This window comes from Daldinia childiae, assembly GCF_008694065.1.
Source record: "Daldinia childiae strain JS-1345 chromosome Unknown Scaffold11, whole genome shotgun sequence".
Classification (NCBI taxonomy): domain Eukaryota; kingdom Fungi; phylum Ascomycota; class Sordariomycetes; order Xylariales; family Hypoxylaceae; genus Daldinia; species Daldinia childiae.
The window spans coordinates 735628-875918 of record NW_022984652.1 but is presented as its reverse complement, the minus strand read 5'-3'; the positions used below and the strand labels follow the sequence as shown (position 1 = coordinate 875918).

General features: G+C 44.6%; 30 protein-coding genes across 32 annotated transcripts; 13 read left to right on the top strand and 17 right to left on the bottom strand.

Annotated features, from left to right (window-relative positions):
• Positions 1-4114: 4114 nt before the first annotated feature.
• On the bottom strand, positions 4115-8428 carry GL218_08234 (FAD-containing monooxygenase EthA; the record flags this gene model as incomplete). The annotated part of the gene is made up of 6 exons (XM_033585031.1): positions 4115-5091; positions 5141-5673; positions 7321-7486; positions 7537-7610; positions 7696-8081; positions 8132-8428. 6 exons carry the CDS (start codon positions 8426-8428, stop codon positions 4115-4117), a joined length of 2433 nt encoding a protein of 810 aa, XP_033441077.1.
• Positions 8429-11596: 3168 nt separating this feature from the next.
• Positions 11597-12420, bottom strand: GL218_08233 (Ubiquitin-conjugating enzyme E2-34 kDa; the record flags this gene model as incomplete). The annotated part of the gene is made up of 3 exons (XM_033585030.1): positions 11597-12124; positions 12189-12272; positions 12331-12420. 3 exons carry the CDS (start codon positions 12418-12420, stop codon positions 11597-11599), a joined length of 702 nt encoding a protein of 233 aa, XP_033441071.1.
• A 2302-nt stretch (positions 12421-14722) lies between these two features.
• Positions 14723-16012, top strand: GL218_08232 (Mediator of RNA polymerase II transcription subunit 19; the record flags this gene model as incomplete). The annotated part of the gene is made up of 3 exons (XM_033585029.1): positions 14723-14848; positions 14984-15188; positions 15321-16012. 3 exons carry the CDS (start codon positions 14723-14725, stop codon positions 16010-16012), a joined length of 1023 nt encoding a protein of 340 aa, XP_033441072.1.
• A 1694-nt stretch (positions 16013-17706) lies between these two features.
• Positions 17707-19867, top strand: GL218_08231 (Reticulocyte-binding protein 2 a-like protein; the record flags this gene model as incomplete). Its single annotated transcript, XM_033585028.1, has 3 exons — positions 17707-18147; positions 18209-19100; positions 19188-19867. The coding sequence occupies 3 exons, from the start codon at positions 17707-17709 to the stop codon at positions 19865-19867; spliced, it is 2013 nt and encodes a 670-aa protein (XP_033441073.1).
• A 166-nt stretch (positions 19868-20033) lies between these two features.
• GL218_08230 (uncharacterized protein) lies at positions 20034-20798 on the bottom strand (the record flags this gene model as incomplete). The annotated part of the gene is made up of 1 exon (XM_033585027.1): positions 20034-20798. One exon carries the CDS (start codon positions 20796-20798, stop codon positions 20034-20036), a length of 765 nt encoding a protein of 254 aa, XP_033441085.1.
• Positions 20799-22829: 2031 nt separating this feature from the next.
• GL218_08229 (tRNA A64-2'-O-ribosylphosphate transferase) lies at positions 22830-24227 on the bottom strand (the record flags this gene model as incomplete). The annotated part of the gene is made up of 1 exon (XM_033585026.1): positions 22830-24227. The coding sequence occupies one exon, from the start codon at positions 24225-24227 to the stop codon at positions 22830-22832; it is 1398 nt and encodes a 465-aa protein (XP_033440967.1).
• Positions 24228-24836: 609 nt separating this feature from the next.
• Positions 24837-26015, bottom strand: GL218_08228 (uncharacterized protein; the record flags this gene model as incomplete). Its single annotated transcript, XM_033585025.1, has 1 exon — positions 24837-26015. The coding sequence occupies one exon, from the start codon at positions 26013-26015 to the stop codon at positions 24837-24839; it is 1179 nt and encodes a 392-aa protein (XP_033440966.1).
• Positions 26016-28509: 2494 nt separating this feature from the next.
• On the top strand, positions 28510-34060 carry GL218_08227 (Protein msp1, mitochondrial; the record flags this gene model as incomplete). Its single annotated transcript, XM_033585024.1, has 8 exons — positions 28510-28589; positions 28641-29283; positions 29337-29478; positions 29555-29636; positions 29692-29794; positions 31052-31478; positions 31542-33566; positions 33621-34060. 8 exons carry the CDS (start codon positions 28510-28512, stop codon positions 34058-34060), a joined length of 3942 nt encoding a protein of 1313 aa, XP_033440861.1.
• Positions 34061-34540: 480 nt separating this feature from the next.
• GL218_08226 (Pyranose dehydrogenase 3) lies at positions 34541-36540 on the bottom strand (the record flags this gene model as incomplete). Its single annotated transcript, XM_033585023.1, has 4 exons — positions 34541-34750; positions 34920-35656; positions 35732-36445; positions 36507-36540. The coding sequence occupies 4 exons, from the start codon at positions 36538-36540 to the stop codon at positions 34541-34543; spliced, it is 1695 nt and encodes a 564-aa protein (XP_033440961.1).
• Positions 36541-39336: 2796 nt separating this feature from the next.
• Positions 39337-40998, bottom strand: GL218_08225 (putative glutamine amidotransferase DUG3; the record flags this gene model as incomplete). Its single annotated transcript, XM_033585022.1, has 4 exons — positions 39337-39932; positions 39990-40734; positions 40822-40917; positions 40984-40998. The coding sequence occupies 4 exons, from the start codon at positions 40996-40998 to the stop codon at positions 39337-39339; spliced, it is 1452 nt and encodes a 483-aa protein (XP_033440960.1).
• A 2078-nt stretch (positions 40999-43076) lies between these two features.
• On the bottom strand, positions 43077-43962 carry GL218_08224 (Cystinosin like protein; the record flags this gene model as incomplete). Its single annotated transcript, XM_033585021.1, has 2 exons — positions 43077-43759; positions 43815-43962. The coding sequence occupies 2 exons, from the start codon at positions 43960-43962 to the stop codon at positions 43077-43079; spliced, it is 831 nt and encodes a 276-aa protein (XP_033440959.1).
• Positions 43963-53882: 9920 nt separating this feature from the next.
• Positions 53883-55170, top strand: GL218_08223 (uncharacterized protein; the record flags this gene model as incomplete). The annotated part of the gene is made up of 5 exons (XM_033585020.1): positions 53883-53970; positions 54023-54076; positions 54135-54524; positions 54738-54799; positions 54859-55170. The coding sequence occupies 5 exons, from the start codon at positions 53883-53885 to the stop codon at positions 55168-55170; spliced, it is 906 nt and encodes a 301-aa protein (XP_033440965.1).
• Positions 55171-61907: 6737 nt separating this feature from the next.
• GL218_08222 (uncharacterized protein) lies at positions 61908-65316 on the top strand (the record flags this gene model as incomplete). Its single annotated transcript, XM_033585019.1, has 5 exons — positions 61908-62043; positions 62107-62160; positions 62220-62570; positions 62627-62769; positions 65134-65316. 5 exons carry the CDS (start codon positions 61908-61910, stop codon positions 65314-65316), a joined length of 867 nt encoding a protein of 288 aa, XP_033440964.1.
• A 2748-nt stretch (positions 65317-68064) lies between these two features.
• On the top strand, positions 68065-69075 carry GL218_08221 (uncharacterized protein; the record flags this gene model as incomplete). Its single annotated transcript, XM_033585018.1, has 3 exons — positions 68065-68235; positions 68320-68540; positions 68607-69075. 3 exons carry the CDS (start codon positions 68065-68067, stop codon positions 69073-69075), a joined length of 861 nt encoding a protein of 286 aa, XP_033440963.1.
• A 482-nt stretch (positions 69076-69557) lies between these two features.
• On the bottom strand, positions 69558-70363 carry GL218_08220 (Nucleolar protein 16; the record flags this gene model as incomplete). The annotated part of the gene is made up of 2 exons (XM_033585017.1): positions 69558-70134; positions 70239-70363. 2 exons carry the CDS (start codon positions 70361-70363, stop codon positions 69558-69560), a joined length of 702 nt encoding a protein of 233 aa, XP_033440962.1.
• A 3907-nt stretch (positions 70364-74270) lies between these two features.
• GL218_08219 (uncharacterized protein) lies at positions 74271-76843 on the bottom strand (the record flags this gene model as incomplete). Its single annotated transcript, XM_033585016.1, has 3 exons — positions 74271-75898; positions 75955-76301; positions 76422-76843. 3 exons carry the CDS (start codon positions 76841-76843, stop codon positions 74271-74273), a joined length of 2397 nt encoding a protein of 798 aa, XP_033441035.1.
• Positions 76844-92647: 15804 nt separating this feature from the next.
• Positions 92648-93230, bottom strand: GL218_08218 (Glutathione peroxidase 2; the record flags this gene model as incomplete). Its single annotated transcript, XM_033585015.1, has 2 exons — positions 92648-93114; positions 93188-93230. 2 exons carry the CDS (start codon positions 93228-93230, stop codon positions 92648-92650), a joined length of 510 nt encoding a protein of 169 aa, XP_033441036.1.
• Positions 93231-94303: 1073 nt separating this feature from the next.
• On the top strand, positions 94304-95840 carry GL218_08217 (putative oxidoreductase TDA3; the record flags this gene model as incomplete). Of its 2 annotated transcripts, none has more annotated exons than XM_033585013.1 (2): positions 94304-94346; positions 94543-95840. In XM_033585013.1, the coding sequence occupies 2 exons, from the start codon at positions 94304-94306 to the stop codon at positions 95838-95840; spliced, it is 1341 nt and encodes a 446-aa protein (XP_033441058.1). The 2 variants fall into 2 exon arrangements, with proteins under 2 accessions (XP_033441058.1, XP_033441057.1); XM_033585014.1 differs by lacking the exon at positions 94304-94346 and having other exon boundaries at positions 94729-94808; positions 94862-95840.
• Positions 95841-97594: 1754 nt separating this feature from the next.
• Positions 97595-98581, bottom strand: GL218_08216 (L-threo-3-deoxy-hexylosonate aldolase; the record flags this gene model as incomplete). The annotated part of the gene is made up of 1 exon (XM_033585012.1): positions 97595-98581. One exon carries the CDS (start codon positions 98579-98581, stop codon positions 97595-97597), a length of 987 nt encoding a protein of 328 aa, XP_033441059.1.
• Positions 98582-101584: 3003 nt separating this feature from the next.
• Positions 101585-103013, top strand: GL218_08215 (putative d-galacturonic acid reductase protein; the record flags this gene model as incomplete). Its single annotated transcript, XM_033585011.1, has 3 exons — positions 101585-101653; positions 101713-101875; positions 101950-103013. The coding sequence occupies 3 exons, from the start codon at positions 101585-101587 to the stop codon at positions 103011-103013; spliced, it is 1296 nt and encodes a 431-aa protein (XP_033441055.1).
• Positions 103014-103684: 671 nt separating this feature from the next.
• GL218_08214 (uncharacterized protein) lies at positions 103685-105649 on the bottom strand (the record flags this gene model as incomplete). Its single annotated transcript, XM_033585010.1, has 4 exons — positions 103685-104345; positions 104406-104738; positions 104805-105375; positions 105433-105649. The coding sequence occupies 4 exons, from the start codon at positions 105647-105649 to the stop codon at positions 103685-103687; spliced, it is 1782 nt and encodes a 593-aa protein (XP_033441056.1).
• Positions 105650-108580: 2931 nt separating this feature from the next.
• On the bottom strand, positions 108581-111014 carry GL218_08213 (putative dipeptidyl peptidase 3; the record flags this gene model as incomplete). 2 transcript variants are annotated; one of them, XM_033585009.1, is made up of 8 exons in its annotated part: positions 108581-108967; positions 109018-109041; positions 109091-109164; positions 109217-109652; positions 109711-109760; positions 109813-110590; positions 110649-110850; positions 110920-111014. In XM_033585009.1, 8 exons carry the CDS (start codon positions 111012-111014, stop codon positions 108581-108583), a joined length of 2046 nt encoding a protein of 681 aa, XP_033441043.1. The 2 variants fall into 2 exon arrangements, with proteins under 2 accessions (XP_033441043.1, XP_033441042.1); XM_033585008.1 differs by lacking the exon at positions 108581-108967 and having other exon boundaries at positions 109006-109041.
• Positions 111015-113684: 2670 nt separating this feature from the next.
• Positions 113685-115935, top strand: GL218_08212 (Calcium-binding mitochondrial carrier protein; the record flags this gene model as incomplete). Its single annotated transcript, XM_033585007.1, has 3 exons — positions 113685-113873; positions 113943-115133; positions 115210-115935. The coding sequence occupies 3 exons, from the start codon at positions 113685-113687 to the stop codon at positions 115933-115935; spliced, it is 2106 nt and encodes a 701-aa protein (XP_033441044.1).
• A 3419-nt stretch (positions 115936-119354) lies between these two features.
• GL218_08211 (DASH complex subunit spc19) lies at positions 119355-119969 on the top strand (the record flags this gene model as incomplete). The annotated part of the gene is made up of 2 exons (XM_033585006.1): positions 119355-119510; positions 119586-119969. The coding sequence occupies 2 exons, from the start codon at positions 119355-119357 to the stop codon at positions 119967-119969; spliced, it is 540 nt and encodes a 179-aa protein (XP_033441060.1).
• Positions 119970-121314: 1345 nt separating this feature from the next.
• GL218_08210 (High osmolarity signaling protein SHO1) lies at positions 121315-122421 on the bottom strand (the record flags this gene model as incomplete). The annotated part of the gene is made up of 3 exons (XM_033585005.1): positions 121315-121818; positions 121911-122201; positions 122284-122421. The coding sequence occupies 3 exons, from the start codon at positions 122419-122421 to the stop codon at positions 121315-121317; spliced, it is 933 nt and encodes a 310-aa protein (XP_033440992.1).
• A 4163-nt stretch (positions 122422-126584) lies between these two features.
• GL218_08209 (putative Protein similar to RO10) lies at positions 126585-127248 on the bottom strand (the record flags this gene model as incomplete). The annotated part of the gene is made up of 2 exons (XM_033585004.1): positions 126585-126979; positions 127041-127248. 2 exons carry the CDS (start codon positions 127246-127248, stop codon positions 126585-126587), a joined length of 603 nt encoding a protein of 200 aa, XP_033440939.1.
• Positions 127249-127956: 708 nt separating this feature from the next.
• On the top strand, positions 127957-129810 carry GL218_08208 (Vacuolar amino acid transporter 6; the record flags this gene model as incomplete). The annotated part of the gene is made up of 5 exons (XM_033585003.1): positions 127957-128015; positions 128098-128183; positions 128242-128866; positions 128920-129035; positions 129095-129810. 5 exons carry the CDS (start codon positions 127957-127959, stop codon positions 129808-129810), a joined length of 1602 nt encoding a protein of 533 aa, XP_033440938.1.
• An 809-nt stretch (positions 129811-130619) lies between these two features.
• On the top strand, positions 130620-132089 carry GL218_08207 (putative WD repeat-containing protein C25H1.08c; the record flags this gene model as incomplete). Its single annotated transcript, XM_033585002.1, has 1 exon — positions 130620-132089. The coding sequence occupies one exon, from the start codon at positions 130620-130622 to the stop codon at positions 132087-132089; it is 1470 nt and encodes a 489-aa protein (XP_033440941.1).
• A 951-nt stretch (positions 132090-133040) lies between these two features.
• On the bottom strand, positions 133041-134436 carry GL218_08206 (Mannan endo-1,6-alpha-mannosidase DFG5; the record flags this gene model as incomplete). Its single annotated transcript, XM_033585001.1, has 2 exons — positions 133041-133660; positions 133935-134436. 2 exons carry the CDS (start codon positions 134434-134436, stop codon positions 133041-133043), a joined length of 1122 nt encoding a protein of 373 aa, XP_033440940.1.
• Positions 134437-138155: 3719 nt separating this feature from the next.
• GL218_08205 (uncharacterized protein) lies at positions 138156-138596 on the top strand (the record flags this gene model as incomplete). Its single annotated transcript, XM_033585000.1, has 1 exon — positions 138156-138596. One exon carries the CDS (start codon positions 138156-138158, stop codon positions 138594-138596), a length of 441 nt encoding a protein of 146 aa, XP_033440943.1.
• Positions 138597-140291: the final 1695 nt, after the last annotated feature.

Here is a 140291-nt window from a genome sequence, read left to right as displayed (position 1 = left end):
TCTGTTCTCAATGTCAGGGTTGGAATGATATTGAACTCCATAAGTCAGGATCTTGTATTCAAAACTTTATGTCTATTGAGGAGCTTTCACTAAATTCCCAATGCTTGATCTGTCAGGCTGCCTTAGCAGTGTTTAACATTCGCCGGCGTACCCTCAGCACCTTACAATCCTACCCGGATTCTCGCATCCTTATCGAAGTTCTAGGCCCATTATACCTGGACACTGTATCCTCTAATCAGCGCGAGCTTGATTTGTCTGATCCGAGTAGTATTCCTATCCAATTATTTCTTAGGCTCACTGTTAGTATCCTAAAAGATGACTTCGAAGTTACAAGCAGTAATCGTCCAATAAACTCTCTCTCCAAAGAATATCCTACTCGCGAGTTCATGCCTCCGAAGGAGAAGCGACAAACTCTCTTCACAGTAACACCACAGTTTTGCTTGTACTATTCTCTTAACAGTACTTCAACCTTATATAGAATTGAGGAATGGACTGTGCCCTTTTTCAATATATCGGTTATTAGGAGCTGGATTCGAGGTTGCGATGCCATTCATGGCAATAAATGTACCGAATATTCCTATCAGATCCGTAAGCTCTTCTAAGATGTAGTTGTTAGAATTCGAAAAGTAAACTAATAGCGAGTCAATAGAGTTTCCTCCGGGCTTTCGTGTGGTTGATGTTATAAACATGAACATCGCTGAGCCGGCTGGGCCGATACGTTATGTTGCTCTAAGCTACATGTGGGGTTCCGCGGCTGGCAGTCAGAAAGATTTTCAACTTGAAAAGAATAATGTTGGATACCTCGAGGCTCCAGGGAGTCTTATTAATGACAGCATTCCCAGGGTCATCACGGATGCTATATCGCTGTGTAGAGACCTAGGAGAAGTTTATCTCTGGATTGACAGACTCTGCATCGTCCAGGACGATCAGGAACTGAAGCCAGCGCAAATAGCGGCTATGGATAAAATATATCGCTCTGCTACTTTCACACTTGTGGCAGCCCTTAACAATCCTAATGGAGACGGGCTTCCCGGTAATCAGGGGAAGCCGCGGGATCTTTATTCGTCTATCTGGATCCCTCCCTATGATGCTGACGTAGAAACACGAGGAATAAATCCAAATGGTATTAGAAGTTTGGTAGACTCCTCACTCTGGAATAGAAGGGGTTGGACGTTTCAGGAGAGGCTACTTTCTCGACGGTGCCTTTTTATTACGGAACATCAAGTCATATTCAAATGTTCGCAAGCAGAAGCAAGTGAAGAGCTCACGTGGGGTCCTCAAATTTCAAGAAATTCCAGTCCGCCAGCGGTTCTGGGTGATAGTCTAGTAGGCAATAATGCTGAAGATGGGAATGACTTTAACAAAGACAGAGTTTATCAAATTCCAGGCTACTTTAGGTTACACTCCTACGGCACAGAGACTGAGTATATAATTAAAGACACCGCATCTCTAATAGAATACTGCGGATGGGTCCAAAACTATACATCCCGCCAACTTTCTTATGGCACCGACATTCTCCACGCTTTTACGGGCGTAGCTAAATACCTATCTAGGTTACTAGATTGCCCAATGCTATTCGGCCTATCGGAGAAATACCTACCACAGTGTCTCATGTGGAGTTGTCCAGGGGAAACAGGTCGGAGGGGTGAAATGCCAGAAATACCCAGCTGGAGCTGGGCAGTGGCGTTGAGCACTGTTGGCTATGATTGGATGGGCGCCAACCACCGGTTAAGCCAGGACATCCTTGAGATCGCAAGCTTGGTGTTCTTCTATTACCAAGATCCGGCTTGCGGTCTTCGGAAACTCAATGTCCAAGAACGATGGATCCAACACGAAGTAACAATCAAAGAAGTAGCAAGCTAGGCCGAGCTACCAACCCTCACGCTCAAATCGTTACCTTTAAATGGGAGAACTAATCGAGATTGGGAAGACTGTCCCCATAGTCCATCCCAAGCCCTTGCCCGTCAAGTCTTGAATGCGGAAGCCTGCCGATTCGCTACTATGTTTCCCGGCTCTTTGGTCTTCAATACGACAGTAGCATCCCTGGGCATAGACTTCCTCTCTAAAGATAACATTGAGAACGACCATATTGCACAGAACGCGGCAATTTGTAACGAGGGCACAATTGTTGGACATCTAAACATGATGAGTTTCGAGTGGATCAATACACGACGGACGACACCGGGCAATAGAAAGCTTTTCGACTTTATCGTCATATCCGGCGCTCTGAAACCTTTACCGACTCGCAAATGGCATTCCTTCCTTCGTCAACATGACCAGATATGGCAGTTACGTGTGATGCTTGTCGAGCGACTAGCATGCAAACCATTTGTTGCCCGTCGCGTTGATGTTGGAACCATCTCTTTGTGCGACTGGAAGCAGTGCCAGCCCCGATGGGAGACTGTCGTACTATGTTGATTCTTCAAGTGTCAGTCAGATATTGGGTGGTAACGCGTATTCAAAATTGATTGCTACCAACTGATTAATGATATCAGCCGAAAGCGATACTTATAACAACAGTATATGACATATGGTATAGTTAAATGCATTGATAGCTACGAATTCTAACATTAACAAGTTGATACTACCAGATATACACCTCGCAGTACATATCTTAGCATCGACTGCCACCGCCGGCAGTGGGATGCTACGCTGACAGCAGGGCGTCCTTTGGACGTGCCGGTCCGTGCCATTAAAGCCCGTTTAAGATAATCAAACAAGTAGACAGGTAGAATTCGGCTTGGTTTGCCAAATCTAATAAATCATCGTGCCCTATAATAGCTATGATCCCCATCCCGATACTAATGAAGAGTGTATGGCAGTATTAAGAAGCCTTTCACTAAGACTACTTCAGAATCTAATACGTTAGCCCGTTTGAATAAGCATATGAGTTGAAGAATAATATTTAAAAAAGCTATATGCCACAAGCACGATGCTCTATCACAAACTCCTACGGCCATTGTTACACTAGGCGGGTATAGCTGCTAACTAGCGAAATATATACGTCTACATCAGACGAAGACAATACTCTAACGTCATGATGCAGTTATTTGGGGAGTTAATCTGCGAAGGGACTACAAAGAGTGACGAAGATACTGTATATTGGCTGGGGAAATGGTTATCTCTATCCCCCGCATAAGCGGGACACTGTATGCATTTCGGTTATGTACTACCACTATACCCATCCATCAACAAAGGACTAGACCCTGCTTGTGATGCTGGTAATTCCATCGACGTAACCGAGGTTCTATGTAATACATAGCATTCTAGCCCCGAAATTGAAAACCATGGTTGATGGGTGGAGACAATGCCAATCACTTGCTCAGGTGGACTTAATCGTAGCACATGACACTTAAACATAAGTCCGTGTTAGTAGAAGCGGTGATGCTATATAGCCAATTAGAATTCATATACTATCACTATTGTTATATATCACACTATTGTTATATATCACACTATTGTTATATATCACCGCTTCAGATACTTATCTCCTATAGTTAGTACGAACCTAGCTACCAGTACGTACGAATTATAATCCTTCTAGATCTCATTGGCCAAATGGTTTCCACCATTCCTAAGAGAGTATATTCTTAGTCTTTTTAGAAAGTCGATTCGTTGATATAAGTGGAGTGAGTTTAGGAGATAAGAAGTCTCCATGTGTCACACGGCAGCTTAACCCACCTAAATTGGAACATACCCCATGCATCAGAAATCCCCGGACTGAGCCGCGGCGGGGTATAAATACGGGTGACTTGCATAGAAATGGAGAACCAACCCCGGTTCGGCCCCACTTCCCCACGGCCGTAAACGCCGTGTTCGCATGGTATTTCTTTTTCTATGGGCTGCCTTAGGTACCTCCTACGTATGTGGGTATCGGATAGATTTATGCATATTTGTTGGGGTTCGGAAGGAAAAAGAAAGGCAGCACGTTAATAAATTTTGGGAATTCCATACAATACTGAAAGGTTGACGGTGTAAGTATGGTGAGAAGTGGAAATGTGCGCTGTGGAAAATGTACACACTTAGATTATAACTTATAACTTAGAGACTAACATACAATAGCCACATGCATATCTACCTTGGTTACCCGTCAGTACATTAGGTACCTAACATATCAAGTAGAGAAATGGAGACCACTCCTAAAACTGCCCCAACGAGCGTGTATGTAATCCTGCGGTGGGCGCGTCCTCGGCCGCCAAGCTCCTGTCTTCCCATACACAGGAAGCTTCTCTGCCGCAAGATTGGCATAAGTTGAATTTAGTCGAAAGATTCGTTCAGTCTCCGTAGTAGCATCCTCTGCTGACAGCTGGGGAACTGCAGTCTTCAGTCCTTTGCGGTCCATGTATTTCAATACCCGGACTACGAGGAAGGCTGTTATATCAGCTCCTATAGTCCAGGCATTGTCAGCATATCCAAACACGAACATCATGTTTGGAACACCCTCGATCATCGCGCCGTTCCAGATATACTTCTTACCCCACGACAGGGTCTCCCCGTCGACGCGTATATCAATACCTCCACCCAGTTTCATATTCAGGCCAGTAGCAGTCACGACAGCATCTATATCGGTGATGTCTATCTTGCCAGTCTCATGGTCCTGGGTCTGTACTCCGGTGTCTGTGAAATTCGTAATGTTTCCGGTAATCAACTTCACGTTAGGACGATGGAGGGCTTCGTAGAAAATACCGTCGGGGTCCGTACACATCCGTTGCTCCCAAGGATTATATCGAGGTTTGAAATGGGGGTCCTGCTCGAGCCACTTTGGCAGCCTCTTTACGGTATCCTTACGGAGACGCTCTTTTGCAGAATTAGGGAAATTCTCGCAGTATGCAACAAATACGTGTTGGTGCATCGTATGATACAGACGCTGGCAAGCCGAAGCTAGAGAGGGTGGTAAATGCTTGTGCGTCCATGACTTGTTTTCTTTCGCAACGATGTAGGTTGGGCTCCGTTGGATCAGCGTTAATTCGCTTGTTTTCTCTGCAAGTAATGGCAATAAGCTGACAGCAGTGGCCCCGCTTCCAACTACCGCCATTCTCTTGTTCTCATAGTCGTAGTCCTTGGGCCAGAATTGCGGATGTATTACCTTTCCTATAGAGCTGTTAGGATGGTTGCTTAGCTAGAAAGCACCTTGACTCACCTTTGAAGTTTTCTAGACCCGGTATCTCAGCCTGTAGCGGGGCTTCGTAGTCATAGTATCCAGTCCCCAGAATCATCCAGCGTGTAGTGTAAAATTTTTGCTTTCCGTCGTGGTCAACCGTGAGAGTCCATTGTTGTTGTGATGAGGACCATTCCGCAGCTGAGACTCTATGACGCATTTGAATGCGCTCTGCTATACGAGACTTTGACGCAGCGTCTTTGATGTAATCTAGAATTAGAGAGCCATCCGCTATTGGCTCCGGATGCGGGTATAGGTGCCATGGAAATGCCAATGTATTCATAATAGCATCTGAGCGCACTCCTGGGTATGTGAACTGGGACCAGGTGCCACCAATCTCGCTCCGACCTTCGAGAATGGTGAAGCGAGCATTGGGGAGCTGACTCTGTAACCGATAAGCGCAGCTGATTCCTGATATACCAGCACCCACGATGATTACATCAAGCGCTTCAGGCTTGTTTGTCGTCTGTGATGAAACCATTTCTTTTCGAGTAGCTGATGTCTCTTCCATGCACCTAAGTATAGCAAATTTCAGTTAGGGAGTTTGTACACGAAATATGAGTGTGAATATGGCTGATAATGGCGAAGAAGCTACATGGAATTATAATCCTCTTTAATAGTCACGATGGGGTATCGGGGACCGGCAAAATAACCGGTGTATACAGTCCAGTAATGGATACCAGTGGTCAATGAAAACGTCACTTCGCAGTTACCCCAGTTGCATGTGTATACAGGGGTGTGACAATGCTTTGTAATGACATCAGTTTCGGTGACAATTCCGAACTTTATTTGTTAAGTCGAGGCCGCATGGCTTGTTTATATTACAGGCCCGAGATTTCACTCTACTAAACATCTCGATTTAATACAACTCAAGAGAGGTCCGGCTTGGCATATTTAGGGAGGAACCTTGTCAAATTAGAAGGAATCTGGGAGTTATATAACATTATGTGCTACAGTGTGATGATTTCTCTCACACATAGCTCTGCTCAAAACGAAGCTTGTACTGTTGACGATCCACTCGTACCACGTCCACAGAAAGTTTTCTAAATATGCTAGGTTTACAATCCCTATGTAGAATACCCACTAGGGACATAACTCCTAGTATATTCCTTGGGACTCCCTAGTTATTTGTTGCATAACTACCTACCTACATAGTACAGAAAGGGATATACCTACACTGCACTACATCGAAATGAATCTAGAACCCTGGTATAGTGTTTATAATTATTTCCACCGGTATTGATATATCATATCTGCAACCTGAAAGAGCCGAGGTAAGCACCCCACAAGAGGGGCGCAACTCAACGTATAGTAAAATATGGACATTTATTGTTGCCGGTGTGAGGGTTGCACTGGCTAGATTTGTAACACAACCAAACTTTATGATTTTCTTTTTAACTTGGGCCTCAAATGTAACATAGCCTATTATAGAAACTGGGCTAAGACATTTATACAAGGTACACACCCTATGCTCACCGTAGACCACTGGTGTATAGGAGCCTGGCCAATATTTAGCATGCTATCAGTAACCAACTGATTGGATATATTCAACAAGTCTCATGGCTATGGGAGTTGAGAGTCAGACTCGCTATCTAGCACAGGCGAAGGGTATTCTACATCGAGAAATTCATGTTTATTTCTCTAACTTATCTGCACACAGTTGCATCTCAAGAATGTGAGTCTCAATAGAATCATTACTTTTAACAACTATAATTAGGGGTTAGAGAAATGCAGGTACTCGTTATAAGGGTATAATTGCCTTCACGATGTCTTTAGAAGTTCCTCAACGAACACAACATAGAACTGATAGAAGGAGCTAATTATATAGTAATAAATAGACTCTTTAAAGTACTCATCTAGTTTATAGACCTAAAACTTCCGCTTGGTTCTTATTCTCGTTACTTCCCTCTTTACTAAATCTACCTAACCATCCAATCAACTAAATTACGGATTTTCCATTCTCCGACCAGGTCACATCTTGCTTCACGACAATTCCTTGGAGGGGATATTCTGAAGAATCAGTACGAAGAGACAGCTGTTTACCCTGGCCACTAATGCTGACCTGGCAACTACCACGGCAGGGGCTAAACATAATCTTTTCCTCATTCTCAAACTTTTTTGAAGACCCTTTGACACCACTACCGAATGGATTCCTATTCGACAATTTCCCAATTGTAACGATACCATCCACAGGGGTTGGCCTTTTGGGTGCATTAGGATGGCCCCAACGGAGCTTCCGGTAAATTGGTATTAGCGTTGGCAGGCATGCGCCGACGATAGCCACGTAGACTTCCACAGCCGCAGCAACGCCAGGCGCGATGGATTGCTCTATATTGATTAGAATATTTTCTCTAGATCTGTATTCTGATGTATCATACTAGTAAAGTTGTATGTACCCTCCCTTTGCATCCTTGCAGTAGATAGGGTGCGAGTCATACTTGCTGCAAAGGCTCTAAAATGGGTTAATCAGACGGTTCTAAAACTAGAGGATATAAGCAGGGAAAAGGGGTATAGGAGAAGAATAAATGTAGACTTACGTGCCACCAAGGAGAAAGATAACGCATACGCTTATTTTTCTTGACCTCGACATATGTAATTTTAATACTTCCTGAACCGGCATGACTATAGTACAGAAGTCAACGACACAGTTGGCTATCGAGTTGCCCATCAAGAAGAGTATTATATCTATGCATTTTGTTTCTGGGAGTCGTTGGAGGTTTTGGTACCAGAACGCCTTGAGAGGCCGGCATTGTATCACATGAACTACTTGTACGGCAATGGTCCAAGAAATACTCGTAAAAATCAGAATTGCGGACGTTATGCGTATTGTTCGGGTGGGGAAAACTCGTAGGTAGAAAGCAAGGACGCTTAGTTTCACTAAAGTACAGCTGAATCCGTAAGTGACTTCGACCATGAAAATAAACTGATTATTGCGCGGTTAGCCAGCTCGGTTAAGTATTATATAGAACGTACCTTGAAGAGAATTACAACAGCGGTTGGATCCTGAGCAATGATTCTCATGTCCCGTCCTAGTCCTCCTCGTACTACAGCTACCGTACCAAATACAATAAAGAAATGGTGGACAAGGAGGCAAGATAGGATCAAGTAGTCGTCAAGTCTTAGGGGAGAGGACGTCAATCTTTTCGCCCAAAACCGTAATGCGACAACGATAGTCGTGACGAACGCGAGCACGTAAGAACCGATAAGAATACCAGGGCCAGAGTCCGAATAGTCCAGTGGCGGTTGACTTTGGCCATGCGTTGACGACATATTGATTTTCTTCTTTTTAAGAGAACGTTCAAGTTGGAGGGTTCAAGAGTCAAGACAATACGAAGGTATGTAAAGTTATCTCCCAGTTAGTCCCCAAGTCAAGGGTTTAGGACAAACTAAGGACACTTTTGGCCTTATATGTTCAGTTTTAATTCATAGAATATCTTTGATTGCGTGATTGGATATTTCGGGTACATACCTACCTTTCCATCTAAATTCATCTGATCGAGATGCCAGTGCTCCATTAGGGAGACCTCACCGATACTGCGTTGTTATCATGAAACAGAAGGCGCCGAATATACGGTAAATAAGCGAGAATACTCACGTGTTCATCTATTAAGACCAATAATTCTCTACTGTCCTATCTTCTTTTTGAATCCTCCGGTTCCTAACATGACATCCACATTTGCTAAGCAGCAAAGTAATATGCTGTGTTGCCCTACTCGCAGCCACCTATTATACTTACTATACGAGGTGTCTTACATCCGACATAAAATCTACTGCTAACTATTGGCCAATTCCATTTCAGGCCCCCTAGATGTATCATTCAAGGCTTTTTAATGTCTTATAAGAAGATGCTTTTATGCAGTTTAAAGTAAAAGCAATGTTTCTAATAAAACTTAAAGACGTCATTTTTATAGTATAGATCTCACTACGCTTAATATTTCCATAAGAGGCTTAGCTTTAAGTCTAATAATATATCATTTTTAGTGTTACCCGAAACCGAATAACCTTACATATTGAAAAGTATAGACATTTAGGAAATATATGGGTTAAATAAGTCTTCAAGAAATATTTATCGTAGCTATTCTATATACGTCTCTCCATTCTTGACGACCTAAGAATTCGGCTAACTCAAGTCGTCATCTTTAGCAATGCCTAACTAGCACAAGTATTAAACTTATAAGTTTCTGTTCTAATGCAAGATACTCTTGTTCTCAGTGACTATGTTAGGGTATAAGTGGGGAAGGAGGCCTACAGGGGTCTATCTACTATATAAGGGCGCGTAGCGCCCTCGAAAGAGAGTAGAAGCCAGGCGTTACTAGTTCAATATATCATCCTTTTGGTCTACCTATCCTAGATATTCACTCTGTGTATGACATCAATCACCTGGGTATAAACCCCCTGACAGACCAGACGTAAAGAGGCGAGGCATAATGCGTTCAGTTTTATTAAAACGGCATTGCATTGTAAGTTCATACTGGATTACCTGGGTTTATGGTGGCTCAATTATTGTTGAAAAAATACAAACTTAAATATATTTCCATATCAAAATGCCTTTTTGGTTATAACGAGCTGGGAGAAACAAATACTGGCACGAGACCTGGATCCTTATGCTCGAGAGCTAATTTTGTTAAGAACTCGATGATACATCCATAAGGAAGACCATGAACTTCAGATGTTTGGTTAAGCTTTCTTGTGGAGTGATGAATTCGTCTCCATAGCCTATAAGTCCACCCCACGGTAGAGGAACATTATACAAACAAGTAGTAATATGTACCTATGGATTATAGTAAATGTTGCTATAGAGTGCTATTGGAAACTTAGTTCTCATCGAACAATGATTGTAAATAATAATTTAGGGGTAGCCGTTCAGTGTACTATTGGTAGATTCAATAATGTTCCCAAGGGTATACTACAACCTCTATATCTATGCTTCATAACGAGGTAATTAATCTTATTTTACGTCTGTTAAATGGTTCTATTGATAATAGTAGTAATATTATGTCATTCTGTAGACACACATGTTAGTTTGGTAGTAACTAGTGTTGATGAATGGCATTGCTTTTCAGTCAGACTATATTAGTATTCAAAAATTCGACAACCAGTGTTTAATATGTATAGATTACTACTTAATATTTAAGTTGATCGTAGGTCGTCGACTATGACTTAGTGAGGCGTAACATTAGAATGTGTAGAGACTGATAAGAGGATTATTTACGTGTTACCTGGCCGGTTTGATAAATGGAACACGAAATGCACTCAAAAAGAATATTATTACCAGAAAGTTATCCACGAATAGTATCAATTATAGGATAAAGCTGAAAGAGGCTTATAGAATTAATAATCACTGCCTTAACTAACAATAATGGACAACTATGCTGACTGCTAAATCGAGCCTCGGCAAGTGTTAGCCGGCTGTTGACTGGCTTTCACCGGCATATACCGGCCTACATGCGAGTCGCTGGCTTATTTAAGATGTAAGCCTTAGGAAAAAGAATGGGGTAGTTTTTTTTTTAATAAACCCACGCCGCCTGTTCTCTAGAATACATCATGATGAAGTGTCGTTGAAAATTTTTACCCCTTCGCCTTATATGCATAGCCGTAAGTCAGCTTAAATACCTACCTACCTTAGGCACTTAATGTTACTACTGCCGGATATCGTGCCAGTGTGCCGGATCTGCTAGTTGAATATCTAGAATGGCACCTGTGACGTCTATTCTCGTCGTACCCATATATCAAAACAAATGCCAAGTCTTAGGGAAGAGGCCTACTACCTTGGCGATAAGAAGTATGGAGTATGGACTAGGAAATGGACTAGGAATCGGCAGCAGAGCCAGTTCAGTGTAATACGATAGGTACCTTAAGTACCTACCTAAGGTAGGTTAGTCATGTTATATATGATATTCTCATTTCACATGTGATGGGTAATACTTATAACTAAGAATATATGTACAAAGACATTTGTTCTATAGTATGTAAGAAGTAACGTGTGGTAGAATTGCTATATGCACGGCATTAAGTGCCTTAGGTACCTAAGGTAGGCATAACCCGTTTAATAACTTAGGTGTGACATTCTTAAGTCGGACGAAAGGGTAACGCGTAATTAGTATGGTTGCGTTTATACCCAAGTGACAATCGTCCTTCATCTATAAATATGGTCGAGGGTTCTCAAAGATTATGCTACAAGTTAATAGTAGCTGAGAAAGGTCTTCGGCGTCCACGTTTCATCATGGAGCCTCCTCTATCTGAAAGAAGATGGGAAAAGTCGATCAATGGTAATCCAATACGACGAAAAGACGGACCGAGATGCGCGCCAAAGGTGCAAGAGATCCGTAAACGCCTTACCCCCGCTATGCAACTGTATACTGAGTCAGGAAATTCTTTGCCGACCCATTCTTGGAGGACAAGCAGTGAATGTCAAATATTGCGTAGAACGGGGTGATGTTAATTATCGTCGTCGTCGCTAGCGCCGTCATCCTCGCCGTCTTCATCAAACTCTGCTAATTCTGCGTCATCGCCTGTGTCACTACCTCCGAAATCAAGTTCTTCGTCACTTTCGTCCCAAAATGCAGCATCGTCGTCTACCGGCTTCGGTGGTGGGGGAGGTTCGAGACTGGTTGGCATCACGAAGTCGCTCGGAATGTCGCTCTTGGACTTCTCGACAATTTCCCTGGCTTTCTTGTCGTAGGCAGTGCGATTGTCCCTGTACGTTACGCTGGCGTCTACGTTTGCGGGGGAGTTGATCTCGGGATCATCTAAAAGTAGGAGAACGGACCGGAGCACAGACTCAACACCTTGTAAAGGAGACCACCGCTCGCTGGCCTGCTCTCCAGACATGATATCTTCGCCGGGAGTGTGTAGAATGGAGATGCATAGTTTGCCGTCGGGATAGATGTTGGGGTGATAGATGGGGATGAGGAATCTAAAGGTCGGCGGCTGGTAGGGATACTCTTCAGTGAAGGTCATCTCGGCCTATTAAACGTTATTATGTTAGCGCTGATCTTAGTTGAGAACGATACTCTAATTTGTTACTTACCTTAAAGTAGCCTCCATTAAATGCGCTGTCGGGATTAACGACAATAAGACCAAGTCGCCAACGTAAGATATTGGCATTCACCAACTACAAGTATACAAAGTTAGCCATACGGTTAGAATATGAAGGGAGTTATAGTACTTACATCGATGTTCACCCATTTCTCTTTTGAGAGCTCTTGCATCTCGGACATTAGCCGATGTTTAGCACCGCCAGCAAGTCTTGTCGACGACATGGCAATGAATAGATCGGAGGTTGTGGTATAGATAAGGAGGATATCGTGAATCCGGTGCGACAGGAGGATGTAGCTCGCGTGCCCCGGAGTAGAAGTCGGAGAAATCTTATCAATCAAACCGCCAGTAGGCTGAAGACTTCTAAGAAAATATAAGAAAATATAAGAATGCAAGCCAAAGACTTGGGAACGTAAAATAAGGGTGGATTATGCGATGCCTCTTGTCGGATGAACAAAGTGGCTAGAAACACAATAGAAGAACTTTGAAAATCGTGAGAAGTGTTATCGAATTTGGAACCGTTCTGCCCGATGTGGTTAGGTAGTAAAGAGTTGTTGAATGGTATTTGAAACTGGACTGACTGAATGGGTGGGATTGAATGGATTGACGGAGACTGTCGGATTCGGATTGTGTGCTATCTTAAAGTCTTGTATCGTAACCGCGTTCCTCGGCGCCTGACTCGTCCCTTAAATGGATACCCACCAATGAGGTAATCACACCTTGACGGGTAGGTCGTGACTATAAGAATAGACCCGAATAAGCGGGGGCAAGGGGAGGAGATGTATTAAGTATGTACCTATGTATTTCCGAACTCGGTATGCTGAATAACCTACCTAAGGTACGTAAGATACATGTACTTAACATGCATGTATGTACGAAATATGCAGATCTGTAAATCTACCTACATAATATACTTACTAGTAATTTATTATGTCCTTTTGTTATTTGACTTGTAAGAATTGGCTGATTTGTAATAGAATGGAACTTTGTCCTAGTTTTGTCATTTACCTTTTATACATATAACATACCTTATTTTTGCTCAAAAGCATCTGCTTTGTTTAATAACCTACTTGAGTACCTAATGTATCATATCAATTACAATCAATTACAAACATTTGTCACCCCTATGGTCTTTGTGACCACAACTAACTAGCTCCACCCAAGACCTCTCACGTGTTAGGGAGACTAATACCTGTTTGAGGAATACCTACTTGGGGTTGCAAGATTGAAGAAGCTCCTAAGTTAAGCTTATGTTGACTGCCTTGACTAGGGTTGGCGGGTTGAACTTCCGGGTCCGCCCATGCTTTGTATGTCAGGTTTCTATAGATTGATATTGAATTTACCGTTCGGACTCTATCAGGTGGAGAGAGTGTCAAGGGTGATTTAAGCCCCTGTTGTTTGATATATCTTTTAAGATCTACTTCCAGGGGCATCTTATTATCGGGAAGTACCCGCGGATGGGTTCCAAGGGAAAATACAAGCCTACCTGAGGCATTGATGTGTAAGACACATTAAAATTTGATAGGGAACATAATGAACTCCATACCTTTGTATATACCTACTTACTTAACAGCTAGTAAATATAAAATGTTTTTAATTCCGTTAATAGCAAATGAGCTAGGAGCCCCATCTAACAGCCGGCACTTTTCAACTTACCCTAACTATATTATCTAAGCAAGGCAAGACAAAGAGGTATAAATGATATAAATGTAAGTGATGTGTAAGGCCTAGTTATTAGGTATAAATAAGGTACCTTACATGTACATATTTAAAGACATTGGTGGTGTGTAGTACAAACCTGACCCGGTGTTTAGGTAGGAGTTAGGTATGTATATATGTACTGTAGTATGTAGGTGAGTCTACAGGGGTGAGTTTAGGCTTAGGGCGGTTAGGGGTGTATTTAAATAAAACTGGAGACTTCAAGCGGAACAGGCGAGTTGCCCAGTCGCAAGGCACCACCTGCACTTCATTCTCCCCCCGTCCGCCCGTTTTGCTCGTCACCATTGCAACAACTTCACCTTGCGTCCTTTCACCCAAAGACCCGTCAATTTTGTCTTCCGCAATCGACAACTACCACGACGAGGCATCGCAATATCCTCCATAGGCACTCGAGCTGCTTCGATATTGCTAGGAACATCATTTTTAATTCACCGATACGACGTTGTAGAAGGGTTAAGTCGGTGAATGCTGGTAGACTCGGGTATCTTCGACCACAACAGCCGGTCGGCGGTTTCGCGCGACTCGCCACAGTGAAATCGATCGACTTTTATCATTCCACTCCTCAACACCGTCCTATCGTCAATCGTCCATCGTTCATCGAGCGCATTAGAAAAAAATTAATCGGCCTACCGTATTCAAAATTTCTTCGGCCTTTCCGACTTCTCGCTACGCTCATTCACATTCCCACTTTGTCAGCATTTGCGGCGTCAATTTTTGCTGGCATTCACTAGGAATTTCCGACGACTTTTCTACCTCCGAATCGCACCGCGCACCGTAATTTCCTATCATTCTCGCTTACTTTTCTCGATGGCGACCATGTTATTCAACCCTCAAACGCCCCAGAGTCCCTCTCAATTTTCCCCGACTACAGGTGACCAGGTGTCAAGCATGAACAGCTCCATGACCACCTCAATTACCACAGCTCTACCGACGGTAAAAAAATTTCTTCTTCAAATCTGGAATCATCCCGAGCACCTAATACCCTGAATATATTTATATTTTTTTCCGTCTCTTCATTGTTTCGCTCAAATTTCTATGGAATATTCATTAACTTTCTCACCATCATAGCCTGCACATAGCGTGAACGGGTCCGCCCAACCAACCGACATGTCTCACGAAACTGCGGTAGCAGATGCCTATTCGAGCAAGCGAAAATACCCATTCGACGATGCTGGGGATCATGAGCACAAAAAAGTCAACCTCGAGAATCGCCGAGTTGGTATTGAGAACCTGCACCTGGATGTTGGTGAAAAGTACCTCCTTTGCAGTACTCGTAAGGCTCCCTTTAGTCTCATACATGCTATGCATCCTGCCGTCTTTTCTTTCCTAGATTGATGGTAATTATCAAAGGCATTGCTTCAATGGGATTTGATACTTCTTGGTTGACACTATTTTTCGTATTTAGCCTACTCCACCTCGTACCCATGTCTATCGGACGATTTCTTTGAGATGTTCGGATTGACCGGCATCGCTGCTGAGGTCGCCCGTACAAAGCCCAACGGAGAGAAGAATGCTCTACGTAAGACGTACAAAGGTCAAATAAAGACTCTGGGACTAAGCGGCCATTTTGATGCGGTTAAGAAAGAGCTCGAAGCCCCCGATGGCCTATTGGCATTGGCTGGGCTTGACGAAGATACATGGCTCAGTAAGGAAGTAAGCGGAAAGGAGATCGAGAAAGGGTTGTCGCAAACCCACCAAGCGCATCTATCTCGAGCAGTAGCGATGGCCAAAGGTTCCATACCCAAGGCGGCCTGGGATAGCTCTGTCCTCGGCGACTTAGCGCCTAGCATTTTGCCAAAGAAAGCTGGTCACGAGTCAGCCACGAGACAGACGGCACCTAGCACTCCGGCTGCCTCAGCCCCTGGTATTACTCCGAAGTCGAACAAGCCGTTGACGCCGCAGATCGATCGTGCTCGTCGGATTGGGAAAAAGCGAAGCTATCAAGACAGCAGCTTTGAAGGATACGGCGAAGGCTATGGTGATGACGATACGGGCGGATACTCAACTGGTGATGCAGATGAACGGTCGAAGCTCAAGAGGAGAAAGCAGGTACATGCAGATCGTCCGTCTTCTGCAAGTCTCTTTGCTGACCGATAACAGAACTCTGGGGAAATGTCTTCGTTCAGAAGCGCCAGTAGCCAAAACTACAGTGGCAAGATTAGGACGTGACCTTGAGATACCCGGTTAAAGACGAGATATGATAATTTTGTGCATCTACAGCGTTGAACAGGTTCGAGACTTGGGGGTTGAACCCAAAAATTTCACGCAGACCATTACGGTTATTTGCATTTCCCATGATTTTAGCATGGCGTAAGGCGTTTGGACGAGGGGAAATAAAGCAACAGGCAGTAGGCAACATAGGCATATGTGGTCATACGATGAATTAGGATGGCAGGCGGCTTAGTTTGGCTTGTCGTATATACTGCTTGGAGACAAAATTAAATCACCTCGGCCAGAGTTATGGGGTTCAACTGTATTGGTGCAATGATCAACGTTATGAACAGGATGCGTACACTTGGCGAGTTTCTACTTGGGGTGCCTAGTTCTACATGCGGTTAAGATCGAATACCATATCAGTTGTAACCATCTCTTCCCCTTAGGCTTGGTTTACTTGTGAGCATTCTCAGGTCTAGGCCGAAGCTAGGTGTGTTTTGTACACAGAAAAGGGCACGGTGTTTTTATAATACATTTGCATTTGAGAGAGCGCAGCGTCATTGATGCAGTGCTGATGCCTCTTTGAGACGGGGGGGCCTATTTAGGGGATTGCGGGATTATTGGTTCAAGCTTGATTACAAGTTTATGTGACCTGAGGATTAAGTTATGAAGTCTAGGTCTTTCACAAGGCAAGCCTGATGGAAATCAGCCCTTCATCCTGTCCGTAGGGACCCTGAACCAGCCGTTTGGCTCGGTGGTGATAGTTAAATAAGATTTGACTTGGCATCAAAATATCTAAGACGCTGTATACCCATATTAGTTGATTCCGCTTAGTTCTCGTGCTCTTCGTATGAATAATAGTCTGACCCAAGAGCCTGTTGAGGATTTGACTGATGAGGTCCGTATAGAAAGTTAACATAACAGGCCAGCTACCTGTCACTTTTAATATTATATTAAGCTACGTCGTCATAAATTTTCATGATATACTGAGAGAAAAGAATAAGTCTTTCAACATGGTATGTTCATATATACTGTTTTACTATCGTAGGAGACAGTAATCAAGCGTTTATAGTCGAGGCCTCCAAATGTAACTTATATAAAGTACAATGTACTTAACATTAAGTGTTTGCTGCGCGAATGGGCTGGAGCGGGCAGAGCGGGTCGATACGGCAGGTACACACTTATCTGTAATGCAAGCCCCGCACTGCAGTGAGTACATACATTACAAGTATTGAATGCATATGTCGCATTGGAATTCAGCTTTACTTATCATCTACCACTTCACACTTCACCACAATTATAACCACGAATTATAACTACGAATATAACAACTACTAACTAGTTACAATTACTATTCCTACTGCCTTTGATAAGGTTTAATCCGCATATAGTTATCTATTCCTCTTACTTCTACTTTATTACCCCCACAAGTTCTTCATAATGTTCTTGTTCTACACCATCTAAAACCTGGCATATCCAATCCAATTCTACTAAATATGCCGCCCAACACTAGTACACCTTGGTAGACCCCAGCTTACGTCACCGGCCCTCTAAGCCTCCTTGGTCTGAATAGGGGCATATATTATTCCCAAGAGGGATTCTCACATTCAACTTCTTACTCTCACGTCATCGTCACCATGGATCGTATATCTCCGGACGATGTGTCTTTGGACGTCCCTCGTCCTACGATTGGCGTTCAGTGGGGTTCATCAACACTATCGCTCTCTACCTTAGATGACCCGCGATCCTCTTCCACACAGTCTTTGCTTCCTTCTCCATCCGAAAACGATGATTCAGGACGCCGTAAACTACTAGTCATCTATATACATGGTTTTATGGGCAACGATGCCTCTTTTCAATCCTTTCCCGCTCATGTGCACAAGTACCTTAAACTCGCCTTATCCGAGACCCATACTGTCCATTCTAAGATTTACCCAAGATATAAAACTTACAAGGCTCTTGATGTAGCCCGCGATAACTTCAGTAGATGGTTAGCCCCTCATGAATCTCCCACTACCGACGTGGTTCTTGTCGGCCATTCTATGGGAGGATTATTGGCTGCCGATATTGCTCTGATGGTAAGTGACCTGGTTTACCTGCCTAAGGTATATTATTTTGTTAGCTCACAACCCGTACTAGCCATCTAGAAACCAGTACCAAATGGGGTACTTTCTTCATCGCATCATAGGGACAGTTAATCTAGATGCGCCCCTCCTCGGGTTACATGCGAGTGTCGTTACAGCTGGTATTGCCAGTCTATTTCGGCCTAAATCGGACACAGCAAACTTGCCCCAGGTGCCAATGCCAGAAGATGAATCAGTCCTATCCCTATCTAACATCAACTCGGCAAACACTTCGATATACTCGGATCCATCAAGCGCTTCCCAGTCCCCTGGACCGCAAGGGATTCCATATGGTATGACGTTCGATCCAAATTATAATCCATCTTTCGTCAATGATGTCCCACTTCGGGATAGGGGTTGGTGGAGAAACATCGTCCACTTCGTCGAGAAGCATAATTCCGAAGGTCTGCTAGACGCTGTCAGTCATCACCTCATGTCGCATCTGGAATTCGGAAGCTGCCTCATGGATCTAAATAACCTGAAGACTCGATATGAGAATATTCGTAGATTGGAGGATGTAGACGATCTAAAAGATCATGGATTCCCTCATGTACCCCCACAAGTTCGCTTCATTCAATACTATACTGTGTGCAACGGATATCCTAAGAAACCTAAAGATCCAGGCTCCAATAACAACTCAGAAGCCTTGGAGACCATATTAAATACACGGTCGGCTCCCCCAGCACCGCAAATCTCAGTCCAGGGTCACGATCATCCCTCAAGCCCGCAAGATCTCGATGCTGCCAACAATAATACTCTACTGCGAGATTCTTTCGATGGCAATTCCGAAAGCCCAGAATTGCAGTTACTTGCTCCTGAACCAATGTCTGAAGAGCCACAACCGATACCTGAAGCTAGCACATTTGATGAGCCCCTAAAAGACATCAAGGATAAGGTCCCAGAAAACGGTATATCGGTCAATCATAGTGATGACAGTGATACGAAAGCGCTTTCTCAACAGCCCCATAATGATTCTTTGTCTCAGCAATCTCCAGACAACGACACAATCTCAACAACTGATCTTACCGATGCTGTGGCATCTTTAAGTATTGGTCTTCCTACAATACCAGAACTTCCTGTTAGACCCGACCCGCCAGATTTTAGCCAGTATACAGATAAGGATGTACGGAAACAAGCTGAGAAGGAAGCCAAGCGGATACAGAAAGATTACGATAAGCTCGTAAAGGACCATGATAAGGCTATTAGGGAACGGCAGAAAATCTACGACAAGAGGAAGAAGAAGATGGCGCAAGAGACGGAGAAAAAGGCGAAGGAAGAACAGAAACGGCGAAAGAAAGAAGCAGCCGCCATTGCTGCGTCGAGTTCCTCAACTTCAGACGACGGACCTTTTAGAAGCACTTCTTCCGCAGTCGCGCAGTCAGAAGATCCCGATATGGCATCGCCTCTAGCTAGTCCCTCGGCACAGTCACAGGGTAAGGCTAAGCCCCCAAAACCGCCAAAAGAACGTAAATTTTGCAACGTTCCAAAGGTGGACGGCGTGGTCGATCCGAAATGGGTCAAGATCTTCATAAAAGACATGGATCAAGTCGCCGCGCACACGAGTCTATTCTTCAGAGGCGACCACTACGAAAAACTTGTTGGCGACGTTGGCGAGACCATTGTAGGCTGGGTCCAGCATGATATGACAAAGAGGGCTATTCTGGAGATGGAATAGGATATTAATGACCTAGAACGTTAGTTTCGTCGCGCCTCCGGATCAATGGCATAGAGAAGGGCACTTTATATTGTATAACTAATGTTGTAATGATACCCGAGAGCAAATAGATAATAAAGCATAATTTTGTTTGGATTATAGAAGATTAAATTAGATTATCTATTACCTAGTCGAAATCCATATACGACTTGTTAAATTTGTTATACTTGTCTAGATGCAATGGCGCTGGAGCGCGGGGGAATGCCGAGGTCCCGTTACTTATTCTCGTTCCCGCATCATTATTTCCCAACTTGCCATCTTCGTCATCAGAATGTAACTCGTGCATACGATACGACCCATTCCCGTCGCGAGTAATCCGCTGTGTGCCCCGCCAGCTCAGCTCGGAATCAACCGTAGAACCTAGCAGGCGCGGGAATACACGGGCGAGCATCGGACGCAGCGTAGGCAGACACGCGCAGATAATACCCAAGTCGAGCTCGACGCCGGACCAAATTCCCAACGGAAGACCGCTAACAGACGGGTCCTCCGTGCGGCGTACGTGCTGCAAAGTAACAAGCCGCATGACAGAGGCGACGCAGACGACAACGCCGATGGCAAAAACGGCAGTAAGCGCGGCGCGCTGCTTCGGCGCGATCTGCAGCTTGCGGAACAGGGGGGCGGGGATAGCGAGAATAGCTAGGTCGATAGCCGTATTCAGGATCGAAGTGGCGAACATGAAGAGCGGGAGATCCATGCAGCGTCGTCGGGGATCACGCGAGTCCGGGCCGGACGGCGGCGGTGGCGCCCAGGATAGAGAAACGGGCACGCAGGCGAATATGCCGCCGAGGAAGAGCGTCAGGCCGAAGATGGAGATTACGCATAGGAAGGCGTGGCAGAGTAGTTTGAAACGCTTGCCAGACCAGATGCGGAGGTAGGATGTCACGATGGACATTTTGACTAGGGAGGATGAGAGGCCCCAGAGGGGTGGCGAGATCCAAAGTGTCTAAGGATGGCTGTTAGATGTTGCATATCTCTCGACTTTGATTCTAGGAATGTAGGTAGGTAGGTAGTAATAAACTACTTTACCTAGTTTAGAAGACTTGCCTTTAACGCTACATCTCGCTCTTCGGGAGTCATACTCGATAAGGGGTTACCGAAGCCCGCTACTATCCCTACGCCGACGTCTTGTCAACCAAGAGTCCATGAAGGCCACCGGTACTGAAACCTACTCACCAGCCATATTCGCCAAGTACGTTCCAAACGAGCATAACTAGAAGAAAAAAAATATTCAGCACGGCCGCCGTTAAGTAGGGTAGTTGGGGGAAGGGGGGGTGGGTAGCCGAGAACTTACTACCGCACCAAGGCATAGCCAATCGTCAACTCCCGGATTCCTCAATAAGGTCACACGAACGTGGAGTCGTAAGCCAACAGCTAGAAATGCAAGGGCCAAAAAAGGCGTAACGACGCCGATTAGAGGGACAGCGTTCTCGGAGAGAGGCATCTGTTCCGTGTGTCGAAAAAATAAAATAAAAACATTAACGAAGTAGTTAATTAACATACGAATATGGAGTCTCGGCCAGGAGAAATTTGACCGTCCACAGCAGGTAGGTAATTATATGCCAACGACTTGGAATCTAATTATATCAGATCTCCTGAAAAGCTATGGATATGTAACATATGTTACAAGGCAGGGTGAGACGACAGCCTGTCCATTTTGGCAGATATAGCAAGCAGGCTCATACGGTATTGTGGCTTGTGCTCAGAAGCATAGGATGAGCCAAGAGACGTCCGCAATTCAACACAACAAAGTTGGTAATACCTAGGGGGGGAGATCTCGAATCTTGTATGACTTGCAGGTTTAGAGGCGTTTTACTTAGGGCTTACTATAATTTCGAAACATGACGACGATTCGGGTCCGAGATCCACGCGGTGCCTTTGGTTCGCTGCAGAGGGTGAGATTCCTTACCACCAAAAAAAGCCCATCAGGAATCGTTTCAATTTTGAATCGAAGACAATTCGGCTCTTTATTCCGAAACAAGAGTTGCTGGTCTGAACCGAAGTGGTTGTGAGTAGGTGTCACAGAACCATAGTTGCTAGGAACGGGCCGATGCCCGTCACCCCATATACCTATTTAAGGGTAGGTGAGATAGAAATTCTACGTAGAATCCTTCAGTCGCACAACCCCGGAAGTGCCTACAAGACATCAGAACAACATGATGACACTGGGTGCTATACCTAAAGTTAGCATCTGGCCTCATCCATAGCGCTTTTCTCGGAGACTATTGATGTGCATATGATTCGGCGACCAGATTAGATATCAGAACATCGATGACGTTTCCTCTCCTACATGCCTCCAGCTCCAGATGATCCCCCCATGGCTAGGAGGTCTGGGCACGATTAATTTCCTCCCAGCCGATATTTTTATAAGTCGTTGGTTCCTTATTCTAGTTGAGGATGAAAAGTAAAGAGGAACTAGAGGGCGTTATTTAAAGATAAGATGAAGAGGTATAAAGGTAAAGTACGCCGCTTTCTAGCTTCGGTCTCTTTAGTTTGAAATAGCGAGGATATATCAACCGCAACTCAGGGCCACTCGTGAAGACTTTAATATAAGGCGATAGAAGCTTACCCCATCAAGGGAATAATATTTTTTTAATACGGCAATAAGAGAAGTGTAGTGACGAGAACAACCGCAAACCTTTCCACCAAATACTGGGGAGTTACTTAAATAAACAATATATGCGATATATATAACATATATACCTACCTATCAGCGCTCAACTTCTAGAATAATTCAGCTGAGTAACCCCTATGTAAGGCCAAGCACGGCCATGACTGGAAGGAATTCTAGGTCCGGATTTAGCGGAGGAAAGCCCAACCGAAGTAATGAGCTTCAAGTGCCAAGCATAAGAATCGTTAAGAAAGCGTCTCGATATTCATTATAATGCTTAAATTGAAAACAATACAGAGCATAATAGCAAGGCTCCTAGCCCATGAGATAGCTATTGACACTTTGTAATGTTGCTCTGCTTGGATTTGCTTCAGGGAAGGCGGTCATGATACGGCTGAGCTTGATCCTGATATCGCTCTTGGTATGACCAGAGGATTGTACGTCGTGTTTGAGGTTGCCTTCGCTATCAAAATTCTGGCATAATAATGCAAGGGCTATCCCAACTGATAGGTCCTTACCAGTATCGCAAGCAATCAAGATACGCCTTGGCTCCGAAGGGGTTGCGCCTAGATCCTCCTCCGAGGAGCTGGGCTCTGGTTTTTGTTCCAGGAACTGGCGCACGAAGTCATTGATATTGGGGAGGGCTAGACGAAGATTGCGACTAGCAATTTTGTGCTTACCTACACCAACCTCCATGAACGATGGGCTCCTGACCCAGGTGCTTGGGTCTGTAGTCCTTGAGTAGATAGCAATTGTGCAAGTTGATGAAGAATCTGGTGGGCCAGAAAGTGGTAAGCAGCCGACAAATAAAGACGGCGCAATTTCCCTAGGACCTGGTGCATTTATATCAACAGCTTGATCTAATACCAAGGAGCGCACCAGGTCAGGTAGATCTGCCTCCGGGGTGGACAATAGGATATCCGCATGGCGCCAAAAAACTGGCGGGGTTAATCCCAGGGCCCAGTTCTCGGTATCGTCACCAGCGCCCTGGATGTAACCCCCCTCGCTCATCTCCCCGCCAAGAACTCTACGGGAACTAGTACAACAAATGACGGGATGGAAGTCATCAAACACATGGTCCGTCGGGAGAAGCTGCGATTCCTGCGTAACCCACATGGGTCTCAGCGGTTTCTTCAGCTCCTGGCGTAAGGCATCCACGTTGATACTAAGTTCCTTAAGTGAAGCCACGTGCTCAGGGATCCTTGCTTCCATCTGGGCATGTTCAGACTGCGATACCGTATTTGGAGGAGTGTAGAGCTCATGAAACGCTGGTGTTTCCGGAAACAAAACATGGTTCAGCACACAGCACCAAATCGGTACAGTCTTACTGAGGGCATCAGGCATTCGTTTGCCTCTCCTCGTCGAGTCCACGATGACGCAGCCATCGTTTGCACCGATGATGCCTAATAAGTTGAGGTTAAGCCGTCGCGTGCTAAATCTCCACTGGCCCGTGTGGCCATCCGTGCTTTTAAAATAAGCAGATCCGGCTTTATTATTGGGAGTAATGTACCAGCTACCGCAGCGCTCGTTAGCAATCAGCGGACGGGCGAATGCAGTTGCTACCTCGGATACGAAATCTGCATCTTCCCGTATAGAGCGCAGACGGTTAGTGATAGAGAGGTTGGACCTTTTAAGATCGCTAAGTATGCGGGAGAAATTATGATTTGCCTGCGGCGAGAAAATGAGCTCTGAGGTAGCTGTAGCTGTAGCCATAAATATAGCTATATAGTAAGAGATAAATTACTTAGCTAAAGTAACTACCTTATAAAATATTAACAAAGCAGCATAGAAGAGTGATGTGCAATGAAAATGAATTAAGTAGAAGAACCAACTAGCACCTGCATGAGGTTCGCCTGTAACATTAAAACAAGGGTTCAAAAAGCGGGCCTTCTTCAGTGCAGATCTGCGGAAGCTTAACTACAGCCACAAGATGTAATTCTCACATGTAAAAATTATCTATCGATAAGACACAGGAGCCCAACCTAAAACTACCACGGAGTTAATAGTGATTAAAAGAACAGAGATTACATCATTTGGAACATTATGATTATACCTACAAAAGGTTTGGTAGAGAAGCCAATTCCGCTGAATAGTCTATCTATTTGCCTTCCTACCATAAGGTACATAGACACTTAACTGAATTAAGGGGTAGATACCCAACGCAGTCCTATAATCCCTAATCGTGAAGTACACGGGGAAATTTGTGACATCAACATTCATTCTCGCCTTGCTCAACCCTTCGTCTGCTTCGCTGCACATTTCGTTTACACAGCTTCCTCCCCCGATGCCGCCTCACGTCATATCGGGACTTGCGCATTACTTCTAGCAGATGACGTCCGCCTTCACAAGGACCACGTAGTCGGCTTCCTTCTTCAGTAGACATGGCGAGATCATCATGTCCACAATCGTCTTAGTTCCGAGATGGCTTCTCACGTCCATAGTTGCCGCCTGATACGCAAATCCGCGCGTGCGATCGCTACCGGGCTTATCCGCCATCAAAGCCAAGTATCGCGAACGAGCCAAGATAGTGCTGAATTCTGCTGCTAATGTGACGATCTCGGTCAGCGACTTGGTCAGGGCTTCGGTATCGATTCCGGTCGCAAATAGCGTAGTAGCTTCCAATATTTTCTGTGTCACGTCGCTCACGACGGCTGGGTCTGGTTCACAAGCTTTATTTAACAGCTGCGCGGTATGTATTCGCCATACATCGAATTCTACGTCCGTTATCTTAGTCACGAAAAAACGCCCCAGTTTCGTAGCCGCATCGCCATATTCCTTGCCCCACACCCGGCAGTATTTACTCAGTAAACACGTGTACAGATATCTCCAGATCAGTGCGCGGAAGATATAGCAAGTTAGGTCGCCGTTAGTCATGTAGGTCTTCCAGTGCTTCGATAGATGTTCAAACTCTACTTTTGACTTGTCCGGCACCAGTTTCGGCTGAATGGTCTCGTTGAATCTATCCAACGAAAGTGTTCGAATTTTGTCCCGTAGGTTCTCCCATCGCTCCATAACTTGATCGTCGGTAATGTCGCGAGCATCTGCAGCATCAAAACTACCTCGTCGAACATGTAGTTGCTGCTGCAAGGATTCGCAGAGTTTTGTCTTTTCCGTCAGCTCATTTGTTATATTTTCGAACTTCGTCTCAATATCCTCCATTCGCGACCGGGTGATCACGACCGTCTCGTCATCCCCTTCCCGCGCGACCGGACTATTACCCACTGGTTCATCATCGAGGAGTGAAGCTAATGAGACTTTCTTCGCGCGCTGTCCATTTTCCTTACTGCGTAACAGCTTCTCATTTCCTTCAGAAGCTTCATTTGTTTGGCGCAATCGCTGGATTTCATCTTCGAGTTGTTGTAACTTTGCTTCAAAGTCCTGCTTCTGCTGCGTCCAAGTATTAAGCGCAGTGGCATGATCTGCTCGTAGCTGCCTAACTTGAAGTATTTTATCCGTGAGCGCGCCTTGCGTCTCAGCGAGCTGACTTCGTAAGGCCTCCATGATGAAGGTTGGGTAAGGTACCTAAGGTAAACCTAATGATGATTTGTGGAAGATAATAATTCCGAAAGCGGGTTGTCTGGGGTTAAATTTTTTTTATTTCAATTTGATCCAATACCTATTACGTTGTTTTTAATGCGATGCTCTGATACATATTTATTGGCGTGGATTCCGCATGGTCGTTGTTGTAAAATAAGTTTTGTACTGTACGAGCAACTTACAGAAGCGACCGGGAGTTCCTTAGCTCCCGCCTTCCCACCCTCATTAAAATATTCTGTAAACCCATTAAGAAGGAACGCTTTCAATTCTATATATTAGGTACCTATCTAGTAATCAAACGCTACACGTGGTATTCCTTCCATTTCTCCTCAAGTAATTAATCTGTAGAATACCTTAAGTGTGGGTGGGGGATTGAGACTTTTCGCACGCGCCCATGGTTAGTCAAGATCGTCAAGTTGCCCCCTCTCTTTACAAAACAATCAGCGCAATAGGATGGTCGATTTCGCGCTCTAATACCAGAATGTCCTGCCCAACTCCGAAATATTACATCATTATATTCTTATTTTTAAGAGTCCTTTGCTTCCTCCTTTACTTTCTTAAAAATAGTGCTTTCGTAGAAATCAGTCTTGCAAAATTGTTGCCCTCTGCCTTTTCTTGGTCTAAAGAATACACTCACTCCCTTCTTGTAACAATAGGCCGTCGCTCGCACCAAAATATTCATCCGCTCGATCATGTATACGGGGTTTCTAATATACATAAATACGCATGGAGAGATTATGAGGTCAACGACATCATCATCATCAACCAGAGTATGAGCTTCTACACGCATCCATCGATTATCAAAGGTTCGTGGAACGTCGTCAGGAATCGAAAGACCCTTTCTTATGAATTCGATGAATTCGAATTGCCTATCCATCCAGTTCATTATCAGAGCCATATGAATTGCTTCCTCGAAGATCACATCAATAGCTGGCTTGATCTCAGTTTCGATCTCGCATTCTTTTTGCTTGATGAGGAACGGTTTAGTCAACTCCAGTAATTCGTATTTAAGTCCTTGGATCTTTGCTACATCCTTCGAGTAATTATAAAGTATTTGAGCTGTATATGATCGCCAGCGGTCAAGTTCCTCGCCGTTGCCACCAACTTCGCCCGCTAATCAATCATTAATCTCCCAAACGATATGTTCCAACCATAGCCCAGAAATTATACTTACAATAGAATCATCTCAGCCTCAACCCTAGCTTATCGTCATCTCCCTATAGCTTGAAAGGGGTTTCTAGGATCTCGGTGCAAATGAAATTCCATACAAATGCCCGGAAGAATAAAGGTGCATGCGCCTGTCCCAACTCATAAATTTGATCGCTACTTTCTGTAGCTGTTCTTTGCTGGTTGAAGATCTCTAGCTGAGTCGATCTCTTGATCAAACTTCTGCTTTGTACCCTCTAGCATTTCCGATTCAAATTCGAGACTCTTTTTCCGCAAGCTTCGATTATTTGCTTGAACTAAGATGGGGGGTTGATTCATCCGTCTGTTGGCGTTTCCGCTTTTGAATATCCCTTGTCTTTTCTTCTGGCTGGGAACTCTTGACAGCGCGGGTTGGTTCCTCCGCCATATGGGGATCTTCGTTTGAGTCGTATTTTTCACTATGCTTAATTTCCATACCATCATTTCCAATGATATTCCGAGGCCATGGAAATGATACATTGATAAGTAAGGTAGGATGCATTGTAGAAAGCAACTCGGATGACATAGCAGTAGGTATACTAGAATGAATTTTCCCCGCTGCCTTGGATGACTCCATTAGAGATGATCTAGGAGGCATGATTGCGGATTATACAGGCTATTAAACCGAAGGCGAATTTAAATTGCTGATAAAGAAGGTAGTAGATATCTGGGTACCTACCTGTTTCCGTGGTTGTCAAAGGGGGATAGTGACTTTTCTTGAACGGCTGTTTACGTTGTAAAAATATGACCACAGTTTGGTTCCTGCGATATCAATAAGGCTGGAAGGCGAGACTTAAAGCTGTGTTGGTGCTTCTGATTGTTAAGTCAAGTTTGTTTTTTACAAGTAAAAGCAACAACACTTGTCACTTACTAAATACTTAAGGTTCTCATTAACCAACCGGCCTGGGTAGGAGCTATACGTACCTACATAGGTAGGTACCCAGTAGCTTTTTCACATATTTAAACCCGCTTAGTTTTTCTAGTCTCATACAATTTCCATCTTTAAGGTCTCTTCTCCTTTCGACATACACATCTTAGGTACCTTAGGTGGGTAAGCAAGAGACAGTATCAAACCATCTCCGGTACCTATGCTTCATTGAGATACAATTAATAAGTATCTAATATACATCCCTACCTACCCAACACTTACCATTACTTCATTTTCACCTTGTTTAGGTAGATAGGAGATTACTACCAGCTATTTTCTTGATTTCTATCAGTTAGTCAGGAAACCTTACGACGTATCGCACTCATCCACATCGCAACATTCGTCATGGAGTTATCCGGCTCGGCATACAATTCCAACCATTGGCATGCCGGAGGTTTTGTGGTCGGAATTGACATGGGACCAACGTAAGCAATATCTCGTCTCTAAACTTCTTTTATTTACTTATTATTATTTAGGTGCTGTATAGCTTCGTACAGCTTTCATAAGGATGGAACTACGAGTAGCCGGGTTGCCCCTTCAGTCATTTGTAAATGGCCTGGCCCTCTTCATTACTGCATGGAGGATATAAAAATGCTGTCTATGATATCGTACGATGCTAACAAAGGCATTTATCGGGAGCTTGATATTGATGACAAGCAACACGTTGTCTCATGGTTTGAGTTGCTGCTAGTGGACGATAACGACCTACAGCCATCTTTTCGGGATTTGGATTACATCCAAGAATCAAGACGTATCATCAGTGTCCTGAGCAAGAACCCTGTCCAAATTGTTGGAGACTTCCTAGGAAAGATCTTCGAACATATCGTCACTTGTATAAGCCAGGAAAGGGGCGAGGACTTTGTGAATGGCAAGCCTTTCCATGTCGTTATTACGGTACCGGAAATTTTAGGAGGGGCCAAACTACTGGATAGAATGAAAGAGGCAATAGGGTTATCTGGAATCCTAATTTCTCGTCCCAACCAGGTCCTAAAAATTACCTACAAGTTTATTACGGAGCCAGAGGCGACTATTCTAGCTTTAGCCCCCGAGTTGAACAGAGGTGACATATTCACCCCCAAAGATTTGTTCATCGTTGTAAACCTCGGGGGAGGATCTATTGTATGTGTATCGCAACTATTTCAGTTCGAACGTTGGATGCTAATTTGAGATAGGATTGCATAAGTTATATGGTAGATGAGACTCAACGTTTCGAGCTCCAAGAGGTTGTCGAAGGCGATGGCGCTATTGGTGGGGCAGTACTCCTTTACCAATCATTTTGCATGGCAATCAAGAAAAAGATCATGGACGAAGAGCGTAGATCTTAGGATGATTTACACTCTCTAGAGAAGGAAAAAAATATTCAAAACCTGGGATATTTTCCTAAAAGCAGGATTCGCCACTGACTCGGATATGGCACTCTCTATCGACTTGGGCTTACGAAATGGTCGACATGTCATATTGAACTTCACACGGTATGTGAACTATTATCACTACCTAAGTGATCTTTGCTTAACCATTGGGATATAGCAATGAGATCTGCAGCATCTTCAAAATCGTGATGCCTACCATCGAGGCCTTGATTGAACACCAAATCAATGCCATTCTAGAGAAGAATTTACGATATCCAAAGGTAACATTACTTATTACTTTGCGAATTATTACATCTAAGAACTGCTATCTATTCATATTGATGCATGACTAACTGGAAGTGTAGCTTATCATATTATCTGGAGCGTTTGGAAATTGTCCATACATCTATGAGTCCCTGAAACGTGGTTGTTGCCACGGGATTGATATTATCCAGAAATTGGGGGATGTTGGAATGACTGCTATATCAAGGGGCGCTGTGATGTGTGGAACGCAACATCAGGGCTTGGTACGCTCCCATATTTCCAGATACAGTTATGGATACTTCTTAGACAAGCCGTTCCATGAGGGGGCCCATCATTTCGAAGACAGGTTCCATGATGTCACGAACAATTGTACAGTGGCCAAGGACCAGATAGAATGGGTCTTAAAACGGGTGAGTTACAATTATATAACTATCCTCACGATATGTACTACATCTGCTGACTATTTGAAAGGGAGATACTATTGAAACAAAAGGCAAAATGGTGTTGCAATATTACCGACTCTTTAATACTCAACTCCGAGGATTCCAAACCATCAATGATACAATCTACTAATCAAGAAATTCTCAACCTCCGGCTAGAAAGGTAGACCTTTTGAAGGAGGAATATTTCCAGAAAGCGGAACAAGTTATAATACAAACGCCATGCGTAGTTGAGTGGCTACCTTTGGTCGATGAGGGAGGGGCAGAATGGTTCCTCTTCACTTATAGCCTTGAGGGCGAAGTGGTTGGTTCATCGGTTTTGTTCTCCGATAAATGGACTAAAGATAAGGCTATGGAAGCAGAAGTACAGAACCTTCCAGCGTTATTAGCGAACTATAATCTCGTCTAGGTGGTTCTGGTACGGGTAACTTTAGGTATCCTCAACTAGAGGTATCTAGTTGGGAATTGAGGGGATAATGGAAGTGGCCTGCTTCTAATAGCTGGGTACTCAGGTAACTTGTGTTTTCTTGAGCTCTCAAGATAGTAATGTGATTTGATTTTTGCGATACCCCTTAGACTAAGATGATGTAGTTGGTGAACACGTGACTGACAACCTAACCGGGTAGACAAGTAATGGCCCTCCTTAAGTACATATTCTTGTAGTACGTACATGGGTACATGTAGGTAATGGAATAATACTTGTATCGAGTATTTGTGGGGTATGTTTAGTTAGGTGGTACTTTTTACTTGACTTCCGAGCTCCACGCCACCAGCCCACCTTTCCTACGTGTATCCTTATCGTCCAACCGACATTTTAATCTACTTGGTACCCAGATCCCCAGGATACGCACATCAAAACTCGTCCTTCTTCCCAGTTTACCGAATCGGTATCTACGAACTGTCGACCTTTATGGTTCTCTACTCTCGGATATCAGATCGCCTCCGCCTCTCATTACCGGCATGAGCGGACGGCTGATAGCAGCGGTCGGGCGTCTCCCGGCGACACGCCCGGCCATGGTTCGAGCCATACGCCAATATCATCACCTACCTTCAGGTGGTATCCTCCGAGCCGATGCTGCCGTACGTGCAACGCGGCGGCGGATGTGGCCTCCGGTAAATTCATTCCATAACGCCGTCATCGTTCGCAATGCGTCCTTTGCGCGATTCTTACCTCGACTGGTGGTTAAGTTTGTAAGGATTCCTGCTATGGCAGGTGGAGTGATGATAGGTGGTCTGGCCTGGATTCAGTACCAAGCCACACGTATGTCGGCCTAAATCCTACCCTATACACTCGTCTAAGAGACTCAGCTAACATAGAACCCAGAGGCCGGGAACTATGCCTGGGACGTAATTTATACGACGAAAGACACAGTTACGAATACAGCGATGGGCTTTCTGGATGGCGCGAGGGATATTGCTGACCAGACGAAGCGAGGGTGGCAAAATACGAAAGATCAAGTCGAGCTGCCGGAGTGGATGCAGAAGATTCTCAGATCACAGGAAGAGATAGGCACTGGGAAACAAGGTGGTGGACCGGGTGGCGAGGAGCCTCCGAAGCAGAGCAAGACGGGTGCCGCAGTTGCGGCAGGTGCAAGCGCCGCCGCGTACGGCTACGAGAAATCATCTGACGATGACCGTAGTGCAGATGAAATGGCCAAAGATGACCAAATGATGGTGCTCACAAAGAAGATGATCGAAATCCGAAACATTCTCTCTAGAGTTGGACAATCTAGTACGCTCACTCTACCCTCCATTGTCGTCATTGGATCGCAGTCATCCGGGAAGAGCTCTGTGTTAGAAGCTATCGTGGGGCACGAATTCCTACCAAAAGGAACAAATATGGTCACACGGAGGCCAATCGAGCTTACCCTAATCAACACCCCCGACTCGACTGCTGAATACGGTGAATTTCCGGATCTAGGCCTTGGAAAGATCTCCGACTTCTCCTCTATCCAGCGAACTCTAACGGAATTAAACCAGGCTGTTCCAGACAGCCAATGCGTGTCAGACGACCCAATTCGGCTTTCCATTTCGTCACCAAATATTCCGGATCTATCACTTATCGACCTTCCTGGCTATATCCAAGTTGTGGGACAAAACCAGCCCCTCGAACTTAAGCAGAGGATATCAGAACTTTGCGACAAATATATACAACCACCTAACGTTATCTTGGCTATTTCAGCTGCCGATGTTGATTTAGCTAACTCGACGGCCCTCCGAGCTAGTAGGCGGGTCGATCCCCGGGGTGAGCGGACAATAGGTGTTATTACGAAGATGGATCTTATCGATCCATCTCGGGGAGCTTCTATTCTAGGTGATACGCAGTACCCGCTTCGCCTCGGCTACATTGGAGTCATCTCTCGTGTCCCGTCAATGTCCGGGTTATTCAAGAAGGGCAACACAAATTTAACATCTACTATTACTCGAAACGAAAATACATTTTTCTCCGCTCACCCAACGGAATTTGGTCCTGGCTCAGATCTCCAGGTTGGGACTTCAACGCTACGTAAGAAGCTTATGCACGTCCTAGAGCAGACTATGTCGGCTAGTCTACAGTCGACAAGTGATTCTATACGGCAAGAGCTAGAAGAAGCGACTTATGAGTTTAAGGTCCAGTACAATGATAGACCATTATCTGCCGAGTCATATTTGGCCGAGAGTCTCGATGCTTTCAAACACTCTTTTAAGCAATTTACCGAAGAATTTGGTCGTCCTGAAATGAATACCCTCCTAAAGAACGAGCTTGATCAACGAATGCTTGACTTATTAGCTGCGAGATATTGGAACAAGCCTATTTACGACTTAAGTGCCCCCATCGCCGAGCCTAATAACCTTGCCGATCTTCCCAAAGCAGATCCCAACTCCCTTTACTGGCGAAGACAACTTGACGCTTCCACCTCCGCACTTACGAAACTTGGTGTTGGTAGACTAGCCACCAACGTGGTAGCAAACTCGATCCAATCTCACATCGACGCTCTAATCAGCCAATCTACTTTCGTAAACCATCCATATGCACGGCAGGCTATCACAGAAGCCGCTTCAAGTATTTTAAATGACCGGTTTTACAGTACCAGCGATCAGGTAGAAAATTGTATCAAGCCTTTCAAGTTCGAGATCGACATGGAAGAACGAGAGTGGACTACAGGTAGGGAGCACGTTCAAGGTGTATTGAAGAAGGAATTGTCTGCATGTGAAGGTGCCATGAAAGATCTTGAGACAGTAGTTGGCGGGCGGAGAAAACTGAGAGAAGTTGTCAACTTTGTCGACAAGGCTAGGAAAGGCGATGTGGTCGTCGAGGGCGACAGCCGCAGTGGTGCAGGAGGTTTTAGCGCTGAGCTACTTGCAAAAGGTTTGATCTTATCAGCCTTTACACATTGGGAATAACTCGCTAACATTTTTCCAGGTCGAGAAGCCGTTTTCTTACGTGATCGCGCCGATATTATCAAGATGCGGATGCTTGCAGTGAAGTCAAAACAATGCGCTAATATGAAGAATAAATATCACTGCCCTGAGGTCTTTCTGGATGCAGTGGCTTCGAAACTTGCATCGACAGCCGTACTTTTCCTTAACGTGGAACTACTCTCTGAATTCTACTACAACTTTCCACGAGAGCTAGACTTACGACTTGGACGTCACCTATCCGACGAGGAAGTGGAAAGGTTTGCCAAGGAAGACCCCAAAATCAAGAAGCATCTAGAAGTTATTAGACGTAAGGAGCTTCTCGAGCTAGTACTAGAGAAGATGGATAGCCTAAGGCAGCTCGAAGGTATAGAAAGAGAGCGTTCAAGGACAAATGTAAAGAAAGGCGGCGAGAAAGAACGTGGACGATGGGGGTTGTTCTAAGCTATTAAAATATCTAGTTATTACTAACGAATTATCACGATATGGAAAGGAGTTAAAAAAAGAGTTATCTCAGCGCCTATTACTTGTCCAGATATCCCTTTCAAATCCCAGCTCGATGGTTGGTTTTCTGGCAACATGTGTGTGGGTTTATATAGATTTGATCCCCTCTTTCTATGACAGCAATATTTTATGCATGGTTATCAATGCTAATGTTCTGCTTGACTATATTCCTGAAGTTCATCTTATAAACATGACCATATATACCTAAGCCACATATATAAATCATGTAGAGAAATACAGATAAGGAAACACCATAGTAGCAATCTCAATATGTGATACAGTGATAAATAAGCACTGTTGCCTTCTAATATTATTCAATTTTACATGTCTAGACGAGACACTTGCTCACAGATCTACACGTTCCCCAAAACAAAAACCACTCTACCTAGGTACGCATATAAACCGTCCACTCATTCTAGCTTACGCGAGATCATACTCGGAAATTAATTTTTCGGCGCATGTTATACCGGTGAGATACGCAACGCATTGGACATGGCAGCTCGCGAGAACAGGGACCACACTCATGTCTGCAACGCGCAAGCCCTCAAACCCAATAAGGCGAAAATTGTTATCTACGGCCGCATCGACGGAGCCAGGACGGCCCATCTTTACAGTGCCGGTCATGTGCCACTTTGAGAAGAGTTAGTAGTTACCCCCCCTTTTTAATAAGAGATGTATAGAGTATAAGGCTGTCTCGGGAATAAGAGCTTTCTTTTTTTTATCGCATAGTTTAGGAGGTCTTGATTTTACCCCGAGATGGGGGGGTATATGGAAAGGGGTAGGTTGTTATGTTACTTACGCTTGAACCTATCGTCTGGCGCCAATATTCAAGTAAGTCTGCTTCCGAGTCGCTTGCTGGCCCTGTAATCGTTGATACGCTGTCTCGTGCGTAACCCTCGGACCGCACGAACCGTAGCGCATCTCGCAGCCCCTCGATAGCGGCACGCCGATCAAACGCTGTTGATAGGAACTTAGGGTCTATCCGCAGCGCTGCGTCCGGATCTGCCGACTGTAGAGTTACCTCGCCGCGGCTCTGCGCATTGAATAGGAAGACTAGGAGCGCTGAGTAGTTGAGCGCCGAGTCCGGGAAGTCTGGCACAAACCAGTGCAGCGGGAAGTGGCTTAGCAGTTCGTAGTGAGGCACCGTGGGGTCGTTGATGAAGTCCTTTTCGCTAGCAGGTAGGTCCTGGAACTCCTGAGATGCGAGGAGCTTGTCTAGCTTGAACCACCCGATGGGCAACTGACAAGCATACTTGGCCCAAGGTCCCGAGCCGTCTTTCTTCCACTGCTCCAGTGCGTCGGCCATGGCTTTCTTGTCCCCGTAGAAAGAGGCTCGGTCTGTGGACTCTTCGGCTCGCGTGTAGGCTAGAGGAATAAACATGTGATCACGTAGGCCCTGGCCGATTGCTGGGACATCTTTGACTACAGGTATCCCGTACTTTTCTAGCTGTGCTCTAGGGCCAATACCGGAATGCATTAGAACCTTTGGGTCGTTGACTGAACCTGCTGAGAGAATGACTTCTTTGGAAGCCAAGTCTAAACATTAATATTAGTACGCTATACGCTGCTCATGACCACTAACCCGGATCTCTCTGTATAAATCAGACTTACAACGCTTGCCATTCGATTCAACTCCAACGGCTTTACTACCTTCTAGTATGATTCGTTTGACCGGAGACTCAGTAAGGACTGTTAAATTCTCCGGCGCCAGCGTGAACAAGTCCGCCGCCGTAGACCGGACGCCCTTACTAGACGAGTTGATCCCGAAGGAGAAGCCAATCGGGTTCCCCGAGTTATGGTCCGGGTTCAAGGGGTACCCCGCCTTTTTGAAGGCATCAAGCAGGGGCGCTACGTCCTTCTCCGCCTCGGCCACGTAACCCGTCTTCAGCGGCCCCGAGCTGCCGTGGTCTTCGGCTTTCGGCGCCGCATACCGACTATCAATTCCCGGCGGCAGCGTCCGGTCGAACGACTCCAGACTCTTGAACCGGCGCTGCATGTGAGCCCAGCCGAACGCATCGTCCCCCACGACGCGCGACCACTCGTCGTAGTCGCGGCGTGCTCCGACGGTGAACACGCTGAAGTTAACAGCGCTGGAGCCGCCGAGGCCCAAGCCTCGCGAGTAGTCGAGCTCTCGGCCGTTGCAGAACTCCTGGGGTACTGTCTTGTAGCCCCAGTTCAGGGCCTCGTTCCGGAATGTCGTCCACCGCTGCCCGTCGACACGCAAGTCTTTGTCGTCGTTCTTGCCGCCGGCTTCGAGAAGCAATACCCTAGGCTTCTTCGCCGACTTCGCGAGCCAGGCTGCGACGGCGCTGCCTGCTGGTCCGCCTATGCGATATTGTTAACGGAGGGGTTTGTACTACGGGTGGCTTGGTTCGGGTGGACTTACTACCAACGATTATAAAGTCGTAGGTTGATGCCATATTATCATAATCCCCAGGCCAAGCTTGTGTATACCAGAGAATGCCGTGTTAATGAGACTCTGATTATGGAATCTACTAGCCTTATATAGATAAGGAGAGACGGAGTGCGGAGTGGAGTGGGTTGGATTTCCGACGATCGTCCAACCATTTCCCATTAACTCTCATAGCGATCCTTGTTTCGAAGAGGTTTGGTTAGAGCCAAGCTATTGGGGCGCATAGTAGCCCGTAATATTTTAGCAGTGAAACATAGCATTGCTTTGGTAATATGCATGTTGGTGATTGAAGATCGGGATTTGGTATCATTGAACAAAGATTCCTAGATCTTACGCGGTATATAGCTCTGATAGGTCGATGTTAGATTCTAGATAGGCGATTATCTATTGAATTCACAGCGTCGTCTAAGCCTACCGGTACACTGAGCTATATAAAATATAAGAATCTTGGCTTGGGTTAGGCTATTTCATGCAGAAGCGGAGGCATTAGGTTGTCTAGTACTTGGAGATGTTTTCACCGCTAAGAGCGCCACCGGTAATAGTATTCGTTGGGATGAGCATCATGCATGATATCACCAAATAATCTGCTAGCCTTCAAGACAGGCCGATATGTCATAGACGCGGGGTTATTGTACGGACGAAAAGCAATTACGCGTGCAAACTTCACCAAGTAGTCGAAGGACTAACAAGACCTATGCAGTGAGTTCAACTGCATTATGCAGGTTAGATCTCAATTCTGTCACTTTTGGGTAGTATTGACGGCACGTGGTGCTCATCAAAGTGAGATAGTATGCATGCAGAGGTAGTAATGAACCATTAGGAGAGCCGCTATGGTACTAGTATCTCCAGGGGTATCTCATGTGTTTCCTTATATTGCTCGTGCTCGCGCCAGCATACTTGCGACTATTTTCTCACGGGTGGTCAATTTGGGTATTCCGTTGGGGGAGAATCACTATATTTACGGGAATAGACTTGCTATTACTAGGTAGGTAAGAATAGAGGCACGGGAAATAAAATGGGAGTAATGAAAGAACGCAATTAGTGCATTATAGTGCTACGAATCTATATAATAGCGGTAGATATCACGGCAGATATAGCGGCATCTCCGATGTCTGTGATATAAGATCTTGGGTAATTAGATATGAAATATAATAGAAGAAGCCGGAGACGAAGCCGTCACATTCTCCTAGAGTATTATGTTGAAAGGGGTGGCCACGGAACTACACCTAGTATACATCCGTTACTTAAGGAATTTTATATTAACTAAAGGCATACCTAGGGCCTATATAAGTCCATATATATGTTTTGAGTAGGTAGGTATGTGTATACTTTCACCGAGACTGACGCTATAAAAAGAGTACCAGGCAGATCTCAAAAAGAACGGGACACCTTGAACTTGGTTACAAAGAGACTACCTCATATCACTTGCATATAGTCATATGAGGTAGTAACATAGATGAAACCCCGTTCCATTAAGAAATAATACTATATTGGAGGTATATAAGTAATCTTGATAATAGTAGTGGACTGCGGTCCATTGGCTTCCATATGACTAACTTACTCGTGTCTGGCCTTTTTCTCTGTTATTGAGAATATATCGCAATACAGGGATATTCTGAAGGGTTAAACACATACCGACTCTGTTATATCAAGATGCCATAGTGTCATATAAACTATAAGAGTGAGAGCATAGCGCTTGTTAAGTGTTACTAAAAAGTGCTAGTTACCTCGTACGTACTTGTCTTTCCTATAGCCTTAACTATTCAGTTATATATATCTAGTAATACCCTACGGATATAATATTACATTATATGTCTATCTATATGTACCTAGCTTATGGACGTGTCTACGTAGGTGTTTATGAAGAGCAACCTATACGTGGGTAAGCGTGATATATCAATTTAGAGTCCGCGTAAACCAGAGACATACACTTTTAGGAATTAGTATACACTTTACACATGCTATCAAGGAGTTCCACAATATAATAGCACCGTCTTTGTTAAATCGCTTTCGATTCCTACTTTTGAAGAGACTTAATATCATTATATTCCTTTCATATACGTATAAGAATTCACTGATTAGCTATAATATAGTCAGTTAACCCCTTCTCACGAATGACTACTTTTCAATTTGTCATCTTCGTCTTATACAGTTAGGAGTATGTGTGCCACGCTATATGAGACCATTTATCATCATTACGTTGCGTATATGTGCCAGAAAATTACACTATTTTATGCCATAATCAGGCGTAGGCTATCACTGTGATAGATGTGCCTACTAAAGTGATTATCGTTAACTATGAAATATGCCATATCGGGGCCAGCAGCCATGGCTAAGTGATATATATCTTAAAGGGGATCATCGGGACTTGCTGAAGAGACGTGTACTTCAAATAATATGAACAAATAGAACCAGGAGAAAAGGGGTTCAGGGGCTTTACTTACATAATATAAAACTGATGTTAGGTAATCATTAGTTAATCAGAACGGTAACATGTTCGTGATCTATAATAGTCATTAATCATTCATGCAGAATTAAATACAAGGCAGAGGGCAAATACGAATTTATTATTGGGTATGGAATTAGCAATCAACTTTTGCTACAATGCTACACGCACCAAACCGCTCTTCTAAAAAAACACAGTAACCAGAAACGCCATGCTGTTCCGGGTCCCTTTTGATGTCATTCTCACCAGTTGCGGAACTTGAAATCTATGTTGACACTACCCCCCCGTCATGATGCGAAAACGTCACGGAAACACTACTTAGAAAATCCGGCCAGATATCACTGAGAAATCTCTTTACTAAAGAGCCATCCCGAGAACGCGAGCTGCCTTCTCTGATGTGGTATAGTCAGGGCCTCTCGATACGGAACTTGGCACCGGGCTATCCGGCATCGGCAACTCTACATCGACTTGGTGGTCGGCAGGGTGAGGATGTTCTCCGATATTAAGCGAACGCCTCTTCTTTTTGATATTACCCTGCGACGGAAGTTTGTTACCAAGATCTGGACGTGGCTCTGTACGAGGCCGGGGTTCACTTGGAGGAGCACGGATATCGGATGAGGACGAGGCGGAGGCCGATTCCGAGTATGCAAGTGGTGTCTTGTTTCGAATTGGTAACGATGGGCCTTCAGGTGTTCGACTTCGTCCGATACCGGCAGGAATTAATGGAGCAAGAATGCGCTTGTGACTGTCGAGATCGATACTCGGCGTGGGTAGAGGACTGGTAACGCGGGGAGCTGCCTTCTCGTTGGTAGTAAGACCCTTCGTTTGCGCAAATGCAGAGGAACGCTTGTGATACGGATCGCGATCTGAATAAGCGTCGATGATTGGGTTTACCATTACAGTTTGGCCGTGAATGGTCAAAATGGAGTTGGTGGGAACATTGACCCAATTTTCTAGTATTCTGTTAGCAAAATAGATACGGTAAGGTTGAGAATAGAATAGCCACATACCTCGTTCGAATGTCAGAGGTTCGCTAGCTACGAGGACGATATCTGCTCCTTTATCGCGGCGTTCCATCTGGTAATCTCGATCATTCGGAGTAGACAGATTGGTCTCCCATTGGGTACCCGAAGAATAGTACAAGCTTGCTGCTTCATCAGTCTTGCTGCTCACGTATCTTGTGCAGATGATGCTATGTCCGTCCGTAACTGCGAAGTTTAACAGACTTCGAGTGTCTACATTCTCACTCTGGATGGTGCTCTCTGGTATAGCCATAGTAAGCTCGTTGATAATCTCGATTGTTTGTAAGAGGGCTCTTCGTAGAACACCTGGCCCAAAGCCATTCCTGGGTTCTGAGCTGGGGTTGACGCCCAGACGCTCGAGGCGGTCGAGGAATAGAGCGAATGCCCACTCGCTATCAGTTCCGCCTTGTACGCAAAGGTACCACTTGTCGTGCAGTCGTTCACCTAGCTTCCTCTTGATATGTTTCCAGCCTCCCAAACCTCCATTGTGCATCCACATCAAGCTTCCATGGCAGAAAGGGTGGCAGTTATCCTCGCTTAGGGATCCTTCAGTGGTTGCTCGAACGTGCGCGAAGACGAGTCTTGATGCCGTCTTGGAGGCGATACGATGGAGGTTGGTGCAGTTCCAAGCGGGAATGGTTGAAGTGAAGAGACAAGGAGCGGGACCTAGTTTCGGATCGGTATAGAAACCAATGCCAAAACCATCTGCATTATTCTGGCCGCGTCGCGTGTCCTGTAGGATAGATGAGAGTTAGTTATATATCAGATTGTAATTCTATTTTAGTTAATAGGCCATAGTTAGACTATTAGAATGACTCACCAGTCTAAGTCGAGAGTCGAATGATTGCTTAAGGATAGAGTGTGTCGGGTCTAGAATTAACTTAGAGAGTAGGATCTCGTCGCTGCCTCGATAGACCTAAAGTAGAGAATATTAGCTTGGAGCCCTCATAATCCACGCGATGGCCCTAAGAGGGTATAGTACCAAAAAGCGACACATCTTCCTGAATTAGAAGATGGTTGGTGTAAAAGTTAGAAAAAGAAAGTTTCGCCGTTAACTATCATATAATTAATTATCTTAGGTAACTACCCAATACCTGGTTTAAGTTTAGGTAGGCTACCTTAGATAAATTGTCATAAACGGGAGAGGGAAATAAATCGTCAATCGTGGAACCAATCTTTTGAGTGAATTGTGAACACGTCTTCCGTGACCGCTGCTTGCTGCTTGTCACTTTTTATTTTTTCTTATCTTTTTTTCCGCGTCGCAGTCATCGAAGAATGTGGCGTGCCTATATTACTCAATTGCGATATTCCAGATTTGGAGTGACGGAATGATAAAGTAAGTGTGTAAAGTACAAAGTGGGTGTGACACTGAGGCGGCAGGACGGCAGCTGGAAAATTCACGGGTCTAGGCTTTTGCTACCTGTAACTAAATAAATGTATTGAACATTCAGGGTCGGGGTCGTTACTTCCTCCCCTGTCTTAGGTACCTAAGCTAGCAGCCCAAGCAGGTGGTAGGTAGGTACATATTACGTAGGGTAAGGGCTAGTTTGGGTGAAGGCAGTTGGCAGCTGCAGCTGTCCGGGGTAATTAACAGGGCAACTTCGGTTTAGTGTCCTAAACAAAAATCTGGGGCTAATCACCCTCAACCAATCATCTATCCTTTGATGTTCTGAAAAGGGGATCCTCATCGTAACCTACGATAGTATTGTTTGTGTTTACTTGCCCATGTTACACAGGTAGGTAGCTATTCAGATTGTTTCACGTGTAAAAATGTATTACTTATCAATATTACTTCACCCTTAAACTTCTTTAGCGAAGTTTTAGCTCCAATGTAAGATAACGCCTGTTTAACAGCATTTAGGGCAGATCCTAGATCATAGTCTCAACGAGTATCCAACGCAAATGAGGTATCTCAACGGCTGATCTGTATGTTTGCTTATCTCTTAGCTTAGCACGAGTATCCGGATCGTATCCGTTTTTTTCAGCCACCACCTTCTAGTTGCTTCATATACACGGGTTATTACAGGAATAGGCCGTTGCTGTATTTCGACACGGAAAGAATAAGGACCATGAGATATCTAGAAACCTCCTAGAAAACAAAGCAGAGGAATAACAAAGACAATTGTCATAGGTGTCTTAGGTAGTCAAGTCGAGGATTAACATATTTCTAGGCCACCCAATTATATACACAGTCATATATGTATACTAATTTTCCTACTAGTTCTGTTAGCTGCATTTTTTTCCTGCTGGTTGATCCAAGGGCTGAAAAGAGTGAAATTAGCAATAAAAACATCCCTGGGGCTCTTCTAGTATATATAGCTCAACTAATTCATGTTAGGCATGGATATCAAAACTAATAATTTATGATTCGGCAGCTAGCTCTAACAGTTTTAGATTCCTATGAAATCAGGGTCTTATTAATTTTACTATGTAAGGAGCTTCAAAGAGTCCCTTGTGTTGAAATATCTTTGCATGGCCTTCTGCTTGCTTTGTCCTACCTCGTGTATGTAATTTCCAATCCAGAACCAAAGTGCATTAAAGGTGTAGATCCTCATCCTTTACTTAAACTAGCTTTTGCTGTTAGTATCATGTAACGACGTTGACAATGAGTGAACTAATATGTTAAAACCCCCCTTCCGTGAAGATGAAACTTTTCTCCATTCTTTAGAATGGATACATAGATAGAGAGCTTCTATTACATTCGTAGTTAGGGCCAATAAATTTTCTACATATCGAACTTTCAACCCTAGGTAGTAACTAAGAAGTTCGACGGTGTACTCTAATTAGCGACCATTGATTCATTAGCCTCTTAGCATAACCCCCAATTCACTTTCATTTCGGTCGAATCGCTTTCAACGATGAATACTACCACCTCTATCAATTCCTAGGTTAGTAAGTTAAACAAATTTATTAACGTCTTATTCTTGCAACCACTATGACCACCCCAAATATTGTTTTCTTAAAGGCGGTTCCGCAAGCTTCGAATAACCGTAATAGAATGCACTCAAGCTGAAGGCTTCGAATGGCAACTTAGCCATACTCGGTGACATTTAATATTGCTCGCCTATCATAGACCTAGTCTAATCTTCGACCATCGCCTCTCTCAAGAAGAGAATCTTCCTCACTATTCTTCGCCGAACCATCGTCACGGTAGAGTATGTAGTGCTGAGTCATGAACACTAGGTCATAGAGCATGCTGACATTTCCCAGTGCAAATTTAACTGGGTTACCCGTGACTCCAGACCAGTCGCCCTGTAGCCAAGAATCTATCACCAACTGCGCGATACTCAACATACCACCCAGAAAATCTAGCAATATCTGCCAGATGCTCCACCCTTTTGTGCTGTGATTCCTGAAGTTGTACACCAGTTGTGGTGCATATTTGACAAGAGTGATGAGTAGCTTGACGTATGATATTGTGTATACAACGTCTAGCCATGCCCACGAAGTCTTAGGGTCTGCATCTGATGGCGTGGATAGCACTACCAAGATGATGATAGCAACAGCAACAAACGACCCGCTTACAACACCCAATATGAGTTGAGATGGGCGAGTGCCAGGGGCACGATCAAACCCCCAGATAGCAGGTAAGAAGTACTGAGTAGTTAAGATCGAACAGACAACAAGTGCATGAGCAGCGAAGACAATATCGTTAACTGCGACAGTCGGCGTGTGGTCATTATTCCGTAAAGCGTACTGATGTCGAATAACTGAAGATGAATAGAATACAGCATTATATATGAGATAGGCAAGAAAGCCTATGGAGCGTTAGGAGATTATAGTATTGAATTAAATAAAATGTAATAAACTTACCAAAGGTGTTGATAAATGGGAAATCTACAGTAGTTCCGGAGGTTGATTTCCTCCGAATATTTAGTAGCGGTTGCGAATAGAATGATAACGACCATGCCAGCGTATATATCCATCCGAACACAGCGGATATAAATTCGAGGAAGCCCATGATGATTTATCGGTTAAAATACGCTTGGCGCAGAGAGAGATGCCCTGTAGTAGCTTTGAAGGTTGGTTTACCATTCAGAACAAACCATTCGGAACTATGACGCAATGATTGGGGCCATTCGAGATAACCTCTCAATTTTGCATGTAGATGCCGATACACCAACAACTTAGATAAATGGCAGGGCGTTAATAATTTCAATGCGATGCTATAACACCGTTATCCTAAGATTCTCTAAGTGAATGTTTTGTGAGGTAAAATAAGGTGAGTCGAGATCAGAAGACCGAATTATCGAAATCCATAAGCAGAATTGCGCCATTCCATGTACTTCGTACCAAAACTATGATTACATCAACTAACGCTAATGATATTCATCCCTTTAGCAGCATAAAGCAATAAATCCTTATCTGCCATATGCCATAGAGCAACACATGACTCTATGGAGTCCTTAATGCGCCCTTCCTGTCCCCCCTATCCAAGCCCTCAACTAAAGCGGAATTCATAAAGTATCTCATAGTTAAGACCCGACCTGTCGAGAGTTTCGTACTGTGTTTTTTTATTCAGCCGCCATAATACATCAGCACGTAAAAGCTTCCAGAGCATATTCCTTTCCGGTATTGTTCTCTATCGTGGGACAGCCCATCGAATTAATGACAGTCGGCTGTTCAGTCGCGCGGCTTGGTTGAAGTGAGGTTGGAAGACTATACCAAATGAAACGATGCGGCTGGAAGCGGTGCTACACGGCGTCTAAATAGATTAAACCAGAGGGTTATACCTATACTAGGGGTATATCTGCATGCTTACATTGATGCTTGGTAGCCGCGGGACGATACATAAACGCCAGACAATATTTCTCAAAGGGGTATGCCTTGCCGCAATGCAACCTCACACATGACTATCTCAACTACACTTGCAGATTAGTTTTGAGTATCGTGCACATCAAATTCTAATCAGTTTCTTATTCCGGATAGTCCTCGTCTGGTTCTGCAAGAATATTTACATCTGTCTGTACTTCTTTCTGCGGATTTTTTTATTATATAATTCTACCAACTCTGCTGCGTTTTGCATCAGTATTTGATGAGGATATCATTGATCATCTTCGGGTCCGTATCCTTTCTATCTGACGAAATATTCCATAACTAGTTTTCCGCCCGCTTCATTTGGATCCTCTACTAATACTATAAACGATATCTTAAGTTATTCTCTCGGAGACCCTAGAAGAACAAATCTTTTTAGTACGCCCAATAACACTGGAGAAAACGTTTGAATATCTTCTACCCAGACGAATTTTTCTCGTCTACCGAGTACCCCCGGCACTATAGGCATTGCCAATGCCAAGGAGCAAGGTCTGAACCCGAAGATACACGAAGACATGAAGAAACGAATTACGGCGCTAGAAAGCCTCAAAAAGGGACAGGAAAAAGAATCGGCGATCTAGAAAAAGAAATGACAAAACTGAAACTTGCTCAGGATGAAACCAAAAGATATAGGTACGTACGAGGTAAATCTCGTTGCTAAAGTGTTAGTAAGCTCGTTACCTTTGAATTTAATATTCCTGTAAATATATTTCCAATACACAATTCGTGAGGGGATATCTCCTATCCTGCGTTTATTTGCTATCTACTTGAAATCATTCTTGAGTTCGGTTGTAGGAAGATAAACGTCATAATATTTGACTACCTAACTAGCTCGAACCCCCAGTTCAAGCGAATATCGAGAAACTAGCCTTGTATTGAATTTCTATATATATTCAAGTTCTATGTTCAATCTTCAAGTCGGTTTAAGGTATAAGTATGTTTTATGGTGTTTATGTCATGTAATATAACATTTAATCTTTAAAAGTGGTTGATACGATAGTAAATGCGTAGCTGCTCAGAACACAATAGTAATCGTAAATAATCCTAGCCCAGTTGCCTCTTTTAGGTATCTTCCATAAGTTATTATCTGAATTTACTTTTACTCGAGGCATGATTATTGGTTACAGTGTCTGCTACCTTATGGATACGTTTGGTGAATAAACGCTAGGAGCCTAGCATAATTCTCAACTAAGTGATCGCACCCTCTACATTGATTGTCACAAACACGACTCTATTAACCTAGTCTTGTAGACCCCAAGGCTTGAATCCCGGTAGCTAACCATCCGAAGAGACACCGAAGATGATAAACGCTGTCCTTACACCATTACCTGAGACAAATCGTCTAGTTGAGCTGCAAACTAGTCGCAACGCTTCATAAATGAACTGAGTAAGATACATAAGCGCTCATGGCCGTGATTAAACATTTCTAACATATCTTAAAGACTTCGAATATTGTTGTTTACCTAGGTAGGTATTTAAGAACCTAACTAACTAGCAGATAATCTCCATTATCTGGCGGACCATGTCTCGTCATCATACCATATTGTGGACAATATTTCTCAGGCCGAAAGGGGTAATGCCCCTATATTTACTCCACATTCTAATGCAGATATTGCCCCAATAAGGCTCTTTAAATCTAGAGACAGTTATTTTCCCACTTACTATGACATATAGTCAAGTATACTAATAATCGTTAGTTATAGAGAGTTCTGGGGATACAGTAAATATTACTAATCGGATCATTAGGCTTGAAGGAATGTGTATATATACCTAATACCCCTATCCTAGTTTGAATTTTACCGTTTGATAGAGCTGAATCGCTCAAGGGTTGGGCCCGGGCCGCCGTCTTGCAGGGCCTATCGCACAATAAGAGCCACCATAGGCAGTACGATATACTTTGGCATCAACTCCTACTGAATGATCAGAGCGAGATTGAAGATATGGAAGAACCATTGCGAAACTAAGACGAAATGGACGAAGGGCTCGATTACCAGGTAGAAGGTGGATAGTTAGATAAAAATTATATTCAGTCTTCGTCAATGTTTTACTCACATTGCAAGTGTGCTTCCCAACTTAATGAGTATAAGTCTAGCGAATGTTATAATGGTACGGAAGCAGTTGTTAATTTTACATCCGATACGCCTGTCGAGTAAACGTGCTAGTACAAGGTCAAGATAGAAGAACTCAACAAGAAAGCCATGAAGACACTGCTTAGCAGGCTTAAGCACTATTGTAAGTGATCGGTTCTTTAACGGAGTAGCTTATGTTAGCTAGGTATCCTAGCTGCATCGATTCTACTTACATACCAAAAAGGAAATTATCGCGAACAAGTCGTTGAGAATAAACAAGCTTATTTCGCTCACTAAAGGCCGAGAACTTGCTGCAGAGAAAGCATTTCAAATTCATCACATTCTAGGACGACTTTTTGAGCACGTGGACCGGACGAGCCGACCAAGCTTTTGCAGCTCTCGTACACGGTAGACCTCCCCTTACTGTATGTTTTATACACCCCTAAGTACTGCATGGAAATATAGAATAGAATTTGTGAGAATGTTCTAACTCAATCTAGAGACTATTTAGATAGAGTTCTAAGATTATACAGTATAGTAGGTCGCCTTCTTGTATACAGGAAGGATGGTATCATCCAAGAAAGGCCATCTTGCTATGACGAACAGTCTTATCTTAATGATACGTGTCGGGACCTTGCTCCTTCGGCCAATGGATAAATGGGAATATCTAGCAGTGGTAGTCTACTTCGGCGAAGCATTTATCTTCGCCATAGTTCTCCTAGGCAAGAAGCTTGACAAAATGCTTATCGGCTTCTCGGCCTACTCAGCCGTTTTAGTCACGTACGGTTCTCACGATGGCCGACGGCAGCCTCGTTCTCAATTTCGCTAATATTCTATTTATAGATTTTTTTTTCAACCCTACGAGATAAGAATCCTTGCCAACGTTAGGGCTTATTTTATGTGGAAGATGGAAAATGTGTTGGATGCAAGCTGCGTCGGGCGTTTGATAATACGTATATTATTAGTTGTTTTCTTCACCTACCTAACGGAAAAGAAACACATGTGAATAATTTTAAATTATAATTCCTCTTAGTTATATCACTCTGTGACATGATAGGCAACCTTAATTGTTCTCGAAAGGAGAAATGTTTTAAATAAAATATAACATTGATAGGGGGTCATATGAGGTTAGGAACGGAGCCGACAGCTTCGCTATGAGTGGTCAAGTTGCCGCGAAGATATGTATCTAACTTGTTATACGCGTGAAGCCCCCCTTCAATGGGCAATACCTAAACATGATTGGATAACTTAAGCCGTACCATGAAACCAAGGTGACTTATGAGAGAGGTACTCTATACATCATGACCCCCCTCAAGGGCGTTACAAGCTGGTGTACATTACATTTCAATCATGTTACTTTCTTCAGGGCCTGAATTTCAAGGCCGGAGACTCGATAGACAGCGCCAATAAATAAAACTCGGCTTTAAAGAAGTTTCTCAACCCATAGTATTCTATGTTCGTATACTTCTAGCAGCGGAAACTAGCTAGTCTTGTCAGTCAATTTTGAAATATTTACCGCTATGGTAAGGAGCCTGAACGAATTATGCATATGATCTGTTCATTAAATATGTTCGTATTGTTTACCTCATGCGGAGAGTATGTCGCGCTGCGTCATACAACAAGCATTTGTTAACATTTGGCTATCAAATTTTCAAAGGAGACTTATTAACCTTTACGATCAACATAGTTTCTAGTCTATATACGTATAAGTACATAGATGGTTCAAGTTGTATATAGTTACAGCGTACATATTAAGTAGTTCCTCAACACTGTGTACATACCAGCCACCGATTTCTCACCTTTTGGTTCTGGGCATGAATAAAACCTGGGTCTATTGACGTAGCGTTACACGATCCCAGAAGCTAACATCTGCCGGTTATCACTCACACTGCATATATATCATCCCAACTGGATCACACCGCCCCTCCTGTTGATTAGTGACTAGCTGTCAATGCAGATCATAAATACAGGAGCAAGAAATTAGGTAGGTAGTTTTGATTAAGATGCATATTACGGAACATGAAACTATCGCGTGCGTATTAATCATTACTTTGGTCCAATGTCTCGTGTCTGGACTGTTGCATTGGGCAGCTTACTTGCCTGCATGCACATGGACCGACAGTTTGGGGTCTAAAATATGATACGATACCTACAAACCCTATCACACCTAAAGATGAAATTCATGCAAAGGTGTCATACTTAATCTTAATTAGACTAGTTCTTAGTCACTGGGAAACAACCACAACGTGGCGGTTCCTGCATCTGGAACTTTCTACGTATAGAACTCGGGCGTAAGATGTGGGTATCATGACGAGGAAAAGAAGACGGCGGGATGATCGTGTACTTTCCGGGTGAGTCTTCCGACGCACACAAGGGATAAGACGTAGACTAAAATTTTCTAATCTCCCCAGTCCTAAAGACTATAGGTAGTAATAGAAGTTAAGCATAAATTATTTATTGACGTACATTTATACTAGATTTATCTCTTGGAATCTACTGGAGCGAGAATGTGCGTGAAATTAGGGTTGGCAAACCACCGCGGGTCGCATTAGGCAGCGTATAGATGCTGTAGAGAAAAGGGGTAGTGTAGCAATACCTAAAATTTTCCTAAACACCCAGCAATCGTAGCATAGTTATAGATTCTAAAACATCAAGACACGCGAAAGAGTTCTGGATATACACTAGACGATATTAATTTCTATTACCATCTATAACTAATCCGATCTATCTGATCCAATATACCCCCTCTGAGCTATGCCTCCCGTAGACGCCGTTTTAGGTACTTGAGTTTTCTTACGTTGCTAATGCGAAGTAACACTTCAGCTTGCCATAGTCGATTTAGTCTTTCGAGACCCAGGTATCATATAGGGGCGGTAAAATACTGTCAATACGAAACTACCATAGTCATGAGGGCGACAAGAGTGCTTGGAGTTTAGCGGTTGAAGCCAATCAATCGCTAGGTTCGAGAATTATATCTATAAGAACTCAAATATTTGACCTGGGCAGGCACTGCATCTTTCGATCAAGCGATATTTACATTACGAGGACATTGCTGCTTGTTTACAACTGTATGACATAGACTTGTATTCCCGGATTCAATGGTCTATTTGGAATGCGAAAGGTAAATTGTGTGAGGGCATACCGATCGTCTTGCACCTCTTTCGATATAACAATACTGTAAAGCTTTGTACATTGCGAGAAGTCAACCGATTTCCCTTCATTTAGTTGGCTTCGGATCCAAATCGTGTTCACCCCCTACGTGCTTCTCGCCTTTCGCTCCCATCAGCTTTCCCAATATATCCCTCAAGATATTACGACCAACGGCGGGTTTGGCTTCCGGATTCTGTTCGCATACTTCCTGATGTCCCACATAGATCGTCTCCCCACCCCTTCTAGAGTTTCCGTCTGCTCCAGCCGAAGGCATTATGAGTCTGGATGGTAAAAGGATCTTAAATTGTGTATGTCCGTTTAGGAGTTGGTATATCGACCGAAGATGTCGAAGGTGTTGGATGCTGGAGAGAGATGATCAGGTACTACTTGCGCGGATCTCTGGATCTCTAAAGCAAACTGGAATTAATATATTGCTTAGACTGCATTATAGCATGAAGTTATATAGACAAAATAGGGTGCTTGCCTTTTGAGACTGATGTAACTGAGGATTATTGGACAATTGTCGATACTAAGTGCCCTGCTGTAAGTAGCGATGAGGTGCTGAGGATATATGTCTGGAGCTATGATGGTTAGGAGGACATCATGAATTAAATAGTGGCCGTGTACTCCTATTTATTGTTTGGGATATCTGAACGCGTCCTTGACACATTCCGAGCATGGGTAACCGGGAAGCGTCGTGCGGAACAGGGGGAGACGCGGGTGGTTTTCTGTCCAAGGAAAGAGTTTTTCCAGGTATGGCTGTGAACTTAGCTAACGATATTTGCAGTGGGAAATTACTAGTTGCCTATACACTCAACAACTAATTTAAGGATAGGGATGATAGTCCTTACTAGAACGGGGCGGAGTATAGAGTACAACGCGATGGAAATGTATCGAAGATAATTGTAGGTAACTGAGAGCTCAGTGGGTTTGTAGCTGGGCAGTATGCTGATGCATTGGGTCCAATACAACCTTGCTGTACACCAGAATACGCTAAATCCAATCGCTACCAAGAATTTCATATTTATTCCTGCATCCCACAAAGTAGGTAACTAGCCCTGAAGAGTATAGGTTTCGATAAATCGTCAAATGTATAGGTACTTTTCGAAATGTTGTACGGGAGGCAAAAACAACCAGGTTTTTGCGTTGAAGAAATCGACTTCTGGCACCAAAATTCCGGGCGGCTGGTACACTCAGCGCCAGAGGTTACCCTGGTAACCCTGGCCTAAAGTTGGACTCGTTGGATCTCTTTCATCTTTTCTTATTCATAGACCTAATGCCATTCCCACGTCGGATTGGAGAAATATGGTATTAACCCATTTCTTCGCAGATGCCCTGCCAAAAGAAAAAAAATAGGCGAATATTGATGTTTGTAGAGGTCCTTCCAGGCGTAACATCGGGTTGAATAGTAGATGTAATCCAGGTAGATAAGGGCCCCTCATCGTCGCTATTTGTAGCAACCCGTCCCTATTCCTAGCACCCCCCGATTGAACTTAACGTTCTAAATCAAGTTTGAGCGCATAAGAAACATCGATTAAAGTCCATATTGTAACATTCATTCATGTGTTTATATCGAAATTTCTCAGAAATAGTTTCTTCCAATTCGATCGACCGTTGTTAAGCTTGATTAAATTATCTTATTGATTCATACCCGATTGGTGGGGTACGTGAATTTTCGATTTTGAGATTGTATCCTATCTTTTGAAGCCAACAAGATGAACTTGAACATCGATTTTAAATGAATGTAGCTTTTTATCTTATAAACCCTTTAAGTTTTGTTAGTTTCGCTTTATTTTATTCAATTTTTTACTTTACTTAAGGGTAGGAAAAAGGAATGCAGCTTACAACTTTGTATAAGGAGGTATGAATTAGGTATGTGGTCCGTGCCCTATCACTTTCAATCCCAGGATCGAATCTGGGGTAGATTAGCGGATATCTCCACTATTTGACGGATCTTCCCGAGGAAAGTTCGTCCCTTTTTTGGTAGTTAGTACCCATTAAACTTCAGCCCTAACGGATCCGAAGAAGCAGGTCCGAAATACGGAATACAGATATCAGATATCGAATAAGATATCGTCTTCTGTACGTAGTTACTTCCGATAATATCCACATATCGGGATGCTGTTGCTGCACGCCATAGGGTCTTGCAGATTCGTAACCAACGAATAAGATGTTGAGATCATTATCGTGAAGTATTATAGGCGCTTGTCGCGCCTCTTACGAAAGAGCGGGACCGGCTATAACCAAGTTAGTAAGAAATGGTAGAGAAGAGGGGTATTTGATGTGAAATCGGTGCCCCTTTACAGCCAACACAAACTATAGTGCCAATAGGGACCAGTAAGTAGGAGTTACCAAACTAACAGTATTTTGATAAAATATTCATATTCGTTTCGTAAGAAGTAGGTAGTTAAATTTTTGGAGATATCAAAAGTAAAAAGCCACGGTGGCGTGTATTGTTGTTACCGGAAGCCCAAGTGAGAAGGTGCCTGTAAAATGATTAGCTACCCAGAAAAATGACAAGACTCAGAGGAGAGTACCTAAGGTAAGAGTGTAATAGGTAATCTACCTTTTATACCTATGGATTCTACTTGATATTACGATCAGCCCCCTTTTTTCCCTAACCTTTAAGTTATAATGCAATCGTTGCTGTTAAGTACTTACACGTTTCCCTAGTTCCATCTAGCCCTTATACCTTGGTTAGTAACGTGTCTATGATATTTATAAGAATGAATTCGCATTTCGAGGAATTTATGCCTACAAACCATGAATGAATATAATAACAATCGTCAAAAGAAAGTTCGCGCGACCGTGTAGGTCTTTAAATCGTGATAGCACGCTATCCCTGCTAGGGACTAAGAATGGCTCGGTACGAAAATACAAGCCTAAACCCCCGAGAGTAGGTAATTATCCCCTATTCTAAGTATATAAAGCATGTGTAAAACTTACCCCTCTGCTCTTAGCCAGACCATACAACGTTTCATCGATTTCTCAATGACCTTGTGTCTACTACATTGTTATTATTAAACAAGTTCGAGAGGGAATAATGTAGACGTTAAGATGATCAAGATTAAAACTACCTGGAAACAAGTACCTAGTTTTATCGGCGAAAGCCGTCAACTTTCTCTTATTAGCATTAAGGAGATACAAAACAAGCAGGTATCCGAGTCAATATAGTTAATACAAGGATCAACATATTGATTCTACCGCGATGTGAATCAAGTATTAGAAGAATAGCTATCTTGTAGCGAGTAATTGAAATTCCACACTATACGGGACCGCAAGTATTCTTACAAGCAGCTCTTCGTTTTCTCCTTAAGCTATAGACTTGGATTCAACTAAAGGTACCTACCTGTAATCGAGTAGTTCTGGCCTCTAAATTCTATAGATATGTTAAGTGTAGAGATATATACTAGTAGATTTCTTTCATGTGAGAGCTATAAGTGCTTAAGGCTAATGTAACGAAGTGAGCGGATGTTGGTTCCATCAAATATTTAGACAGTATTACTGTGCATTATCTGCTGCGGGGGGAAGCCATCGTACAAATAGCAGTTAACCAATAGAGACTAGGGCGCGGCAATATGTCTGTCACGGATGTGAGTCTATTCTAACGAATCACGGCGCTCCCATTTGTCGGGTCAATCTCTCTAACTCTCAATCTGCCGAGTTCGCAGAGCCGCAACAGCTACTTCACCTAATCCTCAAGCGATAGGATGAAGCCTTGTCCTTTTCCCTCTTGTCGGGAAAGATACGATGCATATATTACGGATACTTATTAGGGCCCCGCACCCACTAGGTATCATGTTCCTATTGACAAATCCAATGCCCCTTTCCTTCACAATTCTTCATTATGACTACGCCGGCTCGCTTAGAAGAGGGCCATGCAATGAATAGGATCCCCGGTAGCAGCGGTGCTGATGAAGATCCTACAGAGCCTGGTGCGACTTAAGCATCCCTTAACATCCTATCCGCAGCTAATACTTCTTCTAGGAACCGGGAACGATGACACTGGGTATGGAAACTTTCGTGGAGACTCTGACATTAGTGAGTAATTTAGGTATACACATTGGATGGCCAATATTTTAGCTAATCTACAAGATAGTGAACGGAGCGCCTAAAGGTTGGCCTTCTATTGCCGCTATTCAGTTATACTATCCCAATTTCAGTATTCATCGACGCTTCTCCTACCTTCTGCATCGGGTCCTCCTAGACCAAGAAACGAAGCTCGCGTACCTCGAGAAGAAACTAGAAGAGCTCGATGAAAAAGACAAGGAAAGCAATGCCTCCAGATTAAATTCATTTCCATTTGTTCCGGAAACGTTGCTCTCCGGCCACACTCTATCTCAGGCTCAATATCAGCCTGCCTTTCTCCAAACAAACCCGACAACATCGAAATTAGTAAAGGAGGAGCAGAAGAATACGAACGATAATAGCATATGGGAAAACAAAGATCTAATCCTAGAATCCGCAATGCCGAGATTGAAGAATTACGGTTAGTACTATACCCGCGAGCTAGTCCTAAGTAAAAATAATAACAAATAGTGGCTTGAAGATGAGTTACTCCTACTTGGTAAAGAAATGGAGAAACTGCCACGTATCTCTAGAAGAGAACACAGGGCATTCTATGACGAGGTGAGGAACCGTCATGCACTCGATGCACCAGCATACCAGTTCCTATATTTGAATGACGACTTCGTTACGACAGTTACCAACCGCGTGCATCAGCACTTTGAAACATTAATATACGGGGACACGCCCATCAAAAGAGTGAGTACTCATCTTCTATACACTGTACCTAAATCGAATATTTAATTAACCTTTCCAAGTTTATCAAGAAGATCCTTGCGCGAACGCGCGGAAACTCTAACCTCGAAATTGACAACTGGATCTTAGTCTTTCTCCTCAAGGTCGTAGTAGTATTCATGAGCGGAGTACTACTGCTTTCCCCAGTTGCTATACTTCTCCTCGTGAACCTATCTAGGGCCGAGTCCTTTATAGTCGTGGTCGCTTTCAACTTTGCATTTGTAGCTGCCTTGGCCTGTTTGAACTGCAATTGGGACACCATCCTCATCGGCTTGAGCGCATATATGGCGGTACTTGTCACATTCCTATCGAACCTTGAGCAGGGAAAGACTTAACCCCTTTTTGAACGGTGTTGAGGCGGGTGCTTGCTAAACGAGACGCTCTTTTAAAGAAGGTTGATTGTTGAATTTTACAGTACGCTCCCCCTACTATATCACTGCCTACGTTCCTTCGTGATACATATATGACGCATTAGATCTTAATTAGAGGTTAACCCCTGGGTAACACAAAGCCGAAAGTTTACATCGCACCATAGGTAGGTATTTATCACGATAGATTGAACAATAGATACCTCCCTTTTATGAAGGCGCTACACGCATCTTATATGCTCATTCCCAGTAGATCGACTACTGAATCTACCTCTAAGTCAACCCTCAAGTTATTTATACCCTAATAAGACCCTACCTTCTTCGTCGTTCATTTCTTTTAACTTATTTCTTATTATTTCTTGTAAGGCAGGGAAAAATTGCATAAGACAATAAGAAATGTGCTCCGAATAAGAAATCTCTACTCGCATTTGACACAATATCTTGGTAAACCTTAGGCATATATATATAGTACAGGGTATATATTCCTGTTAAAAGTAACTTTAATGTTATATAAACCAGCCATCAAGTAAGATAGATACTGAGTTAAGTAGAACATTCCAGATAAAGACCTATATAGACTATCTGTTAACTGCATGTAACGATTTCGTGTTTGGGAGGTAGGACTGCTTTCTATCAAGTGAGTAATCCGGGCCAATCACATATTACACATGGACTTCCCCTTACCTTACATATAGATATTGATCCAATTTCACCAAAATTTACTCAATCCGTGTACCTAGCTTTTATTGCGTAATCCAAGAAACTCAGCTATTCCTATTAAATGTCGGATGTAAAATACCCTACAAGGAAAGCGGAATTCCTTGAAAATGATAGAGTCGATGACATGACGTTGAAATTCGGGGGTTTTTACTGGTTCGGCTTTCCGCTTAGATAACATAGGCCTAACAAGCGCAACGCGTGAAGGTGTACCGCTCCCCTTAGACATGATTGGTAGGAGACACCAGGTCGTGCATGATGTGAATGTTCTCTACATTCTTCCATGTACCCAAGACTTCTGTTCTTGAAATTAGCTAGAGTACACGTGTCTCGCTTTTATATTTATAGAAGTAGTACTAACTTCTTTGAGCTCACCACCACCTCAACGCGTTACCGTAGCAGCCTCGAGGCATAACGTGTCAGGCTTATTTACTTATTCCAAGCCTTGATTAACCCTCATTCTATCCGGGTATTTGGTACACTATCCACATATAATCATATTACCCAGCTAATATATCCATAATTTACTCCTTAATGCTAGGTCCGAATCCGCCAAAGGCCTCATCTTGTCGATAAGAGGTAGCCAGCCTCGTCAAAATATCTTGCCGTATCCTAGGGTTTAGTGAAATGTTCTCTGAAGCGCTACGCTAGAGAGCTAAGTACTAGCACAGTGAGTATTATACACTACGGAAAAGTTTTCTACCTGAGAAAAGTTAGGATGTGCAGGTTGGCATATGCACCTGGCCAAGTAAGGAATGTAAATTAAGGCACGTAAATGTAAAATAGGACGGCTAAGCTAAGTAGGTACCTAGGTATTTCAAGGCTACCCTACATCATTTAACAGGTAAATAGGTAACCCTCAACCTTTTTCTACATCGACGGGGGTCCTGCAGTGCGCACAGACGAGGCTGTCAGTCCATCATCCAAATATTCAGCGCTCATCAACCCAATTCCTTATTGTGGAAGTAGGTGAGGGCTAATCGACATAATCTTACTATATTACTGAACATGGGTATTGCTTCTGCATGTTCTAGCGCTGGCCAGCATGCTCCAGGTAGTGGCAGTAACCGCATAATACGTGTACGCCTATCTGACGGCCAATTTCAGGCCGCATATGTGGAGCAAGAAATCTTTTGACGTAGCAGAATAAAGAATTTTCAAGTAATTGTTGGGGCTGGGACTTGGGTTAGCAGAGTTGGACTGTCGCCCGACTATGGTGAGGTACCGTATACTTACTTGCGTGTTACATATCTACACCCCCGCCATGTCCAATGTACTAGAACAAGTAGTGGCGGATGCTATTTTAACTCACCTATTCTAATTTATCCTTTACACTGGTTCGGCAAGTGGAGTTCCCGTCCGAGAGCATTCTTCCCTACCCGGAGCTCTCTTCCCGTAGATACGGTGTGTCTATTGCGAAGGTGAGATACATGATTAGCTATGGTCAGGTCGGTAACATAATCCCGCTCCAGTTGTGCCTAGAATTATGTAACTATGTTATTACTTAGTACTTATCGCACTCTCTACTATAGTTTAAAAAACAATTAAATGAGTTTCGGAGTCGCTTGATGGCGGAGCTCAAGTGGTGGCCCAAGGAAAGCATACCTAATATGTGAAATGCAAGAATGCCAATTTTTCATTTTCCCCAAGAACGTCAATTTCTCCTAAGACTGTACCCTGTCTAGGTTAGGTACCTCACTTAAGATTTATTTTGCTAGACTCACTCAATTTGTTCCTGTTATAATGGAGGATTGGTTGAATGTTACTATTGTATACAATTTCACGTGCATAACAGCGATGATACAACATGCCTCCTTTTCACTACTTTTTAACGATTGGTTTACATCTCTTTACATAAATTAATGCCATATCTTTATTACGCGAACATTGATAACACTTATTGATTGGGTGGTTCTAGTCTATCTATGTAACTTGGGTACATTTCGATTTTAATAGTGCCAAGATGGAGTCTTGGTGGTTTTTCTATAGGGTAGGTACGTAGGAGCGGTATCTCCCTGTTCCAGTAAGGCAAGTATATACATCGCCTGACTCTTAGTATAAGATTCCATAGTTAAGTCTTAGTCCCAAAGTCCGGTCGTTGACATTTCTTCGTAGTCCTTTAACCCCTCCTTCGTGAGTTTTCGGTTAACAGGGGATGGGGATTGGAAAGAGGGGAATGTGTCTGTTCCGTGGTATAGAGATACGTTCCCCTCGAACCACCGCGTCCTTGTTTCGGTCTATGACTATCTTTTCTGTCCTTCCGCGACCAATTGAAAAGTCCACACATGGTGTTGTGCATAGAAAGAATGTCGATCGGCGATCTCAACTTGGTGACTTGGACTCATAAGAAGGATTCTGAGAATTGTACTTGGTTGGGCTTCAGAACGAATGCTAGTCTAACGGGTAGTGTAAGTAATTGACGTAGAACATTGAGTAATCAGAGACTACGGCAATAAGATAGGGGCATTACCTCTTATCAGGGACTCTTTGCTCAGTAGTCTTGACTGGATACTATTGTAAATTCCGGAAAGGATGAAGAGCAATAGGTTTCTACGCATATTTATTGGTAATAAGGATGCGGAACTATTTTCATAGTCGAGAAAGTAAACCCTAGGGTTTTAAAAGAGTACACAGTTGCATATTGTCCAAGAGACTCCTATCGTCCTAAAGCAAAGGCCATCCGAGATAACATGGATACAAGGATGCATTGGTGGAGATGGTTGATAGACCGTGCACGCTTGACGTGGTGAGGCTCTTAAGACCAAAAAAAAGGATGCTACTATCATAGGGCTAGGCAAATTATGGTTGAGGTACTCATGCGCTCTGCATTTCCGCGCCAGTGGAAGTAAACCCTCAGAATGAATACGGAAGAATACCTAGTCAATAGACCGCATGTAGCTAGTGCTATTAGTGCTATTCTTGTATTCTAGCTTGATGAGAATAGAATCGGGAGTGCCGAGTGGAATTTCTGGTGTCCTTGTCCCTGTCGATGCGAATTGGTCTAGTATCGGAAGAGGTCGGCAGTACGTGTAGTGACAGCGCGTTGCTTTAATATTTGACCCACTGAGTGAACAAGGGCAAGGGACACTGCCAGGAATATCATCCCAGCGTCAATCTGTCATATCAGGTAACCTGGCTACCTGGGTAGGTAGAATGTGTCTTTCAGTACGTGTCAACATCTGATATCTGTAGTGTACAGCATATGACGTCTAGTGTAGTGTGTGGATCTGAATAGTCTCATTTTCAGATTCTGTTGTCTCGTAAGAAATGAGATTATGAAAGTGAAATTCTCCGTCGGCTCGTTAATCTTGTCATCGCACAGCCCTGCGATAAGCCATAAGCTCAGGCTTTTCCCCCTCCTCTTTTTTTTTCTTTTTCTTTTTTCTCTGTCCGTTTCATATTGCGATGCAGGCCGTTCATTAGGCCGTCCATCAGTCCGTCACGAGTGGCAAACCAACCTCCTGGTTTATTAAAAAATGTCCCGTTTGGTTGATAAGACATTCAATCTCCGACGGCGGTTCGATCTCCTAACAATATCTCCGCGATGCCCCTTATCGATGTCCCCTTATCGAATCAGTGTGCCACATGATTACCTAATATTGATTTAGGTAGCATACCTAATGTAGCTGTAGGTTTGCTGTAGGTGGCCAAGTTGATGTCTTTTAAACCTCGACAACTGCTTTTAGATTGCATCCATTCTCCTTTTCTACCTCTTATATTCACATCTCTCAACGAAGATGTTGAAGTCCAGTTAGAGACCAATCAGAGATCAATAATTTAGAAACGGAAGCTGTGGTCGTCGGAATTTGACAATAGCTGATCGGTACGGGCCGATTCGGGTGGACTTAGAATGAACACCTTGCCGAAAAGAACGGGGGCCTGAAGCTGCCACGATAATTCAAATGTAAATGCGGGGTGCAGAGAACCCTTCATCCGAAACCCGGACTTGGCTAAAATCTGGCGATATACCCGAACTGACAGCTCCTAAACTGTCACCTGCGCTGCACATACGTTTGCCAATCAAACGTCCCTCTTCAGAGTGTTGGCGCCACGCGCATGGCCTCCAATCATTTTTCAACATTCCTCATCCAGCTAGATGCATATAGTCTAACCAATCTCGAAGGGAAGGCTAAGAGCTTTATATGAATCTCTTCGCCAGAACCCCTCTTACACCCCCAAATCAATATTCGCTGTGTAAGCGGAAGGGTTAGTCAGTATATCTCGAAGCTGGTTTAATAATGATCTTTGGTCTTACTACTTTTATAACTCTCATGGGCTATCTTTCATCATATTGAGACTGGCTAGGAGAGGGCGAGACTTGATGAAAGATGGACTGGGTGCATTCTAGTCTAGCCATGGTGTCTTTGAAGAATGGTAATCAGGTCGAAAGAAAACAATGACAAAGTGGGAGTGGGAGGTAATTAGGTCTTATTCCTATTTAGATACTCGGAAGGAAGGTGGGGGTGAGTAGTTTTTGATGTTCAACCATTGTGTATCATGTCTCACTGCAAACGAGATGTCCATGTGACATGCATTCAATATTATCCACCTTTCCTCCCTCATGATCTATAGTTGGTGACATCGTCGGAGTTCCATCGGCCGTTTCATGATTGGACGGGGTTAATACGAACAAGATATAGTAATAAAGGAATTTCCATTCTCTGACTCTCTTAGATTTCATTGGCATCATATTCTTGATCGCATTTATTTCTCCCGTACATTAAGGTCAATAACTCCTCTATTGTGTATCCCAACATACCTAATGGCTTGAGATCTGAGACACTTCGGTATCTTTTGAAGCCACATTGAAAATTCCCGTTTGGGCCGAAGTGTCACACTGGTAGTTTACACTCCTCTCGGGGCCATCAGTAGGAGACATGTCACGCCTACTCTTTACTAATCTTATTCATGCTCGTTGAATATACTTCATTATCGGTAATTCAAACATGATGGAGTAGATTCTTCTGTAATATGTCGTCGCTCAGCAGCCATCGAGTTGATCTATAGCATAACTGGTAAACAAACTTCTTCTTACGCCGAAGACGAAACTAACTAATACTTATCATATAGGGGCAGGCCTATTATAGTTAAACTGTCGGCTTTAGGGGAAAGAGCCTATTTTGCTCTCTATTAGTGGCAGCTTCTATATCAAACAGATCTCGAGAGAGCCTCGAGCAATACGGTATCCACATACAGGTAGGTAGGTGGGTACTTCGATGGTTAAAACTCAGCCTCCTGACCTCCTGTCCGTCATATCCATAGCCACGATGTTGGTGATCGAGGCTCTCAGCCGTATTCATAAGAACATACGTTGATAAGACGCTTGGCTTTGATGCCTAACGCTAGAAGCGGTGATGAAGTCATATAGGTTCTACGCCAGGTGGCTTCTGCGTTACCCTCATACCAGAAGCCTGGTTCACATGATTGAATTGTCGCGTGTAAGAGGTTGCCTTGGTAGGTATTATAATCTACACTAGACTGTCATCAATGATGATTTGCCAAGAAGAGTAGATGTTAGCTCAAACATTTTGAAATGCTGCACTCCTTCGTTTGCGCGCCATATTTCATTGGTTCGTCCTCAGGATACCGCTTTTGTCTTAAGAAGTAAGCACCTTCAAGTGGAGGATTTAGCGTAGTATATTGACGAGGCTTCCACCGACATCTGCCCCCATCTTCACCGCCCCGTCGCGACTCGAGCTTTACACGCACGGCGTTGAAGCATCTTCTCTTAAGGTCAAATCGCACTACACCCTCCTCACGATACTGGCCAATTTTCCGGCCACTTTGGGGGCTATAGTTGGGTATTCAAGCATATTAGAAAGCTGTGAATGCTCTTACTAGTGTTCGTATCGACGATCGATGTGACGATATGACCGGCAGGGCCAGGCGGTGAACTTAATGCCCCGCATATAAATACCAGAGAACGAACCGCAATACTAGCATAAACGTGTAATACAGAGCAGCGTATAAAAGTAATTTTACTCATCATGTCGAACTCATCCGGTGCTATCCCGGTGCTTCCGCTAAACAACATGCAGTTACACAACAACATTGCTCGCCAAACCCCAACTACCCCTTATAAGCCGCAATTGCATCCTAACATATACGAAAGGATTTCAACTGGTATGTTAATATGTATAATCCCACGGTAACAACATGCTTCTTTAATTAATGCCTATGCCTTAGCCAAGAAAGCAGCGGGCCTAGAGGAGGATAACTTCTATACAGACGAAGATGTCGGTAAGTTGAATTACCAGATGAAATCCCCTACGGTAAATCCCCCTGATGACAGAATCAAGTCAACTACTCGCCTCGTGGCTGGCCCAATATAGCGTCGCAGCAGGTGTATTTTGGCAATCACAACAGCCATAGGGGCTTCGACCCCCTGACGCACTACCTACTCACGTCTTACGAACTAAAGCTCTCCGTCATCGAGAACGAACTAGACAAGATGAACTGCGAGGATGCGAAAGAGGGGGGAGAGCCCCTATGGTCGCTTCCTTTCGACCGCGAGAAATTCATCACCCGCTGCCGTCAAGGGGTCGGACATCTGCCGTTACAATGCCCAGGATCAAACTTGGATGAGGTCGACCGTGCGACGCAGAGGGAGAATATGATCACGGCCGCTAGGATTCTACTCAAAGAATACTGTAAGTCCCAGAATAGAAGGTGAAAGCGCACGGGCTAATGCTAGATGTCTTCTCAGTACAGCTTCTTCTCCTGCAGCGCGATATTAGGAGACTTCCGCGCGTATCTCGGAGCGCACACGAAGCGCACTTTGCAATGCTACGACGCGATCAGGGACTTAACGATCAGGCGTGCGCATTTATGCGCTACATAGACGATTTTGTTAGTACCGAGCCAGATGCGTTTTTCCGGCGGTTCGAATCTTTACTGTACTATGCGAACGATCGCTGGTTCATGGCAAGTTGGATTTATCAACCCCCCCCCCCCCCCCCCCTTTCCCACTCCCCTTCCATTGGTCTCTTTATTTTCATTCGCTTTTCAGACTAACATCTCTCTAAAGAAACCACTGAAGCACCTCTGTCGAGTTTTTAGCCGATCTTCTCTTCCATCCTCCATCCCTCCTGACGGCCCACACATGACCTATAGCTTACGGCCCTTTCGGCTATTGCTCAAAGTCTTTCTTGCAATTGGCAGTCTGTCACTCTCGCTATTACCCATCGCTCTCCTATTTTTAGAGACGAATTGGTCGCGCGCGGAGTACTTGACCGTTGTCACCGTTTCCTCTGCCGTTTTCGCTCTTGTCATATTGGCCTTTGAGCCCTGTACAGTGCCTATGCTCGTCAGTCTTAATGCATACTTCGCCGTGCTCTGTACGTTTCTATCGAACCTACCTATGTAGTTACGATATGACCTAAGAAGAAGGCGATGCTATATAAGAAAGCTAAGCTCTAGTTTGCTAGCAGAAGATGATTTTGTGTACGATGGAAGAATTATGAGAATGAGTGATGAAAAGGGGTTGCGGCAAGAAAGGTAAGATAAACATAATGGCATCAATGATCAAAAGCTTACTGTTATACAATATAGGGGGTTAAGGCGGAAGAGTCTACTAGTATTTATGGATGGATGCTATAGTGTAACGAACATAAGGTCATCTTGGGATGAACCTTTATGGTATTTCTATTATTAGCTTTTAGTTATTCTTCCACAAAGAACATTTTTAACTCTCGCTATGCATAATCAAAGACTCCCAGACTGGTCGTTATCGCACACTTCCCGTATATGATGTTCCTAATAAGAGTAGTTGTCCATGCGCGGGCATCTATTCCCTCTCACTGCGAGATAAAGTTGAATGTAGCTTGTGCTGCTTCATCAAGGAAATGCAAACAAGTTCCAGAAGCACCAGCCCTAACATCGTAAGCCACACACTCCTAAAGGCTTCCATAAATGACGCTATGACACCGTCATACCAGCCGTCGGGGAGGTGCTTCAACTCGTCTAAATCATCTCTGATCCTATGAATCTCTTCCGCTGCCCCAGGAAGGTCGCCAAATCGCCCCCATAGCTCAGTTTTAAGTACGTTTTGATAGATGGTCGATGCGATCGTAACGCCGACCGTTCCACCGACAGATCGGAATGCATAAGTAGCAGAAGTAACTACAGCTTGGTGGGTGTGGTCTACGGCTGCTAAACAGGCTAGAAGCGTAATAGTAAGCATACCGCCCTGGCCGGAACCAAGAAGTAGGAACGCAATCATTAGGTGCCATCCTGGCGAGTCCTCATTGAGAGTTGTGAGGATGACGACAGAGGCGACCTGAAGTAATACAGCAAAGATACCTAAGGCCAACTATTGCAATATTAGCCTTCTATGGAAACCGCAGAAGTTGCTTACTATAAATGTCTCAATTTGGAATAGGGGCGAAAATTGTATAGGTAACTCAAGATCTTAAATACCTCGCCACCTCTAAAAAGGGAATGATGCATATGGTGCTAAATCTAGAAGTAACTAGGAACTTACTACTACACAGTTAGTATATATGCCGAATAAAGCACTAAACATAAGATAAATTGGAAGTAAATGTGAGGAGCAGGGGTTTGAAGCCCCGGGGACAGCGTTTTTTTATACATACCATATCGACCGGTTTTTCTCATAATGAGACCGCTTCCAATGGAACAGATAGATATTCCGATAGGTGCAAAAAGGATTACTACCCCAGACTCTGTCGAAGAACTTCCGCGAGATTGCATGTAAAGAGGGACGTAAAAGAGAGCCATCATGTTTATCATCATGCCCAGCAAGTTCGTAATACAGGCCGTGAAGACTGTCCGATCTAAAAGGAGGCGCACTGGGATGATCGGTTGTTTAGCACGGGATTCCCAGAGAATGAAAGCAATAAACGCTACTAGCGAAAGCGGCAAAGTAGTTAGCGGTAGGGGATGGATCCATGGGACCAAATTCCCACCGGCATTCAAGCCAAGCAGCAATAGGACCAGAAATACAATGAGTGATAATACACCTGTGAAGTCGATGCGAGCTAAGTATGACTTCTCTGATACTTTGGGTGGTATGCGGACAAGATAGGCAACTAGACACGCAGAGACTAGAACTAGGGGAACCTGGACCAAGAAAGCCAGACGCCAACCCCAAGAAGAGTTGTCATTGACTAGACCACCGAAGACGCCACCTAACATGGCCCCAGCTCCATAGCATATATTACCGATCCCCTGGATGACTCCTCGGTTCCGTAGAGGGACGAGATCAGTACCAAGAAAAGTGGATATGGACATGAGACCGCCGCCTCCAATACCAGCGACAACTCGTCCAAAGATCATAACGCTTTGGTCCCGTGCGAGACCACAAATGAGATTGCCGACAGCAAAGAAGATATTGCTAAAGACGAGGCCCGGGCCTCTCCCGAAGATATCTGTTAGTCTCCCGGAGATGGGTTGACAGGCAGCATTTGAGATAAAGTAAGCAGTTGCGAGCCATGATAATAGACTTAAGGATTGGAACTCGCTAGAGATGGGTGCTGAGAGGGTGGCAATGATGGTAGAATCGATGGCGCCGAGAAATACACCTATCCAGCAGGTGAAGAGGATGAGCCACAGCTTGAACCCTTTCACTTCTTCGACGATGATAATCTGCTCTTCGTCGTTGTTGATCAATGGAGACCCCTCGGCCGAGACATCATTCTCATTCTGATTGCTTAATAGCGGCGTCCTTTCGTTGCTTTGGATGAGGGAGTTTCCGTTCGCCGAGACTGGCGGAACGGGCTGAGCGGAGATGTCATCAGCCGCCATGACAGTAACTCACTCTTTCGTATAGGTTAGAATACTACTTCCACTTATTCGGAGTATGTGTCGATTAGGTATTTAAAAGTTGTTGAACTTGCTGTAATAAGAATTGAATAAACTGCACTTATTAGCAATGAAGAAAAACGAGGTTAGAGCTAGACGGCGGTGAGATGTTTACTCTGATTAGTTACCTCTACTTAAAACGGGAATCAAAATGGCGAAATCGATCGAGTCGGATTTAAGAGTTATGCCATATTCGGGATTTAGATGATTTAGATGGCTTAGCGGCGGTCACGACGCTAAATAGCTCAATGCCTTTCCCCGAGCATCGGCAACTAGCGTGCGCCTTATCGGGAACTTGAATGCCGTGACACGGGATACAGCATTTGGCAGTTTGACATGGATGCTAACAAGATAACTGTATACAATGCAGTTTTTAGTTTTTAGTTAAATAGACACTATTTATTAGAGAGACAGTTGTAAAAGTTAATATGCATTAATAGGTTAAGGTACTTTAAAAGTTACAAGCAGTATAGATTTAGGGTAGTGTATGTAGGTAGGTACCTAGGTAGGTTAGGTAGTTGGTACATAGATACTTAGCTCTTAATGTTGAATGCGGAAGAACTTAGACCTAAACTCGGCCAGTTGCCCGGGAAACGATGCAATGCGCACATCGGAGGGTACCTATATACTTAAAAAATTAAAGGCGTAGCCTAACGTACCTACATGGTTGTTGAAAGAAACAAAAGTGTATAAAATTATTACAAACGATATGGTCGAAATATAAATATTGCACGAAAAAGTCATTTAAAGTTGTCGCGTCCGTGGTCGTCATTCTCGAGGCCGCAGCTCATAGATGACAAGGGTACGGATGTCCCTTTCAAAAGTTTTTACCATAGGAAACCTCTGTCAAAATTGTCGCCAGCTGTCTGATCCTTGGCCAGCAACTGTTGGGTAATTTAAAGATGTATACATTATTATCACTTAGGCTTACTACTAGGTAGGTTTTACAGCCAAATATAATTAGGTAAGCAGTTGTTGCAAGCTTGGTCAAAGCTCACCGGGGGGGGGGGGGGGGAGAAGGGTCTTCCTATGGTAAAAAAACTTTTGAAAGGGACATCCGTACATAATCTTAGTAACACGAATGAAGGATGCAGAACTGACATCATAGGTGGCACAGAGAGTAGGTAGGGAATTCCGTGGCAGTACGAGATATACATAGCTAGGATGTAAATAAGTACCTAATGTAAGCAAGCCACCTTAAACTATGGCACCGATATCTAATAGTTAACTATATGGAATATGGAAGAATGTTCGATCAAACAAGTCAATAGTCCAAAGACTTCGTATTGAAGTTATATGTAAATGATAATAAAATTGTTGGGTATAAAGTCAAGTATTCTCGACAAATAGGTATACTCGAGTAAAGTGAGACAAATTAAGCATGACAACCCAATTGTCTTAGAGACAACTTGGAAGTTATGCCTCTTATATCCCACGGAGAATATTCCTAATCCCACTATTTTCTTGCGGTTGATGCGGGATAAATAAATGGAATGTTTGACCTCTTTGTCACCAGTTCATCTAATATTGGCTACATATGTTCGTGAACACTAACAACGGCAAATCTGCAAGACTGGCCGGCTTTCTGTATTCCGTCTCTTCAGTTGTCCAGTAAGAATAACGCTAATATAGAGCCCTTGTGAAGATAGTGGCTCAGCGCTTAGTCTTTGGTGGCGCCCATAGGCTGTGTTTACGTTCGCTAATAAGGAAAAACAGCGCTTTTCGCAGTGGCAGTTCCAGTTGACTGTGGCTGAGCTTAAAATAGAATACCCCCCTTCACTCCCGGGACCCTCACTATTACATTACACGCAATCGCTATTCATCAGCGCGAAGGTCATTTGATGTCAGCTAGTCCATTAGTACATGTTGCTAGGCATACCGCATAAACACAAAAACATTCAGATACATACATTATCATAATATTTTATTGACCCGGCCACAATTAACTTTGTCCCCAGTCCTCCTTTTTTTTTGAAAAGAAATTTGACAAGTTTGACAAATTTAAATATAGTTATTTGAATCAAAGCTAACTAGTTGGCGCGACATCAACTCGACTACCCGGATTCGAGTTCAAAGTTGAAACCTCTTCAAGCCCTTGTCATTTTACGTTTCGACATCGTCATCAGCCGCAACCGCCGCCCCTAAAATACGACGTAGCCTGCTTGGCTGTTTCCATCCTGTAAGCTTCTTGTCGCACTACCTTTTTTTTTTCCAATCCGAAATCTTCTAGATGTTCGGTAAACTTTCCAACGTAAACCTTCTAGTTACTCTAAATTCGACATATTAACTTTCGGTCTGCAGAACTCAGCGTAGCCATTAAACATGGCATTGTTTGAGAAGTTAGACGTCAACCCGGATAAGGTGCCCAACACCAAACTTGGCCTCCACATCTTCCAAGGCGTCCTCGCTATAGTTATATTCATCCTCGAGATCATCTTGTTTCGAGCCGACGGTTCGATAATTAACGGCAATAATGGCTGGCCATTTGGTCTGGTACGTAGGAGATCTCCTTTAACTGTATCCCTTGCGGAAGACAAAATTTAAACATACGGTTACTTACGGGATCTATGGTAATAGTGTTTCTTATCTATCCCAGCTTGGATATATTTAGCTTTGGCGCCGCGATTTGAGCGAACTCGAAAGGCTGCCCAGCCGCATGTAATGGTCGTTACCGACACCATCTTCGCTATCTTCTGGCTATCTGCTTTCGCCAGTCAGGCCTCATATAATACTGCCAACTCGTGCGGGCAAGGTTGCTCCGTTAGCAAAGCTATTGTTGGAATAGCCTTCTTCGAAACGTAAGCATCTATCTAATAAATAGCATTATAGTCTACTTGAGTATCTTCCACTAACTGTTATCATAGGTTAGCTTGGGCTGCAACGACAGCCGTTAGCGTATACACCCTAAGATACTATCAACGTACCGAGAGTCTACCCGGCTACGAAAATATCGGGACTAGCCAGAATATCGACCCGGACAAGGCAGCGTTCTCGATGGCGCCGCACGATGAGGAAGCATATGCGCCTGTGCAGATGGACGACCATCACGAGGATGATCATCATGACGGTCCTTACGACCCGGATTCATTCGGTGGACGATTTGACAGCGATACGGCGTACAGACCACACAGCACGTCTCCGGCTCCTCTCGAGAACCCCTTCGATACCTACCGAACACACAGCACATCGCCCGCGCACAGCGATCTGTACGGTGACCCCTACGGTTCTCAAACATCCAGGCCTCACATATACGCCCCACCTGCGGCAGAGGAATACGACGACGACAGGCCTGTGCAATTCCCCAGCGCAAACTACGACCGGACGTTGCATTAAATGTTTCATGTTGGCGTAACGATTTCGTGTTTCCGAGGATGCGTTTAGGAGCTGATGGACGGACGACCTTGGGAAAGTTCAAACTACCTAGGTACATAGGATAAGAGTCGTTTGGGACAGGGTGGCTGGCCAGTATAAAAACTTTCACGACGGTGATCGGTGTTCCGGATACCTATTTCATTGTGGTACTATGGGATATCAGGATAGTGCCTACGATTATTGTTGCGTTTATGTTTTGTGTTCCGATATAGCATAGTGTGCAAATAGATGTTGCAGGGAAGGGTAAATATTGGCTTTATATAGCTATTCCACAGGTTCATTCTGTTATTTCGGTCAATGTGATAGACGGCAAAGTAACATATGCCTTTTTTAAGTATATACCGAGGGCTAGCTTCTTAGCCACTCAAAATACTAAGATCCATAACGCCTTGCAATGCAGAAAACCCCATCCACCGAGTTAGAGTCCCTTTCCCCCCTTTTTTTTAAGCCGAGGTGCCCTTCCATTTTTTAATCCTCCTAGTGATATCTGCCTCTGTCTGCTGCATCGGATTCAACTTGCGATCCCTCGACATAGCCTTAGTATCATCTCCATATTTGTCCACAAGGCTCTGTAACCATTCAGTCTCCCTTTTAGTTAGGGTTCGTAGCTTTTTAACTATAGGCCTGTAGGCTTCGTCCTCGAGCTGCGCAACGATCATATCATCGTCTCCATTCGCGTCCTCGATTCCACCCCACTCTTCGGCTTCTTCTTCTTCTTCCTCATCCTCGTCCTCATCATCCTCTGATTCAAGATCGTTAAGAGGATCATTCAGCGGGTTTTCCTTCCGCTTTGAACCGTCGAGCACGCGTATAATCTTGCCGTTCTCGTCCCGCTCCACGCGCACCTCGCTGATAATAGCGCGAGTGGGTTGGCTAATGGCGAAGGGATCTACGGGTTTCGTAGCTCGTCCTTGCAGGTTTTTGGACGTCAGATTGGGTTCTACGCCACCGGTCGGCGCTTTCAGGCGGGACACGAGACCGAGACGGCGGTAGTTCTGCGTTGCGGTCTCCTTCTTGTTCCTGTATCGCGATAATGTCTTAGCTCAAGTACTTTTTTTTTTTAATATTCACTTCGGTATGCGACTAGAGGGTAGATATATATATGGGGTACAGAGAGTCCTTACCAGCTTTTGGCTACCAAATCATTTCCTAGAGGATTCAAGAGGCGCTTCGATTTCAACGTCGATGAAGGCTGGCGGATGGCGGGGCGAGAAGAACGCCTCTTGCGCTTCTGAAGATCACGACCCATAGCGTTATCAGGTATAATATTTTAACTTATTCAATTATATGATATACGTCGTATGAAAGGATTCGCCAGCTTACGAGGTATAGCTGATATGCGCTGATATTCAATGCTTGTTCGTCGGCTTCTTGTTTCACTAGGAATAATTCGACATATTGTGAAATGCTCCAAAATTTCTTACTGATGCATCGTTGATACTACTTAATGATAAGATAAGAATATAATTTCTTATTATATTCTTATCTTATCTAGTATGCACGTGCAATTTGGATGGTCCAAGCGTCTAAGCTGACTGTCTTTGATCTTTCATCCTTCATCTTTCATCTTCCCCCACATGCTTTTTTTAGGTACGTACTTCGTACAGGAGCTTCATATCGCGATTCTCCAATACTAAGGTGAAAATTCGTCAGCCTTTAGAATAAGTAAAACTACCTGCCACTCTTTTTTTTTTCTTTTTCATGGATGAGTTGATACGAGCCTTGCGGGGCAGCTTTTTTGCTACATCGACCCATGCTGGCCGGGCTTGGCGTTGTGGATAGATGTGAGGTGCTTCTAACATCGACCATTTATCATATACCATATACCATCTGCCATCTATTATCTACCGTATAAGTTGAGGAAGTCTTATACAAGTACCTATTTATCATGAAAATATGTGGGTTTGACAGGCTGTTGTCCACGGAGGCTTTTTCTATCTCCAGTCTACTCAAGCGAGGCGGGGCGGTGCATGAGAAAGACGATGTTGCATATTCCTACGTGGAGTTGGAATTGGAACTGGAACTGGAACTGGAACAATTAACGATTGTAACCGAATCCTCAAGTCCCGAGATGATTCCAAACGCAACAAAAAAGTACTACAGTACTATAGTACTACACTTGATGTTACATACCCGCATCGCGGGTACCAGCTCTTCTACGGATACGAGTCCCCAACTCCTGTCACCTCGCTAAAGTTGCTTCAGGGCAATCGGCGAGTGTCTATAAACTTTTACCCCCAAAATCTGATCGATCGCCGACTCCCTGCCCAGTAGGCTTTCGTGATCCGAATAATACTAGGGTTCCGGGTAGGCCAATCGGCAGCCAGGTGAACTTCTGGAACCCGCCGATGCGGCCAAGCCCGCGATTCTGATGCAATGGCCGGCCTACTGCACGCAGAGTTGCATGATAGGGGCGTAGATTAGTTATAGATCAGGAATGACCCCCGAGCGCCTTTTTGTTCTCGATGTGAGTCTCGAATCACGGAGCGATTCCCCCAAAATGGACCCCTGGCTAGTAGATCCAAGACCTACTAGAATCCGCGAAGAAGAAGCTAAAATATCGGATTTCGGAGGGCGCCACCTCATCATCTTCATATGTTTGTATACTACCTCTATCTCTACGCGCCGCCGCCAAAACCAGCGCTACCTTCGGACCCGCTCTAGCTAGGGACCCTGCTCTCCTGCTCTAGTGTCGATGTCGCGCCGGCGGAAGATCTCGGATCCCGGAGTCCGTATCTACCAATGAATTGGATTGGGGTACTGAGATCATGAACTGGTTGCTTAATTGATCGAACCAATGGAGCGCTACTAACAAGTCTGGCTCGGTTGACATTTCCCTGTGAAGGGGGGGCGACTCCATGCTCACCATACGATCTACATACTACGGAAATCATCTAGATTTACCGGCTCCACATCGGGCGGCATTCCTTATGGTTCGTAACGTCGAATCTTAATAGCACGAGCTGAGCATAAATCTGCCAACCAGCAGCCTCGGTTCGTCCGGAAGGCTGTTCACGGTGGTCAGACGACTTGCCGGCAGCTCTTTTTTAAAGTTGTTAAAAGCCGACCATACGTCCTTAAACAATGGATGAACCAAGGGGAAAGCAAGTCTGCTGACGCGACCCGGGTATCTACCGTAGCTAGCACTCTAGGCTACGGTAGATCCTATCATCTTCAGTGGGTCTTACATACCGAGCAAAGGTGACCGGCGAAGGTGAGGAAACGCTAGCTAGCTACGTACTGTACGCCTCGACTCTGCAGTGACGATCATTCTAGATGTTGGGTGTGATAGCGTTAGTCGGCCGAGGAGTAGTGGGACGAACGATGAATGGACGAACCAGACTTTACTCCCGTCGGCCTGGACCTTTGCGAAAGAGAAAGAAGCTAAAGAGAAAAGAGCAAGTAAAAACAAGATGACAAGATATGCACATTGCTTTACTATGTAGGCCTATGCCCGCAAACCATGTACTACGACTTCTTGGCTTAGGCTATCACTGACAGCTGCCTAGCTAGCTATAGCTGGATAGATTAGGTCAAGTATTCCGTAGATACAGCTAGAGTCAGCAGCGGTACACCCTGGGTACTGGTTTCCTTGTTCCTCTCCACTCAGCGATCTGTCCTATCCTTGTTTTCTATACCCCGTTACGTATGAGATGATTTGTTGAGGCTTTTAGATATGATCTACTTCTCATTACGTATCAGACCCTTTTGAAGATTCAATAGTGCCTAATGTACGCAGAATCTCGTGGCGGGCTGCGCTGCTGACAACAGTTCATTCTTCCTCCCTATTTAGGAAACGCGCGGGGGGTGGGGGTCCACGAACAACAGAGAAGACGAGGGTGAGCGAGAAGCAAAGCTATACGAAATCTTGTAATTACTCTCACAACATATACCTTGCATATATATAAACTAGGGACGTATATTGAGTTGAGAGAGATATCTCATAGGGTCGTACGTGGAGTTACACTTCCATGGATAACTAAAGTAGGCTACGAAATCGTGTTGATGGGTTCGATGTCCAAGCCCTATAGAGAGAGAGGGTATCCATGCAAGCGTTCCGAGAGGCTCCCTCTACATAGCATCTACGACAAGGTAAGGTAGATATCTACCGAATGGTAGCTAGCTAGCAAGGGAAAAAATGTGGCTGTGCCTCACGCCCTCCATTACGGAACGGTATTTACTAACGATGGAGTGCGGGAGGAAAGATTAGGGGTGGGTGGGAAGGTTCCTTCCCGTCCGCTCGATGAACAGCAGTTATGGTGGTGGTGTGTGTGGCCTACATCTGGTTTACATACATACATACAGGCCTAAGATATAGTTAATGCATATAGGTTAGGTAGGTATAACATGCTAGTACTGAATATACTAACCCAGTGTGTGTGTACGTGCACTTGGGGGCATGAGGCGCTATGGCGTGACGACGGAGACCGGGAGATCTGCTTTGCGTGCTGACAGCTGCTCACATGCGCCCCCCAAACCTATCTGAGGGTGTGGTAAAAAGAAAGACAAGGCGGGCGTGTGCGCGAAATCACGAGACTCAAGTGACGAACTGTGTATGTGTGTCTTGGGAAATGCTCTCTCTCTTCATCTGTATGCATGTCTCTACTTAGACATGTATCGCAACCAAGTCATATGCTAGCTAGTTACAATCATCATCGCCACCACCACCATCACCACTACCGCATGAAAACCCCAAGTTTCTTCTTCCTCCTCCTTCTCCCCTTTCGTCCACCTTCCCAAAAACTTCACTCTAAACATGAGCCCAGCCGACATTTCTTGCTAAACAAACATAGACCATCCCAATGTTGAAAATGAAAAAAAAAAGGTCCATACAATCCAAATATCGTTTCGTATCCGCCGTAAATCCGTAGCCCCGGGATATCAACATGCAAGTGTAATATAATGTACATCCGTGGTTAAAAAAAAGGGGGAGGGAGATAATAAACAATAACAACTAGAAAATAGACAAGAAAATCAAAAATGGAAAAAAATGGTGCTAAAAATATATATCTCAGAAGTGAAAATGCGCGCCCAAAAAAGTAAAAGGTCGTAAACCTCTATGATCCCATATATTCCGTATCCGTCATGTTCAAAAAAGCTTGCCTCCTTTTGTTGATAGAATATACGAGAGAGAGAGAGAGAGTATAACATCCGCATTAAAACATGATCCATTCCACTTCGACCCCGGGACCGCCGATACACTTAGTCCAGTTGAAGCAGCCGCGCCTCATGCCCAGCTTGTTCCCGGGAGTCATAGGGGGTTCGTAATATTCGCCAGCCCAGAGGCGTTCGAGGACTTCGATGGCGGCGAGATTGTTCATGTAGCCGCTGCGAGACATGATCTCGCGGCACTTGTTGCGCACGATGTTCTGCTGCAGCTCGTTGACGCACTCGCTGCCGGCCACAAACATGGGCCACAGTAAAAACTTCTCGGCGCTGCTGCCCGACTCGAGCGACGTCGCGTAGTATACAACCTGGCTGACCAGGTTGCGGAAGTTGTTGTTGGTGGAGGGGAGGTTGGGGGAAGCTAGGCGCTCGGTGTAGAGGAGAGCGGCGTAGCGGAAAGCCTCGGAGAGAGAGTGAAGGTCGCGTATCTGAGCCTGGGTTGCCGAGTTGGGAAGGGATGCGGCGACTCGCTGGGTGTCAAATTCCCAGCTCTGGAGAGCCATGCGAGCCTCTTTCCATTCGCGCCAGAAAATTGAGCGGTGCTCGTCGAATTGCGGCGAGGGGCAAAGCCCTGTAGATAGGATCTCCTCGTCGTCAAGCTGCGAAACGAAGCCGTTGCCATCATAGCGATGATGATTTATGCTGAAGAAATCTCCAAGTGGAGGGCTGGTTTGCTTGAATTGCTGTCCCATGGGGGAACCTAGGGGAGGCGAAGTCGTTGGTGTTCCAGCATGAGCGTTGGGTGTTGATAGAACGCTCTGGACGTGATGATGATGTTGTGATAAGAGGTTCAAACGACCGAGTTTGCTAATGGTCTTGAATAGCTCCCTGTCGCAGCCAACCAAGTTCTCGGCTCCCGGGGGTAGTAAGTTGGCATCCGAGGGAAGACCATAGAAAGAATGGTTAAGTTGGGCCTCGCGGTCGTTGATGCTAGCAGAAATCGAGTCGAAGTAGGTGAAAATAGCCTCCATCCACGAAGATTCGCTAGACCCTTGGTAAGGGGCAGAACCTCGCATGCTGAGTATCTTCTTGACGCCGGCAAACTGCGTGTGGAACTTTGCAACTCCGGATTCGACCATGCGGTAGTGGCAGAGAAGTAGTATAGTAGCCAAGACAGAGTCATGGCAGGATTTCATGGGGTCATTTAACTGTTCGTTTAAAAGATGAACAGCTAGATTTCGATGTTGGTGCTCTTCGTTTAAGGAGTGGTGGTCCGATTGAGCTTCGGAAAGTCGTTCAGATCCGGTGCTGTCTGATCTGGCACGTTGACCAAGACTTAACCTTCTCTTCATCCTCAGGTTACAGGCGGCCAGAGCACAGATAGCGTGTTGTAGACTGCGGCTACCGGATGCTAGTCGCAGGATGTGATCTCGGAATGGATTGTTCGGGCCATCTACGAGTACCATCGAAGGACACATTATATTCTCGTAATAGTCCATAAAGAACGGCATCTTAGCAATGAGATCAGGGCTAATCTGTATCGGCTGGCTCTCATACGGAAAGGCTAAGTTGGCCGAGGCGGAGGGCGTCACATCATCATCTCTTGAAATCGCAGTTGCCCAGTGAGACCCGTCCGTGGAGTGCGGGCTGGTACCGTAGGGCTCCATCTCAGGTACGCCTGCGAGGAGTTGTCAGTGAGCCGAGGCGTGGGATTTCGGAACGCGTGATCCTTACTCAGAGTGTCGCTATCCGCGACCATTCTATGGGCCATCTGGGGCCCATAAGAGTCAGGGTGAGAGCCGAGGCTCGAACTGGGTTCCGACGGACCGTAGACTAGGCCAGGACACGAAGTTGGTGCTCGTTGGTCGATCATAATCGCAGAGGCGGGACTTTGAGGCATAGGCGAATTTTGGGCTGTATAATTTTCGTAGATGATGCCAGGGCTGTGAACGAAAGGCATCTCTTCTCTAGCATAAGAATGTCCCATGGCATACTCGACGTCGCTTAGCGAGTCTACAGACGACGATAGTGAGTCGCCCATTATAGGGTAATGGCTCATTGAGGGGCCAAGCTTCTGATACCTGCGCTGGTCGTGAGAGCTCATGTTTCCGGCGTATGCTGGAAGGCCTCCCCAAGGCCCTTGGGAGGTTGATGGAGTTTCTCCATGAGAAAACCTTGGGTATTCTTGATAAGATCCGTACTGTGCTGTAGGGACGGCGGCAGTATGATTTCCATCGTCTCGGTGAACTTTGCGTAGCCCCTCTTCCGGACCGCTCCATCGGGGAGTGGTCGCTGCAGAGCTTGCTGCCCGTGACCGGCTCGCTGCCTTCTTCCCAACAGGCGCAACTGGTGGTGCCTTTGCTATAGGCAACGAAAGTCCTCGCAGTTTGCCTCGACTCGCCACACCCACTCCCCAGGTCAGTTGAGTCTTGTAGCCGGAGCATTCATTCCCAATCTCGAGACATTGTGAGCAGTAGGGTCGCCTTCTATCGCATTTGGTATTTCTCTTGATGCAGGTGAAGCAATCATCCGCAGCTCCTCCGGCAGGGGCCCGTCTCCTCCGCTTGCGGGCAGCCTGGGCGTCCTTTGACGAATTGGACGATGGGGGAAGTGAGACTGTCATGTTAGAATATGCACTATATCGAAAATAAAAAAAAAGGTGATGCAATATGGTTCTAGCAAGGACGCATAAGGAAACCCGGGGCTATAGTGGTCTCGACTCTGGTCTCAACGCGGTATGGAATCTCTTGACTATCAAGGAAGAGGAAGTTGACTGGCGTGGATAAATAGAGGTTAATATGGAAAAGATGTGATCGTCTGGGCAAGAGGATATTGATATTGCATGAGAAGAGGTAGACGGGGTGGAGCGAATGGGACGACTAATATAAGTCGAGATGCGGTCTCTATATGAACGAGCACACATACAAAGTACCACTTACAGAGCAGGGTATCTCATCGCGTTGTGCTCCCCACCTGCTCTAGGGAGGTACTGGGTAGGTACAAAGAGATGCAAGACCCTCATCTCCATGGTCAGCACCCTTGTCGAAAGGAGGCGATTAATGTGCATGTAGCAGTCGCAGAACGGCCAAACCGCAGAAGAGAAGCATGGGTGGGCCCGGCTTGGGGAGTTTGGGGGGCACAGGCAGTAGACAGCCAACGTTGGAAGAAAGATGACGGGGAATCTGAACTTGACCCTCTGCTACATAGGTTAAGATGGGTGCGAGATCGAGGGGAGCGAATGAGGACCCAGACAGGCCTAGGTGGGTCTACCACTTTCAAGATCAGCGGGATATACCTTCATTGTACCAGCCAGGTTGAGAGGGACGTTAGGGGAGAACGGCGACAGGGGTAGGGGTGTAAAAGTGACCCCTGTAAGACCCCCCCAGTACATACATGCAGAGACGGGGGTGAAGGAGCATCATTCGCAGGTAAGGTACTTTGTAGCTGGTGCCATTCTTTAAACTACTGTAGGTACAAGGGTAAACTATGAGCGGCGAGTCCTAACGACATCAAGCTTAGCAAGAGTTATGGTGAGTCCGGGGGGGCAGGGAAGGGAGAAAGATGAGTTGCACTGGCACTTCTGTCCCTGTATTTTACTTGTGATATTTATTTTTTTTCCTTGTGATTGAAGCTTTTTCGATGTCTTCCAAGTATATGCAAATTTTCAATACTTGGTAAAGCCGAATATCAGCTCGGTTAGTGAAGGGTTTCTTGTTTATCTGTATGCAAAGGAGGATAGGACGAAGTGGGTAAGAGGATGACGAAGAGAATGGCTGAACTTTGCAGATACCATAGTTATTGTTTGTGCCACCACCGATGAATCGAACAGGAACTAGGGGGGGAGGGAGGCATACCTCGGTAGGCCTATAGTTGGCTTGTAGCAGGCTTGTGGGATGTGGGTTACGAGATACATACTGGCTGGCTGGCTGGCTGGTTGTCTTGTTGGTACAGGCAAGGCAATGAGTGGGATACGATGGAAAACAGACAGACAGACAGGCAGGTTAGCACGGAAATGCGCGAGGAAGTTGTGAGACGCCATCATTCGATTTTCGGATCTTGGCTTTGATGCTTTGTGGGTAAATTAGCCCTCGTTTCTCCAGGGAAAAAGGAATCTTGCATCCTAAACTCTTTTTTTTCTGTAAGCTTAAGTTATTATTAGTTTTTTAGTTAGATAGAAGGGGGCCTTGCGCCGCTTCCCGCTATATTGGGGCATACAGATGATACACTTACAGTGGACTTAGAAGATAATTCCATTCAGTAAATTCCAACGTAATGGCCCATCGTAACTCGTCTCAGTGGGGGATACGTTACAAGGCTTACCCGGACATAACCTTGACATGCCCCCGACGTGGTGACCATGATGGCGTGCAGTTTTGTGCTAACATTAGAAAGCCCAGGTTTGTTACCTAGGGTGCAGAAGGATTTTCGATCGGACGTACCTTGTTACCGTCCCATTTCTTCCCCAAAGACGCTGTGATCAAGGAATGGTCCCCCTACGTTTTTCCCTACACTTTTTTCCCTACTACCATAACCCACATCCACCTACATCGAGTACTAATTACACGCAGAATGATGTTCTTTTGTTCGCCGGGGCTTTAATTACGTAGTGGGCATAACCCGTGCAACTTGCAACTATGGATCATTATATCGATTTACTGTGTAAGCTGGCTATCCCTGAAGATAAAAGTTGCTACCGAGGATTTCGGGGCGGGGAGTTTCAGGTGGGAAAGGCAAAGCCACTGCAAAGATATGTGCTATAGTTAACCATTCTAGTACATACAGCTATTCTAGTACAGGGCTCAGAATGTCTATTAGCGGAAGACCCGCCGCAAGCCCCTCTGCTTCCTCTACTTCCTCTACTTCGCTCACAACATGTCTAAATCCGTCCGTCCCATACTATGTAAGACGGTGCTTCCAAATTATTCTCATTAATATCTAATATTATACTTTGAGATGTTTTCGGTCTAGTAGATAATAGTCTCGACTCTTCGCAAATACTTCTAGTGCGTGGACCATGGCCAACAAGCTTTACAAGTCTTGGCATGCTCATGGGTTGCTTACTGTATGTAACCCATGGAAACAAGTCAGGTAATGTGACAACTCCAAATTCTCAGTAATTCAAGCTACTTATGCGACCTCCAGTCTCAGATGACGATGTTTAGAAGTATATTACCAAGCGATTTCCTTACCTAACGTTCAACTACATATGTAGGCTTTTTTGGAAGATTTACCAGGGTCCCCTCCCCTCGATCGCATATGTAGGTATTTAACGTGCCTTGGGCAGGTTTACATGTAGGCACCCAAGTAAGCTTTTAGGTTAATCTGGGTCCTAGTTATGGCTACCTAGTATGCATATATGTAGGTAGATAGATAGTTATGTATGTAAATCACCGCAGATTTATATTGTTATGTTACACGTGTAACGTCGAGCCGCTTCTTGCTTTGTAACCCGCTCTACCCCTTTTTTGAAGAGGTAGCATATAGTATGTAGTTGGAGAGGCGGGTTTCAAGGAGGGAAACTCGTGTCGGACTAGAGACCATACAAGACGGTTATATGGATTGGTCTACAGTTGGGCAGAATTAAATTCGAGTAATAAACGAGCGAACGAACCAAACTTCCTATTACTGTGATAAGTGACCCCCTCGCTTGGGACCACTACTTGCTCAAGTTCATGTATTTGATAATGCTGATAATGCTGATAATGCTAGGATGTGGGTTCCTGAACGAATCCGAAAACTTTTCTTCGTAAGACATACCCAAGACTATGGAAGATGTCATTTGGTAAAGACTGTCTAGCAATTACCCTTAGCTTCTCACCTGACCTTTTAAGTGGTAGAGTTGATTGCGTGTGAACATGACTTTACTATAAATCTGTGTCCTGTTAATTTAAAAGATAGTCCTGGAGAGATTCATATTGGTCGTCGGGGGAAGATGGCCTTTATTAAAAGTCAGACTAAGAACAAGGCTGCAGCGCTACTGCACATGATAGGTAGCAGACCACCTCGATGACTATCATGTGTAAGCTATAACGATAATCCGAGGTGTGTAGTTCATTTTCGTGTAATCCCAGACGAGTGGTCGAAAATTAATCAAAATTTACAATTATGTGCTACATACGTGTGGTTCAGGATGACGAGAGACAGGGCAAGGCCTTTGAAGCGCTAGACTAGAGATCGTACTATTATTCAATTATAGTCTATGTAATAGGTCTGTAATTCTCGTACTACTCAAAACTATAACAGAACCTTGTTATATTGATAATGTTCGCCATAGCGGACAATCATCACGAGATATTATAATTCTCCATTGCCCAGGATGAATTGCTCCAACCATGCCAACCATGTATCTACCACACATTCTACCCTATCTCGATGCATCTCAATGCGGCCACGACTTCGCGAAAGCAAGGGAAATATGTCAAGAAGATCGAGCAGCTAGACTACCGATCTAACGTCGTCACGTAATAGGAAACCTAAAGCCAAGAGATTATACCTGCAAGACTTATGCCCTCTTCTGAAGCTATTCATCGTCATGTCCTGCCAGTCGGTACACGAGTGCGACGGTAACACTGTAGGCGGGAATTGATGATCTATGTGGTTAGGTGGTTTCTTTAGAGATGGAGAATATTAGCCTTCTTTTATGTATGCGACTGCGGGTTGTGCTCGGGTTGGTTAGCCTTGACTTTAAACTATTGGTCGTATTGTACAAGTCGGCGGAGACGTTGTAGTTTAACACGACGCCAAGACTTGGGTATGGATCTTTTCTACGACGGCTTCTTTTTCTCTTGTTTCTATTAAGCTTCTATCGTTATCTCGAAACCCCCGTCATTTTGTTCTTTGCAGCTCCCTCTTTCGGAATGCACCGATTGACTTTGTTGAGGTGACTTTCGTATCTACACTGCCTCTAGTTAAACATACGCGTACAGACGTCATTAGATCGATGCCAATTTCTTTGGGGAGAGGTTTGCTTTACTGTAAGGAATATGCAACATTCGATCATATCCATAAGCATATCGACATCGTCATCGTAGGCTGTAGCGGTGCCGTCTTGTGAACCGTTCGAGGGATCGGAAGGGATCGGGCCTAAATACCGTTTGGCAGATTTTAAGGTTGCCAAAGATTTGCGAGCTTAGGGTAGTGAAGAGACAAGGGGGTAGAGAGGATCTTCAAGATCCTCGGAATAAATGCCTAGTTACCTTAAAACCTATACGGACTGAGCTTGTTTGTTACCAGACCTATCCTAGGGATCAAACAAGGAACTATTCTTCAAACTACTAAATACTAATATCCTTTGCGACCCGAATAACGCAATTTCATTCATCACGAGCTTACTGTGGACATGTTTGCGCCAGGTCTACCAATTCCCTGGTATCTGTACACTAACGACTAAAAAGGCCACAATCTGCCCCACGGATGATGCTGGTAGTATCACGCTTGGCATAAGAAAACCATGAATGGATCTCTTCTTATCAGTCGTACAGAAGAAGCATCGAACTCTTCTGCATGATGCTTAAAGACAACCAAGTCCATAGCCATAGCCCCTAGGTAGCAACCCTTAAAAGGACGGCCACTTGACTACCTCTACTGCGGGGCTTTAGTATAGGTACTATATCGGTTTAAATCTTGATTTAAGCTCAAGTATTACTTGAAAGTTGAGAGTAATGGAAAATAAAACTAACTAGCACTATATTCAACAAGATTTCTAGTCTTACCCTTCGTACATATCGCATATGTACGGTAAGTGTATTGTGGGCAATATATTGTGGGTTATGTACTTGTCTGCCAGGGCACTTACATGCAGAAGCATAGAGGCGCTCGTGATGAATTTGACGATTTACTACGTGCAATCGAAGGTCGGATGTTACGGGTCAAGCTTATCACCCACACGAATTTTAACCAGCGTTCCAACTGCCAATGCTCCATCGAGAAGCTTCGTCAAGACTTTCTCTAGAATCCATAAGTCCTCATCTCGGTACTGTATAACACTACCCTACGACAGACGCAGAGGTATTGCCAAGATAGACCGTTGCACAATTGGCACCAAAGTCTGCCGACGTACGTTGACAATTCACAAAGATCAGTCTTGGCTGCTTCTGTGCTCCGTGGCCTGCTTTGCTTATATGTATGCTATATGTATGCTATATGTATGTACCTACCTAGGTACGCAGGGCGCCTCGATGCAGGTCGAGCGACACCCCCAAACATCCCCAAGCAACCCCAATCAACCCCAATACATAGCTCTAGGTGCCTTGTGTAAACCTACCATGTAAGCACTGCAACCAGCAGAGTAGACTGCAGTGTGACTTCAACATACTACAATCCAATCATTCCTCTAGAGTTCTGGAAGCCTTCCAATTCGAGCTTTCTTGGCCGCTAAGTCTACCATTCAGCCCGCGTTCGATATATTCTCTCTGTTTCTCTATATTCCTACTACTCACGAAGAATATACAAATCCCGAATTTTACAAAAAGTTGTTGTTTTTTTATTCCGCCTTGTACCTCGAATCTTCAAGTGACATCATCCCCGGTCCCCTTCGAACAGAGTTTATTACTTTTTGGTTCCGGCTTTCGTATCTACGCCTATCGGCAGAGTTGCGGGAGATTCTGGAGATGCTCGCAGGGTCCCATGGTCCCTTACGACCAACCCACTTACCACATGTCAACTGAACATCAAGTAACATACCTTCTTTTTAAGTGCGACCGCGGCAGTTCCACGACCAAGCACCTATTTGCCCATGTTCTTTCATATAATAAGTGGTTATGTACCTACATAACATAGTGTTATGGTAAGAGCCTGGCGGGAACTATGACGGACGCAGTAAGTGTTGCCCGTTAATTGGATGCACCTAACTAATTTTGACTTCGGTCTGTAGGGTAGCCAATTTCTCTTATCTTACGATCTGTTTCTTATTGGCTATAGTTGGGGGACAAAATGTGTAATTGTTTAGGGCGTACATGCAAATGATGGAGACAGCTAAAAGGCAGCTAAAAGGGAACTAAAGGCAGATAAAGGTAACTAAGACTAAAAACTACCTTAAGCAGTTCAAGCATTCAGCATTCTGGCATTCAGAGCTTAGTTAGACGCTAGATGAGCCGAAGAAGCCTGCATCGAAGACCACTAAACGATATTCGGATTAGCACGTTAGGCTAGCAGTAACCTTAAGTAGTCCAAGGTATCTGAAGTAGGTACTTGCCTAGGTACCTTTGCTACCTTTACTAGGTAGTAGGTAGGTGCAACTGTGGCACATATCATTCTCTACCTATTATTTTTACACATGTGCAAAGCTAAAAAGATCATATCAACTACATAAACTCCCTTTCTATAGGTATCTTAACTACTCGTTGAATTCCATCGCTCCCTTATTAAGATAACTAAATGTCTTCTATACTCATCATATATTGGGTACATTAGGTAGGTAAATATATAACGACTACCAGTTCAACATCCGCCGGTTACCGCCTTAAACCCATTCGGCTACGCGGCTACGACGATAAAGAATCACTCAGTCAGAACTTAGAACATATCCCCTTGATCCCCTGTATATACATACATCAGATACATATGTATCTAACCTATAAACAGCCATACACAGGGTTATCCTGCACTGGACTTTACCCCTTCAGTCACCGACTGTAACAGTACTAATGAACAGCAGAGCTACCCTGGCTCCCCCCACAATTGGCTTAACTGAATTCTGTCAGCGGACTAACGTATGATTGGTGGCTTCATACTTGAACATACAGATAAACCCCCGTTTTGTCCAACAGGCTTCGGTTCGTTCAATCGCCGAGAATGTGACGGTGTAGGTTGAAGTAGGCTAACCCAATCACCGCCGACTTAAGCCTTTACATGAGCATGAATGAAATCGGCGTAATTTTATAAGACTCTCCGTCGAGCGTCAAGCGCCAAAGTCCGCCATGATAACCAAGAATTGCTGGACAGCAGTAAACTATCTCTTGAGAGACGATCATCATGCCCTGTGTCTATCAAACGCGGGAAATTGAAAATCACCCAGATCGTCTCATAGATGCCAGATCTACCTCCTTTATCGATACACACACATATTTCCAAGAGGCCGGGTCAGGACTGCTAGCTTGAACGCCGGGCTAACCCCGTCAACCGTTAAACTTTGATCTACAAACGGTTGTCCATTCACGTTGAACGCATGGCTCATAAATCCATATCCGATCTTAGTCGAAGCTTATTACCATTGAAGGAAAACGGAGATTGGCTGTTAACTAATAAGCAACATAATATCATTTTACTCTATCACATCTTATCCCCCGGATATTCGTCCTAAAAACCGACGAGATTTGCCCATCAATACCCCGGACTGTATTCGGGAATGCCAAGGGGCGCCGAGTAACCGCCGCTTGCCTTGAGCCGCTGCTTTGTCTATACGGCTGCATTGCACTTATTACGCTAGGACGTATATCTCGGTCCATCTTATGACATCTCCTGATCTTGTGAACCTGGCTACTAGTCAAGATTACTTGATTTTAGAAAACCCTATCCTCTTGGTGTTTCGTGTTTACGGACGTGCGTTATCTGATAGGCTCACGAGAACAATAACTAGGTGTCTATGCTAAATTCATGCTATGGTACAACCAAGTTTATTCCATCTTTAACAAATACAAAATTGTACGAGTCTAAACAGTTTGAACTCTTAAGACGGTCTATCTCGGTATGAGTTCCTCCTAGGACCCCTCGAATCAACTAGTCATCCTTCCATCTCCAAGTCCATATTTTGATTGGTTCTTCATTAATCAAAGTTATCACGCAACGTTGCATCACGCCCGGGTACCACTCAACCCTGCTTTTTTGCAGCTATGTAGCGAATGTGGAGGTGCACTTACATGTGCCAACCACATACATACAGCTACATGTGTGCACGCATAAAATTAAGATGTGGCTAGTATGCTGCCAATATCTTTTCTTGCACGGAGCTCGCCTCAAATTCGCATGGAAAAACTCACAACTTCAGATGAGGAGGATTGAATCCCACACGGTATCCCGACGAAATTGAGGCTGATATAGTACTGTCTCATAATAAAGGAAGTCTCAAGAATCCACGTCTCGACTCATCTTAGCAGATTAATTGAGCCCCAGATGCGGCTCATATTCCGTTTATCTCCGTGTCATGACTCTATTCATAGAACATCATGGACCCCGGTGTCGATTATTATTTAATCACGGACCATTATGCGCGCTGTGATAGACATAGATCCACTGGTGTTACAATCCGAGAACAGCTTGTACATAGATGACCCCTACAATATCCTCACGTGTAAGTACTTTTCCACCTTTATAATTTATTATTTCAAATTTACTCATCCTTTCTTATGTATAATGGGTGTATGAACCATAAAGTTAACAAGGAATCGATCGATGCCGGGATTAGTAGGCTGTCTCACCTGATAAATCCGACTGGCTCATGGTCAATACTCTATTATACAATGTGTGGTGTCAATTCGATCAAGTGGACCAATTGCTAATGCCATCTCCCTGCTCCTGCGGCCGCGGCGGTCTTGCCCTTCCTTTCTGCAGATGGCTAGCTCTCTTCCAATTCTCTTCTCTCAGCGGCTCAGGTGTCAGAATCGGCTGCGCGCAAGTCACGGCTGGCAAATAAGCACCTTGTCGCGTGCCGTTCCCCTGTCAAATGAGATTAAACAACCCGGACATTTTGCTGTAACTAAGCAAGATGGTCTGAGACAATGCCGATCTGCAAGTAGTCGAACGAGCAAGCCAGTGTCAGGTTGACCTGAGGCAAACGCGGGGGTAGCGCTGTCAAAAGCTGCAAGTGATGATCCCGAACCCAGACGACCAGGGAGGAGGGAGGATACTGTAGAAACACAGTTTACGGCAGATGGGGTAAATTGTCTAGCCCCCAGTCGTATTTATTTTTATCGCCTTGAAGATACTACCTATCACCTATCGGCCTCATTGCATCGCGAGAACCGCATGTGCCGTTGCGGGTTAGTACACTTCCATCGGGTCTTGTAACAAGGCCCCTTTACTGTCGCTAGTTACTCGCTACCTATCCAAGGTATGTATATATATGTAGGTATGTATGTCCTATTATTCCTTCGAAGCTCTAGAGGATTGCTAATGTCGTGAGCGGCGTACGATTCATGACCTGCTCGGTGTTGCTTTAACACAATTCGTCTCGGAAGACGGACGTGGCTGAATTTGACATCACTTGTTGAACGATACAAACGCCTTTGTCATACATTATAATACGTAGTGGCCGACGAGATGGATTTTCTTTATCTATGCAGAGACATTTGTCAGATGCTCGCATATTCCTAAAGACCGGAAAGGACCGAAGCGCAATGCGCCGAATAAATTCTAAATGTTGTTGCATATAGGTAATTCTTAGAAATCAGGTACATACAGTGTGCAAGTTGGATTAGACGCGTTGTTCACAAGCGCTAGCCGAGGCCAAAGGAGCTGAGAGACCTAATTCAGACACCATTTTCAGCACTCAGCCTCGTTACTCTGCAACGGACCCTAGTTCAAATTCAGGGTTTTGGCGATCCTTACTCCTATTAAGCACCGAGCAACCGCAAAATGGTCTGGATGGCCCTATCTCTACAATTACATGTAGTAGTATGTAGTATGTAGTATTTAGGATTCCGTTACGGACAGCCCGCCGTTACTCTTACTAGCAACAAAAACCTGGGGAACACCAAGTTTAGACATTCTTGGCACCATCGTCGTTGACAAGTAACAACCTCGCTACTTATTACTGATTCTTTCTACCCCTGCGTCTTCGCCTCCTTCATACAGGATATATGCCTCTATCCTCCCATTCGGCCCGGTATATTGTTCCCGGGGTAATACAACGATTACTGCCTCGGCCGATGGCTCTTCGGTGACTTGAAACTGAAATTCGCGGGCATGGCGAGTTATCGGGAGAGCCCATAGGCACCGGCCAACGACCATATGAGGAAAGGCATTTCATTAAGATTGGCACAACTTAATTAACGTATAGTTACTAGATTGTGGCTACCGAGGTATCTTCTAACTACCGCTTAAGGATTTGAATAACCAGTCTTCATTATCGTCCGGAGGAACTAGTCTAGCTACGGAGGGGCCCGAAGTTCGAAATCAAGAACTTGACAGAGAGACTATTCTAGCACGCCTCTGCAGAAGCATGTTTCAAGCCCACGGGATACGATAGTTAACGAACTATACAGGGATCCCTAGGCATAATCCACTATACGCGACTTTTGCGTGCTCGCGATATCAACCAAGAAGCCAAGCTCGAGACGCAAATAGCGTCTCTTCATTTCGGTGGATTTCTTGCTGCCTTCCTCCTACCTCCCCAGCGCATCGTGGGGTCTGATCTGCAAAAGCCCCTAGCATCGAGGCTATCTAGACCGGGTATGATAAACTCTACGGCCGACCTGAAGCCAGTATAGATCCGTGATAGACGCCATGCATTAGACTAGCTATGTTGTAAGGGGGGCCCTGAGACATGGATCTAGGTAGTGGCGAAGTAGACGGGACAGATGCTATCCTACCTGACTCCAAATCAAGATTGAGTTATCATCTGTGTCTATCCTCACTACCAGATCCATATGCCGTTAGGAGAGTGAATACCAACATTTGATTCCACAAGTATCAGTGAAGTACCTGGGCTGCAATCCTGGCCAGCCTGTATCTCCTATGTAGTCACCGAGGAGACCATTATTTCACTCCTTCTGGGTGAGCTTGGCAGCTATCTCAATGTTTCAGGCCACGGAGAGCAGAGGCTCACTGAAGGGCGTCTCTCGTGAGATACATCCCCAGGAGTTAATCTGACGACCTCGCTCCATCCGATATAGTGAATATTTAGAACCGTCATCGGACAAGACGGAGAACGCTCTCTCTTGATATCTTGGCAATGCTTTTTCAGGGGTTGTCAATTTGTAGTTCTCTACTCATACTACCAACACACCAAAATCTTAGTAGCTTGTAAGCCAACCGCTCTACAAAGAGGATGAGGATGAGGAAGTTAGCTTGGGAGGCAGCAACTCATCTAGACCACACGATGGCGTCTGTCATCTTCGCGTCTGTTATACGGCATAAGCTTACCCGTCGTAAAAGGGGCACTTTTGGATGAAAGCGTGTTGACATCACATCACAATGAGGGGCTCGATGTTCGACAGCATAGCACAGCACAGCACAGACAGCTGCCACGTTTCTGTAATGCCGAAGCTTATCTAAACAATAGCCGTAGGATCGATATACTTTGAATTAACTGGAGTTTCTCTGTTATTATCGAGGGTGGGTGTTTTATTATCTCCACTTCCCTCGCCGAATTTGACCTTGTTGATTCCTCCCACGCCGCATTGCCTAAGACGATGGAGTCCATAATTATTATATCTACCATGTATGTATGTAGGTATGTACTAATATGGCACCGTTTAGCTGAAAGTAGATTAGATAAAGAGATGGAGATGGCGGCATCGCGAAAACCCACCAATCAGGGTGGCGCAGTACCTCATCCTTCGAAGCTGTTTTCGCCATCCATCCTCTGCTTATTGATCCTTCAAGCGTGCCGCGGCCGTACAGGCATGGCTTTCTTTTTTTTTTGGAGAATAATACCAATACTAATATCATATAATAATAATCACGATAATAATAATACATATATAAGACCGCTAAAGGTCTTGGCACTCTCGACAAACTAACAACGGCGGCAAAACGGCATCATCCCATCCCTCCTCACGGTTCTGGGCTTGCTCGGAAAATATTCTGGGGGACTCAACTCAACTCGTCTCGTGGGCCATGCGCGTGCTCGTGCAGATCAAACCTGCTGTCGTGCTACCGATACACGCGCACAAAAAGTCTAAAATAGGCGGAGAAAAGCCCGGATAGGATCAAAAAGAAAGTTTTGGATCGGAGAAGGGGAATGGCACCGTATGGTTTTTTTTTTTTTTCTCTTTTGCGGCCGCTTCAACCCCCTGGAATACTATTACATATTTCGCTAGAAGATACTCCACTTGGGCAACAACGGCGACGATGGATGAATGGATGACCGAACCACACCGTGATCTTTTTTCTTCTTTTCTTTTGTCCTCCGTGCCGTCGGACGAGCCTTGTAGGATCTAGCGAGAAAAGCATCTTAACGGCGGTTTTTTTTTTTCAAGCGGCGGCTTGAAATTGCATGACGCTGGCCACAATTTCCATTTTTGTCTTACTTGCTTGCTTTTCCCCTTTCGCCGGTGCTGACGCCGGCTGATGGGTTGGGGTTGGGAGGCTCGAAGGATGGAATTGAGGCTCACTCTAGGGGTTTCAAATGCGGTCCACCGCTCGCTGCAACCCGTTGGTCGTTCAGTTAGGTACCTCAGGGTAAGTTAGCCAAGACTTCCCAAAAATAGCTCTGTGCTGCGCAGACCACGATGCCATGTTCTTTTGTTTTATTTTATTTTTTTCCCTCGTGGTTTCTTGCAGGGGAGGGATGGCACGCACGAGGAGAAATGGATTTACAATGCATTTTTGTTTACATTAGTAGGTACTTCTTTTGCCGGATCCCTTGTCATCGTCGTGGCGGGGAAGGAAGACATTGCTGGGCTTTTTTTTTTTTTCTATTCTGGAGATTCGTGGGTTGCTATTGTCCGAGCGTCAGTGGAGCTGCGGTTCGCGCATAGTCGAATGCTCTTCGCGTCTAGCTAAGTCCGAGAGAATAGAAGTTGGTGACGACGACGATATTTCTGTTATCCTAGTTTTGGCTCTTTTTCCTTGTCTCTGTTGGCGACTCCCCTGGAAACTGGCTACGCGTGATGGCTGTGAAAAGGAAACGGTATAGCTTCGTAGTGCTGTTAGAGTAGCGGTTAGGAATATAGTCAATTGTCGATGATGCGTACTGCCTTGCCTCCGAGCATCCGCCTTAGTTAACTCGTGCCCTCTTAGCTAAAAATCTTTACTGGGTCTAAACACCTGCGAAAGACTGATGCTCCTGTACTGAATTCCAATGCCATTCATTATGCTGTGTCTGCCACGGAATGAAGGAAGCACTTGGCGGGAAGTCGTAACGCCGTTTGTTGGATCTAATTCAATAAATCCGACGAATTAGATGTTATACTTCCTTACCTTCCTAACTCCATGGCCGACAGGCCGGTCTTCAACTCGTAGAAAAACCAAACATGTCTAAGTAGTAACTGAGTAGTGTATCATGCCCAGCATAGCCCTGTTTATAATTAGATATACCACAGCGATAATGGTAAACCTAATATCAACTAAGAGGCTACCAGGCTATTGGGGGTGATATTTGTGAGAAGTGATTGGCTTGTTTGTGACGATGGTAGTCGATAGTAAGAATAATGCCATTAGTAATGAAGACTTCTTAAGTGACGAAAAGAAACCGCAATCGAGGTCTATAGCTCCTTGAAGACTAAGTAATTGTTCGTCTCAGATATAAGCCAGATGTTCACCAGGGCCCATGGCTTTTTCAACTCGTTTATTGTATCAAAACTATTAGTTCACAAGTATGAATGCTATCATGTCAAATATTCGTATACAATATAATAGTCTCTTGCTAAAGTAATCAGTAAATAGGATTAGCTACTTCTTTGGTTATTGACATTAGGATGGTAGACCTGAAGGCATGCTGCATCTTATTCTCTAGGCCGTATAACTAAAGAACCTCACTAGCTACAAAGGTTATAAGATAAAATCTGCTTATTGCTGCTCATTTGCTTACTGGACAATACCTTACTTAAGTATTCTCCTAACTAGTCCATTTTGAAGATATCTTTTTACTAAAAACCTATACATCATCAGCCTATGTAATATTGTTTTAGTATAAATAAAAGCAATAGTTAATCAGTATTAATAGAAAGATAGGGCTAGTTATACTATCTATCCTAGTTATTTATTTTCTAGCCATAATTTAAACTAGTAAAGATGGTATAGAAAGAAATTATACATGGAAGCTGTCATGGTCAGGAGTCAGGCATCTTGGTCTTTCATGTATATAAGGCCTTGCCGCTTGCTGTATGACTCTTGATGCTCTGGGTTCCCTAAAACAACATCGCTTTCCTTATTAACCTTTTGGTCTTGTGGTAGAAGCTAAGATAGGGATTGATTTTTTTAACAACATCAAGTTTGAAGAGAGGCGGGTACAAAGTAGTGAAAATGAAAACATTCAAATAGGGGAAGAAAGAAAAAAAAATATTTAGAAAAGTAAAATGGAAAAGAAAAACAAAAAAGCTCGGGTCCTGGGAATCGATTCATTTCGCATTTGACCTGAACAGTTGGCCTGCCTGTCGCCCTGCGAGTGAATCGAACCCAAGCCCTACGAAAAACTCCCCGAGGAATTATTTCATGGCCCGACTTCAGAATGACTGTTCCACCATGGCCATTTGGTTTCGTAGCAACTGTCATAAGGGATGGAAGAGTGGTTTGTTAAAACCTTACTTATGTGTATTATGGATGCCTAGCAACCGGGAAACAGGATATGCCACTTGACAACGGCTTGCTTGTAATACTTAGCTTGGGGAGCAACAAGTGTAATCCGGGCTGTAATTATATAAGGGATCTAATAAGCCTGTATAAATAATGAAGGCTGGGATGCATGCTCCTTTTATACATGATACAATCAAGCTTGACATTCAAAACTAATACTAATTAGCTGTGTGCCCTCTAGAGTATCAACTATAGACCTGAGGTACGACCTCTTAATCATTTGATAGATTTATGGTAATTTCATGGACTTGAAGCACAAAACTTACAAATGCATTGTAGTTTAATTGTGTTCATATATCATTATAGATTTTAGTTCAATCCTGATGTAGTTGTAGACTATTTTGGTATCTAGACGTATGAATAATGGTAGAGATAACTCGGAGATATTGACTTCGCAATTACCCTCTGGTTGGTATAACATCAAACTACAACAATTTTCTGGGCATGTTGTCTAGAAGCCGTAACGTGGAATAGGTCTTGGAAGACATGGGATTAGGTAGGTAGAGTTGCTTCAAGCAAACAGACTTATAAACTAAGATGCTTTGGGCGATTTAATGAACGGAAATAGGCTCATATGTATGTGTGTGTGTACTTAGGTTTATAATATCCAGAACGAAAAATGTTGGCTCATGACTTATACGGGATTCTCAGGTAACATGAATATTCGTGTTCTATTGTTGTTCTATAGAGAAGTTTCTACTAGGATAACTTCAGATGCCGTAGTGGTGTAAGGTAAGTAGATATCCTAAAAACGCTCTCTAAATATATGCGTTTCTACCATCTACACGCTTGATAAAACTGGAAAACCCGAATTGTCACCAGCAAGTAAGTCGTATTTTTTCACGTTTTCCTGAAGAGGGAGATCGTTTCATGTTATATCATAGCCACGCTAAGGGCGAATCGTCAACACGTACACACATATAGAATAGCCACAATACGCTAGAAAGGTGACTTCCCAAGCACGAGTAGAGACTTACGCCTTCTTCTCGAGCTCAGCCAAGATGTGCGACTCCAAGCTCTCGGGCTTCGTGGTACTGGCCCACCTCTCCTTGACCTTGCCATCCCTGCCGATCAGGAACTTCTCAAAGTTCCACTTGACCCGCTTCATGCCGAGGAGGCCGGGTTTCTCGGCTTTCATCCACTCGAACAACGGCTCGGCCTTGTCGCCGTTCACGTCCGTCTTGCCTAGGATCGGGAAGGTGACGCCGTAGTTGATCTGGCAGAAGCTCTGGATGTCGTCGTCGGTGCCGGGCTCTTGGCCGCCGAACTGGTTGCAGGGGAAGCCGAGGATGGTGAAGTCATCCGGGTGCTTCGCGGTGATGTCTTTGTATAGCTTCTCGAGCCCGGCGTACTGCGGGGTAAAACCACACTTGGACGCCGTGTTGACGATTAAGACAACTTTGCCCTTGTAACTGTCTAGGGATAGCTCTCCACCCTTCTCTGTTGGAGTAAAGTAACAATGGTTAGTTTATATTCTCGTTACGTTATAAGTTGTAGTCTATAAGTTACGCACTGTCCTTGACCTTGAAGTCGTAGAATGTTGTAGCGGAAGCCATTGTGGTAATTGAGTTGATATTGACTTTGGAAAATTGTTTTTTCTGAAGTTGCGGGAAATTGGCCGACGAAGCCGAAGTTAAGATGGCGCGACTCGTGATAGTAGCTTCTTTGGCGGGGTATCTGAAATTCACTAATTGGACGATAGATGACAAAGCTCTTCTTTGTACGTGTAGTCTAGATGATGGTAATGAGATCACTTTGTAGATATGATTACTAAAAGTTGGATGATGAATTGGAAACCAGTTCCTTATAATGATTTGTCTCATGAATACCTCTAATTATTTTTATTTAATATTTTAAGTTGTTCAATCTTCTTCGTTTGCTAGTGGAAAGCAATTGTTGAGCTAGTGACTTTTTAATCCTCGGTTTGTTGAAAGTTGTCTCTGATAATGACAAAAGCTCATGCAATTGACGTAACAGTTACGGTTTGGAGCCTCGGCAGAAAGTCAATGCGGGTTAATGCGGTGGGTCTTCTAAGCTCGTGGGACCAATCAAATATATAATTTGGAGCTTTTAGGAGCTTGGGCCTCGTATTCCGGAGGTATTGTTTTCCCGGTGGTCTCATCAAGATGAGGTAGATCCACTATATTATAGGTACGTACTTCTCTGAATTAGGTACCTACATGTAAGTAAGGAGCGATTCTTAAGTTGCATTTTAAGCTACGTTTTATTCTATCATCAATATTAATCATTAACGTCATATGTTTCTCGCCACTAGAGCATTTGATCTTCTCTCAAGCCATCTTATTTACTAAACCTTTTATTAATAAAAGTTAATAAATTAATACTCGTTAGTCGAATGTATTGCATATACTACGTGCTGCGTCTATTAGAACCCGGGTAGCAGCCGCTGCCAATCGACGGGTAGATCCGAAGAAGCTCCACGTCCACAGTCCACAGTCTACAGTCTACAGTCTACAGGCTGCGAGTTTATTTGAGGGTAACACTCTTACCCTCTATTATCCTATAGCATGTGAATCCTGGTCACTTAAGAAAGTCTAATTCCAACTTTCATCAACTTTCCTAGTCCTTGAATCATCATTGGCTTGGTCATGTTAAATACCTTACTATTATGGACACTCGTATACCTCAACCGCGACATGTCGTGATCATAGGTGAGTCTGTCTCACCCTGCTCACCCTGCTTGGATACTTTTCTATAGTTTCGGGTTTGGATCCGTGCCCCTGGGTTGGACCCTTCAATACATACTACACAAGTAAATATCCTAGCTTGATTAGTTCATGATCAACGTTGGAGAGGCGCACTACTACTGCATATCGTAGTACTTAATGACTAATGTAGATCTTTAAGGTGGTGGCGTTATTGGCACAACTACGGCCTACTATCTAACCCGACATCCTTCCTATATCCCTTCGATTCATCATATTACTCTTCTCGAGGCCACATCAATAGCATCTGCTGCATCTGGGAAGGCCGGAGGTCTCCTTGGTCTTTGGGCTTACCCAACATGTCTGGTCCCACTTTCCTATCGCCTTCATGCCGAACTCGCAGCCGAACACGGTGGGACCGATAGATGGGGATATAGGCGACTCGGATGCGGACAACTTACGGCGAGGGTGGGGAACAAGAAGCCTCCGAACGGCTTCACCAAGACGAGAAAAAGAACTAGTCGCGGCGTCATCAAGAAGCAAGACGAACAAGACGACTCCATAGCGGACACCCAGGTGGAATGGCAAAAGTTACCCAAACAGGACGAGAATGCAGTCTCTTTACTCCACGATTCCATACTACCAAAGGATCTCGATTGGATTAATCCCAGTTTGGTGCGCGAATACGCCGAGATGGGACTGCCGGGTTTCACTGAGACGGCTCAAGTCCACCCTTACCAATTCACAACGTCGATGGCAGCCTTGGCGCGCGAGTATGGAGCTGAAATACGCGTTAATAGTATGGTTACGAGCATCGGTCTGAACAAGTCCGAGATGGCTGTCTCGAGTGTTGAATACCTAGATCGTGTCACGGGCGAGACGCGGGTATTAGAAGGCGTGACAGATGTTATAGTGGCCGCGGGTCCGTGGACGGGGCGTCTTTGGCCAAAGACTAAAGTAGAGGGGCTAAGGGCGCATAGCGTCGTGTTCGCGGCAGACGTAAGCCCGTACGCTGTCTTCACCGATATCTCGCTGCCGAACGACTGGGTACCGGCGCACAGAGCGGCGCGGGGTGAGAAGCGGAAGCACAAGGGCAACGTGGACCCCGAGATCTACGCGCGACCGGGCGGAGAGGTATATGCATGCGGCGAGCCGGACTCGATAATACCGTTGCCAGCAACCGCTGATCAGGTCGAGTGCGACGAATCCCAGTGTGACGATCTTATCTCGTATATTGGTACCGTAAGCCCCTTGCTAGGCTCTGCGTCCATTGCTGCAAAACAAGCTTGTTACCTACCACGGCACATGCGCTTTGGCAAGGAGAGCGCGCCGCTCATCGGGGGTACCTCGGTCCACCGGTTATGGATAGCATCGGGTCATACTTGCTGGGGAATTCAGAACGGTCCGGCGACAGGCAAGCTCATGAGCGAGTTTATCTTTGATGGAGAGGCCAGGAGTGCTGATATTACGGAGCTAGACCCGAGGAAATTCAAGGTATGATAGGACGGTGCGGGATATGGAGGAAAGAAGAAAGATCAATAGGACAACCTAAAAAGAAACACGTGGGGCGACTATGACGACAAGATGCGTGGGGTGATGGCATCGGAGTTGAGGGGGAGGGGTTTGCGTTTCCCTCGTCCCTGGGCTCGTGCGTGGAAGTAGGTGTGCGAGTGTGTGTAGGGACCGGCACGAAGCGAGAGACTAAGAGAGGGATAACGTTAGTACATCCCGCATGATACGTTGAACCTGCCTACCTACATCAGGTACCTATCTAGGTACACACCATATCTTGGGGGAGGCTGAACAAGTTTTAAGACGTACAGCATAATTAGCTTATCTCGCTTGCATGTGTGGGGTTTGGAGGAGAGGGGAGAAAGTATGTGCTCCCGACTTAAGACCTGAAGAAAAGGCTACTTACGTACGTATTATTAGAGCTTCGCGCGTGTAGCACCCTCAACTCTACAATACTAAGGAGACTATTATTATTATTATTTTACCTCATTGCCGCCGTCACCGCCAAGACAAAGACACATAGGGGGCAGGTGACCGATCTTATCTAGACGAAGGGGGACGGACCGAGCCGCGAAAGGGAGGTACATGTACTGTACGCCTGGACAAGCTGGCAACGCGGGGAGCGCAGGTGGGTGAGGGGAGGGCTTTTTACCCCCCGGTACCTATCGTGGGAAAACAACAACCCCCGTGGGGTAGGTGGCGTTTCCAGGGATTGGTGCCTTACGGATCGCCGCGAGGTATATCGCGCGTGGTGCCCAAAATACATGCAACCTTAGCTCCTCCTCCTCCTTATTACCCCGAGGACCCTTGGGACCCTTAGGACCCTAGGCGCATGAAGGGATGGGACCCCGGGAAAAATAAAAAAGCTTAGGTACCCTAGGCTAGGGGGGTGTCATACGTCACTCCTTCGAATAATATATGTGATACGTGCGCACATGCCATACGTCCTAGCGAGAGATGCAAGATGCTACGCAGATTACGCCCTCCCGAGGCTAATACGTACCACGTACGTAGGCGGCGTTTACAGAGTTCCATGGGAAATAGAAAATGTGACATGTAAGCTTTTCGCTTCCCGCTTTCAAAACGGTTGCTTAACGGAGTTGGGCAGCATATACTGTAAATTTATGTTTACCCCGTGTCTTCGCTGAAGACGCTTTTTATGATGATGGTTTAATGTGTTTGATATTGCATTTGCTATGCTAATGAAGACATAGAAAAGATGCCTTGCTTGGCCCCACGGCCAGCAAGACTGACTTGAAGCTAGTAGTAGCAGGACAAGAGTAGGTTTGGTCAGCCAGTGGTGACCAGCTGCTTTTTCCCTTCCCGTTTCGTGATAGGGTACGGTTGCTAAATAGGTACCTAGTAAATATAGAGGGAACTAGTAGTTCTTCATCAGAAACAGAAGTTCGTTAGGACTAAAGAACGTTCCCAGGGCTTTGATTAATGTCCGAAAAAGCTGCATAGAGAGACGTTAAGTTCTGTGAAACGTATCATGTGTTTTTCATGTATGCGTACGTGTAATCACACCTACGTCAGTGGTCAGTGGTTAGTGGCCTGGTCGGCCCAGAGAGAATTGGGAATTTAAGGGTTTTCCACCCTCCAAGAGCCTCATCCGTCACCCCGGGATTCAAACCCCGCACTTTCCAAGAATAGGGGATCAACGGCCACGCGGCTAATATTGACGGCTTATAGCCAGTCCCTGCGGGTTTCAGACCAAGATCCCGGTAACCCGTTTCCTGTCATTACAATGACTTTTCGACTTCCATCGCTTCCCTTATTCCCTCCGCTATGGACTCGATTCTGGCCTTCTCGAGACGTTTGAGCGGGCGCCGGGGGTAACCGCCGTAACCGAAATAGGACTGAATCGCTTGCTTCGTTCCCGCGATCGCCGCCTTGGTCAAGAACCAGTCACCCCGTGAGAGCACCTTTTGCAACGCAATGGCCTCGTCTATCTTCCCTTCGGCGTATAGATTCCATACCTTGACGCAAAGCTTGGGCATGACATTTGCACCGCCTGCGATAATTCCGCTTCCTCCCGATACCAGTGTCTGGACTGTGAAGTCACATATGCCACCGAACGCCATATATCCACTACCTTCCGAGGTAGGGGTCTTCGCATTGGTGGCCAATGCTACACGAGTAAGTTTGCCAGTGCTGCCGCATGTGAACTTTGTTCCAATTATATTGGGGTGTTCGGCAAGCTTGATGAGGAGATCCGAGTCCATATCGATGCCGGCAACTGCGCCGGGGTAGTTGTATAAGACAATTGGTAATGGACTCCCGTCTGCTACGGCGGTAAAATAACCGACTATAGCCTCCTCGTCCATTTGCGCACGAAAGTAGCTTGGGGGTAGTAGTAATACGTAATCCCCGCCAGCTGCTGCAGACTCCTTGCAGAGTTCGATGGTCCCCTTTACGCTACCCTCCGTAGCTCCGACGATGATTGGTGTTGTAGTGAAACCCGCGGCATCCAGAGCTTCTCTGGTGGCACGTGTCACAGCTACCTTTTCATCGCGTGTGCAGTGAATAGCTTCCCCGTTGGAACCCATAGTGACCAAGCCAGCTAGTCCATCTTTAACTAAACGTTCGGCATGCTTTTTGATAGTAGGGATATCGAGCTCTTCGGTCTCGGGATCGAAAAAGGTCATAGTGGGAGCATAGATACCACATGGTAGTGGTCGTCTGATGGTCGTGTGACCATTGGCCTCGGCGCTGTTGGGGGCAGTCATGTTTAAGGATCGAATAGCAAAAGACAGAAGCAAGAGTAATGATAATATCGCTGTTAAATTTGCGGACCGATATATACCGAGTATAGATGGCTCAGAGAAAGAGAGAGGATAACCACGAAAAAGGGCGCCGAGAAAAGAAAACCGACAGTAAAGAAAAGGGGACGCGTAGCTATATTTATAGCATCCGAAGAATAATACTCGACGGACGGCAACGAAATGCTCTCTTTTTTTTTCTTCTCATAACATAATGGCTTCTATCCTCTAAGTTGCATGCAATCAATACCTTGTAGGGTGTGGGTCAGCAACGTCTTACTAGCTCCTAGTGTTTTGCTCGCAACGACATTGGTCCGAAGAAGGCGACACTGGTTACCTCTTGGACCCGAGATGCCCCTTAAAAAAGGAGCTAATGGAAACGGACTGATACGGAATAGTAAAAGAGCCCATGTCTACGGGATCGAAAAGCCACGAAGTGGATTGTGGATGAGCCGAATTCTTCAACGGCCCTAGGACAGATGGGTCATATGCACCTCGGGGTTATATCAAAGGTAATATATCGTAGATAGATCATGGGAGCTATGCAGATAATCCACAGCCATGAATTATACAGTTCCACACATAAAATCGTCGGGCTGTTATGAAGCTACCCAACGAATTTCGGCCGCATGGCTCACAGGAGTGCAATTGGGAACTGGGGGAAAAGGCAAGGAGCTAAAGACGGTTGAATGCTCCCTTGAGGAGAGATTGCGCCCTATTCGGCAGCTGCTCATACAAAGGATAAGTTGAAAGACAGCTACGTAACTTCATGCTGTGGGAGATTAGCTGCGGTGGCATTTATAGCCATGCTATGATTGGCTAAATCTAAGCAACATGTCCAAATTGGTGTAGAAACTGGGCTGATGGGAATCGAGAGGATCTGCAGTAGGGTCGATCAGGACCCGGTAGAAATTGAGGATGGTTGATGAGGGGCATTATCATCACCAAAGCACATGATTACATGTAACTAAGAGAGCCGAGAAAGCCGTGTCTTGCGCGGCTTCAAAGAATAAAAAATAAAAGTAAAAATAAAAATAAAATAAACCCCAAACCAAAAAAGAGTTATGACGAATGATGAGTTGTCGAAGTGATCGTGGTTGTGCTTGAGAGCTGACATAGTTGATGAAGACGTCATTTGCGCTGGCCAACTCGTCTTGTGACCCTCCAAAGGAAAGCCCCGGGAGGGAGCTTCGAGATTTTGGAGAAGACAATAGATAGAAGATGGGTAGAGGTATGCCGTCCACTTGGCAGAACCGAGGGATTGTTGGAGGGTAGCCTTTGCGGGGCTTAGTCGATATGTGAAATAGCTCGCCTTAGGTTAGAGAGAAGGGAGCAAAGGGTTGCCGCATTGTGGAGCACACGAAGTCGTCTCCAGATCCGGGACATGGGTAGGTAGGTAGGATTGGATAGGTTCCTGAGATGGATAATTGGTACTTCTTACAGGGTAGGTATCTGTGTATGTGTATGTGTATGTGTATGTGTATGTAAGTGAATAGGCCGTTGGATGGTCTCGGACTAAAGGCCACTGACCTTACCAGCATATAGTATGAGGTAGGTAGTACCTCAGGTTGGAGGGTGACAGCGATTAGTCGTTGACCTGTTGGCATGTTGGATGAACAAGCAGTTCAAAGGTAAAACTGCTGATTTTCCATTCTCTGGACTTCCTGGGGTAGCCACCTACATGTACTCGAGTTGAATTCTTCTGCAGGCCAGGCTGAATGTGGTATAGATACGGCGGAATAATCATATTAGTAGTTTTTCCTCCAGTGAAGAGATAGTAAGATGCTTCGATGTAGCCAAGACCAACGCTAGAACTAAGGCTAGAAAGCTTCTGTCTCTCCCACCTTCGGGCAATATTCCAGAATCCACGTTTACTGTTGTTGGTGATCTTTGTGTGATGTAACCATGTAAGGATGTGACTCTACGTACCTTACGGACCCAACAGTTCCTAACGACCTAAGTAATCTTTTTTGTTTATATCTTTTCGTACTTTTCTCTTTCTTTCTTAACGAATGCGGTATATTGTATTTAAAAGGATTAATAATGATTGATTTTAGATAGTTCTGTATTGTTATCTTGACGTTTGGACTTTTGAGTTTGAAAAGAGGATAAATTTGTTACTTCGCTGAATTTGCCAATGATGGACCGACACCCACTGGTTTTCTGTCTTAAAGAGAAGTTGCCCCACCAAACGCGGGGCAATCAAATTTCACGTAGCCGGTGGGCAAATGTTTAGTGGGGGGAGGCGGGGCTCTTGCTTATGCCGCCAAGCGGGTGGGGGCGGGGTACCTCTAAATATGTATTATTAGATGAAATATCCAAGAAGGTTAAAAGGCCTCTTAGCAGTAAACTTTTCAAAGTTAATCCGAGATTTTACATGGATATGCCCATTAGGTTAGGTTAACTAGGTCAATAGTGTAGAAAGATGCCCCTAGTATCTCATATTTACCTCGTACACATTCATATACCATAATGAACACACTTAATTTATCCAGTTATACAAACTAAGCTATCTCTTATATGATAGATTCTATAACAATTACTTACTTCCTCCTCGAGTTTTAGTAAAGGGACGTAATTGATACCCTACAATGACGGCTCACCATTCTTATTTATGCTCATTTTGATACATCTCGAACGGTTACATGCAAGCACTACGTCGGACCCTGAAGATTCATTTCTCCAACTGCCCCTCAATTTTTCCGTCTATAGTTTCTCTTCAAGTCGAGGTAGGTATGGTACTTAGGTAGCTTAAGCTTAACAAGACATTCGTAACTAAGATACCTAAATAGGAGGTAGTTACATGAACCCAAGTTTATAAGACTACGTAAATTATACGAGAGTCCGTTTCTTCTCATCTTAATCTATCTTCTTATTTTATTCAGCTATCCCAAAGTTTTTCTTGAATCTCTGGGTATCCCATTACTGCCTTTATTCAACTGCCTTTGACCTGCAAGACAAACCATCGAAATGGCAGCAGAAGTAATCAAGTCGGCTATTGTACCGACGAATTCCCCTTCGCCACTAAATGTGTTGATGGTGCGTATCACTATAGTATATGCTTAGCAGATCTTTGCTCGAAACTGACGTGCCCTAAGGTCGGAACAGGCGAATATACCACTGGGTTTGTCGGTGGTGGTGCTTCAGGATCGGATAAGAAGGTAGGAGTTGTCGGCTTGACTCTATTTGATCTCCGAAGGAGGGGAAAGGTGGCTAAACTGAGCATGGTGGGAACAAACGGGACCAAATTCCCAGCTATCAGTGAGCTCACCCCTTAATCCTAGGCTGAGTGTGAAGAGGCTATCAATAAGTTGAATGGGCACTAATATGAGTAGGACAACATCTCGATGTTAATATCTCCAAAATCTACAATGGTTTGGACTGCTCCTTCGACTCCTATCCGGAGAACGAAGTCAAGGACCCCGATGCTTACAAGGCTGCTATTGATGCCTTGAAACCAGGTGACGCCATTACTATATTCACCCCAGATACGACGCATTATCCGATCGCTCTATACGCAATTGAGCGTGGAATACATGTCTTAATAACCAAGCCTGCTGTGAAGACATTAGAACACCACCAAGGCCTAATAGAGGCTGCTAAGAAGCATAATGTATATGTTTACATCGAACACCATAAGCGATTTGATCCAGCGTACTCAGACGCTAGATACAAGGCGCAGAAGCTCGGCGACTTCAACTATTTTTATAGCTACATGTCGCAACCAAAGTCTCAACTAGAAACCTTTAAGGCGTGGGCTGGTGTCGACTCGGATATCTCATACTATCTTAACAGCCACCACATAGATATCTGCGACTCGATGGTCTCACAACTCGGGTTTGTTCCAATAAAGGTTACGGCCTCAGCTGCGAAAGGTATTGCTACTAGTCTTGGATGCAACGAGGCCACCGAGGACACCATCACGGTTATGGTTACCTGGCAGAAACAAGGTGACACGAGTAAAGTTGCTACGGGGGTTTACACAGCATCTTGGACTGCACCCCAGAAGGCCGGCGTACACTCCAACCAATACTTCCACTACATGGGATCAAGTGGCGAGGTTCGTATTAATCAGGCTAAGCGTGGGTACGACGTCGCGGACGATAGTGCAGGTCAGCTTATGTGGTACAACCCATTCTATATGAAATACGCACCCGACGAAGAGGGCAACTTCGGAGGCCAGACCGGATACGGCTATATCTCCTTCGAGAAGTTTGTAGATGGATGCCGAGCGGTGAACTCAGGGGCACTCAAGCCTGCTGATCTGGATGCGAGAGGACTTCCAACGCTGAACAACACAATTGCGACAACAGCCATCCTAGAGGCCGGTCGGCGTAGTATAGATGAGGACAGAGAGATCAAGATTGAAATCAAGGATGGCTTCTGGAAGTTGGTATAAGCCCCTAACTATGGGATAGTATCTCGACACTGGGCCCTAGGACTTTTCTTCCTAGGAATGTAATTTAATCGTTTTCATCTATTCTCATTGATATAGTTGAGTTAGTATACAAAGTAAATCATGGGAGACCGCAATGCTTGCTTTTCATGCATATTTTTTCTAGCTGAAAAAAAGAGAAATGGGTAGGTGGTACCTAATCTGTTCGATCCAAGCAAATATAGGGGCATGTCACTCCATAATTATCGAGCCCTCAGTGACTACCCTTTCCCTAAATTCAGCCATGTTTATACGCTAATTTACTACGGCTTTGGCAATATCCAAAAAGTTTTATGGTTGGGCCATATTTACCTACTTTATACTATACCAACTCCGAGTCTATGGTTACCATAGCATCCATAGCGTCAGTTTAGAAAAATATTCCTCTTCGAAGGGTTGCTCCCTATCTTCCGGTCGCAAATGCCCCCTGATCTCCAAAGCCCGTTCTTTACAAGCATGGCTCTCTGACACCGCCCCCTTTTCTGTGTATAAGACTGACAGTTTATACAGAGCACGAGCAAGTTGACCTTTACCTTCGTTCAGAGACTCCGAAATGTCTACCAGTTGTCTCAGAAACTCGCTTCGACGAAATTAGCTGACGAACGCACTCCAGTTTGGAAATAAAGACTTAACACTTACATGGCCGAGGCGGAATGCCCCTGTAGGTGTAATATAGACGCTACATCGTACAATGAATCGCAGGTCTTCAATCGGTTACCTAAAAGCTTCTGACGAAACGCGAGTGCTTTGGATGCTAGCCGTAGTCCGTCGTCTACGCGCCCTTGTCTAAGTCGAATACGGGACAGGAGCACCATGTCACCAGAGAAACGTGGGTTACCGGTATTCAAGAAAGTCTCATCTGTGAAGTCTTTTAAAGAGGGGCACCTCCCAAGCATCTCTTCGGCCTCGTCCGGCTTACCCATTCGCAACAGTAGGCTGGCCATGTTGCTGTATGAGTTACCGATCCTATCGCTGTTTGTACGGAGCCTGATTTCTATAGCTTGCTGATGTGTAGAATATGCTTCCTCTAGGTTTCCCATCTCAGTGTACGCAAGTGCTAAATTGTTCAGACTAAAAGCAATGAACGGATCGTCTGGCCCAAGTTGCTTCTTACGAAGCTCTAGAGCTTCTTTAAATGGCTTGAGTGCAAGCGATGGCTGGCATAAGTCTAGATCGATTAGCCCAGCTAGGTCAATAGCACTTGCATATGCCAGGGTCGATTTATCCTCAAACGTCTGAACGGCGGCATCTACCAGACTTCGCGCGACGTCATAGGTTTCGCGCTCATAAAGATACCTGCGATTTGTTTAGCTTTCGTTTTAGTGAGGTATTATTATTTTATAGGTAGCTATTTACCAACTACAACGGAGGAGGAGCTCTGCATATTGCTGCACATTCGTTGGCTGAATATCATGCTTCTTGGATAGTCTAGCAATATGCCCAATGTGTGGTAGGCACTTTTCGCATTTCTTCCAGGCATTTATTTGATGACCTACATCTCTGCTCCAAGTATCAGGAAAGCCCCAGGAGAGGAGTTGAATCACTGTATCGAAGTATCTTGGCCGATCTGAATTTGGTAATCTTCGAATAGCAGCGGACTGGATTAATCGGTGTACAGTAAGTACTGGCTGATCCATCGTCTTATTGATCAACGCAGCCTGTAACAGGGACTGTTCTGCATCTCCGAGACTGCTCTAGTTAGCACTTAAAGGGGGTCCTTTAGGAGAACGATAAGCCTATGCTATATAAACTTACTCCATTTCATCCGCCACAAAATCAAAATCCGCTTCAATTCCGAACTCTGTCTGTGATCCTTCCAGAAATATGGCTTCGTCTATCGCGTCTGGATCGAAGAAAACCAGCATGTTCAATAATTTAGTAGAACTGGCAGGGAGTTTCTGAAAGGATATATCCCAGACAGTATTTAAGGTATACTCATAGTCATCTTTGATAGTCTTTCTCACATCAATCTTTGTGGCATTGCGCTCATAGAGGGAAAGAAAATCTTTCAATCCCAATCTTCTCTGTGCTATGAAGCCGCCGATCTGACTTAGGGCAAGGGGCAAGCCACCAAGGGTTTGGGTGATTGCGGTCGCATTTTCTATGTTTTCTGCAATAGATGAATCTAGTCCAATTTGTCTTAACAACATTAGAGAGCCTTCCGTATCGTCAAATGATTCCACCTGTAAACACTGAGCTGCGGGGTTGTTTGCAACATCGAAATCCCTCGTCGTTAGAAGTATTGAGCCATGAGAGCTCCCAGGCCACGCTATCTTAATGGCCTGGAGATCATCAGCGTTGTCGAACACTATTAACCAATGGAGTGCTTGGAACTTTTATCAGCTTCTCGTTCATTAATAGGTGAAAAGCCAAGGTAACATACATGAATTATTTAACCAATTCTTCACTTTCCAAATTGCTGCTGCCGAGTCTTTTATCTCATCTGAATCTTGGTAAAGTTGTAGGCCAAGGGCTATTTCTCGAAAGTTCTGCCCAATCGTGATGATATTATCGGCCGCTACCCAAAGGATAACATCATATATATCTACGTTTTGGTGGGCGTATTCTAATGCCACCTGTGTCTTTCCAACTCCGCCCATGCCAAACAATGCTACTGACTTAGTCGAAGATGGTGTTTGTCCGGGATTAAGGGCCTTATGGACTGTGGATAGGAGTGTTGAGCGACCTGAGAATCTATTATTTTGTAGGAACGGGATATGATGGTATCTGATTCGTTGACCTTCATCACTTTTAGTAGTAAGATTATCCATCAATTCAATTACCTCCTTGTATTTGTGCTCATCTAGCCTCATACGGGCAAGGTCGGCCTCACTTTCAACGATAGAAGAGATTCTTTTGATACGCATAGTCGTCCTCGAGAAGTCGGCATGGAATTTCTCCCATGCATTCCGTCGTAATAGGACGTGGGGATGGTCTCGAAAGAAATGTATAGTCCTTGCATAGAAGCATATAACTTCCGTATATACGTCGACTAAGGCAGTCTCGAGCTGGCGACTCATTGGCAAGGTGTCTTCGTAGACCCGAAACCTCGGTAAGGTCAAACTAAGCTCTTCCAGTATGTCCAATACTTCTTGAAGAGTATCTCCTGCTGAGGAAGCTAATGTTAGTATAAGGCGAATGCTCCCCCACACCACTGCCGTTAATGTCGCATCTGCTCCGCATGCTAGCGCAATGATAGCCGAGAAGTCGTCTACGAATTTGAACTTCGGCGCAAGTCTGTTCATAGACGCCAACGCCTGCCTGTCTCGAGATGGCGTAGTCTGAAGAGTGTTTACATGATTTAAGAGGTCATCAAGAGAGTGTACTTCATGTACCGCTCGATAATCTTCGTTGCCTCCTAGTTCATCCCGATACCTTTCTAATGCTCGATGCCACAGAGGACTTCTACTTTCGGTTGTCCTTTTCTTGGTAAGTCTCTTAGACATATATGACTCGTTCTACAGAATTGCACTTACTTTTCCATCCTGTTAACGATTTGCCAAAGCCAATCGACTATTTCAGTAGAAATGGATTCTTATGGTAGAGCCCTATTGGAAGCGAGGAATAAATTAATAGCAATAACAACCAAGTTGTCGAGTCTCTAGCATTCTCCAACCCATGCGGGGTTTCAGCTACAGAGCTTGTATAACATAATACACCAACGCAAAGTGATATATCATAAAGTACCTAGACCTAAGGTACCTACCTAAATATGCTGTGTGACGACCGCACATAATCGTTCGGCGCCTATCTCTCGGTGAGAGTTACAAATAAGGCATGTATTTGAGTACTGCACAAGTTTACATGTAGTATCATCCGGTTTTACATAACCGAGAAAGCTTCAACGCCTTTATCACCATGATAGTGAGCCATACCCAGGGGTCATAATGAAGCCACCTACAGAGCTGAAATCGGAGTGGTTGGCTTACAACTCCGTACTTCATACACCTAGGGAGGCATGTCTACCAATTGGAGACTTGACATGAGACAAACATACCTTGCAGCCAACAGCCCCCGAACGCCTCTATTAGCCGCCTCTAGAGTTACTACTCAGCTATTAATATTTTATATTTAGTTTTATTCTGCATATGCATTCTAAAGCTCGGGCGAATTTCCCATGTAGTCAGACTGGGTTCTCTGCGAGACCGACTTGAATCAATATAATCTTGTGGGTGTCTCTTTCTACCTAGGTAATTATGTTTCCTCGCGCGATACTTTCATCTCTGTTTTAGATTTAATAATATGGCTAAAATGGCTGGTGAAGAGGATGCGTTTCGAAGCACACACTATCTGGGCATCTTACCATGGTATTACTGGTGGCTTCGGACCCAAGTTTACCAACAACCCACACAACTATATGCTTGTGTTCGAGGGTTTGTTGACGAATCCGAAGATATCCCATTTCACGAAATAAAGTCAATCTACTTGAAAGTTTCAGAAATAATTACCAACAACGCGGCCTTAAGTATCGACGACATAGTTCAACAGCTGGCGGAGGTCGATGGTATCATTGTATCAGAGGACCGGCAACTCAGGTCAGCCACTGACCTGGTTTTTTCGATTATCGGCTGGCAAACTATGCTTTATCGTCCTGATATATTATCCTGCCCGCCATCCGAGTTTTGTATTGCAGACGAAATGAATGGCCACAGAAGTAACTGTCATCTTTGTCTCAAGCAATTCCGCGTTTGCAAGAGCAAAAGACTCTCGGATTTCCTTTTAGGATTCGGTTTAATGCTCACTCCGCGGAATTATAATACTCTCGAGGATACCGAGGAGGCCAAAGCATTCAATCGACTCAAGTCTGTTAAACCGTCAACTTTGAACGCATATCTCTTAAAAACTATTGGCGGCATCACTATAAGTTGGTCCGACTGCTTGGCTTGTCATCTAGAACTCGACAAGAATGCACGTGTTCTATATATATTTCGTTATCCATCATTCTGCATGAAGAGCCTTAGAGGCCAATCAGCAAGAGGTAGCGGTCGATCCACGATTCATTCTTGCACTTCGGATGTCCCTAACAATAACCACTGGGCAACGCCACAGGATGTGACGGAACTGCTCAGGGAGGTTATTCTTTCCTACAGACTCTTATTTGGGCAAGACCAGAAATCGCGGAAAGCTTTTCGAAAGCTGCGTCCTTTTGAACAGATACCGAAGAACAGTCATGATAGATTCCTCTCAGAAGTCTGCGGGAAAAAGCGATCAGATTCACTGCCAGGGGTTGAAGAGCGTGATAGTTATGAATTAGCACGGGATTTTCCACATCTGAGAGCACAACTTGTCGCTCTAAGTGTATATCTAGATGATAGGAAGCCTAGGTCTTGGAAAGAGTTATGGTTAGATACCCGCGATTCGGCATCATGGTTAACATTTTGGGCAGTCATCATTATTGGTGGACTAGGGTTGATACTCGCGTTTCTTCAGGTTGTACTTCAAATTACACAGCTAGCAATAGATCTACGGCAAGCTAACTTGTGATGTATTCACGATAATGATAGTTTTATCCGTTCCTCTTCTGCATTGAGTTAAACTCCACGCTCATACCAACTTTGAATGATGCCCTCGATGGTGGGCTCATATTCCCTCAACATAACTATTCCTTCCTCAATAAATGTATTGGCCTGTACATTCAATAATGGGGGTGGTTTATTTTCAACAACCGTTTCCCTCCACCTGAGACACTCTTCGTCTACATAGGATAGTTCTTCATAGTACCTCCTGCACTCCTCAACGTTGGCAGTACAGCGGTATATATGGAGGCGCAATAGCATTTCACCAAGCGCCTTCTTTCCATGACTGGCTATCTTTGATCTATCGACTAGTACTCTCAGCGTTTTGGTAATGATGTCATGATGAATATTGATGCATCCATGACCGAACCGGAGCAAGCATTTAAGCATAGCGAAATGAGCCTGCGACCTATTAGTTTTCTCCTAAGATAAATTTTGAGTTATCTTCGTACCCGGCTGTGAGCTTGTCCCCATTTCTATAAAGTCAAGTTAACGAGGAATCTCTCTGCTGCATTGATAACTCACCATGCCATCGACATTATAATTGGATAGAGCTCGAAGACCATCAACCCCGAGCTGCTGGTAGAGATTATAGGTCACTTAAGGATATTAGTGGTGGACTTGAAAAAGGGTAGGTATAGGTATATCTACAATCGCTAGATCGAATAGTCGATTCATCTGTGAAGCCAAAGAGAGCCAGTAGCTCTGGGTCGTCCATAAGATAAGCCCCTACAAGCTCGGCTCTACACTCGTCCAGTGTCGTTGCTAAGTCGCCAAATTGGCCAGTCCATGTCTGACCCGGTTTGTACCAAGTTCTTATAGGTTTCCCGTCAAGGGGGTTGATCGGTGGGTTATTAAAGTCGAAGTTGAACTTGTTGGTAGGTTCTTCAATCATCATCTTACCTGTGCCGTGACCTAGCAGCTCATGAAGCACAACCCACCAGTAGTACGCAGGGTACTTGTGCTTCCTAAATACCTCAACTTCAGAGTCGTCGATGAACGGCCATTGCATCGCAGTACTTTCAGCTATCATACGATTTGCTATGATGACATTTTTAAATCCCACGTCTTGACGGATATCATTATACTGTTGGAAATTAAAATTTCAGCGAATGCAAGCTAGGAACTGACGATGAAAACCCTACATTGGGAAGGTTGATTCCAGGGAAAATTATACTCGAACAATATGCGAGCGCTGTAGTTGTCAGTCTTCAAAATTACCAAGAGCAAAGGTAGATGATTCATACCATGGATGCTGGAGAAATCAGGCGGTTCAAAGAGAGATTTTTCGAATAGCCCTTTTCCATTATTCTCGACGGTCGCCCAAGGTAGTCGCCGAATGAACTTGTCGGAGTTCTCAACCAATTTTGACAAGAGCTTTGTCTCATCGGCATCCGCGATCGCAACCAGGCCTTCAAACTCAGCGCGAATACCAGCCGGGTCTCGGTATGGCTCTACAAAGCCGAAAATATTCTCAACTTTAGGTCCTTTATCCGTAATCCATGTCCGTTGAGAATCCCGATACGTCTCGAGGTTGCCAGTTTGAAAGCTTTCAATATATTGAGACAAGAATTTCTTCTGAGTATCGTTCGCAGCGTATTCCATAGCTTTTGCTAGGTTTTCGCAAATATTCTTTAAGTATTCGGCATGATCACCACGGACTAGACTTACGCTAGCGGGAGAGTTCGTAATGTCTAAGGGTTTTGCTTGGTCCGTTGATATGATTGAAGCCTGGAGGACCTCGAACGAAGTTTCACCAGTTTTTCGCACTCTGGTGTTCTCAGGTAGTATGGAATGGGCATCCATGTGCCTCGAAACAAGAGCGATCTCTTCTTTACTCATTAAATCTCCTGGGTAATAAGAACTTTGAGCCAAGGTACTGGGATATCCAAGGGTGACAGGCGGCATTGCCATGATAGAGCCCTCTATGTTCCTATAGAGGTCTAGGAGCTTGGGTGATCGAGAGGCAAGTTTCTCTATTGTACCGGGGTGCACCCGTGGAATAAACTTCTGGTCTCCTGACCCCTTCGAGAGGTTAGTTCTTACCTTCTAAATACATATTTGAGATTTGGGAATAACCTACATAGTAATTACCGATGTTGGACAGGAAAGTAGCCGCAAACTCGAGGAATGCTTCAAGATCCTTTACAGCTACTCCGTAATCTGTTGAAAATTGATTCCAATCGCCACCGCATGATTCATAAAGCTCCATTATAAATTCAAAGATACCAAGTGATTCTGGAGAGACTTGACGTAGAATAATTCTTGTGCCAGACCATGCTGCCCTAAAATAGACATTAGTATCAATAATATAAATACACTTTGGAATGAAGTAAAGGCTGAGACTAATTAACCTTGATAGATAGTGACTATAAAGTTTCTCCTTTTCGGATAGATGATCAAATAATGGCTTAACGCCCAACTTGTAGATTTGTACACGGGCAGCCATTGTCTTCTCTTGAATGCTCTCTATAACAGTCCTAGTTGTACTAAGTTAGAGAAGTCAATAGCATGAATTGAGTGGCTTGGGAGGAGAAGGGCGGGGTTAGACAAACACTGCATATTTGGCTGTACCAACATGAGGTACATAGACTTATCTGTTGTGTTACTTGACATGACATACTACTTGGCCTACCTTAGGTTATTGGAGACTTCTAGATTCCAGGATAGGGTTATAAGAAACAAAGCGCCTAGGATTTATTTCATCATCATATCAGAATAAATAAATATAAAATTAATATGAATACACTATCAAACTCTTAAAGTTAACGTCTATGGACCTAAACTTTCTTATCGGGAGGTAATTATCCTTATTGATGGCACTGGAGCAAATGTTGATTACTCTCTTTTCATATTAAAAATACGCATATAGATAATTTATACCTAGGTATTTACTTAGGCGGCACTACCTGTATGAGCTCTTACTAGGCCGTTAATACTACTCATATTCAGTAGTTGAAGGCTGCTATAAGAACTAAATAGTCACATAATAAGCACATCGAAACTAGACGTATAAATCTTACAGTCTTCTATGTTATGCAGAAGAATTTGTTGTATTAAATTATGTTAGGCAAATTTTGGCTGAAGTACAGCCATAAGTCATTGACTGAATAACTTGCGGCCTGCCTTATAGCCCAAGTTAAAATATTCAAGACATATTGTATGCTGCATCTAGGCAATAACATTTACCTATCTCATACGATATATGCACTGTAAAATGAATTGAGAAGCTCAGCGACGATCTTATCGGATTGTACTGTCGCTCACTCATCGTCTCTTCAAATCGTCATCTCCGTTCACATGTCAGTTACCTAATGAAGCTTTCTAAGAGACAAAAAGGGGGTTTCATCCACTCATAGGTCATATCCGAATTGACGACCACATTTTACAGGTATATGCCGTTGTTGTATATATTAAATCACCTTATACTGTGCTGGATGGTATGGCTAATTTGCCGTTAACCGCTCGAGGATCGTATGCATGTCATATGTAATATGCATTGCTCGTGAGACTTGGGGACGGTTGTATTTTGCCGAGGACACATGGGGTCCCCCGCCAAGAGGTTCTTGAGAAATGTAACATAGGCGGCTTGATATATGAACCAGCCGCGTAGCATTAAAAACAGCAAGCTCCTTAAACTTAACTCTTCAAAAAAACGAACCAGTTAAGAAGAAGTTGTAAAACCTCATTACGCACGGTTTAATATCTTGTCCTGGTGAATTTATCTCGTTTTTTGTCCTACCTCAGACGTTTCACCGAGTCCGATATAAAGTCCGATTATGTTCAATAAGAAAATGTGTGCGGGGATTTATTGGATTATTGAGATTTATTTCGGAGGTTCCTGGCAGCGCTCTTCTCCCAACGGGTTTCAGCTCCATAATACTCAACAAACTATTGTATCAAATGCATACAAACTGACAATTTCCACTGACTATCACAGGAAGGATTGACATCAGCCCCCGGCTTATTTAATCAATCAATTGATCTTGTATATATATATACCCAGCCGACCATGTCGCTCGGTCGGGAATCTATCTTACAGCTTTCTACAGTCAATACAACAAACCGCAACAAGGAACGTTGGCATACTGGATTTCCACGCGGTGATTCCCGATGACTTATTCTTAAGACCTAACTTGTCACCCAACAAACTTGAACCCATCCTTAGATCCGAAGGCTCACTATGGCACTGACCCCATTAGAAGCAACTCGTTCATTCGATCGGGCCAGAGGAGGTTTTTTGGGGGAACTAGGGGTGATCGTCAGGAACGAAAGTTTGCCCATAAGCTGTCATGGATAATGAAGGCTGAGAATCCTTCTTTGGCTTGTCTCGGCTTGGTGCATTCTTTGTAAGATGCGGGACTAAGAAGACCTAACTGAAATCAGCTTTAGCGTTGCCCGTAAGCTGCGTAGGGCAGAAGGATGTTTAGGAAAGTTTCGGCGATAAGCACCTGAACACCTGCCAACATGGCTTATCGATCGGAGGAACAATGAAGCGAATAAGAACTTACATACAGCACCGGAAATTTACCTACAGCGGCAATCCGAGCCGATCAGAACCATACTTACCTGAAGTTACGGTCAGGAACAATGCCTAAAGCACCTGCACCTAAGCACCTAAATTTAAGTTTTGGAGCAGGTGCGACTAGTCATGCTACCTACGTTTGTTCATTGGTACCTACCCCCGTGTTCGCAGATCTCACGCGCCATCTAGAAAAATTAAATCACTCTGCGAACTTTTTTTTTCTCTAGACGACACTGCAATCCTCACTTTTGTACGGCAAAATTTACCTCGTCTTTTTCGGCCTCATACCAATTAACTGCGTTCCTCGTCAATGTTGACGTTTCGCTCCGTCGTTTCTTTCACTTTCGTTATTTTACATTAATACTTCCGCCTGTCCGAACCCCAGGTTCTCCGGATTGACCGTGCCCGTCCGCTCCTTACATCGGCGCTCCACAATCGATGATCGTGAATTTTTACTTATTATTACTTTAGACCTGGCCAATCTATCAACTCCGTGCGCTAATCGATAAGCCACATTCTTCTTCATTCCTTAGTTAAGTGATCTGCCACCACCGATAGGTGTGCTTTTTGTGTCGCAAATCAACTACCGACAAAATGTCCAAAACTATAATTGTGAAGGAGGCGGTCAAAGAGAGCCTCCTCGGCTCCGAGGAGCACTCCAATCTTTCTGCATCGCATCGCACCTTATTCCTAAAGAATGCCAAGAAGGATGAGCATACAGGAGAACTGTATATGGGACCAGAGGAGTTCATTGAGGCTATTGCGCCGCCGAGTGAAGACTACGTATGCTCTTAAAATATTCTAAGCTAATCACCTAACTCTCAATTGCTAATATACTTCTCTTCTCTATAGCACAAGATTAGCCGTGATCAATATGGCCTCCTCTTCCGCGTAGCCGATCGCAAGGACACTGGTAAAGTGACGATTAACGACTGGGCCGCCTTTGAGAACCTGTTGATGAAACCCGATGCCGAATATGAGATTGCGTTCCGTCTCTTTGATATTGGCCGCACTGGAAGCGTTAAGTATGAGGACTTTCGGCGTCTATATGAGAACAACAAAGGCCCTGACAGCATTCCCTTCAACTGGGACTGTGAGTGGGCCAAGCTCTACATTGGTGACAAGTCCAAGCGCCATACCCTCTCATACTCCGAGTTCTCGCAAATGCTCCGTGGTCTTCAGGGTGAGAGAATTAGACAAGCTTTCCAGCTTCTTGATAAGGACAGAGATGGATACATCGAGCCTGAAGACTTCGCAAGAATTATCCTGGAGACGGCAAAACACAAACTGTCTGATCATCTCTTGGACAACCTTACTTCCCTCTGCAACATATCCACTGGCAGCAGAATTTCATACGCCAACGTTCGAGCTTTCCAGAACGTGATCATGGAGATGGACTTGGTGGAGTTGATTATACGTCAAGCTTGCAAGAAGAGCGGCGATGGGAAGATTACCAGATCCGAGTTCTTGAACGAGGCAGCAAAAATCACTCGATTCTCATTGTTCACCCCGATGGAGGCAGATATCCTCTTCCACTTCGCTAGTTTGGATGAACCGTCTGGCCGATTAAGTTTGATCGACTTTGCCAAGGTTCTAGATCCACTATGGAGATATCGTAATATCACAGAACAGTCTCAGGGTCTAGGATCGCAAAAGGCTAAGACCAACACGCAAAGCTTCCTCCTACAAGTTGCTGAATCTGGCTATAACTTCCTCTTAGGAAGTGCAGCTGGTGCTTTTGGCGCCTTCGTGGTGTATCCTATTGATCTAGTCAAGACCCGAATGCAGAACCAACGAGGTGCTGATCCTGGACAGAGGCTTTACAAGAATTCGGTCGATTGTTTCAGAAAGGTTATCGCCAACGAGGGTTTCCGTGGTCTCTACTCTGGAGTCCTGCCTCAGCTAGTCGGTGTTGCCCCGGAGAAGGCTATCAAGCTTACAGTAAATGATCTCGTCCGCGGCTTTTTCACGGACCCAAAGACGCATCATATCCCTTGGGGATACGAAGTTCTAGCAGGTGGTACTGCTGGTGCTTGCCAAGTTGTGAGTTTACCTTGTTTAATTCTACTACTTTTCCATAGCCTCATATTATTAAACTTTGCTAATATATAATCGATAGGTCTTCACCAATCCTCTCGAGATTGTCAAGATTCGACTGCAAGTTCAGGGAGAGGTTGCGAAAACCACTCAAGGTGCACCGAAGCGCTCTGCAATGTGGATTGTTAAGAACTTGGGTCTTGCAGGGCTTTATAAAGGTGCTTCAGCCTGCTTACTTCGCGATGTACCGTTCTCGGCAATCTACTTCCCAACATACAACCACCTCAAGAAAGATCTCTTTGGCGAATCTCGCACCAAGAAGCTTGGAATCCTCCAGCTTCTCACAGCTGGTGCCATCGCTGGTATGCCTGCTGCTTACCTAACTACACCATGCGATGTGATCAAGACCCGTCTCCAGGTTGAAGCACGTAAAGGCGACACAAACTATACTGGCCTCCGACATGCAGCAGTCACAATTATGAAGGAGGAAGGCTTCCGAGCTTTCTTCAAGGGTGGCCCTGCTCGTATCCTGCGATCGTCCCCTCAATTCGGCTTCACACTTGCGTCCTACGAAGTTCTTCAGAGCGTCTTGCCATTCCCCGGAAAACCAAAGCCAGAACAAGTCCACACTGGCGTTGCAGAAGTTGTAGACACCATCAAAGAGAAGGATGTCACCTCGCCCCACGCTCGCAGCCGAAACGCCCTCAGGATCATCCTCGACCTTGATGAGAATTTTGGCCGCGTCAAGCTCCCCGACCAACAGGCTTGGAAGTCAATACCGAAATTCCTTGGTGGTGGACAATCTTAATGATACATTATGTAGAACATTTTTACAATTCTAATATTCCCCTTCGACATGTTTTTGGGACACGATTGCATGAAAATGGCGTTTGCGACCCATAGCGAAGGAATCCCTTGTATTTTGCTTTTTTTTTTTGCAGACGACCAAAGTAGACAGTTGTCATAGCCAAATTTGGCATCTTGTGTAATTAGCTAAAACAGGAGGGCAGGATGGACCATGACTTTCAAGAATCATCTTGAAGAGAGTTAGAGATTCAAGGAAAACCCCTTTTGGGTTTTGCATGTCATATGCATACCTCATAGATCATCGAGGCACGAATCTCGCCTTCAGCAGATTCCTAATCGCACAAATAGTCAAACTATCACTTAGTCCGTTACTCTAATTTCTTGACTTAGTAGGCATTCGAGAGCGATCTTTACACCTACTACCAGCTTATCGGCGAGTGCTATGTTGACGGCACGATGAACGGAGAAGCGCTGTCAGAGTTGTTACTCGTCGGTTCTATTCACACGTAGGATTCTGACCCTGCACAGCCTGCTGGTAAGTTGGCATACAGCCTGCAAAATTTACTGCATTCACATGGAGGCTGTGCTTCTACTAAGCCACGAAGGTATAATATAGACAGACTAGAAGTAGCCAATATGCATTATAAGCTTGGACTTCTAAATAAATATTCCGAGTGGCCTCTGCGTTTCTAAGTATTCCCTCTAAGTAGTTAAATAATTTATTCTTTTAGCTTCAATAGCCACAGCGGGTGACGCAATGTGCTATCAGCTCGTTGAATTATATTCCGATTGTCGTTGTATATATTACCAACATGCAGTAGATAAATGTCCTGCCTATGGTCGGCCAGGACATCACACAACGACACGGACTATTCTCGTCGGATATGCGTGCCAAACACACACTATATCATCAGATAATCCAAAGGCCAACTCGGATTTCCCAGCCAAGGAAACATCAAGCTCGACTTATCCTAACTATACGAGGGTAAATAATTTTCAAACCGCCTCTAGAGATCGTCGTATACACAAGAAAGTACCTCGTCCGTCGAGGATTAACTATGTAGAAGATACAGTACGTCGGGAAATCCCTTCAAACGGGATCTCTCCAATTATAAATCGAAGTTGGTCAGACTCGAAGACGCATTCTAGTCTTACGGAAAGCGATAAACCTAGTGTTAGCTCTAGGAGCAAAGATGATTCCGACGATGACCTTTCTTCTATAGAGGCATTTCTCTTTGATGATAGTGAGGAATCTAGCTTAACATCTCTCAGCCCAGTTGGGTCCTTGACAGCTCTCGAGCATCTTGCAGATGGATTCCTATACGATGGATACCTTCAAGACCTATGGCCTCAGGTAGTCCTCCGGTCACCGTCCGCGGCGAAAGCGAAGGAGGAAGTATCGTCATTAATTTTGCGATATAGCCTAGACTTGCAGAGCTTAGCTCGAAAACAAGAAATATCAGAAGACGCCACAAATCGGCAAATAAAAGCAAGTCAATTCGTGAGACGCAAGAGACATCACTTGTCCCAAGAAATTTATAAACAGTTCTGGTTACCCCTGTCAGCAGTCGGTCAGCCTATGGGTGAAAATGATGCTTCGGAGAATGACCCTGATGTTGAGTCCGACTCGGACAACGATCAACAACCGGACGTTGATCGGTTTATCAGCTTGAAGTCATTCTTGTTCGAGACAGAACCATTTTGCATCTTCAAGGAAAATGTACGAATCTTTGTTGAGCAGTCTTCTCCCAGTCCTCTACAAGCTACCTGGCTTGGTTCCATGCGGATCGGTTTCGACAACATGATAACACTTATAAACGGCAAAACCCCCCTGCCGGGGATGAGAAGACTTTATTGGACTTGTGTAAGGAATATTCTAGTCTGAGATTTGAAAAGTCCTAATGGAAATAGAGCTGCGGTCTTCGAATATACGACGACTATACCGAAACTCAATCAGGCGCTCTTGATCATCTTGAACATATCTTATCCAACTATGGCACACGGTCGGGGGGTTCAGGTGACATTGAATCAAATAATCCACCACCAAACATCAAATCAAATAAGGGCGGGCTGTCAAACATGTGGCGTTCTTTTACTCTCGACATTAAACTCCCGCAATTTTGGTTGAGGAAAGACTACTGGGAACCCGGGAAATGTCGTCGGGCGCCTGGAACGAGCCTTGAACAGGAGCACAATTACCTTCTCGCTTGCGTCCCATTCGGACGATGGGTTTCGAAGCTACACCAACAGGAGATTTGCACGATCCTTTCAGACCAAGACTTCTTCTCGCTGCTTCGGATGTTATACCACAATAACCGCCGTAGACTTTCGCTATCTTGGATGAGGAGAGTAAAGGGCATCGACTTCGTTCAGGTACGAGATTCAAGGATCAAGCTAGTGAATACCTACGCTAATGCCCCCCCTTGTTATAGTTCGATGTGCACCGGTCAGAGGTTGCGGCGGTACGTTCTAAACCAGCTTTACCACCTGAGGAGTTAAAGGACCAGTATCAGTACGACCCAATGCCTGCGCATCTGGTCCCCCCGATCGGACCAAATATGCTAGTACACTTCTTCGAAAACCCGACACATGCTAGCGTACTACCGGATTTATATAAAAGGATACCGAAGAAACTGCGACAAAAGTTGACGCCGTGTCAAGTGACAGGAATGTCGGTAGGATGGGGAATCGAGTTTGTCGAGGGCATAGATTCTTTCATGTTCTTTATATTCGGATGTGCTTTATTTTTTGCTTGCTTAATAGTGGCCGTGGGATGGTCCGTTGTTAAACAAGATGTCCAAGGTGGCTTTGGGATAGGGGGTTTTATTTTGGCTTTCATGTTATTTTGTGGTAGCATCGTCCACTCCGCACTCGACTCTCAAGTCTTAAAGTAGGTATAGTATGGCCCGTCTAAGCTAATGTTTCCTCTACGCTATAATACTAGCTTGCATTATGTTATAGTATAGCATAATTTGATAAAACGGCTAAACTTAAGAAGCTAGAACAATAGACACGTATAGGAGGTAGTTATATATGATTAACCTTGGATAAGTTGATAGGAGGATCTAATACGTATAACTATTCTTAGCAAGTAACACTTAAAGTGGCGTAATTTTATAGTTTATGTGCAGTAGCTTGTGTAAGACAAAAGTATAAGACATGAATCTCAACGAAGTCAGTTTAAACTCTGCATCACCAGTATAAAAGCCGTAAAGCCCCACTATACTTGCGTCCCGCCCCGCAATTGTTGCCGTTACACCTGTCAATCTGTACTAAGTCAACACTATTACGCATCAAAAGTTGAAGCAACAACTATGCGATTGCGCATGCGCAACTGAAGTTACCTAATTACTCCATATTTTTTAGACATCAACTTAGACTTTACGTTCTTCTATCTGCTCGAACTAATTACCACCCCCAATGGCGACCACAACAACCTCAACCAACGCGGCCACATACGGGGACTGCGTAGCCGCGCTTCGCACCTCGCTCTCCTTCCTCGAATCCTCCGTCTCTACCCTCGGCACCGGAGTCGCAGACTACCCTCGCCTCGTCAACGTGCTCAAGAGCGTCCGCGTACGTTTCCCCCCATTCTTCCCACCCTACCACCTACCTACCTAGGTTAGGTAGCTAACAGCCCCCAACAAATAGCACTACGAACTAATCCCCCAACCGGCCCTCGTTGCCGCCGAAGCCTCTCTCCGTGACGAAATCGGCCCCGCCATAGCAACCCTGCTCGACCGCGCCGACGCACACATCGAGCGCGCAGAGCGCCACATCGAGGCGTTACGGGCGCGGTCCGAGCTGCAGCAGGGACGAATGCATTCCACCACTTCCAACCCGACGCCTGCCTCTGCGCGCAACAACAACAATAAAGGGAAGAGCAGCAGCGGAGCCTCAAGACGGAGAACAGAAACCGAGGGCAAGATCAAGGCGCGGCAGAAGGAGGCCCTGCAGTACAGCGTCGAGCGTCTGGAGCTCGAGGTCTTGCAGAAGGAGCGTGAGCTGCGGAAGAGGCTGGATGCGGCGACTTGAGCTGGGGGAGTTTATGTTCGTTCTACGGTATGACGAAGTAATAGCATGGTAAAGATATGTGAGATGGTACTACGAGGACGTAACAAAAACTACGGTCCCGTTTGAAAAAGGGGGCCAAGTCGTGTTCACGCACGGAAGAGCCGCGAGATACATACTAGGAGTGGGTATGATCCCTTAGGACTAATTCTGAATCTGGCACGCTTCAGATACCTCGGGATAGGACGGAGGGGGGAAATTATGGTACGCGGCACTTGTCCGCTATGTCGGCTCCCTGCGATTGCGAGGAGTTAAGTTGGTCTTCTGTATTAGAGTACGTGTACCAGGCATTGGCGATGGGGAAATTAACGACACAGAGGGATTCTAGTCATGTAGGGAACTGAAGAGATACCCAGAAATACATATTATCTGAGGGAAGAAGTGGAAGAAGGTATTTGTACTGTCACTCGTCGAGGAAGACTATCGGTAACTCAGTGGTTAGTTTGACCGAACACAAAAAAAAAACCACACCTCTTAACAACGGCCTAAGCATCGCCTCTATATTTTAAAGAGTTTCACTGAACTTGATACCATAGTAGTACATAATGTTACAATTCATCCGAGGCCTAGTACATATGACAACATTTTTAATACACTTATACTTAGGATTCCACCTAATCCTGAATTATAGATGGAAGCCCCATAGCTTAAAAACTTCGGAACAGATTTCTCGGGGGGGTATTTGTACACAGCAGCAGCAGCTTCAATGCGCACACACAAATCTTTAATAGTGTTCTTTCATTGATTGACACCAGAGCTTAACCATCTATCTCCTGGAATCCGTGAACCAATGGCGTGACGTTCGTTAAAAATCCCTTTTTCGTCCACAAGGCTTCCGTCCTACTTGCCCTTAATTTCGCCGATTCTCAACTAAATATACGTATATGCTCCGAAGGGGCGCCGAAAACGAGCGTTTCTCCCGCAAGTCATTCGCAGGGCAATGAAGGAGGTTTGTGTTTCTCTGTGTGTGCCGCACCAGGAACGACCCGGTTATCGGCAGAGATGTGGAAAGGGAAGAAAAATAAAATAAAAAGACAATAAACAATTAGCCGGCCATCGTGTGAATAATAGTAAAAAAAAAGAGCTTTGCAAAAGTGGGAAAAGCTACATCCGGTAATGTTGGTAACCCCCGATTTTACTCCAACGCGTGTCCGTGGCCCAGCGTTTCGTTCGCAGCCTCTAAAACCCATTCAAATACAAGCGATCTTCCCCTCATTGTATGGGAGGGAAGATTCCGGATATATCATTCAAACGGCTGCGTCCTAATTCAAATAAATCCAAGCAAAAGTCCACCAGCGTATTAATATTCTCATAATAATATGAGATAGTTGCTGGGTGCTATGCCTGTCTCGCCGCTTTCTTTCTTGGCTTGCCACCATCGACCGCTTACATCGCTCACTTCGAGTATCTCATGTTTTGAGAAGGAAATTTCATTAGCATCGTCGGGGTTAGCTTCGTAGCTGTAGATAGCCTTCGCACGGTACGGGTACTCCGTCGGTTGAGCAATTTCTGGCTCGTTCTGCGCGGGCGATGGCGTTTTGTTAACACCGCCAGGGAAGCCGGAAGCACCACCCGAATTACGTGTGGCATTGCCGTTGAATCCTCCGACGGGAGATGGATTTTCAAACCCATTAAGCTGGGCAGAAGTATACATCTGCGGAGGTTGGACAGACGTAGATGTTTCGGGGCGGCCACCATATCCTCCATTCATGGTTTGTCGGCTCATTGACGACTCCTTGGCTAGAGCAAATGAGTCGATGTAGGCGCGTGGTACGGCGGAGGGTGCAGAGCCAAAATAAGCAAGCCATACGATCTACAACATGAGTTAGTATACTGATTGCGTGAATTTTTGCATTCACACCTTGAAAGGCTATGCGGTGGGGATGATCGGAATTGGATACTCACATTGACCATGGAGAGTAGAATAAAACCCGCGGCGGCAGCCTCCCTAGCCCCTTCAGAAGAATAAACCAGAGAAGTAACAGAAGAGGTTGTAGCGATAAGGCCGACAGATATATAACCGACGACCGCGACATGATATGTCTGAATAGAATCGGATGCTATTACAACGAATATGCCGCCTATTAAAGGTAACATGAAAACAACTGCAAACCATGTATACGCTGGGAAAGGATTCCTGACAGTTGCATGTATTTGACCTATAATGGAACTGATGAAGGAGATGACCCACGCGAGCTAATAAATAATAATGCAATTAGTAAAAAAGGCGCTTGAATCAATATGATAGATATCCAAAAGTAACAGATTCAGGACTTACCAAAGCGATAGATATCGTTGCTAGAGCAAAAGGATCACCGATAACATTGGACATATTCATGCCCCTACGGCGATAACTTGCCCTAGAATTTTCCATTTTGCGCAGCGAAGGAGAATGCAGAGAGCCGTACGAGGGCATAAGGAAAGAAGAAAAAGCTTTTGAGCTTCAATCGAGCAATCAATATTCAAAACCTGGTGAATCGTAATTGGTTGTTCGAGCGTGCGGCGCAAAGGGAATACGCAAGTGTTATCAAGTCGTGGACTTTGTCGATCTCCCGTAGAATAGAACGTGGCTGTGCTGAGAAATGTTGCGGAGACTAGAAATTTAATAATTGGTTGGTGCTTTGAGTGATTCGTTTGAATGGTTGATTGTGAGGACCCCAAGCTTGGCGAGATGTCGGCTGGGTAAAATTATCTACAAAGGAGTGACTAGAGTAGGAGTTTCGAATAGGCTTGAATATCGTTAAAGAGGGCGAACAAATGGAAAATTCCGTTGAATAAAACGTAGGAAGGGGTGTTTTTTTTTTGGTCGGATAGTCGCTAAAATAACGTGCTGATAGATGTCGTCGCGCGCTATAATAGATTGTCTTGAGGTTTATGCGACCGCGTACCCTTGCGAACTTAGCTCGGAGTATCTTCCACGTCGAAAAGAAATCAAAAAATCGAAGTCAATTCTGTTATATGCGATCCAGAGTCCAGTCGTTAAAAGCATTAAAGGTCGGATGGAGGGTGGAGAAAGCCTATAGTTGAAGCACGGAGAGAGTTTATTGCTGTAGAAGTCCTTGACTTTGAATACCGAATTGACCCGAGTTAGAACGTCTATCGAGTGATAAGGCGACAAATGAGGCGGGTAGTATTATATCGGCTACGGTCCCGGATCGAGAATGTGGACGAGGGCGAGATATTTTAGAGTTGACCTTATTCTTATCTTCTGGTTCTTCTTTCATGCGACCTGGATGTCCTTCTCTTTTTTCTTCTTCCCGACTAGCAGCAAACAACGCACAAGCTGCAACAACCCCTTTCTCCTCGCAGTTCCTGACAGCGCTATAATAACCCTTCACTGGAAACCACCGGCCACAATATGTACGTCGTGAGAAGCGAAGTTGGATCGTCCCACGGTTGCAAAGCCTGGCTGAGAATCGAAGAAAATGATTGACAGAATAGGCTCGTCTTCGCGATGACGGGGTTGGAGGGAATTGGAGGGGGAAAGAAGGGACAGGCAAAAGAAGCGTAGAAAGGAATAGGGAAGGGATGGGGTGGTAAATGGTTCAAGGAAATTCAGCCAGTCAATCAAATCGGCTGGAGAAGGGGGATGTAAAGTTGGATGAGTGGAGCGTGCATCTTCCCGGGGGTGTTGAACAGAATCGCAATCTAAGTTCCTGACGAACTGCTGTAATGAATGTAATGCATGGTATAAGAAAGGGTAGAAGGTACAAGTAGATACCCACTTAGTTATATCTATAGTACTAATAGAAGCTATAGTATCCACATACAATCCTTTTGTATTAGATGTAATTAGGTTTCGTACTATGACTAACAGTATATACAGGAGGCCCTCTACTAAATTAATTGAACGGGACAATTAGGCTTACGCAAATTCCCCTGGTCAGGTACCTAGCTGATACCTATTAAAGTTAGCAGGTCTCCTAGGTGGACCTAGCATCTACTCATTTCACCCTAGTCCTCCAGATTGATTTGACCAGGGAGTTCAATGAGCTAGACTTAGATGCACTATCATTGGCCTTGAACACGCAGACCTGTTGGACTCAGGCACAACGTATCTTTCAAATGTGCCATTTACATTTGGCCCCAATCCAACTTTTCTTACAAGGTAATTACATACTAGACAACGTTCAAGCAGTTTTGACGTCGAAAAAGGTTTACTGGTTAAAAGATCTCCAAATACTTACTAAATTTTTCTTATTAGTTAGTAAAGAAATATATAATACACATGGACGACGTAAGAGATGATCCGCTCCTTTTCGTAACCTAGGGCGCTAAAGCAGGAACACGACGAATTGACATCCCGAGTCTACTAGGTGGCGGCAACGTAGTGGAATGCAGTGGTTGAATTGATTATGGTTGGGCGATCCGTGAGTTGGGGAAGACGGAGTTGCATGCTGGCCGACTGGTGTTTGAGATTTAGCTAGGATCTAAGGGCGTCTGCCAAGGAAGAAGGGGATGCAAGGTCTCGGGACCTCTGGATGACTTGCTACTTCGGTGAAAATCTGACATGTTAAAATATAGAAGAACCAGCCTAACCTTCTCCTGCCTTGATCCTTCGAATGATGTATTCACCGCTCAAATCTATACGTTTTCTTAGCCTTAATGACTACAAATCTAATAGATTCGGGCTAGTTAATATTTGGGTGAGGATAATAACAGCTGCATTGCATGTACGTATTAGATCAGGAGATGAAATCGGCTGGTTCCCGATGGCGTCTGTGATTCCCCTCTGGGTAGCCAGTGCAGAGCAAGTTAAGAGTACGTAGTTAGTGATGGCTTCCGATAGGCAGACATAAGATGGTGACATACCTCTAGGGGCGGAATCGGTAGAAGTTTCACGACGCTCTTCAGACTCCCGCAGTTACAGGGCTTCCCATAGTGGAGGGTTGCAATGATGTAAGTATGGTTAAGGCTCTACTAGTAGTATTCATATTCTTCTATCGTCTGAACGATATCGGAATTTACATCAGCGATGTGCTCTGCATTGCGACACGTTTCAAAATGGATCTGATATGGATCTAATACACATACTCTCAAGAAACACCATAAAGAGAATGACGCCAAACGTAGTTTTAAAACTCCATCTTGAGCTCATACCTTCTTACGTATGGTCTGATCAAGATCAATGAAGACTGATCATAAGCCACCTTTGCATCAGTTATGAATCAATAACCCGTACCGATTTCCGGTAGTAAGAAGTTGATGGCATCACATACACGTGTGCATATGCCATGTATCATCCTTTAACTCCTACTCTAGTAATCATTGCAGACGGCACAGACCTTCCTTTTAGTAGGCCAAGAGGCTCTGCACCTGCAGCTTAGATCAATTCCGAGTTTGGATGTGTTTCTTCTAAGCGGATCAAAAAGTCTCCTGGATCTGGGCCTTTTGATCTTCATTGCGACTTTTCATGCATACCATACCTTAAGCAAAAGTGATAAGAGGCTCAGGATAATTTGATATGCTTATCACACTTTTTGAGACCACTTTCTAATGGTTCGACAGACCCAGAGGCCGACCCTCTTATACAACAGTACCTACATTAATATCCAAAGGACGCAGTGTAGATCTTCGTCAATGGCCAATGCGTCGTCCCCGGAACTCAATTATAAGTGCGGTCCCGAAGGGCTGCATTAGCTTTAAGACTGCTCGTGTCAGGCCGCCGATCCCGTCTGAGCCGGCGCGTTTGAGCTTTGGCTCTAACTAGAGCGGCCATCGCACTTGCCACACGTGGCTTAGAAAGAGTTAACAGCTTGTTCCTGCATCAATTCCCATGCGGCGATATGGATGAGGGATATGCAGGTGAGATTTAGTATTCATAAGAATGGAACGTTAGGAAATGACTTCTTGTACTCAGCCACCACCGAAAATTGAATTACCTAGACCAAATCAGCATTACCCTAATTAGAACACCGAGGTCTCTCATAGTTACTAGTATATCGTTATTCTTCTGCTACTTCAATAAGGACTTGGTATTGTTTAGATGGAATATGTATTCATCTGAAGCTTGACTTAATAATACACTACCTGTTAAGGATATCTTGATGTTATTTCGATTTACATCCATCTGCATAATATTAGATTTGAATACTAAGTCTAGTCTAACATGATTTATACTCCTATACTTTTGGGGGTATGCTATGTTTGTCATTGCCCCTCTTGTGTTGATCTTCCATACTAAGACTGATCAGAACCATAATGAACATTGTTATAGTATGGAAATTCTGTACGAACCAAACAAATGGAGCACCTCACTACAAACCAGCAAAAATATTTGTAGCAAGCGAACCTTATTGCTTGGTTCCATTAATTTGAGGAACTTCTAAGTCCCCCCCTAATATTAACCCTCGGTGACGTTAGGGCTCTTTAGTTTCGTTGCCGGCGCGAGACTTTGCGTCTGTTCGCAGTACAAATCGACTCTGACTTCATAGGGCCGTGTACAAACCAAGTAGCACCCATAGTGTCGAGGACGAAGCGACACGGGGAGCACGGATAGGTTAATAGTAACTCGGAATAGTATTCCATCCCCCATAGGAATGTCTATGTTCCAAGGCATATGGTTATAGATCACATGCCTCAAACCTCATTTCTTGCCCTTTCTACTCTTCTTATGACGCGCTCGGCATTCTCAACACGGCTCTCAACGCCTGCCACAAAGTTCGAGTAGCTCATAACATTATGCTCGTACCACCGGCGCACGACAACCTCGCTGCGGGCTCTCAGCTCCGCAATCTCAGCCGCCTGTGCTATCTGTGTCGCTTCGATTCCCTTCATCTTTGGTAATAGAGCAGCTAGAGTAGCCGTGTGCGCCGGGTCTGGAATCGGCGTGTCGGATATGGCCGTGAGTGCGGAAGCTGTAGCCGGGAATGAAGACGCAGCGGCGAGAACAATAGCGCGCAAGGCCTCAGGGGAGAGTTCGGAGGGTAGTTGGGACGGTGATGGTGGTTGGAAGAGAGTTGGCTGGGATTTATCTAGGGGTAGTTAGTTGAATCGCTCATAGTGTTTGCGAAAAGAAGGGAAAACAAAACATACAGAGTTTAAGAAGCTCGGCATAAACGCGCATTCGTTGGAGGAGAGTCGCAAACCGGTGCTCCAGCTCTTGCATACTTCTTATGGCCGATACTTTGGGTTGCTGAGCTGTGTGGCCATATAGTAAATGCTCAATGCGCAAGAGTCGCGCTTCGAGGAGAGATATCGTAGAGAGCGTCGTGTTGTCTAGAGTTGATTCCATGGTGTCCATATTGGGCACTTATTGAGCGGTTGATAACTAACGAATCGGTAACAAACGTCATAAATGACACAAAGTCTAAAAGAGTGTCTATTCGTAGTAAAGTATAGAAGGAATTAATGTTAATTGGTAATTGTAGAACAATAGATAGCTCTCTTTGATGCATTCTATAAAAGATTGATAAGGATAAGGCTGAGCTAATCTAGGCTGAGTTCCCCGGTCTTTTGGGAAACTTCGGGATCCCGGCTCGGAAAGCTAGCCGCTAATAGCCTAACCAGGAATACGTGATTTAATTGATTGGCCAGAAATAGCTGTCAGCAGACGTAGTCCCCAGATGGGGAGATTGCGAATGGCCTTGACGACAACTGGCAGTCACAGTTAAATCTAATTCTACTCTAGTGTTTGACGTGTAACGATCACTTTCCACCCTCTCATCATCATACGAATATAACCACCAAGTAAAGGAGCGTCATCGACTTAATACTGCGACTATATCATACAATAAATGTATATCCTATTCATTAACCGCTAAGCGCGTGGAAATAATCGAGGATACTGAGGCCCTAAAGCAAGTCGCGTATGAACGAAAGCGGTCAGCCAGGAAGAAACCCATCTTGTCTTACTCGAGCAGTGAGGCAAGATTGAGACACACAGATCTTCAGCGCAGCTAGTTGCTGCTGAGGAGGATATCAATAGGGATTATAGAGTCCCCCTTGGGCTATGCCGAATTATTCAACCATTTCTGGAGAGAGCTCCGCCTCCACCGGCGATATGACAAGGTGCGTAGCGTAGCCTCGACAGCTAGCCGCTGCGATTCCTATATCATTAATAATAACGGTCAACACTAATATTATTCTACAGACAAAAGCGGGCTCGCGGTCGTCCAAAAGACACTGGAGGAGGACAGGCCACCATGATTAGCAGTGTTATTAACCTTCTTAATACTAGTAAGTCATATCCCTCTATGATGTCGTCAGTCTAAGTCTAACGTAAGTGGCGTTATAGTTATCGGCGCTGGCACACTAGCGATGCCCTCGGCTATGTCACACTTCGGAATGGTAGCCGGAGTTATCGTAATCCTATGGTCAGGGTTTACATCTGCCTTCGGTCTATACCTTCAGTCCCGATGCGCACGATATCTCGACCGTGGCACCTCATCGTTCTTCGCCTTATCCCAAATGACATATCCCAACGCCGCTGTTATTTTCGATGCTGCGATTGCCATAAAGTGTTTCGGAGTTAGTGTATCATATATAATTATTATCGGCGACTTAATGCCAGGTGTGGTGGAAGGCTTTGACGGCAGAGCGGCTGATATTCCATATTTGATGGAGCGTAACTTTTGGATCACCGTCTTTATGCTCGTTATAATTCCTCTAAGCTTCTTGAGGCGCCTAGATTCTCTGAAGTACACCAGCATTATTGCCCTGGTTTCGATAGGGTATTTGATCGTGCTAGTTGTCTATCACTTCGCTTCGGATGTTCTTGCACCTAGAGATAAAATCCGGTTTGTCTCGTGGGGAGGGCCCGTGGAAGCTCTCGCCAGCTTACCAGTGGTTGTTTATGCATACACCTGCCACCAAAATATGTTTTCTATTCTCAACGAGGTCTCGAATAATTCCCCCGCTAGGTACGCTTCTCTAGCACTAAAAACTCGTGATACCACACTAACAAGGGTCATAGCATAATGGGTATCATCTTTTCTAGCATTGGTTCTGCTGCTGGTGTCTATATACTGGTCGCTATTACTGGATACTTGACCTTCGGCAACGATGTTACAGGCAATATTGTCTCCATGTGTATGTCATCTAATTTACCTTCTCCCTAATTCGCGATTAAGCTAATGACTCTACGCTAGATCCCGCATCGGTTGCCTCTACTATCGCCAAGGCGGCTATTGTCGTTCTTGTAACATTTTCTATCCCGTTACAAATACATCCGTGCCGAGCATCTGTAGATGCAGTTCTTAAATGGCGACCCAAAGATGTATCTCGCCCTCAGGGGCGGACAAATTCCCCTGGCGGCCGACCGCTTCTCCCAAACCCCGCTCAATCACGATCAGATCATGGACCGAGCGCGCCTATGTCAGACGTGCGCTTTGCCATTTTAAGCACGATTATTATAGTGTTAGCTTATATCGTTTCCCTAACTGTGGTCTCGTTGGAACGAATGTTGGCTTATGTCGGTTCCACGGGAAGCACGAGCATCAGCTTCATTCTTCCGGGTCTATTTTACTACAAAATCTCGGACCCGAATTCGATCCACCAGCAACGCCTAACTAAAGAAGATGACGATGTGCTGTCTCCCCCCAGCTCTGATTCCGAAGAGGGAGACGGGGACGAAGGGCTTCTGGGGAGAAGCGTAGAAAGTATTCACAGCGTAGCCAGCGGTTCTAGTGCTAAGAGTAAGAATACGAAGTCTCCATGGCGCTGGCGGAGGAAGTGGAGGTGGGATATGGAGCATATTAACCCCAAGTTCTTAAGAGGGGCGGCGCTTGCCTTGTCTATCTACGGCGGATGTGTTATGGTCGTATGCCTGGGGATGAACTTGGTCGGTACCGTAACAGCACATTAACTTAGGAGACTTATCCCGCCCAAGATTATAGATTTTAAGGATCATGAGATAGATCCAAGACCCTCAACTAGTATCGCGCATGTTTAGGGGTTCAGTATCTCTTACTTTCTTTCTGCATTTGTAGGAGTTTGGGATAGGGTTGTTTCATTGTACATATACATTTGGGTTCCCAGCGTTGTTTGATGTTGGGATTGAATATAAATTGTATGCAATTGCTCTAATCCTTACAATTTGTTCTGTTCTAGCCTGCTTGCAATTAAGCAGTTATCAGTGTATACTTCATATAATTGTCGATGAACATGGATATGCCATGAAGCAGCTTGATAGAATTTATTCATAGAGAATATTTTTGTACTTTATTTCAATAGTTAGGTACTGACATACCTACCTAATATTGAGTATGTATCTACACGCAGGCATTTGCTAAATAAAATATAAAATATCATAGTTGGGTGGTTCACTGCTACTAAGAATAGAAGGTCAACGCACTATTACGTGCATGAGGCCCCTATTTAATACTTCAGGGTAGACGTTCAGAGGCAGATTATATAAAAACGATCTCCACTTATAAGGCGTGGCGGGGTCCGGCAGGATATTGCCCCACCAAAAAGTAAAAAGTTGAACTGATTATCAAGCAGGCGTCGACTTCTTTCTACATTATTACACATTTACCAAATAATCTGTAAGTCGTTTATAAGCTGCGACTATTTGTCCGCTATATTTATTGTCTCCCTTCGCAAATTTTGCTAATTTATCACCTCAAATTACTAGGATACCCAAGCGCGAAACCTACCTATCTACCCCTCATCATGTCTGCCCCTCACAGAGACGATGTAGACGATACGCCCGAGATGCTCGACGCAGAGGATGCGCTTGAGGAAATTCAAGATACTGAAGGCGATATAGCTATGGACTCGGACGACGAACCAGAAGAGATCACTTTGCAAAACGACAGTATAGCCTATTTCGACGCTCACAAGGACTCTGTCTTCGCCATCGCTCAACATCCCACCCAACCTTCGCTCATCGCAACTGGTGGTAGTGAAGGTGAAGGGGATGATGCGCCGGGAAAAGGCTACGTTTTCGATACCAGCCCAGTTGTTGGTCGACCTGTCCTCCCGCCTAGCTACAATGCCGATCCATCATCACAGCAACAAAAAAGCACCGAGTTAAAACCGGTTTTCACAATTGAAGGCCACAGCGATTCGATTAATACGCTTGCGTTCACGTTGCCCAACGGGCAATTCTTGGTTTCGGGAGGTCTAGATGGTAGATTGCGCACGTACGAGCTATCCGTAGACGCGCACAATAAACCGTCTTTTGCATTCCTCGCCGAGTCCCAGGAGGTGCCCGAGGTGAATTGGCTAGCACCGTGCCCGTCGTCGAAGTATCCCAACACCATTGCACTGGGCGCTTCGGACGGCTCCGTCTGGGTATACACGATCGACCCCTCCGATTCCGCGAACCCGATGCAGATCGTCCAGAGCTACTTCTTACATACCGCATCATGCACGGCCGGTTCCTGGTCACCCGACGGCACATTCCTAGCTACAGTATCGGAGGACAGCTCACTGTGTGTCTGGGACGTGTGGGGCGAAGCGGCGGCCAAGAACCTAGTCAACGACAACGGTCAGACGGTAGTATCGCTCACGGGCCAAGACCAACGCTTTGGCGTCGAGGGTGGTCTGTACGCGGTTGCTGTGGACCCCAAATCCACATTCGTCGCGGTTGGTGGCGCGGGCGGCTCGATCAAGATAGTAGGACTGCCACGAGTAGGCGTAGACAGCCAGCCCGCGTCTAGCAAGCAGAGCAAAACCAAAGCTAAAGGCGGGGAGGTGGGGAGCGCGCAAGGTGGTACTATTCTAGCTGATCTGCAAACGCAGTCGGACGGAATTGAGACGCTGAGCTTCTCTTCGAAACAACCACTTCTAGCAGCGGGTAGTGTGGACGGCAGCATAGCGGTATACGACACATCGCGGCGGTTCGCACTGCGGCGGCATATCAAAGAGGCGCATGAGGAGTTCAGCGTGGTGAAAGTCGAGTTTGTAGCGGGGCTCGGCGACGGATGGTTGCTGACGAGCTGCGGTATGGACGGCGTGGTTCGCCGGTGGGATGTCCGAGGCGCGGCTAGCTCGGCGGTAACCAGTCTAGTAAAAGAGTGGAGGGGTCACAGGGGAGACGGCGAGGGCGGAGGAGTACTCGGGTTCGTGCAGGGCACGACCGGAGAGCGAGTTGTTACGGCGGGTGATGACGGTGTCGTGTTGGTATTTGAAGCTTAGGGATTTAGAGGTACTTCATGATAATGCTAGAATTCATACCCGGCCGTAGCATAATAGAGCTTGGGCTAAGATTTATATTTACCTCTTCGTGAACAATTATTTTTAATCGCTTGTTGTAGACCATATAGTTGGTTACTTGCGAGTATAGTATTAGATTTTCACTAACTAGCTTAACTTCCTTTAAAATAACAAGTATTATAATTATTTAACTATAGCTTTAAGCAGATAATTAGAATAGTTATTATTTGAACCTTCTGATAATCAATATAAGATGTGAGGTACCTTGATTTAATCCATCTTTAAAGTGTCCGTATCCTTAAATAACAAGTTGCTGGTATTGCTAATGTCTTAAACCCTCCTTCTCCCTAACTTATTTTAGGGTAACTCAGGTGTTTAGAAATGGTGACGCGTCATTCTAACTCGTATACGCACCCCTTTCATCCGACTCTTTCAACGTAGCCGCGTTATTTGCGCAATTTAGCTCCGGTTATAGAAAGCAATATACTGTATACCTACCTAAGTAGAATATTTAAGAACAAGTTAAACCCGATTTCGGACCAAGACGGATTAAATTAGCTTCACTACGAATTGATGTCTTTCAGAATTCATACTACAACTCATCGCCCTAGGTAGATAGATACCTAGAAATGACAATTAGTTCCTCAGTTGATTATGAGTTTTTAGAGGTTTGGACTTTATACTGTTTTACAATTAACTAATATGTACATGTGTCTATTCAATGTGATAGACAAAGTAGTCTAGATATATGGATCTATCATGAACCCATTCGTGTAGATCCACCAAAACATATCATAACAGCCAGCAACTGCTAGTTAGGTATAAATCTAATAGGTATACCCGTGGTCCCAACCCAGGACTCCGAACGCCATCTCCTCCACATAAACCCCCTCTAAATACCCAAACGTGAAAAAAATCCATCATAACAATAATTTACTTCTCGTCCATCAACACAAACCACATACCACTCAATAACCCACCAAGAGCAAGTGTCGTCAGTATTCCAGCTCCGGCCTTATCCCCCGCCGTAATAGGCTTCGGCTGCTCGATCTTGTCGGCATCGGAGGCACCCGCATTCGGATTGCCTTGGGACGAGCCTCCAGTCTCCGACGTATAGGGTGGTTGCGCGAGGTGGACCAGGGGCGCCATAACCGCTTGTAGCGCATTCATCTGCTCGCCGACCCCGCTGATGCCGTCGAAGGTGGCTTGCTGCAGCCAACTGAACCCGCACGCCGTCCCCGCCGGACCCTTGTAATCCGTCGATGCGGGGCCGGAGCATTGCTTGGCGGCGGCTTGGGCCGACGATTTCAGCAGCGGCGTGATCGTGTCGGACGTGAAAGGTGCGATGACTGTTGTTAGAGCCATCCACCGGCTTAGATGGCCTTTGAATGCCTGCTGGTCTGTGTTGCACTTCGCCGACGTCTTCTCGCAGCTGGGCTCCCACATTACTCCGTCGTCGAAGAATATACTCGCCACGGACTTGACTTGTCCCTCTAGACGTGTCTTCCACGGCTCGGCGCCGTCGGTGTGGTTATACATGGCTGCAGCACCGTCTAATGCGTGGAAGCATTTCATGTTAGCTTTGCAATACTATGATTCCAGAATCTTCACCGTTGGTTTTTTTTTTTCGATTGGGTCGAAATGATAGGGTCGTCAATCACACTTACTACTGAGCGTTAGCCACTGTATACCTTAGGGAAGTAGTTTCGAGGCCATTCTATAAAGAATGGCTCGAAAGTAACAACGTGGGGCGTTTTCATACATACCATAAAAATAATCCCGCGTTATAAGTGAATTGGGCCCCGTTGAGCTGCGTGCAGTTCTCACTACCTGCGTTTCCGGCGCCGTCTAGCACGTTGTAGTTTTCGTTGATGAAACCGACCGATTGCTCCCATTCGTAAATCTTACTCGCCCATTCGCTATAAGTCTCGTTGGCGGTGTATTTAGCCAGGCGCGCGGCGATGTTGAAAAAGCATCCGTTAGAAACGGAGTTCTTGTAGTTGTACCCGTTGTTGAACGTGTATATTTGCCAACGCATTCCGCCACCGCATGTGTCGGGCTCCCATCGTCCTACGTACTCGTTGTATACGGCTTGGACCAATGCTAGCCATTGCGGTTGATCCGGATCCGGGTTTGTGAAGTTCATCTCGGCGGCGGTCATTGCTGCCATGGCCCAAAACCCCTGATCGTCGTTGCCTTCGGACTTTGTCTGGTTCGAAGGCATGAAGTCCGCGTCATCTCCGACTTGATGTTGGAGAGCCTGGAATGTGATGTCGTTATACGTTTTGTCGCCAGTGAAAGCTGCATAGTCTATTAAGGTTCCAAACATGGCGCCCGCCTCCCACCCTGTAGACTCTATTAGTTCAGAGTTGAATTTATTGGTGATATGAACTACACGCACAATAGTATGGATCAGGTAAGTTTCCAGGGACATCGCCCGTATTATTTCCTATGAAAAACTAATTAGTAGAATTTCTTTTGTATGATCCAGTGATCCGGCTCACCTGAATAATATTTGACAAGGCCATAAGCAATAGTACTGGCAGCCGACTTAATAGAGGCTTTTTAGTGTTAGCTATAAGCCATGAGTATGGTATGATTTACACCAGTGTCTTACAATCACTCGTCCAGTCTACATCGATAGCAGCCACCAAGTTGAGAAGCAGTCCTAAAGTACCAACAAGAATCGATAAGGGATACATAACGGCCTCGCTTTAGAAGAAATAGAATCCAAAGTGTATAAGTTGAAACCAGCAGGTTTTTGGAGTAGACACGAGGGAGTGGTTAAGTAAACGGACCTTTCTGAAGGGCCGATGGTGTAAGAAACTAAGTGATCGGCCAGCCACATCCACCATACATTACATTTCTTCGTCAACTTGTGGACCTATGTAGCAGATCCTGATCTTCATATCTACGTAGTTACAACTATGTTACGGGAGAACCCACACCATCGTGTTTGCCGACGCGGCTTCTGTGGGCCTGAGACTGGTCTAAGTATTAGATATAAATTCAGTGGACCACCCAACTAGAAACTAGCACTGATTGTAAAAGTCTTTCCATTTCATTTTGTTTATTTCTGCGCTATTTCTAATGACATGGGAAATGTCAGACGTTGTATACGTACCCCCGCTGGTTACGCAGAGCAGTATTATCGAATAGAAGTGGTCGGTTCCATATCTCAAGTTTCGAAGCGATCGCAGTTTGGCGTGGGGGCCCCACTATGACGCCATCTGGTACGCGTAAACTATCATGATGTGCCTCAAGCTGTTGTAAGCAAAGCTTCTTATGTCTAATCTTAGACGGCTAATTACCGGAGGTTAGGCTTGGCCGACGGGCCGGGCGGATCGTCAGGGGAATCAGAGAACAAGCTTTTTTTTTTTTTTTCTTGCCGTCATGCGAGACCCATCCCTAAGGCCGTTTTGTGGGGTTTCTGTGGTTTTTCGTGTTCGGCCCGGAGCCTCTCTCGGTGGTACAATGTTAAAGTACAAGAAGGTAAATACGAACAGAGAAATTAAAGAAATATTCGCAAGGGCGGAGAGATTTTCAGTCGCGTAAAATCTCACCGTCGCTCATTACCAAACCCGATTTTCTAAGCCTCGGAAATGTAAGGCTCTTTGGTTCTTTGATATGTTTGTTTCATTAAGGCGATTTGGGCGATCCGCTAACATTGCGACCAGCAAAGTGCACACAATTGGAATTCCATATTTGTTTACAACCCCTTGTAGCCCCTCTTTTCACAGCCTTTCTTGTCTCCATAAAACCATCAAGTACCTAGATTCAACTTGCAACTTGTTATCAAAATTCTACGCAAGGAATACTCCTTATCATATTAACAAGCTTTATCAATTATCTAGCGCTATTGATTCCATAGAATTAAGAGACAGTATGAAAGAGGTTGTAATGTACAATACCTCTCTTGAGCAATAATATTTTTTAAATGGCAAATTAGACGAGAGATTTAGGTTAAACTCCAAGTCTTGTCAAAGTGTATAGCTTTCTAAGTGAGGATCGTGAAGGTGCCCACAATCTTCCTGGAACTATATGAATATACCAATACATGTGGCTACGGTCTTCACCGGACTGAGTCAAAGTTACCGTATTAGTGAGGATATTTTATGACTATGGTAGTAGTGCTCCTTTATAACAAGAAGAGTAAGTTTTAACTATTAGAATGATTGTATAAATAGGTAGGTAGACATGTATGTGTGATGCAGATATCTCAGGAGTTGCGGACCAATCAGACAATCCTGCTCTCACCAATCATATCCTAAGCTACTGCATAGGGCGATCCTCAACTGTCAGCTTTCAGCGAAAATTAATAGTCGGGTCTTGGCATTTGACCTCTTTGAATAGTCAAGCCTTTTAGTTGACACACTTAACCTCAATTCCCTTGTATTTAACGAGGTGAACTATGCTGCTTGATGCGTTGTTTTAATTTCATATTACGATAAATATTTTTGTTGTCACAAACTCCTCCTCTAGGATAAGGACGACGATAAGGACTACATAAACTTTTACCTTGCTTTCTCTGGAACATATAATGTTTTCGTTTACATAAAGATACCTTATTAGAAAGACCTCATTAGAAAGAAACGACCAGAAGGGTCAATAACTATGTGTTACGAGAAGTACCACGGACCATCGAGGAACAAGGCTGGTGCATATTCCCATAGTACGTAGAACTGCTAAGCATTGTAGTACCTATCCATGTACCACATCATTTAATGTACATTATATGTACTCGTTCACATCTACGAGGTGTAAGTAAACACCCAACCATAATGGGGGCCAATATGAATTATCATATGAATAATTCATGTCGCTATTAAACCAGATTTATTCGACTATAAAGCCTACCTAACCTACCTTAGGTAGGTAGTTTTATTATTCATAGAAGGGGTCCCAGTCATGGTTTTGGTAACCACCAACGTCATCAACGATCGGATCTCCAACTGTAGACCTGCATAAAATATACTCGGGTGGGATGGTTCCGCTAATGGAGATGACTCATTTTGATATCTCGGGTGTATTAGGTTGTAAGTTGCCCTCGAAGTTGACAGGCTGGGGTATCACAACCTTACCCCATATATACAACGTAATACGGGTGTAGTACCTAGAGTTCTTTTAAGACCGGACAACTCTGCTCTACCTACTATGTCGGCTATTTATAGCATATTTGAAGGTGGTAATATTTGGCGTGAATAATCTACTACCTACTTGTAAAATGATTCGTTATATATCCTGCGACTGGTGGTCATATTGTGGCGTCTAGCTATCCCTACTAGCGGGTGCTGATACAAGGATTAACTTGCACCCGTTAAAGAATTCACGATGTGCAAAGAACTAAAAAAGACCAAAAGTCAAAAGTTAAAGTAGTTGTATCGTAGAACGTATTGCAAGGTGGAACCAAATAGCATGGAAACAACTTTGCTGTTCTGTAAGGAATTCTAACCCAACTACGAGAATCTACGTCTTAGACATGATATAAATATATAGAATACTTGGAAACTAGATATAAATGGAAACTTTCTATATTGAGGCATGTAAATCTCGGCATGTAATGCAGTAAAAAATATAATATATATCCTATATACCTTTAGCCATTATCTGTGGTACTTCATAGGGCGCGACGACACCTTTGGGCTTGTGTGCATAAAGGATAAAGCAAAGACACTATTAAAAAGTAAAAAAAGCCTATACATGTTCAGATAATGGTTGCTTAACTTATACTAACGAAATATGCATTGCAATAATGTACTTCGCTTAATATAACCCAATGTATTTTGATTCCCTTTTATGTATAACAGTTTTCATCTTCTATATAAACCCCTAACTTACCTCTGAGTCATCTATGTTCAAATTCTTGTAAACGCAAAGTGTTCCTACTAATGTTTGCGCCTATTATATACAGCCTATATTAAAGTACTGCACTATACTTTCTACGACGTAAGCTGCTACTTCTATTTCTTATTTGGAATTTCCAAGCACATATGTCTCGTCTCTTTGGGATATTCTTCCGTGCCAATACTAACAGTATCCGTTTCCAGAATGCCTCCCAAGAAAACAAATAATAAAGCCCAAACGTTGACAGCTCGAGATATTGAGATCATTGACACTATTTTGCAAGCTTGCCCTCCTCATTCGAAACCCAAAATAGATTGGACTACTGTCGCACCCAAATTAGGGTTGAAAAATGAACCGTCAGCTAAGGAAACCTTCCGTATTCTCTGCAAAAAGAGAAACTGGTTCACCGCGATTGACTCCGAGTCTAAACCTGAGCCTAAATCTTCTTTGAACCCTCGAAAAGAAGCCGCTGCTCAGGACGAGAAGGCTTCCAATATTAAATATAATACAAGAGGTCGTACTAAGAAGGAACCCCGAGCGGAGCTCAGGCCCAGCACTACCAAGCTCACCGAGACTACTGAGAGTGAGGAGGATACAATTTCAGATGACGTGTCTGACTTCGAACTCACCTATGGCAATGTCTGAGATACATTAATCCTAGCTTAGAGGATGAGTTTGAATCCTACAGAAACTTTTGTGTGATCAGGAAAGCGATACATATATGAGTAGAGGTATAGCTTGATGGCTGCGAATGCTGGGTGAAAACTTGGGAACCCGTACACTCATTTCATCATCTCAGATCAATGTCACGTATCAACGCTTTAGGTAATTAAATACCTGTTATTAGAGATTTAACTGGGTGAATACCTAAATATTCTTGAGCCTTATCGTAACCAATTTCTTAATCCACTATTTCAGAAGAGAAGAATTGTAGCGTACCTTGGTACTGGAAATGGGTAGGAGACAGCTGGCGCTAAACTTATTTGATTTAAATTCACACATCTATGCAAAGGAGTCAGGCGATGTTTTGTATCATTAATTGAATTTAGAAGCTAATGTATTATACGTTTAGTACTCCCCCTTTCCCCAACTTGACCAGTATGAGATTTGAGTGCAGTCAATCTAGTGAAGCTTCTGCTGTAAAAGAAGAACTGCCGATGACTTAGGTTAGGTACTTATTACATATAGTTTTAATTTAAAGGTGTTAAAAGTATCCCCTTGGCTGGCATAAGACAGCAACTCCATAACTTTCAGTATTAGTACATAAGGCTTAACGTCATTCATTAACATAATAGGAAAAGGCCTTATGATTAGTCTCTAAAACCGCAACCTATAAATATTATTGGTCGATTCAGTACCGCACGAGCGTTTCTTTCTTTTCTAGCCAATCCGTATGTATTGATACTGAAATTTATGGAGTTGCTGTCTTATGCCAGCCAAGGGGATAATAATCTAACCTCGCACTAAGAGGTCATTAGGTGACGTATGGTTCAGGCAGTGATAGTCAGGTACGGAAGTTGAGGCAATATATGTGGAGTGAGGCAGTTTCAACTCTATAATGGACTCTGGGGTATTGTGGATCACTTATAGTCATGCGATGATGTAAGTTACGTCGATAGCTTCCAATTAAGTATCAAAAGCATAAACGGAACTCGCAAGTAGAAGTGCTTGGCTCGCAATCATACGATGAAAACCTTGAGTGCGCTCACTACGTAATTGGAACGGTCACAGGATACATTCATCAATCCCTGACCAATAATATATGTACCATGACGGATGTTACAATATCTCTTTGGATAACTGAAAAGTTGCATGTTCTCCCCGCACCTCAATTCTGAAATCATAGGAATACCCTCGACCCTATAGATCGATACTTATACTTTATAAACCGTCAGCTGAAGTTTGGTCTCTTTTCTCCCAGAAGATCTTACTTAAAATCATTCAAAAAAGACTAGTCATATTCAGCCAAGATGTCTGGTGGCGAAAAAATCAGTCAGACCCCCACGAGTAAGGGAAATGTTCTTAGTAGCCAGCAACACCGTGGTCAGCAGAACGCCACCGGAAGCAACGACAGTGGGAAGAGAAGTAGCAGCAGTAATATGGTTAGCTTTGACCCAGATGATGATATCATGTTCCAAATCGACGATATAGAGCTGGACGATAGGGACAGCGAAGTCAATAAGTAGGCCAGACTCCAAGTACGATAAAGCCCAATAGTTTGGAATTGGGGGAGTCATTTACGCGATCTAAGTGAAGGGAAAAGTACAATATATAGAAATTGAGCGTTTCAATGGAAGATGGTACATATGCGCGTTTGGTAATGGTGTCGGGTGGTGTGTT